Source organism: Haliotis rubra, unplaced genomic scaffold, assembly GCF_003918875.1.
Source record: "Haliotis rubra isolate DU_JTF1 unplaced genomic scaffold, ASM391887v1 Scf151, whole genome shotgun sequence".
Classification (NCBI taxonomy): Eukaryota; Metazoa; Mollusca; class Gastropoda; order Lepetellida; family Haliotidae; genus Haliotis; species Haliotis rubra.
In genome coordinates this window covers 1,622,315-1,766,493 of record NW_025765459.1, presented here as the reverse complement: position 1 = coordinate 1,766,493, position 144,179 = coordinate 1,622,315, and the positions used below count along the sequence as shown (strand labels likewise).

General features: G+C 40.2%; 3 protein-coding genes across 3 annotated transcripts; 2 read left to right on the top strand and 1 right to left on the bottom strand.

Annotated features, from left to right (window-relative positions):
* Positions 1 to 47,903: 47,903 nt before the first annotated feature.
* Positions 47,904 to 60,625, bottom strand: LOC124270337 (amine oxidase [flavin-containing] B-like). Its single transcript, XM_046705385.1, is given in 13 exon segments — positions 47,904 to 48,098; positions 48,551 to 48,662; positions 50,411 to 50,508; positions 50,686 to 50,743; positions 51,198 to 51,342; positions 55,684 to 55,741; positions 55,743 to 55,844; positions 56,147 to 56,296; positions 56,878 to 56,914; positions 57,259 to 57,269; positions 57,351 to 57,443; positions 59,660 to 59,754; positions 60,481 to 60,625. Coding segments are annotated over 13 exon segments (1,266 nt in total). The 5' UTR covers positions 60,593 to 60,625.
* Positions 60,626 to 67,592: 6,967 nt separating this feature from the next.
* LOC124270342 lies at positions 67,593 to 118,338 on the top strand. Its single transcript, XM_046705391.1, has 5 exons — positions 67,593 to 68,383; positions 68,671 to 68,913; positions 113,860 to 114,001; positions 116,473 to 116,631; positions 117,597 to 118,338. Exons 2-5 carry the CDS (start codon positions 68,820 to 68,822, stop codon positions 117,727 to 117,729), a joined length of 528 nt encoding a protein of 175 aa, XP_046561347.1. The 5' UTR covers positions 67,593 to 68,383; positions 68,671 to 68,819; the 3' UTR covers positions 117,730 to 118,338.
* Positions 118,339 to 128,340: 10,002 nt separating this feature from the next.
* On the top strand, positions 128,341 to 136,302 carry LOC124270341 (beta-1,3-galactosyltransferase 5-like). Its single transcript, XM_046705390.1, has 2 exons — positions 128,341 to 128,410; positions 135,104 to 136,302. The coding sequence occupies exons 1-2, from the start codon at positions 128,402 to 128,404 to the stop codon at positions 136,211 to 136,213; spliced, it is 1,119 nt and encodes a 372-aa protein (XP_046561346.1). The 5' UTR covers positions 128,341 to 128,401; the 3' UTR covers positions 136,214 to 136,302.
* The last annotated feature ends 7,877 nt before the right edge of the window (positions 136,303 to 144,179 follow it).

Here is a 144,179-nt window from a genome sequence, read left to right as displayed (position 1 = left end):
ATGAGTTATTCTGCATTTTTAATCATGCATAATGATGACGTCAGAGAGCCCTCGATGGTCACGTGGCTTGGTGACGTCATAGAGCCTATTTAAGGATGACGTTTTGAGGTTTGAGCCTCAAATGAGGCTCCGAATGATATAAATTTATACTACTCCTCAATGAGGTGCTTTACTTATTAAATTTACCCTACTCTGGAGGCATGTTAATATTTTAGTATTCTAATGACAACCTAACAAGAAGCTTAGTATTTGGTCGTTGATTTGAATATTCATAAATGTATGTTCTTATATGATACTATCCTCAAAGAAAACCATATATATTTTCAATTTGTCATTGCTGCAGAGAAGAAATTCAATGCAAACGATTAATGTTTCAAATCATATACATATTTTCCATTGGGTACGGATTGGGTTTCGAGTTGATAAGGTACAAGGGCCGAGGATTATCAAACATTTGATAATATATGAAGGCCGCGACCAGGTCTGGACACGGGTTATGTGGATATACACTTGTTTTGTTGTTGTTTTTTAGTAGAAACTGGACAAAACATGGTTACATTGCATAGTTTTCAAATGTTTTATCTATAAGATTATTTTGCATTGCGTCACTGTAAACTTGTTGACTGCTGTGATCCCTCAGTTGTAGACTGCGACTTCCCTCCATACCAGGACGGCGCCATGGTTGACTACAAGAATACCGTGTTTGGTGCCGAAGCTGACTATCTTTGCGTTAAAGGGTATTCTTCATCTGGGACCGGGAAGACAGTGTGCCTGTCTAATGGAACTTGGTCTGAAACAGACTTGGTATGTTCAGGTGAGTAATTTTACATTATATGCAACATGAATATAAAACAAGGCAGGCCTACAACGCAAGACTATAAAAGCAGGTGTGATGTTACAAACTATTTGTTAAAATATTTTCTAATGGCACGTATAAAGAGTTCTGGTGCTAATGTTAGATGAACTGACTAAATCGTAGTTTAGTGTTTTCCCACTTCCCATAGTGGAACAGGTACAGTTTCCAGCAAAATAGTCGTTAATCAGGTCCATAATTTTAAGCAGTGTCAGTCAAGTGATGTGGTCAGCATCGATGGACTATAAAACTAGAATGTTTGACAGTGTCTGAGACCTGTTGGTGTCTTGTTCTACTGACCGAAGGTACCCGTGAAGATCAGGGTTAGAATTGATCTTCAGTAGCCCATGCTTGTCGTTAGAGGCGGCTAACGGGATTGGCTGGTCAGGATTGCTGGACTTGGTTGACACATGTCATTGGTTCCCAAATGCGTAGATCGATGCTCATGCTGTTGATGCTCGGTTATTTACAGACTGTCGCCATATAGCTAAATATTGCAGAGTGTGGCGTAAAACTAACCTCACTCACTTACTGATGGTAGGTCATCCTACTGGATACGATTCTTGGTTTGTCAACACCATGTCTGTGTTTGTGGGTTTTGCCAAATTGGATTGATTCACTGTGGTCATTTCTCTGGCATCCTGATTTATGAGTGAGTGAGTGAGTTAAAATTTATCGTAACATCGGCAATATTTCAGCCATTCCTGATTTATAATTCAACAACTATGCATGTGGGAAATCGAACCAGTGTCTTCATCGCGACGAGCGAACGCTTTATCCACTAAGCCACCCCACCGCCCCTGACTTATGATTATACAGCTGTTTGAAACAGTGTTAAAGACAGTGTCAGATGTTGTATGTTTCCTTTACCTTCATGTTATAAAATTTGCAGCGTCGTCTCACAGTACGTGGGAGCAGGTGGCCACGACAACAGCATCAACCACACCATGGGGCCAAAGATATGATCTGAAGGATCGAATTTCTAAAACCTGTAAACCTAAACTTCGCATTAAAGCTGACTTTCACACTTGGAGCAGGGTCACATACATCAGTCTATATGGCGTCAAAATGTCCACAGGAATTTGGGGGATGACGGTAAGAGGGTTGAGGAAATTGTCCTGGGATTCCTTTGAAACATCCCCTCAACGTGAGTTCCAGCTGTTCGTGTCAAACGGAAAGAGCTCCTATATGTTTGTGAATGACAATGGGAACGAGACGAACGGCACATTGCACATAAGTTTCACTTGGTTTGTAAAAGACGATCAGTGCATATCCACATCCCATTCCAGTGATACAGAATCTGTACTGACCAGTCTGTTTGAAGGAGAAGTTGATCCCAACTTGGATACCTATCACGTAGATAAAAGTAACAGTACTGTATGTGGGCAGAGAACAGTTGATATATCACACGATGATCAGCCTGCATTTTACCCTCATCCTTACTGGTTTGTACAAAAAGACTGTTCATCGGGGAGAGAGCATATCGTGAGATGGCGTTTGACAGGGGACTTTATGAGCACAGAACCACGCTACTGTTCCATGTCCTGGTGTCCCGACACGTGTTGGCATCATGTCTTTGACACAACGACCTCTACTACAAACAAGGACAAACGCATTCGCCATCTAATTAATGGGATACAATATGGGCACAACATCATGCTTAAAATTGACCACGTGGTGACAAAAGCAAGGGAAGTAATTCTACAGAATGGCCACGTGACTGTAGGTGTCAAAGAATTCTGGCTTCCAGCTGATAAAGATGCCTTCTCATCCGGGTCGCTTCAAGCTTGGATGATTGCGTCTACGACTGGTCGCGTGGTTCAGTGCACTCACTTTCCGGAGTCCCCACGAGTGAAGGAAATCAAAGAAGATGAGAAACTCTCAATCTGGTTCCTCGACTCCAGACAGTGGGATACGGTTTTGGCTATAGACGGAACTGGGACTGTACTGTCAGGGTCAAAGTCAACTTTGTTAAACATGGTCAATGAAGCGAGATCACTCCGAGTGGGTGTGCTTTACACAAATGGAATGTACAAGGCTTTAGAGGTGGACACTGTCGATGTTTCAAGAACTGGCCAAATAGCGGTGAATATTTTCCATAACGTAGATTTGGTTTTAGGACAACGGAACAACTTTCGTTTTTCGGAGACATGTCGCATGGTATCATCCATCATAACGACGGAGGGCAGTTACAAAATGTACAGATATAACATTGGTGCGGGCGGAAACCACAGCATTGGGATTGGTGTGGCCAAAATCGAATGGTTCATAGAGCTGTGATATAGTTATGCTCAGATCTATCCGCAAATGAATTGTAACGGCGATTGACATGGTCTCCAGCAATGCTCCAGACATATTTAAAATTAAGCAAGGTGTACCTCCTTTGGTTTACTAATACTAATGCTGGTACTGGTTCTATATTTCACAAATGTTATAAGAACTGTCCAGTTCATTAAGGCTCAACATATCATCGCATGAGAAACAGATGGTTCCATGTCCACTTTTTGAGAAAATCGATGTTGTTGATTTTTGTTTAATTATAGAGGCCTGTGCATGACATATTTCAATTTCAAGTACATATGTATATTCCAAAGGGTTTTTTAATTTTTTTTATTATGGTTCTATGTCCAAAAGCTAAAAAGTTTCTCAGAACCAAAGTGTCTCTTGCTGTCTGAGAAATTGATGTCCCACCGTTGCTGCCCCTGATTGCCTGCCATTTCTCATTTTCAGAGGTGAGGTGAGGTGAAATGGGGTTTAACGTCGCACTTAAGAATATTTCGCTCATATGACGACGTGCATGCGTGTGTTCTATAGTGCTAGCCCACTGAGATACTATGCCGCAGTTAAGCATGAATATCCCACTCAGACACGTTATACTGACTCCGAGCCGATCAGACCTTGCTGTACCCATTAATGCCTAGCGCATACTTTAACGTCTTTTGGTATGACGCTGCCGGGGATCGAACCCGCGACCTTCCACTCTTCGGGTTAAATTTGTTAAAATTGTTCCCACGCTTTTTATACTCCTCATAATTAAATTACACGTAAAATGACTTTTAGGTGCAATATTTCCAATCCGTTATGGTTAAATCATTCCACAAAGATTTGGAACATCATCGCTTTTTCACCTTAAGAACTAAGCCTTCCCTTATTCATTTCCCTCAGTATATTATTTCTTATTACCCCTCCTTTTTTGCCTAATTGATAAGAACAAAATCACTTTTGGATTGCGATTGATATTGGAATCACCAGATAAACAATTTTTTTGTTGTCATCTTGACAAAAAAGGTTCTTGAATAAGGGGTTGTCAAATTCTGCAATATGAGTGAGTGAGTTAATACTTGAGTGAGTTATTATTTAACGTCACATCGGCAATATTTCAGCCATATCGTGACGAGAACATTTGACATTGTAATAGAATATATATAGTTATTATAAAAACCTGCCGACGAAGGACAGTAAAAATACTAGATAATCACAGATATCAATATAAAACTAGCGAACAAAGCTAAAATATTCCAATTAAAGAAGACAATACAATGTAAAAATGGGCTATAGATCGCCAACAACTGAAGGTAGATCACCATACTAAGGCCCATGGGGGCTTACATTACTTTTGCTACCTGCATGGACCCTAGCTGGATTTACACCATCCCTTCAGCCATTGGCGTTTATACTGAGATTTAGCCATACATTAAAATGACAAAAATACTACGATTAAAAACCTGGTAGGCTGAAATTTACTTGAAATGTTTTGGGACTTACGTACCCTCTCAGGAGGACAATAATTTTACGCTACTTCAACCCCCCTTTGAGGGCACTGCCACTCACAATCTAAGTTACTAATCAAATCTACCAATAATTAAAATACATATATGTACAGAACATATTAATCAAAATTCATTCATTAAATCAATTTCTTTTAAAAAGCCAATAATTAAATGAAAATTAACAGTGTTAAAAAAGATCCTTAACTGTTTTCACATTGAAGTATTTACCCCTTATGATGGAGAATTCAACACAGTCAAGCAGGACATGCTTGACCGTGGTTCTCTCATCACAAGGGATACAAAACGGAGGATCCTCACCTTTCAATAGGTATGCATGAGTGTATCTAGTGTGGCCAATACGACATCGTCGCATGATGACCTCTTCAAATCTGGACTGACAACCCAAGTAGGTGTAACCGATATAGGGTTTTATTTCATGTAATTTATTGATACCTACTTGGTTGTCCCACTTCTTTTGCATCAGATCACGGATGTAAGTTCTAATGCCAGCTTTATAATCAGAATATGGAATAAGAAGTGGTGTCACAGATTTGTTGAGTGCTGCCTTGGCAGCAAGATCAGCCATTGTGTTCCCAGAAATGCCAGCGTGGCTGGGTAACCAACAAAAGACGATGTCGCATTGGCCAGTAGCAAGATCATTATATAATTCGATTATTTCAATTAAAAGTGGATGTTTGCAAAATATATTTTTAATCGCCTGAAGGCAAGAAAGAGAGTCAGAAAATATTATATATTGTTTATGTTTGGGATGTCTTTCAATATATTTAAGAGCTGTTAAGATGGCGTTTGCTTCTGCTGTAAATATAGAGCTGTTATCAGGTATTCTAGAAGATATTGTTCTGGATCCAATGACAGTGGCACATGCCACCGCGCCACCATCCTTGGACCCATCTGTAAATCAGGATTTGTATGTATTATAGTTATTCTTTAATTGATTATATTCTTGTTTATACTGTAATTCGTTAGTTTCGGATTTTTTAAACTTTGTCAGTGCTAGGTCAACTTGTGGCCTCACTAATTGCCAAGGAGGAGAAGAAAGAAGACGGGAAGGAGCTATAGTTTCCAGCTCAATGCCGGCAGCAGAAATGAATGGTTTAATTCTGTGCCCAAGAGGCGGAACAAGAGAAGACTTTTTGTCGTATAAACCCTCGTAGAGAGGATTAAAAACACAATTAAATGCAGGATTTGACTCGTTAGAATATAGTTTAGTTACATACTGCAAGGATAATTTTATACGGCGTTGCTTAAGAGATGGCTCATCGGCCTCGACGTAAAGACTGTCAATAGGAGAGGTTCTAAAAGATCCAAGACAAAGTCTTAGACCTTGGTGATGGATAGAATCAAGTATTTTAAGGTTGCTTTTACAGGCTCCACCGTATACAATGGAGCCGTAATCAAGTTTCGAACGGATGAGAGATCTGTAGAGGTGTAGGAGGGTAGTTTGGTCCCCTCCCCACTTAGAATTTGAAACGACTTTCAACAGATCAAGTGCCTTCAGGCATTTAGCTTTAAGTGACTTAATGTGTGGCAGAAAAGTTAAATGCGAATCAAAAATAAGACCTAAGAACTTGGCCTCCTTCACAACTTTGATGGGTGTGCCATTTAGAGATAGTTCCCGGATCTTTATGCGGTTTATATTTACGGCAGAAATGTATACAATTAGTTTTGGATTGAGAAAATTTAAACCCGTTTTCAAGACACCATTTATTTATTTTGTTTAAACACATCTGCATTTGCCGTTCAATGGTATGCATATTTTTACCACGACAAGAAATATTAAAATCATCCACAAATAACGATCCATCGATTGAATCGTTTAAAACTTTTGATAAACTATTTATCTTTATACTAAATAGTGTGACAGACAAAATACTGCCTTGTGGAACACCCTGATCCTGATTGTAATGATCAGACAGGGTAATCCCACGCGGACTTGAAATTGTCTGTCCTTTAAAAAGTTGGCTATAAATTGAGGCAAACGGCCTCGCAAACCGAAGCCATGTAAATCTTTTAAAATGCCATATTTCCAGGTAGTGTCATATGCCTTTTCAAGATCAAAAAAGATAGACACAGCGTGTTGTTTATTAATAAGAGCGTTTTTAACAAATGATTCCAAACGCACTAAGTGATCGACAGTACTTCTGTTTTTACGGAAACCACATTGTATATCTGTTAGAAGGTTATTTGTTTCCAAGTACCAAACAAGTCGATTATTTATCATTCGTTCCATGGTTTTGCAAACACAGCTAGTTAGTGAAATAGGTCTATAATTTGAAGGATCCGTATGATCACGTCCAGGTTTAGGTATAGGTACTACTATAGCGTCACGCCATGAGGGAGGAGAAAGTTACCTGATGTCCAAATATCATCAAAATATTTAAAAGCGTTTCTAGACAGGATTCTGGTAAATGTTTCAGGAGTTGATAATGTATGTTATCAGCCCCTGTAGCAGTATCGTGAGCTTGTTCAAGAGCAGTATGGAGCTCATGAAGAGAAAATAGTTCATTATAGTCTTCCCCGTTATCTGAATTGAAATTAATAGTTTTCTTTTCTTGTTGTTTTTGATATTGTTGGAATTTAGGTACATAATTAGAAGAGGAAGAATGTTTAGCAAGAGTTTCCCCCAGTTTGTTCGCAATATCTGATTTATCAGTAAGTAATTGTTCTCCATGTTTAAGATGATGGACGCTAGATTTGGTACCTTTAGCTTTAATTTTCTGTATCATGTTCCACACTTTAGACATGGGAGTTCGAGAATTTATTTTGGATACATAATTTTGCCACGATTGGCGTTTATTCTGCTTAAAGGTCCGGCGCGCTTTAGCATTTAAAATTTTAAATTTATTTAAATTATGCACCATAGGGTGGCGACGGAAATAATGTTCTGCTTTTTTCCTTGACTTTCTAGCTTGTTTGCATTCATCGTTGAACCAAGGTTTTCGAATATGTGGAATTGCAGAGGACTTTGGTATACATTCATCAGCTATGATGTTCAGTTCATCAGAAAAGCATTTGATAGCATCAGGAACATCAACAAAAAATTCAGGTTTAAGTTTCGTAACACACAGCAGTTCATAAAGAGGCCAGTTAGCCTTTCTAAAATTCCATCTTGATGATGGAGGAACATCAGATGGGGTTACAGGTTTTAGTAGAGTAGGAAAATGATCACTTCCACAAAGATCATCGTGAACTGACCATTCAAATTCATTCAGTAAGTTGGAGTCAGTTATTGACATATCAAGAGCTGAATATGATCCTGTGCCAGGATGTAAATATGTATTTGTACCATCATTATATATACATAAATTATTATTCGAAATAAAATCCTCCAAAACTTGACCTTTATGTTTGTGGCCACACCACCCCAGAGAGGGTTGTGCCCATTCAAATCACCCATGAATATACAAGGCTTGGGTAGTTGATCGTAGAGAGTTTGTAGATCAGCCTGCTGAAGAGTTGATGAAGGTGGAATGTACAATGAACACAGAGTAAGTGTAACGTTCAAAGTAATTCGCACTGCAACTGCTTGAAGATTAGTTTTAGTGTAACAGGGCTATGAATAACATCATTCCTTACAAGGATTGATGATCCTCCAGTGGCTCTAGCACCAGGTGGAGAAAACAAATGATATGCATTATAGTGACGGAAGTCAAAAAAGTATTTGTCTGCTTTAGATACGTTTCTTGCAAGCAGAAAGCTGAAGGTTTAAAGTCTTGAATAGGTGCAGTTCATTAAGATTAGTGTTTAGGCCTCTGCAATTCCACTGAATAATATGTGAAGAAACTATTTCTTCGGAGGGTTTATTGGGGATCTACCCCTTGCTTTCCTTTGAGGGCGACAAGCTATGTGCCCGCATTTGGTGTTTTCGCACATCCATGTCCTCTATTCCAAACTTGTTAAAAATTTGGAGTTGGTCATTTGAACCTTTGGGCTCTGCTACTTTGGCATTTTGCAAATCATTTCTGGCTTTGATTTTATGGTAATATGTTTCCCATTATTTTGTGATTGATGTTTTGGTATGGGCTGTAATGATGATGACTGACCGTGACTGAACTTGAAGTGTTTTGGAATTGATTCAGCTGTCTGAGTGGACTGGTTGGGTGAGTATATTTCAGGTCTGTATCCACCCATGTCAGATCAGTTTGGCAGAGTGTTGATGAAGTGGATACAGTGACTTTGTGGACTGACGGCAGAGAGGGCGCCTGTAATTAAGGCATAAGATGTATTTGGTTCCGGTGTGGGAACAAGAAGTTTCTTAGCATCAGCAAAACTGATATTCTGTGTAAATTTAATTTTATTGATCTCCATTTGTTGCTTCCAGATTGGACATTGTTTAGAGAAAGAAGAATGTGTCCCAGAGCAGTTGACGCATTTCTTAATGGTATTATTGCAATCCTCAGTAACATGAGTTTTCTCACTGCAATGAGCGCATGTGACTGAGTTAGTACAGTTATTTGCACCGTGTCCGTACTTCTGGCATTTGAAACATCTCAGTGGATTAGGAATAAAGGTATCAACACTGATATTGCAATATCCTGCTCTAACTGATTTTGGAATGGTTGGAGAAGAAAAATGGAAGAGATAAGTATTAGTAGGTTGTGTTTCAGAGTTTATTCGGGTTGTAAATCTCTTAACGAAAAGCACTCCTTGTTCTTTCATTTCTGATACGATGTCGAGTTCAGTCATATCAGCAAACAATCGATCTCGATCTCTGACAATCCCTTTGCTCGTGTTCAGAGTTCTGTGTGGAGAAACTGATACCGGAACGCCAACAAACAACTCGGTTGACAACAGGTTGGCTGATTGCTGTTTCCTGTTACATTCTATAAGAAGGGATCCTGAACGCAATCTTTTGATATTCTTTACCTCACCTGCGATACCATGTATACCTTTTGATACTGCAAAAGGGTTTAATTTTATAGCTGATTTGTCAAGTGTCTCGATCACGAGAAATCGTGGCCAATATTCGATTGACGTGGACGGTCGTGGTTCATCATCATCATCATTGTCAAGCTGACGTTTATTTCTTTTAAGGGGGGTTGTGTAAGCCATAGTAAGTTTAGTATGGTTCATCATCTGAGCTCCCCACCCACCACGGAGTATCACAAGGACAATGCTAAAAGCAAGTGGGCCTCCGACTTGCAGCACCAAGGATACTCAGATGAGATACTCCAGCAGAAGAATTATAAATAATAAATCCACTAGATTGGCCCATGAGCCACCGCCTTCTGGGCATACGACTCTAGGCAAATTTAACATTTGTTGAATTTGTAAATCAATATAAATTTAGTGAAGTAAGTTGACCAATGCCCCTATCAGGATTATTAATAGCAATCAAATTTGTGCAATTTCAAATACAATGCACAGGGCATGACGTGACCAGCCGATTGGTTGAACCGGGCCCATTCAACCACCCGTCTAGGTGAAGTAAGGGGCAAAGTGGTGTGTTGGGCAAAGGAACACTGTTCCTGGACCCAGTGCCCTCAACCACCAGACTCCCGTCCTCCACCGACACAGGGGCGAAACCCACGGCAAACGGGTTGGTGGACCTAATATCCCCCCGGGTCCACAACGGGGGTGAAGGGCGCTTAGCGTGACCCAGCACCCACCACGAGGAGGTGGCCCTTCATGTGTGCCGTTAATACTTGACCTCACACTGGCAATATTTCAGCCATACCGTGACGAAAACAGTTTACAAATTAGCGAGGAGTAAAGGAGTATTAAAACTTGATGTCAATGAACAGTAAAACAACTAGAGTATCACAGATTCTGATAACTAAGATGTTATCATAAATAGATATCCCTATAGTGAACGATACAATGAATAAACGGGCTATAGATCACAAGCAGCTGAAGATAGGTCACCATACTAGGGATCATGGGGACTTACAATACCTTTGCTACCTGCGTAGACCATAGCTGGATTTTCATTAAGCTGACGATTATTGAGAAATCCAGTCAAACATAAAGAAACCGACATATTCTACTATCAAAACGAGTACTAATCATATTCTAACACTTTCTAAAATACGTAACTCTGTATATCAAAATTTATGATAAAGATCTGTTTCTTGACAAAAAAAAATTGAATGAAAAGCATCTTTACTTACAAGGTCCTATACTGTTTTGACTTTGAGTGAGTGAGTGAAAGAGTTTGGCTTTACGCCGCTTTTAGCAATATTCCAACAATATTACGGCAGGGGACACCAGAAATGGAAGTAACACATTGGACTCATGTGGGGAATCGAACCCGGGTCTTTGGCGTGACAAATGAATACTAACCACCGCCCCGTAAAAAGCGACATATAGGACATGCTTGATCATGATTCTGTCATCACAAGAGATGCAAAATGGTTTCATTGAATATAGTTTACTGATACCTTCTTTATAATCAGTGTGTGGAATCAGACATGACGTAACAGATCTGGTGAGTGCTGCTTTAGCGTCAGCCACGGTGTTACCAATGATTCCCACACGGCTCGGTAACCGATTATTCAGATCATTCAGTGGTTGGCGATCAATAGCCCGTTTTCACATGGGTCATTTCAGCGCAATATCATTGTATAATTACTTGCTCATCGATACTTGTTTTCATGTCGTTTAAGATTATTTTATAAAATTAATATATGTAGTCACGATTTGGCTGAAATACGGCCGACTTTACACTTTAACTCACTCACTGTTATTTCACGTATTAGTGGATGTTGATGATAAATATCCCTTATGGTCTGAAGACAGGACGGGAAGAATGAGTGAGTGAGTATAGTTTTACGCCGCACTCAGCAATATTCTAGCTATTTGGCGGCGGTCTGTAAATAATCGAGTCTGGATCAGACAATCCAGTGATCAACAGCATGAGCATCGATCTGCGCAACTGGGAACCGTTGAAATATGTCAACCAAGCCATTCTAACCCGTACCTTCACGGGTGGGAATAAGAACAGATTGAGTATTTATATTATTTTATTTCCCTTTGATTAAACTGTTGTGTGGATTAAAGAGTTGTATATTTACTGATGCTTAGTTAATTAAGAGCAGTCAGCTGTTGGATAAGGTAATGCGTATGGATGCTTATAAGATACCCGTATCAATGTTATGTTAAAAACAATTAGATGACAAAGGCAAAAAGAGCTGGGTGTCTGATATTAGAAATATTCTTTTCATGTGTGGGTTCTCTTATGCATGGATGTCGGTGATAAAAAGATGTTGAATTTCATTCTTAAACAAAGACTAAAAGTCATATTTTACCAAGATTGGCATTCTTATGTACATTCAACCAAATATCTTTCTCATTATGCTCTTGTAAAATCGGTAGATCCAACTAGGGTCCATGCAGGTAGGAAAAGTAATGTAAGTCCCCATGGTCCCTGGTATGGTGATCTACATTCAGTTATTTGCGATTTATAGCCCATTTGTATACTGTACTGTTTTTCCCCTATAGTTAAAACGTTTTAGATTTAATTACTAGCTTTACATACATATCTGTCATATTCTAGTTGTTTTACTGTCCTTCGTTGGCAGTTTTTTATAATATACAGTAGAACACGGATATAACGAACTCCAAGGGACCACGAAATTTAGTTCGCTATATCCGGTGTTCGTTATTCTTATTTGACCGCCATCTTGGATTGTAGAGATGTAGAGACACCTATATGCTGAGGCTACAAATATTTATTCTTGTACATGTACATTGACATAACATTAAAATTCTGAATTTATCATTCACAGACATTAGCTAGAACATGTTTAACAAGACTGACTGACTGACTGAGTTTGGTTTTACGCCGCTTTTAGCAATATTCCAGCAACATCACGGCGGGGGACACCAGAAATGGGCTTCACACATTGTGCCCATGTGGGGATTCGAACCCGGGTCTTCGGCGTGACGAGCCAACGCTTTAACCATTAGGCTACCCCACCGCCCCTGTTTAACAAGAACATGTTTAACAATCACAACAATCTCAAAAATACATGTATATAACTTAATTACGTTTAACAAAGTACACAATTTTGCTCTGCACACCACGTCTTGCAGACTTCATTTTGCCGACTGCATCACAGACACGTTAATGAGTTCGCTAATCACGTCGATAGTTGGGCTTGGGGGTAGTAAATCAGTTCGCTATAGCCGTTAATTCGCTACTCACGAGTTCGTTATTCGCGTATAATTTTAATGATATTATAAAGGACTGTTGACGGGACTTTTAAATTTGTTCGCTATATCCGTTTGTACGCTATATCCGTGTTCGCTATATCCGTGTTCTACTGTACATATATTTCATTTCAATATCAAATGTTCTCGTCACGATATGGCTGAAATATTGCCGATGTGACGTTAAATATTAACTCACTCACTCACTCTTGTAAAATCGTTATTAGCGCCTGAAAAATATTTAACTGTATTACATGACAATTCTTTGAGAAGAGCTTTTTTGTAAACTCAGAATCTCCTTGCATGATTTCAATGTAAACTCTGAGCGTAAAAGTAAAATTTTAAATTCAAGTGAAATTATATGTGTAAAATGAAATAGCAACCAGGTCGAAGATGAATATCATGTTTTATTTGTGTGTAAGCACTATCGAGACCTGCAAAATATATATCTTCCAAACTTATGTCCAGGATACAAGGATCAGCATTTGATGATAAATCTTTTAAATTCTAAAAATGAAGATGTTATTACCTCTGTTGTTCGTTTTCTGAAAAATGTATTTATATATAGATGTAAAACGTGATAAGTATGTCAACTTTGAACATATGTAACTGTACTATGGGTCGTTTGGCCTAAAATGCTGAATAAACTGTCTGTCTGTCTGTCTGGTGCTTAGTTCATTATAGCCTTGATAAATTAACTGATTGGTATCGGATTTCTTTAGTTATGGTAACGTCATACCGACGCGTGGCTTTATAAATTGCCATGGAGGAGGACAATCAGGGATATATTATGTCAGATAGGCTAATATGAACATCCGAAAGTGCAGTTTTTAATCTTATCCCAAGTGGCGGAATAAGTGATGACATTTTATAGGGTGGGTCCCCATTAGGTTGATGAAAACCACGCAGGCTTAGATTTGTTGGGATAATGAGTGAGTTGAGTTTTACGCCGCACTCAGCAATGTTCCAGGTATATGGCGTCGGTCTGTAAATAATCGAGTCTGGACCAGACATGTGTCAACGAAGTCAACGAGCCTGAGCATCCGATTCCGTTAGTCGCCTCTTAATAGCTGATGAGTGTATACCAAACTCCTCTACAACCCCACAGGTTCGGGACGTTTAATACCGATTGTATGCAAGCCAGGAAAGCGAGAAAAAAGGCAGAGAATTATTTCCGCCATCATCCAACTGTCCACAACTTAAATGAATTTAAAATACTCAATGCGAAGGCACGTCGTACCTTCAAACAATACAAACGGCAATCATGGAGGAGCTATGTCTCCAAAATTAATTCACGTACGCCAATGTCCAAGGTATGGAACATGGTTCAAGGAATGAAAAGGCAAAGGTTCAAAATCTGCTGTTCACCATCTTAAAGATGGGGATAATCTAATTACTAACAAATGTCAAATGGCAAATAAAATTGGCAAAACTCTTGCCAAAAATTCTTCATCGGCAAATTATGTTCCTGAGTTTCAGAGATATAAGAAACAACAGGAAAAGACAAAACTTAATTTCGAATCAAATAACGGTGAAAATTATAATCAAGTGTTTTCATTACATGAGCTACATACTGCTCTCGATCAAGCTCATGACACTGCAGCGGGTGATGACAATATATATTACCAGCTACGGAAACAGTTACCTGAACCATTTCTTGTAACACTTTTAGATATATTTGACCAAATATGGACGTCCGGGAATTTTCCTCCCTATACCAAAACCTGGCAAGGATCATACAGATCCGTCGAATTACAGACCGATCTCTCTAACTAGCTGTGTCTGTAAAACCATGGAACGTATTGTGAATAATAGATTAACTTGATATCTTGAAACCAATAACCTTATAACAAATAATCAATGTGGTTTCAGGAAAAATCGTAGTATCATTGATCATTTGGTACGCTCAGAATCCTTTGTTAAAAAATGCTATAGTAAATAAACAACATGCTGTATCAATTTTCTTTGATCTTGAGAAAGCTTATGATACGACCTGGAAGCATGACATTTTGAAGGATTTGCATGATTTTGGTTTGAGAGGCCGTTTGCCTCTTTTTATATCACAGTTTTTAAAAGACAGGCAATTTCAAGTCCGTGTGGGTTCAACCCTGTCTGATCATTACAATCAGGTCAGGGTGTCCCTCAAGGCAGTATTTTGTCTGTCACTTTATTTAGTATCAAGATCAACAGTTTATCAAAGGTTTTAAACAATTCAATCGATGGATCACTTTTTGTGGATGATTTTAATATTTCTTGTCGCGGTAAAAATATGCATACTATTGAACGGCAATTGCAGTTGTGTTTAAATAAAACAAATAAATGGTGTCTTGAAAACGGCTTTAAATTTTCCATGTCTAAAACTAATTGTCTACACTTTTGTAGAAAATATAAGCCACATAAAGACCCAGAACTATCTTTAAATGGCACTCCGATCAAAGATGTCAAGGAGGCCAAGTTCTTGGGTCTAATTTTCGACTCCCAATTAACTTTTTTTTGCCGCATATTAAATGTCTTAAAGCTAAATGCCATATGGCCCTTCATTTGTTGAAAGTTGTTTCCAATTCAAAGTGGGAAGGGGACCAAACCACCCTCCTTCATTTGTATCGATCAGTGGTCCGATCGAAACTTGTTTACGGCTCTATCGTAAATGGCGGGGCCTGTAAAAGCATATTGCCGAGGTGACGTTAAATTCTAACTCAGTCACTCACTGTAAAAGCAACCTCAGACTACTTGAATCTATCCATCACCAGGGTCTAAGACTTTGTCTTGGGTCTTTCAGAACCTCTCCCATTGACAGTCTCTACTTTGAGGCTGATGAGCCATCTTTAAAACTTCGCCGTATCAAATTGTCTTTACAATATATCACAATGTTATATTCTAATGAATCCAATCCTGCTCACAACTGCGTTTTCAATCCTCTTTATGAGGATTTGTATAATAATTAAACTTCACTTGTTCCACCTCTTGGGATAAGAATCCAAAAATATATTTCTGCTGCTGGCATTGAGTTTGAGAATATATCTCCTTCCCGTCTTCTTTCTTCTCCTCCTTGGCAATTAGTGAGGCCACAAGTTGACCTAATACTGACTAAGTTTAAAAAATCAGAAACTAATGAATTACAATATAGACAAGAATACAATCAATTAAAAAGTAAGTATAAAACATACAAGTCCTTATTTACAGATGGATCCAAGGATGGTGGCGCAGTGGCTTGTGCCACTGTCACTGGATCCAGAACTATATCTTCTCGATTACCGGATAATAGCTCTATTGTCACATCAGAAGCTAACGCCATATTAACAGCTCTTAAATATATTAATAAACACCGTAAATATAAACAGTACATCATCTTTTCCGATTCTCTTTCGTGTCTTCAGGCTATTAAAAATCCACAAGTTTTTGAATTGTATAATGAGCTTGATACTGGCCAATGCGACATCGTCTTTTGTTGGTTACCCAGCCATGTTGGCATTTCTGGGAACACAATGGCCGATCTTGCTGCTAAGGCAGCACTCAACAAATCGGTAACACCACTTCTGATCCCATACTCTGATTACAAAGCTGCTATTAGATCTTATATCCGTGATCTGATGCAAAAGAAGTGGGACACAAAAATAGGTATCAACAAAGTACATGAAATAAAGCCCTATATAGGTTATACCTACTTGAGTTGTCAGTCCAGATTTGAAGAGGTCATCATGTGACGATGTCGTATTGGCCACACACAAGATATACTCATGAATACCTATTGAAAGGTGAGGATCCTCCGTTTTGCATCCCCTGTGATGAAAGAATCACGGTCAAGCATGTCTTGCTTGACTGTGTTGAATATTCCATCACAAGGGATAACTATTTTAAATCACGAACTATGAAGGATCTTTTTAATGATATCAGTTCTCATTTAACTATTACCTTCTTAAAATAATTAGATTTGTTAAATGATTTGTAAATAGCTAAGTATTATATGATTGGAAGTTTGAATTAGTAACTCAGATTGATAGTGGCTCTACCCTCTAAAGGGTTAAAGTACTGTAAAATTATTGTCCTCCTGAGAGGGTACGTAAGTCCCAAAACTCTCAAAGTAAATTTCAAACTTACCAGAATTTTAAGCGTATAATTTTTGTGATTTTAGTTATGGCTAATTTGACTACAATCGCCGGCTGCTGAAGGGATGATGTAAATCCAGCTAGGGTCCATGTAGGTGGCAAAGGTACTGTAAGTCCCCATGGTCCCTTGTTGGCGACCTATAGCCCATTCTATATTGTATTGTCTTCTTAAATAAAATAGTTTTACATGTTCATGCTAGTTTTAGACTCCATCTGTGAAACTCTAGTTATTTTACTGTCCTTCGATGACTGATTATTTAGCAACTTAAATTTATTGTTTAAGTAAGACATTTCTCGTCACTATATGGCTGAAATATTGCCGAGGTGACGTTAAATTTTAACTCACTCACTCATGTCTGTGATACTCTAGTCTTTTACTGTCCATCGTCGACCAGGTTTAACTCTTCATAATGTTATCATTTTTGTATTATATATATATTGTTTTCGACACGATATGGCTGAGATATTGCCGATGTGACGTTAAATATTAATTCACGCAGTTTTCGGGCGATCCCACAGTTTTCGGGCGATATATTCTTATTATTGTCAAATGTGCCCATGACCTGGTTAGCCGGTTCAAACCATACTTCAATGCCCATCATTCTCCTCCTCATAGTGGGTGCTGGGTATCCCTAAAAACCCTTTCCTTGTATGGACCTGGGGTAGAATAGGTTCTTACCACCCCATTGCTGGGCACCCCGATTTGGGCATCCTGATTGCGTAGATTGTGACTCTGTGTAGGTGGTTGATGGCACTGGTTCCAGGAATAGCGTCCCTTTGGCTAATGCACCGCTTTGACCCTTACTCCACCTGGACGGTTGGTAGAATTGAACCGGTTCTATCAATCAGCTGGTCTTGTTGAGCCCTGTAGTGCTTTGTGTATGTCTTGCCTTGGTACACGCACTCTTGAATACTTCTGTGTTCATGAATATTATTTAATATTCTTTCCTTGAGCACATACCCAGAGGGCGACGGCTGATGGGCTAATCTGGTTCAACATCTTGATCAGCTGGATTGTAACATTCCTGTAGGCCTTTGGTGCCAGTTTGCCGGAACACTGTTTAGGTATAACATCGCCCTTGTTGCCTCTCGATGGAGGGCAGGGAACAGTTTCGCTGAACCAGTATGTATCTCAGCATTGTCAGGCGCAATCCAAAAACAAAACAAAACTGCAACTCTCAGAATTCGATCTGAACTTGATTCCGATGAAGATATAATCCTTAGCAAATTATAATATTCATATAGGGATATTTGGCCTTGTTTGCTTGTCCTAGAAGCGAAGGATGAGCGCACCCTTACTTCCTATTCACCATATCTGTTGGCAAAGGGAACTGAAGGAAAAGGTAGTGAGTTAAAAGATGTTACCATATCACGTACTTGAGGTATTTTGTTTCAGTGTGCAAGAAAATCCCAATTGCCTGACATTCCAATTACCTGTTCTGCAGACCCGTTAGTTATCAATAAATCAGTGAAACACATTCATTTAAAAGCTATTTAATAACTCCATCTCTAGAATCAAATGAGTGTGTACCTTACTGAAAATGCTTTAATCACATATTGATATTACAACTTTATCATATCTGGACTGACATCCCAAGTACGTTTAACATAAAGTTGGATTACTTTCGTGCTTAGCTGCTTAGAAGTTCTACTTTGCTTGCATTAGCTGTCAATATACTTCAAGATAGGCTCTAAAATCAGAATATGGTATCAAAAGTGGAGAGACAGACTTTTCAAGGGGTGCTTTAGCCGTAGCATCAGCTTTTGTCATGTAGTTGGGCACTGAAAGATATATCTGTAAATCACCCACATGTTGTTTAACATGTTGAATAATATTTTTATTGTCCAATACGACATCGAGTATTGTTGATTACCGAGTCATGCCAGAAGAGTCGTGTTATCAACCCAACTATGCTCATATGACTCTTTAACCAACAAACAAAAATATGTATCAGACAGTAGAAGGAATACTATCATAACTCGAAAAAACACATATTGGTGATACTAGTATATAGATACATTTTCAGTGAATTGTTGAACTGAATTGTTCACTATTTGAATGATCTTAAATGTATTCCAAGGCTGTCAGGATATCCTACGATTCAGCAATGAAGATTAAGCACGTGTCTGGTATTCTGAATGATATTGTTCTGGATTAAACGATTTTGGAACTTAAAACCTTATCACTATCCTTCGATCCATTTGTTAAAATGTCGAGTGTCCTGTTTAGTTCGCAATTCTTTATATTTCAGTTGATATATCATTTTATATGTAAATGATTTCTTAAACATTAAACCCTTGGTGGTGAATATTGTCTAATTATTCTAAGTTACATTTACAAGCTCTACAATATACAACCGATCCATAGTCTAACTTATATCGGATAAGAGATAATGTAGAGGAAAGCGTGTTTGGGCACATCTATACCTAGAAGAGGCAACAACTTTCGGGAGATCAAGACCTGTCAAGCATTTTGCTTTAAGATATTTTTTAATAAGATGAAGATGTCCAAAATGAAACCTACAAATGTGGCTTTCATAACTACCTCAAGGACCTTCCAAAAGTAATTCTGAATCTTCGATAGTTTCAACAAAAATGTATGCACTTGCTTTTTGTTTTAGACAAGCTAGAGCCATTCTCAAGCCATCTTCTTAAGGCACAGTGTTGTGTGCATATTTTTGCCACTCAATCCAATATCATGTGAAATACCATGCTTACACATCATTAAATTTTAGAGATCGAAAAATATGGATACAGCATGCTGTTTATTACCAATAATAATTCCAGACGAACCAAATGGTCAATTGTACTTTGAACCGTATTGTATATACCTTATTGGATCGTTACGTTCTAAAATCCAAACTACGCGATTTTGGATCATTCGCTCAATGGTCTTGCAAACACAGCTGGTGGTGATAAGGTCGATAACTGTATGGTCCATGTGAGGCTTTGGAAGAGGCAGAACTACTGACTGACTGACTGAGTTTGGTTTTACGCCGCTTTTAGCAATATTCCAGCAACATCACGGCGGGGGACACCAGAAATGGGCTTCACACATTGTGCCCATGTGGGGATTCGAACCCGGGTCTTCGGCGTGACGAGCCAACGCTTTAACCATTAGGCTACCCCACCGCCCAGAGGCAGAACTATGACGTTTCGCCATGAAGGAAAATGACCCGTTATCCAAATATGATAAAATCGTTAAGTAAAGATTCAAGACGAGGTTCAGGCAATTGTTTCAGCACTTGATCGTGACTATCATCAGCTCCTGTTGCAGTATCATGAACTTGTGGTAAAGCAGCATTAAGCCCATGCACCTAAATGTCTCATTATAAATTTTATCATTATCAGAAGTGAAAGTCACTCTATTCCTTTCTCGTTGTGTTTCATAATTCTGAATAAGTTGATTTCAAATTAGATGAAGGCGAATGTTTAGCTAAGGTTTCACCCCCAACGTGTTTGTAATATCAGACGGTTCAGTCTGTAAATTGAGATGACAAATACTACGGGATATGGAGCCCATACTTCTGACATATTAAGGCGTACCTGAAGCTGTATTGGAAACAGTCTTTCCAAGGTAGACGTGTCATATGTTTAAACTTTCATCAAGCCTGTTTATTGTGCCCCGCCGCATCGCGGAACGGGGGACTATGTATTCAGCGGCGTTCGTACGTCCCGATTCTTGTTAACGCGTTCTTTGTCAACAGCTTTTTTAATTTCTAACTTTATTGATCTTTAATATAATTATAAAATGTTCTCGTCACGATATGGCTGAAATATTGCCGACGTGACGATAAATATTAACTCACTCACTCACTCTTGTTAACGCGATATCTCATGAACTGTTGCACCCAATGTCTTCAAATTTGGTGACAGCCTACATTAGGGGGATTACCCAGACACCAGTTGATTTGGGTGACCTTGACCTTATTTTCAAGGTCACCACGACACTTTGACCACTTTTCAAACTCTTGCTAACGCGATATCTTATTGACTGTTGTACCCAATGGCACTTTGACCACTTTTCAAACTTATTTAAACGCGATATCTCATAAAACATTGTACCCAATGTTTTCAATTATGGCGACAGCCTACATTGGGTGATTATGGAGACACCAGTCACTTCAGGCATCTTGTATGTGACCAAAAAATAAAAAGTAGTAAATATAGATACTCCATTCTTTAGCGGCTGGGGATATTGCCATATCAGCGGCAAACACTTGTATTATTTAAGTTATAAACATAGGATTACCGTGGAAATATTTCTTCCTATATTTCCCAGTCTGTTCGCATTCGCCATTAAACCATACGTGTCTGTGGGTTTATAGAGGACTTAGGGATAGTTTCATTTGCTCATCGCCTGTGTTCCAGTCAGACAGAGAACATCTGAAGTGGGTCAATTACGTCAAGCAATTGTTTGCTTTGGATAGATTCTATCCCGGCCAACACTTGGAGAGAGCCATTAGCGATAAACAGGTTGTTCTTCATGTGAGCCTAAGGACATTCGGTACCGTGCCACTCAAAATGCCCCATCAAAAATGATTATGTACCTTATTTAACCCCCAACGTAGAATATTTTACCTTCACAAAACTACGATGTCTTTCTCAGGCCATTCTTATGAGAATATGATTACCCAAAACTGGATTCGTCAGTGTATGGGAACAATTTTTCGGAACGTTTAAACCAGTAACCATGACATCAAATCGTCAAAACAATAACTTGAAACAGCAGCAATTAAATTCTGTAACTGCATATTAAAGCATTGCCATCTATATGTTTATTGTTAATAGAACATTCTAAAATGCTGTTACATTGTCAAGGTAAAACAATTATTTCATAATAAAGATTACGATTGCATAATTATGATCATATTACAACTACACATATTTTTAATTGTCGTAATTTATTGATTCCAACCTTTACTTTGATCATCATGCAGTGACTAATTTATAGCAGTGATTAATTTAAAGTGAAAATGAGCTACTGGTACCATCGTACTTGAAATCCAAATATTATTAGTTATGTTTTTGGAGGGAGGGAGTTAAGATGTTAAGAGTCACATCGGCAATATTTCAGTGATATTGTCAACTAAACAATGTATACATGAATAATAAATAAAGTGTTTTAATAAAATATGTCTACAAAGCAGTAAAACAACTACGTTATCACAGATAGAAATTTAAAACTCGCATGTAAGCATTAAAACAATACAATATACAAAAGGGGCTATACGTCACCAGCAACTGAAGGGAGATCACCATACTAGGGACCATGGAGACTTACAGTACCTTTGTTACCTGTATGGATCCTAGTTGGATTTACATCAACACCTCAGTTACTGCGGACAGTGAGTGAGTTTAACAGAAATTAAAATGAGGAATATATGGTGTTCAAAGAAATAATCGAGAGATGTGGAGCTTACATATCCTCTTACGGGGACAATTATTTTACGTCACATGTTTTTTTGTTGTAAATTTGACAATAAAACATTTCAGTTAAAACTCATATTATCCAGTGTATTTGATTTCTGTTCTATTTCGCAAACACAGGTTCCTTTAATATTCTTCTCAGATAGATCAAAGATCAAAACACCCAACCAGTCACATTACATACATGAACGGGACATCACCACACAAAATGACTGTATTACCCAAATTTACTAACGTCAGGAAATACTCGTTTCATCCGGTCGCCATATGAACAACGTTTGAAATCTACGTATCATCTGGCCGTCAGATTTACACACGTTTAAAGTGGGGTTAAAATGAACGAACATTCAACTCTGCATTTACATGTATTTCACAGGTGTGTAAATCTGGCCATTGTTTTCATGTGTTTCCTAACATGTGTAACACATGTAAATGCTGTGATTGTAGGACATGCATTTCAATACCTTTGAAATCTCGTATGACCAGGATTAGTTTTGTCATATATTTAGTACATGCGTAAATGGTTGGAAATGGGTAAATATAATTTTACAAGATTACAACTACTTTAACATGTATTTCAATGGTCTGTAATGTAACCGTCACATAGGGCTCGTTAGCGCGTCTGACCACGCCATAATGTACTGAGATAATTAGAAACACATGGTGAAGTGATACCCATGACTGAGCACCACTAATAACATGCGTGTCTTTCTTGACATACACATGGTGTCTGTTTAAAAGGTTCAAATATCGGGTCTATGGGCCAGAGCGATATGTATGTTAGGGATGCATGGGATAGGCGTAGGGTGGGGTGGTGGCGGTTGGTCGGTGTTGGGGTACTGATAAGTCTTTCTGACCAGTAGGCAATATCGTTTATACTTTTTGTAATGGAAATTACATAACAGTTTAAGTAACTGACCTTAGGTACACTTCTTATATACAAGGAGATACTGCTAATTACAATAAAACACAAACAGATGTGTTCACACAGACATGAACCGGTAGGTCCCTAATTTTAGTGCTCACTTGTATGAGTTATCCGACTGATCATAAGTGAACAAATTTCATTATCTATACTTTCATAAAAACTGATTACAATGTATTAATGATTCCCGGTGTAAATTACTGTTGTAAATGTGTGAACATGCACATACTTGGTATGACCTCTTTTTGATTCGGAATACAGGTATTATCCCATACGGACGTTTTCTCAAATTTCAGTTACCCAACGGAATATACTGTAGACATATTTTGTTTCCATCTCTTGGGTAGACTATAGAAAATTGTAGTGATTGCAATTAGCTCATAATTTTCATTATAGACCTATTTTGTTCCATCTCTTGGGTAGACTATAGAAAATTGTAGTGATTGCAATTAGCTCATAACTAAGCAGTTTCGATAATTATTGAAAGCTTACTACCTGACAGCATTATGTTGCTCATGCGTTTTCTTTTTTGATTTGCTTTTTGCTGTCTAATTTGTTATACATTATATAATTATGTTAATCATTTTGGTATCTTAATATCATGGAATATAATGTGTACTTATTATTAAATTTATCAAAGTATCGAAACGTATTATCTGTATGCTTTACTGTTATTGGATGAAACTGTTAAACGTACCTGCGAACAGAATTTACAGAAAATAGAAACTGAAAATTACTAGATAAATGGAAAACTAAATTGGATAAAGATCGGACAAAATCATTATTTATATTCCTCTTTTTAAATTATCAGTATGCAGATCACGTCACTAACATAAAAACTGAAGGATATATAGTGACAAAACTGGGTTCAATCTTGAATGTATAATAACTGTACCAATGTATATTCTTTAATAGTATCAAGGAATGATGGGGGTACGCTCGTGGTTAAAGCGTTCGCCTGTCAGGTCAAAAACCCGGTGTTTGATTCCCGACATAGGCACATTAAGACTGAAAATATGTTATTTTGATAAAAGGCAAAGATCTTAATTTCAACTGAAAAAAGAGACGAAGTAATTTGGAAGATTCACAGACTAACAACATCTATATTGGGGCTACAGGTGCAGGAAGCATCTTCAATTATAAAATCATATTCCACAAACATCAGATAAAGGTTTAAATGACAAGCATATGTATTGGTATCTTGCCAAGCTCTGTCCTCTCTCAATGCAGTATAACTAGATTGATGTGGTCACTACCTCAGGTGGCCAAATTCAGCCATCCCCTTACTTTAGAGTATTTTCCTACAGACATAATATATGGAAAATTAACTTTTACGGGTATGGAAAGAGTGGAGGGAAACACGTGCAAAGTATTAGTCAGCTGAGATTATCCTTCAAAAACATCATATGTACAACAATCACTTATCATTATGTGTAACCAAAGCATTACAAAAAGGCCATATTTCTAGACAGCATAACATCACCTTTGGCCGGAGTTCCAAATAATTTGCAGCGAAAGCCTGTCAGTTAACGCAAAGGAAATAACCCATGTGTTTTAAAATGATGCCTTAATCATAGTCACAATGAAGTGTAGGTTGCCATGCATTTTCTAGGCTGTCTCACAGTCCCTGAACCACATTATTTCCCCTACTGCCAAGCCCTCTCTGCAATGCTAAAGCCTTAATTGAAGCAAGTCTAGATCTCCTCAGGTCCAGGGTCTGTTAACATCTGCAAGAAACCTAACTCACCTTGGGGGTCGGGTTACAAAGTAAACAAATCTAACTGCCATGGCTAGCCGGACTTAATCTCGTGTCTCCCTGAGGCTCCATTTCAATTTAAATGGGTTTGTTTGTTACGACCAAAATTATATATATTCAGACACTAAGCGTTAGTCTATGTATTTTCCAATATGATAAATACTAATATTTATCAAATAAAATTCTAAAGGAGCCTTTTTCCAAGCAGTGACTTAACGCAATACATAGCTAGATGGTAGACTTTATATAAGGCATCATCGATATTTCACAAACATGGTACAGGACCCTTAGCCTCATTAGCTTATTGCCTCACCACTTGCGAATTAAGCGTTGGCAGATGTAAATGTTACTGGAGATGTTGGTCCCGCCAGCTGTGGATGTTTGGTATATGGCACTCCATAACACGAACCCTGCAGTGAGTTTTTCTAGAGACGGAAGGGGAAAAAATATCTTTCTGTGACTGTGATACAGACTGGGAAAAGATATGGAAAACCAAAAATTTGGACAACAAACCATTGTTTGGGTCTTTTAATTGTAAAAAAGATTCAAATAGCTTAACCTACATTTCGATATCCTCCGAATGTACATTTGGTGGAAAATATTCATTTAACCCGAGACAAGAGCGAATATTTATATATAATTTACGAAATTTAACAGCACTAGTATCCATTTTGTCTTTTGTCTTCAACCCGTCAGAACTAGATCAACAACTAGTCTCTGATATGAACATATTTCACAGAATAAAGGTTCATAATAAAAAAATATATAATATAATGAAAAGGTGCCCTGGGACTTTCTCCTGAAGCTGTGGAAATCTAGACTTGCCACAATTTGTAGACTTGCGTGAGCTTGGATATATTGGCTTCAGGGTCTGTATGACAGACGACGCCCCAACATACGCTCAGTCACATGTGTCTCCAGGTCACGGAGAATCGGTGGTTAGAGGCCCGTATTGCAATTCTCGTGCGTTTGCCAGGCGCGTAGCAAGGCAATTTTTTTTCGTGTAAGCCCTATGGGCTGCAAAGCCTTATATTTAGGTGGTATTGAGGGCTTGTCCAACTTTCATCTTTTATGAGACCTGAAGAGTTATCGTTTGACGTTTGATGATTTTAATAGCTTCAAAATATTGTGGAAAACTTCCGCCTGTATCCCCTCTTAAATTTCATTCTAGTCAAATCATATCACCTGAATATATATTCCTTATCTGCTAAGGACGAGTTTTAACGTGTTTTGTTAATTGTATTTGAACATACTGAAAGACGTATTCTACTTCTAAAAATCCCACTCAAAGAAAGTGTTCCTCCTTATTAAAATTTAGGGAGGGCGGGGTGGATACGGACGGATGTCTTACCACCATGGAAATTGAAATGTGATTTCCTCATATACAAATATGTTTGGACATCGTTTACACATGTCTGCTGCACTGATACAATACCATACATCGAGTATTTGGTGCTTTTTCTAAAATAAATGATAAGCAAATGAAAAATAAACAACTGCATTTCAGTGATGATTCACATATAATCATGACTGTAACAAAACATCCTCATACATAACGATGGAAACACAATCATCACTGAAAGTTATGATATGAAGAATAACCTGTTTACTGTGCATGGTAATGCTTTAATCAAAGAATACTGTAGTCAGTACGATTCGTAGAGGGATTTCCACTTTTTAAATGGAACGTGTTTGTACGTATTTTTGGCAAAAATTAGAAGAAAATTCTTTTTTTAGGAAAGATCATGTGTAAGCTCGAGCTGTTTTTTATAATGGTAGCTACGCCCCTGTTTGCATATGTGTTGTTGACGCGGCATGGGCGCCTTGTAACATCACTGTTTGATTATGATTCACAAAATTATGCCCATGATATGGTTGGAATCGTGCCACGGATTAGCACATATTTATCATGAAAACAGGTTTTTATGTAGGTGGCTTGAAACTCGTTTTTTACAACTCGTTTTTTTACAAAGGCCTATAGGTTCGATCACAATACATTTCGTTTTACAGCTTCTCTTTTCTTAACATGCTCATGTCAAAACTGATTTAAATTCTAATCGCAGATTAAAGAATAACCCAATAAATAGTATGCCAAATTATCGTTACCATGACAACCCTGTGATATTTCACCTTATCTAAGAGAGTAATGCTGATGATACTGTCGGCCTTAAAATTTGATAAGTTGCTTCAGCGCTATCAATGAACACTGAGTATTTATAAAATTATATGTGTGATCAAAGGCCATATGATAGATTATGTGGTCTCTGGTGTGATGGAGGAGAACTTGCGCTAGTTTTCCCGATAATCTGAACACATGTATGTACCGTGAAACCGGCAGATACCTTTAGAAGAAAGTGTTTGCCCTACCTGTAACAACGATGTCCCGTGGCATATAATGTGGGGATGAATGACATGTACTTTTATCTTGGCCTGTTTATGATGATACGTACTGCGATCTTTCACAATAATCCCTCTGGCTATCAGATTGAAGGTACGTTTTAAACATAACCGGTATTTCTATTATTGTATTTATAAAGTTCTTCGAACGTTCTCCATATACGTCCGTCATATACATCGCGCACTACCCTTTTCTCTTTTGATCTTCTCAAACGACTGTTACAAGTTTGAAGAATCCTGGTCAAAGTAGTAAAGTCTTAAGACTATTCCCTACAGTTCTGTAACTTACACATTGTACCCTAAATGGGTAGAGCTTTCGTTCGGGGAAATATCAGAAGGACAACGATACAGTTATTTCCAATGTTGTAGAAAGATCTCCACTTACTTAGGAAAACACTGAGATATTGTATTCAAGTCGGAATGATATTTTCAGCCCCTGTCAGATCAGAACTTGAACATGCGATGTCTGCGTTAGTGTCAGACTAAAGGCCTATAAGATGTTTAACAACACTGGGGCGTAATAGCAATAGATCTTCTCGAAACAAGGGAATATACATCTTGTGAGAATGACTTCTTCGACAGAGAAATTTACGGCAATGCGACATCACAATTACTTATGTGATATTTACTCGCAATCTGAGTTATGGATCGTCAATTTAAACAGGACAATATAGACGAATTTCACAAAAGGCACGGAGATCCAACATGCCTATGATATACTCAGAGAACGCACCCGCCTGTGCTATCCGGTCATAATCGCTACTCGATAAAATCAATTTTTCATTTCATGTCTCACAGAATATATAATTTGATATGACATTGTTTGTTATTGTATACTTTTGCGTTAGTGAAACAAACTTTAAAGTTTATGTATGGCGTTATTACAGCAAAGGCTGAGCGAATGGAGAAATAACATGATTCAGGCACTGTGAGAATATTAAGAAGGTCACATGCAGTGCAATAATATTCCAATTATGTACTGCCACAAAATATTTTACAGTAGATGCGCGAGCTGAACAGACTTAAGAAATTACGAGTTGGTTCGTGTAGCATATTTGGCTGTGCTCCAAGAGAGACAAAGTGCTATTCTTTTGGGGCAGCTTGGGACACTTGCGAGGACAAAGGGGCAACGCGTCGCCCTTTGTTCACCACTGACCCTTTCAATCACTCGAAACATGCACCTCACAAGATTTGCCAACTCCACAGACAAGGCGTAACTGATACTGGTAGCAAGAGCGAGTGCAGCTTAATAAGGCGTGCTAGCTTGCGTAATACCGCTTTCTTTGTCAGGCTCTTTGGTGATAAGAATATTGAGGTCATGTGAACGTTGATTTCAAACGTACTAAAATGTGTGAAAGTGAAATTACATGAGCCAAGTAATTCACATGATGGAAACATATGATCATCTTGCTTGAGTACAGGTAATATGATGGTGTATGAACCGTTCATATACATACCCCTGAAATCCGGTATGATACATCAATATCTAAGGTGTGTAAACATTTGCAAATTTGAAAATTTACATGTGTTTCCCCACCTAAGAAAAAATCACATGTGTCCAACCCGAGTAAACTTAGAACGAAATCGGAAACTTCAGCACCCATTGAAATTCAAAGGAATGCATTGGAAATACTGTATGATCATGTATTTACCGGGGTATCTGTTTTGCAATTCATATTTGGAAATCCCCGAAAATCCGGTCAGGGCATACATGAACGAGGTGCTTGTGCACACGAAAATGTACGATGAGCATCTGTTTCAAAGGAAAAGATTCATATGCAATATATGCCCGAAGTTAGGAAATATCTGAAAACATACGTACAAACAAACATACATGGCATGTATTTCCTACTGTATTTACGTTTATTTCAATGGTTTACTATCCGGTTTTTGGTGCTGTGCATATTATCCATAGCGGCAGATAAAAGGAGCAAACATATATCAATGTCAAACCAGAGATCTACTGGGCTAATCAAACCATAACCTAAAACACTTTTCATTTTGATGGAAGCATTTCAGAAGTGTATACGATGTGGTTCATGCAGGAACCATGAAAACAATGACGGTTTCCTGGTATGTTTTACTATCATTCGCTCATCTTACAGATCCACGTAGAATATTTGTGCCATTTTAATTTTGACAAGAATTCCTAACTATCGCCAGCGACTGAAGAGATGATGCAAATATATGGTTCGTGAAGGCAGACAAAGTACTGTAAGTCCCCATGATCAGTACTATGATGATCTTTCTTCAGTTGATGGCGATCTATTGCCCGTTTAAGTATTATACTGTCCTGAATGCCGTGATATGTTACACGGTACTAGTTAAAGCGGGTCTTACCATTTAAATAAAGCGGAGCATTGGACGGTGAAATGTTGAAACGGAAATGAAACGAAAACTAGTTTATTAATCTTTGTTTGATCAGGTTTTTATTCATTTCCCATGATTTATGATGCAGAGTCGTATGTTACATTTTTCCTTAAACAGGAACTTAATTCGGAAACTACCTTCCAGTTTTGTACTTATATCACTACTTCGATTTTGGTTGGTTGTAGTCACACCAGCTTCGAAAACCCTGCATCGAAACCCCTGTAATATATGTAAGAAACCTAAAGTGGTTATCCCTATAATGTAAGCGTAGTCATGTGACCTGATCATATGACGTCATTAAAGCGACAAGTGTCACTTTTGTCAGGCTTAGCTCCAGACAAGTCATATAGTTTTCAGGATGTTTTGTCCCGTACCGACGATAAATTGAACAGTTTGTCAAGTCGACAGGGAGAAAGGGAAGATAGATTCGAGGACCTAAGGCAAGGGATACAGATTTCACAGAATATATAAGCCGTCCACTGACCAACCCTGTTCTGAGACACGTGAGCTCGATCGTGTTAGTTATGCCCGCCCTATCCGGTCTCAATCGTTAGGTGCTCCGCCCAACTGTGACCAACTCACGTCTATCCCGCTTCAACATCAGGTTCTGGGGACCATGCGCTCTCACAGAAAAATTGGAAACTGGAAAACAACTCAGTGAAACCGCCTTTTTGCCTGAAAGAAATACGCGCGTAGCAACCAATTTTTTTCGGGTAAGTCCGATAGGTTGAAAAGCTATATACTTAAATAGTATTGAGGACTCTATAAATAGTATTGCCTCTGCCAGAAGCAAGGAAGCACAATACGTGGCAATTCAACGCTTGGAGTATTTGTGGAGATCCGGGTTTACTTCCGGAATGCCAGCATGTTATCAAATAGTAACTTTCGTTCACTGAAGACGATTACAATTGTCCGATTTGAACTCACTTCAGGAATTTCTGAATTTCGCTCACTCAGATGTCCCCCATAATCCCCCATTGTCTAAGGCATTCAGGGATGTATCCGGAGATCTGAACTTGATAACCCAGTTACCTTTGTGTTTAACCCAGTCTACTCTCAAGTCATATACAGAGATTATTACACGAGCGAGTGTGTCATACGACTTATACCAAACGAGTGTGAAATTTTGTATTGCCCGCCCCTGCATCCGCGTATGCATGGGCTGGAAAAGTCATACGATTTTAATAAAACCATAGATGAAAGACTTTTCAGATGATATATTTTCTATTTTCAAGGGTAAAATAAACACAACTTCAAGAACATGCTATATATTTCCTGTTTAATTGTTTGATCGGCATTCTCGAAGTTGGTGACTCAAAAATTAAACATACAACTTTATGGAGGACAACTTCTTATTTATTGCATAGAGCGACGTTTCGATGTAGATGTTAACATCGTTATGAAGATAAAAGTGAGTACAACTAGATGATGAGAGATATATATACACGGTATGTTTTGACAAACAGCAGGTTAACAACAACATGTAATTGAATAACTGGGAGAGGGCAGTGGGAGACTAAGAACAACAAATGAGACTGGTGACGAAGCCAATAAACAAGGGGGATTAATGTGTAATAACAAGCCGATTGGGTGCTTTTGTAGGGTCTATAGTTTGATTATTTGTTTTATAGGCCGATGGTATGTGGTATCCTTGGTCCCTGTAGATCAAAGGTTTGTGGCGGCGGATTTCGATGGCTTCCAAACGTTTTCTTTCTGTGAAGTCCTGATTCTTGGTTGATAGGATTTCGAATTTATCAAACTTGATTTGATGGGTAGGGAATTTCTGTTAGTGATCGGAGAGGGCTGATTTGCTGCCTGCTTTGGCTGTTGAGGTTTCATGTTGTTTAATACGGATATGAACGGGACGGAAGGTTTCACCTATATAGGAGTCACCACATTCACAATTAATCTTGTAGATCACTCTCTTTGGGGCTTGATTTTTGGAGGTTAGGTTCCGGCCATTGGCTTGGAGGATGGTGTTCTCTCTCTCTTTATTCTGGTGTATGTAGGCTATCGGCCCGTAGTACAATATTACTTCATACAGCCAACAAACGGTTTGTACGCAGCTCATTCGCATTAAACAGATACATAGCTAGATTTCGTAGCACAGTGGAGTTGTCTACAGACATCAAAGTATTAAATTTGCATAATGATGGGTATGTATAATAGTTCACAGGAATATAAGATGTCCGAGATGATCATAGGCAGAACATATTAGGAGAAAATGATATTCATTTCCAATGTAAGCACCCGAACACATATGACATAATCTGAGAATCCTTGGCTTATTAATATATCTACCCGTCTCAATATTTAATTGATGAGAGTTGCAACGAAACTGTGCAAGAGCAATGCGGATTTTTTTCACATTTATACAACTTAAATATGTCTCAGGGGCAAATACATGTTTATACAGTGAATAGGAATAGGTTTTAGAACTAGATGTTAATGATTCATGCCAACCCTGTACATACATATTCTGTGCCCTAGTCTAAAACTAATTGTCTACACTTTTGTAGAAAATATAAGCCGCATAAAGATCCAGAACTATCTTTAAATGGCACTCCGATCAAAGTTGTAAAGGAGGCCAAGTTCTTGGGTCTAATTTTCGAGTCTCATTTAACTTTTTTTGCCGCATATTAAATCCCTTAAAGCTAAATACCTGAAGGCCCTTGATTTGTTGAAAGTTGGTTCCAGCTCAAGTTGAGTTTAGTTGAGTTGGGCTTTACGTCACATCGGCATTTTTCCAGCCATATAGTGACGAGAACAAGTTCGCATTAGTAAACATTGTAAGTACATACTCGGAATGAGTTTTATTTCAAAGACATATATTGATTACATTGTCATTTAAAAGCAGAGAAAGTCATAACATCAAATTTAAAGGCAGGCAATTTGTTAGTCACATTTCATAGTTACAATTTATTATACAGATCAACTTCCCTCAGGTAGTTCACTATCAGATGAGCGCTCACGCGGGAGAACAGATCTTTTAGGTTCGTTGCATCATAATGTGAGTCCCTTGCAGACGATAAGTCCACGCATTCAAGCAGAATATGCTTGATGGTGAAAACCTCATCGCAAGAGACACACATGGGGGGTCCGTCCCCATCCGTTTTCAGCAGATAGTCATGTGTAAATCGACTGTGGCCAATACGACATCGTCGTAAAATTACCTCATCACGCCTTGACTGACAACCCAAGTAGGTATAACCGATTGTTGGCTTCAATTCATGGAGTTTGTTTCTTCCTACTTGAGTGTCCCACCTTTTTTGCATCAGGTCCCGAGTAAAGCTTTTGATAGTGGGTTTGAAATCACTGTACGGGATAAGCAGTGGAGATAGGGGCTTGTCAAGAGCTGCTTTTGCTGCAGCATCGGCCTTGGTGTTACCTGCTATGCCGACGTGACCCGGCAACCAGCAGAGGACGATGTCACATTGGCCAGTAAAAAGGTCGTTGTAAAGTTCTAGTATGTCCAGGATGTTTGGGTGACTTGAAGTCACATTTTGAAGTGCTTGAAGGCAGGATAATGAACCTGTAAAAACGATGAAGTTTTTGGAATTTTTGCAGTTGAATGTAGGTCAAAGCTGAGAAGATAGCTTTGGCTTCAGCGGTGAAAATGGAACTGTTGTCAGGGATCCTAGAAAGTGGGGAGGGGATCAAGCTACCCTCCTCCACTTATATCGAAGATTGGTCCGCTCGAAACTTGATTATGGCTCCATCGTATATGGTGGAGCCTGTAAAAGCAACCTAAAATTACTTGATTCTGTCCACCACCAAGGCTTAACACTTTGTCTTGGGTCTTGTAGAACCTCTCCTATTGATAGTCTCTATGTTGAGGCTGATGAGTCATCCCTTAACCAACGTCGTATCAAATTATCTTTACAGTATATAACCAAACTCTATTCTAACGAGTCTAATCCTGCATTTAACTGTGTATTCAATCCTCTTTATGAGGATTTATACAACAAAAAGCCTTCTCTTGTTCGGCCTCTTGGGCTAAGAATTAAACCATTCATTTCTGCTGCCGGCATTGAGCTGGAAAATATATCTCCTTCCTATTTGCTTTCTCCTCCTCCTTGGCAACTGGTGAGGCCTGAAGTTGACCTAACTCTGACAAGTTTAAGAAATCTGAAACTAATGAATTACAATATAAACAAGAATATAATCAATTACAAAATAAATATAATACATACAAATCCTTATTTACAGATGGGTCTAAGGATGGTGGCGCGGTGGCATGTGCCACTGCCATTGGATCCAGAACAATATCTTCTCGATTACCGGATAATAGCTCTATTTTCACAGCAGAAGCTAACACCATATTAACAGCTCTTAAATATATTAATAAACACCATAAATATTAACAATACATAATCTTTTCCGATTCTCTTTCGTGCCTTCAAGCTACTAAAAATCTTTCTTGCAAACATCTACTTTTAATTGAAATTATTGAATTATATAATGAGCTTGCTACTGGCCAATGCGACATCGTCTTTGTTGGTTACCCAGCCATGTTGGTATTTCTGGGAACACAATGGCTGATCTTGCTGCTAAGGCAGCACTCAACAAATCTGTGATACCACTTCTGATCCCATACTCCGATTACAAAGCTAGCATTAGAACTTACATCCGTGATCTGATGCAGAAGAAGTGGGATACCCAAATAGGTATCAATAAATTACATGAAATAAAACCCTATATCGTTTACACTTACTTGGGTTGTCAGTCCAGATTTGAAGAGGTCATCATACGACGATGTCGTATTGGCCACACAAGATATACTCATGCATTGAAAGGTGAAAGGTGAGGATCCTCCGTTCTGTATCCCTTGTGATGAGAGAACCACGGTCAAGCATGTCCATAAAATTATTGTCCTCCTGAGAGGGTACGTAAGTCCCAAAACTTTCAAAGTTAACTTTTTGCTTACCCGATTTTTAAACGTAGTATATTTGTTCATTTAAATTTTGGCTAAACTTGTCCTACAATCCTGCTGAAGGGATGGTGTAAATCCAACTAGGGTACATGCAGGTAGCAAAAGTAATGTAAGTCCCCATGGTTCCTAGTATTGTGATCTACCTTCAGTTGTTGGCGATCTATAGCCCTTTTTTATATTGTGTTGTCTTTGTACATAAAATAGTTTTACATGTTCATGCTAGTTTTAGACTCCATCTGTGATACTCTAGTTATTTTACAGTCCTTCGATGACTGATTATTTAGCAACTTTAATTTATTGTTTATGTAAAACATTTCTCGTCACTATATGGCTGAAATAATGCCGAGGTGACGTTAAATTCTAACTCACTCAATCACTCACTTATGTTGTTAATGTTTTTCGACGGGCAATAAGTCTCAGTTCTACTCACAATTAACATCGTCATGGCAACGTTCGCAATGTTTACATTCCTACAATGCAACCGTGGAATGTGGCGTGACTAGTCCCCCATAATTCATATTGCCCAATTTGGTTCACGATAATCACAGATGTAATGAAAATAATTTAGAGAAGATATTCAACCCGAACGTAAACCGTCTTCAAATGGTTTATCATGTTTTTGGGTTTTGTTTTAACGAAGGGGCAGCCACGTCAATAAAACAGCGCGTCAGTTGACCCTGGGCACCGTCGCGTTTCTGTTTGTTTTCTACTTTAGATTTATCGTCGTTAAGTATTACATTTGGCATCTTAGAAAACAAATACAGTTCGCCCTACCACCATGTCATTCGTACACGTGTAATAACGTACACGTTTACCCTGAACTTTAAGGTTACTGCGTCTAACTTAATTGCCGTAGTAAACGTTGTAGAATGAATGAATTCACGTGTTTGTAATGAATGAGAAAGTAGTTCCGTCATAACGTGACCTTAATTGAGAGGTCATCGGTTATCCAATCAAATCGTTAGAATCTCAGGTCAAGTCGTTACGGCACATGTCAACGCGATACGACACACGTGTGACGTACGAGATTAGTATGCAACTACCCATACGTTGACCACGTGGGTAATAAGTTGTTTTATAACTCACCCGTTGAAGATATCACTGTTTAACATCACATGATGCTGGACGTATGACGTCATTATTATTTTAAACTGAACTTAAACTAGTTTTTAATATAAGCTGTCGTACTCCGGTTGTTATAATGTCCTTTGATGAAGGCTTTCTAAAGTATATACCACATAATTCTCAATGACGTATGACATTCTGTCGTCATCATTATATGAAGTGTATGATAAGAAAAAAGTATATTTTTTAATGCCAAATGTATCTGAGGAGGAAATCTACAAGGAAATTCTCAGGTGATAAAAATAAGGGTTTGGGGGTCATTAATGTCAGATTCTGTAACATGAGGAGCAGGTTTCGTATTCGGGGCATAGTCAAGCTGTTTCATCAAGTAAATGAAAGGAAAACTATAGTCCGTTTGATTTCCTTTGACACTGATGAATTGCTCACTAAAACAAAATATAACAAATGCAACAAGATCAAACTTTGCACAGTCACAAGAAATCGACAGACCCGATTTGTCCCGATGATGATGCACCCGAATAAAAAAGTTGTTCACTTTTCGCTATTTCTTACGAGAGAGTGCCACTTGCTGGTAGAACAGACAGATGTGCCAGTTGCACCTGTGAAATTGAAATTCCGATACACAAACTTGTTGATTACCTGGCTGTTCTACCAGCATTTTATGAAACATCTTCTTGTTGTTAAATGAAGAAATCATAATATACATACAAACGTTTCATGCTTTAAGCCAATATGGCTGGGCTTTTCAATCATGTACTAGTATTATATGAAGCAATGTTATTCTTTTCTTATGTCTGATATATTGTAATGCGAAATGCACTAATAATTCACTTAATTATTGTACAATCACTTGAAATTCTACTTGCTCTTCAATAATTTTGGCAATCGTTCTTCCAGTAACTTCCATAAGACAAAATATCCGGCAGCTGTTTATTTTCAGTGCGCCATCTTCTAAATAGATGCTTAGGAAGGTTGTACTTTAGTCAGGTCTTGTTGCCTACAGTCAACACTTTAGAGACAGGTCGCTATATTAAACTCATACAGCTTGTCTTTCGTGTCTCGTGATTCTTTTCATTGCGCAAGTAGACTCTTTCGTTGTTTTCATAGACACTGATATGTTTGGTCGATCGGAACCAGTGACATTTGAACGGTTGAGAATGGTGGCTCTTATCCGTGTGCAAAGTTATTTGTCATTTTCTTCTGCCGTAATTTGGCATCACCTGGGCGTTTCAAATCCACACAGTTACCAATGATTTACCTGCTTTGAATGTCTACCATCAACATGCTTGTGGTGGTTTATCACACTTTTTCCCTGGAGATATAGATGTATGGTCACACGATTATATTATCAGGCTATTATCAACTCTCTGCTGGTCATACCCACTTCTGGATGATGTCAAGATGTGCGTTGTTAGAGATGAAAAAGAAGCTCTGGCGCTGTAGTTGATTGTCTGTTGTTTAACGCAACACTGGCGGCGGTCTGTAAATAATCGAGTGATAAAAATCAGGAGCCTCGAATGCGAAATTCAAATACAATGACATGTGTCAATCAAGACAATGAGCCTTTCCGACCGGTCCCGTTAGTTGCCTCTTAGGACAAGCATGGGTTCCAGAAGATCAATTCCACCCGGATATGCAAGGCTCTGCGCTGAAACAAACTGCGGGAGAGCACAATTTTAATCTGCTTCTTCTATTACCACGTGTAAGATCTGGCAATGCAGTGCACCCGGTTATTAACGGAAACAACTCAGAGTAAATTAAAATGTCTACAAACTGCAATAGAAAACACGATCAATTCGCGAACCAGCAACGCGATCACGCCCGTATAATGATAGAAGCGTCTATATAATATTTTAGTGCCATAGGTTTTGTGCTTGCCAAACACAAGACGTTAACACGTAGACATGAGCATTGATCAACCCGCAGCCATGCGCATACTAACAAGGAATTGATCAGAACAGATGATCATATCCAAGCATACTGGAACGCACTTGTAACACACGTGCTTTACACAAAATCCCAACAGTTATCGGTTCACATGCAAACATGGAAACACTGCAACTTTGGGAGGTGGCATAAAGTCCATTCCATTTAAATGCGGAAACAATCAACTTGCTTTCGATGTTGATAAGCAATATGACACATGATGGCAAGTTATATTAATGTGCAGTCTTAGTAAACTTAGGCTCAGTATTATTAGTTACACTGCTATACTATAGGGTCTAACAAACCCCTGGAGTCGCGTCAGCCAAACTTTGAGTGACCTATGACCATCCAATCAAACTGGAGACAACGGCCGGTCGGATTTAACCAATCAGACTACGGCTACGGCAACGGCATTGCGGGCATTGATTCCACTGATGCCAAAGCTGTAGCATACAATAATACTTTGTCCCAGGTCCTCGATCAGCATGCACCACGGAGGTCGTCCACCATAGTTATTAGACCAAGGTGTGCCTGGATGACCGACGACATTTCCAAAGCTAAACACGAACGTCGACGTGCAGAAAAGACATGACACTCTACTGGACTGGTTGTACATAGACAACTGCTTCAAGTCTATAGAAATAGGGTCAACTCCCTTGTGCGTAAGTCCAAATTGTCTCAAGTAAAGAAACAGATAGTCGACAACGACACTACAAAGCTGTACAGGATTGTGGACAGAAACAAAGGTTGATTCACACAAAAATGTAACTAAGGTTGTGTCTATGAAGCGGGCGAATGATATAGCTACCTTCTTTATAGACAAAGTGGACAGGGTTGTGGACAACATTACCTCTTCCGGTCCCGGCCACAATGCCTTGGAATACGACACCGGATTCCATGGCACAGAACTCTCCACTTTCGCTCCTGCAACTGAGTGTAGTGTGAGCAAGGTGATTCAAGCAGCACCAAACATGACAAGTTCACAAGATCCCATCCCAACATGGATACTTAAGCATTGTCTCCATGCGGTCGCCTTTTCAGCATCCCCAGTGATCAACTCTTCTTTAGAATTCCGCGTATTCCCTCAATGCTTCAAGGAAGCAATTGTGACGCCCGTTCTAAAGTAACAATCACTGGATCCGGATGTTTTTAAGAACCTGCGCCCAGTCTCCAACCTCAGTTTCCTTTCCAAAATCATGGAAAAGGTTGTTCTCTCCCAACTGCAATCACACATCAATGATCACGGGCTAACTGAAATATTTCAGTCGGCTTATAACCGATCTCACAGCACTGAAACAGCCCTTGTGAGAGTGCGAAATGATGTACTCCGAGCCATGGACCGCAAGAAGATTGTTCTTCTCGTCCTCCTAGACCTCTCCGCAGCCTTTGACTCCATATGTCACAACATCCTTCTGTCAAGGCTGAAACACACATTCGGCATCTCTGGCAAGGTTCTTGCCTGGATCGAGTCTTACTTGCGAAACCGATCCATGCGTGTGCAAGCGGACGGTGTAACATCAGCCCCGAAAGTCCTCAAACATGGTGTCCCGCAAGGATCAGTGTTAGGTCCTGTTTGTTCACGTGCTATATCCAGCCACTGGGGAACATCATCAAAGGTCACTCTTTGGACTTTCATGGATACGCCGACGATCAGCAGTTGTATGTGGCGGTTAGACCATCGAATGTTAGCACAGGAATCCAGAGCATACAAGACTGCTTCAGCGACGTTCATGATTGGATGTCTGCTTATTACCTGCAACTTAACAAGGACAAAACAGAATTCATTATGTTTGGTACTCAACAACAGCTCGCCTAGATTCCAGTTACCATCAACATATCTGTGGACAAGATCTGTGTTGCTCCAGCTACAACTGTTAAAAACCTGGGCGTTGTCATGGATAGAACCATGTCAGGTAAACATCAGGCACTGAACACAGCCAAAGCAGCAAACTTCCATATCGCTAACATCGGCAAACTCCGAAAGTACCTTGATAACGAAACTAGCAAAATTCTGATTCAGTCTCAAGTAACAAGTAGGCTCGATTACTGTAACTCTCTAAGTGTTTGGATCTGGCGTAATCTCTCACTTACAGAGAGTTCAGAACAAAGCTACTCGTGCTGTCACCCGCACCAGAAAGGATTGTCACATTACGCCAATTCTCAGTGATTTACACTGTTTGCCCATTAGACATTGGGTCAGTTTCAAGTTGCTCGTCTTGACGTACAATGCTCTCTATGTTGAGTCATCGCCTACTTATTTAAAGGACCTGCTATCGGTCTACCACCCATTTAGAACCTTACGTTCTGCCCAGAAGGAGAAACTGGTTGTTCCATCAACATCAACAAAGGCTGGAGATCGTGCCTTCTCAGTTGCAGCTCCCGCCCTGTGGAACGCGGTCCGCCTTGACATCAGGAACAGTGACTCTCTCCCAACTTTTAAGAGAAAACTCAAAACATGTCTTTTCTCATCTAGTGATTGAACTGTAACGTGTAAAGCACCATTGAGCAGCTGCATATAGCTGGAAATAGGGGCTATACAAAGCAATTATTATTCTTATTATTACTATTTAAAGTTAAGCGGGACTTACAAAATATCGACGCAAGATGAAATTGACAGTGCGCTCTGATGTTTTTCCGCATTTCGGTGTAAAAGAGATGAAAAGGCAACAGAAAGAAATATTTAGTGTTTGCTGGCGGATAATACTGTGTTGCCACACCGCCAACAGGATTTGGCAAGTCACTTGCTTTTCAAACTTACATTCCCGTTCGTCGCGTATTGGATTCTACACATACAGGCAAGATGATCGTTCGCTGTCCCGTCCTGGCACTAATGCGCGATCAAGTAGATAAACTCTCCTCCAATCCTGTCATTTCTGCAGCGTACAGAGGTATGATAATTTGTGTTAACATCAAGGGCCTAATATGTAATGAATTTGTTTTAAATGTATTTATTGTAGGTCTATTGTATTTTGAAAATCACTCTACTGTTCCCGTCATCAACTTTATTTCTTACTTACATTCATTTACATGAGATGTCAGTAAAACTATTTGGTAGCAAATATTTATGTACAGCTTATGCTGCCAAATATATAAAGTTTCATTATATCTTTTTGACACAGGAAAACTTTTATTATTATTACAACAGTAATTTTGAATTATATAAAGTTTCATTATATTTTTTGACACAGGAAAACTTTTATTATTATTACAACAGTAATTTTGAATACACAATTTTAGACAGTATAATTTAGTATCAATAGTCCGTTTCAACATGTTTGCATACGTGGATCAGTGTATGTAGTAACCACTTTAATGATCTGTGGAAACATCTGACACGGGAAACTCAAAATAATATCATAATGCTTAATAATTCAGCTTGTTCGTCTCTGTAGGTTTCCATGGGTCAAGTGACAAATTATTCAAGAGGAATCCGTGGACATCATCTACGCCTCTCCAGAGACATTTGTTGGTGATCCACTTTGGAGAACGGCGCCACAAAAGGGCAAACTTGATGTGATTCAATGTCATTGACAAGCTCCACACTAAAATATCAACAATATCATCTGCACACCGTTGATGATAACGTCGGGTACATTTTGATGAATGTTTTGCAAATTTGTTGAGTGTTTTTGCAGTTCCAGACCAACCTCATATTTTACCAACAAGTATTTTATTTTTTGTTCAAATAACTGTTAATTAAGATTTAAGACTTGTTTCAGGGGACATGGGAGTGATGGTACCGAAAAAGAAGTTTTCAGGAAATGGTTTGCTCACATTGGGGAACTGCGATCATTGTTTCCAGAGGGTCCTCCTGAGAGAATACGTCTCAAAACTTTCAAAGTCAATTTCGACCTACATAATTGTAATCGTAGAATAATTGTTGTTTTAAATAAAGGCTAAGTTCCACTACAATCACCAGTGGCTGAAGGGATGGTGTAAATCCAGCTAGGGTCCAGCAGGTAGCCAAAGTACTGGAGGTCCCAATGGTCTCTAGCATGGTGATCAGCCTTCAGTTGCTGGTGATCTATAGCCCGGTTTTATATTTTAATCGTTGTATATAGTGATATATATTTATGATAGCATACTAGTTTTGAATTAAGAGCTGTGGTATTCTAGTAGTTTTATTGTCCTTCGATGACAGGTTTTTATTTTCTCAATTTATTGGGTTTGTTTATATTGATATTAATCAAATTGTTCTCGTCACCCTATGGCTGGGATATTGCCGATGTGACGTTAAATATCAATTCACTCACTCACTGTTTCCAGATGCATCCATACTAGCACTAAGTGCCACATGTACAGAAATAATTAGAAAATTTGCAGTGAAAGTGTTGTCCTTAAAAGAAAATACAGATGTTATAAACATGTCCCCAAACAAGACCAACGTTAAACTTCTTGTAGCTGGAGTGTCCTACACTGTTGAAATTGCCATGTCTCGGCTTGTGGTCGGTTTAAGAGATTTAAAGAATAATTTTCCTAGAACTATTATATACTGTCAGACTATCAGGGGTGTAACAAGAATGTATGCCTACATTACTGAAGGGCAGCCAGATGTTGAGAAACAAGTGGACGTGTTTCTTTCACATGCACCGCAGAATAAAGTGATGGAAAGTGTACAAGATACCTCAAGTTCACTAAGGTTAGTGGTGTGGACAAGTGTGCTTGGTATGGGTGTCGACACAACAGGTTTTGGCAGTGTTATAATGTATGGAAATCCGGGTAACACTGTTGATCTTGTACAGGAAATAGGTCAAGTTGGACGAGGAGGTGACATGGCTATTGTTGATGCACAACCCATTTCACTTGAAAAAGTGACACTGAAGTAAGAAATGTGCACCGGTTAACAGAATGCTGAAGGATGTCTCTCAAGACACCATTTCTCAGAGTAAAACAGATGGATGAACTAAAACCTGAAACAGACTGTCATAGGTGTTGTATTATCTTTACTGTACTTAAAGAGTAAACCAAGACTAAAAGAAATAGTATATTTGTATTGTTGTTTTTTTTGCCACAGCTACATGAGTCCAATATTCTCAGAATCACCTATGCATTTCTGTTCTTGAAGAGTGTGTGGTCATGCTTACATAGTATTCTCATTCCAATCACAATTAAAGTAATATGGCGGGGACCTTGATTACATGTCGCGAGCTTAAGCAGCTCAGCAGACTGGCTTATTAATGAATTGGTTCAGTGCGTATCATCTCAGCCGACCGCATACGACCTTGCTCGAAGTATATGAAGGGGAGGACACACGTCTTGGTACAAATTTCGGTTGTTCGATCCTTGGCCGCGTCATACCACAGGCATTACAAGATGGTACTTTCTGTTTCCCTGGCTGGTGCTCGCCATAAAGCGGAACAAAACAACCTGGGGAACTGGTGAGCTGGACGTCAGTATGCCATGTGTGAGTAAGGTATCCATGCTAAACAGCTGTATGGTATCTCAGTTGCCTTGATGATAAACCTGCATGATCGTGATGTTAAACCATGTCAACTCATCCGCACCTAACTTACGCTCCATTTAGCTGTGTTTGTGAAAAACAATCATGTTCACATAATGTACTTGGGAAGGGACCATGGCATACGAAATGATAGATTCAATACCATGGCTCACAAGGCCTTTTGGAAGAGAACTACATGGTCGTGTGTGGTCTGTGATGGGGTATATCCTCCAAACCAGCAACATGAACAGCAAATTTAAGCTTCAACACAGATGTGAAAACACGGGTTTCCATTTTCAACCATTTTATTATGAAGTTATGAAAAGCATCATTTTATGTCAAAAATTAATAATAACATATTCACCTTCTGCGTCATTCGATATATGACAAAATAATATCTCTGAACAAAAGAGTCTTTCTGAAAAACAATCAGATTCGTCATTAAGATAACCACATGTACCTGATGGTATTGTATAAAACAGGACTCATGTCGTATTTTCACAGAATATGCACCTATGCAGAACCTACACTTAAGTATTCACTCGGCGCCGACATGAAACATTATCTTACCTCACACATAAATGTCGCTTTCTGATTGGCTGAGCGCTCTTCTATTATTTTCAGTGTACCCCGCTTACAAGCGAGTAACATTTCAATGTACCCCGCTGTCAATGGCAACTCATTTGGTACTTCGTGGTAGTAATTCTTTATCTCGAGTAATATTGAAACACGTATGATGTACAGAAATTACCGATGTTTTGCGAATGCAAATCGATGGAAGGGAGATAACTCTAAATCAGCAAAATCTAGCGATGGCTACAAAAAGATTTGTACCCGTGCTTCAAGCAATTCAAAATTAACATTAAGGTGTTCGGTAAGATAAATACGTTGTTCACTTGTCCCTCGGGGCCCATGAGTTGACGTACCCTCGATGTTTGTTTATGTTCCCCTCGCCCAAAAACAAACATCGAGGGTACAGCAGCCCATGTCCCCCTCGAGACCAGTAAACAACTTATAATGTGCCCCTCCCTGGTCTCATTGTATTGACAATCCATCGCCTCAGACGTCACTACTTCTGATTCAAATCTGTTGTATAATCTCTGGCCATACGTTGGTGTTTTATGTATCACTATCAGCCTACAGTTGTGGTTGGAATTGGTGCAAAATATATCACTATTGTTATTGTACCACTGCTACCCCATGAGAGATCTGTTCCTCAGCAACCCATGCTTTTTCGTAAAGGGTTCACTAACCTGGCCCGTGACTGTATTCGAATCAACACTCATGATGTCAATCACTGGAATATTGCTGAGTGCCCTATCAAGCAATAACCGTCATGGGGGCAGCTGGCGGGGAAAGTGAGTATAATCTGTAAACACATTATGCATGGAAATGATATATTTACCAAATGCATCTGTTTGACCTTTCAAAAGAATGTTTTAAACAAAACCCCATGAATGAAATGCAGATTAAAACAGCAAAATTAAAAGCAGATTAAAAAACACGAATTACGTTGGGATCAGAATTTAAGACAGATTTGAACTTGAATTTACTCTACTAAAGTTTGTTGCTATGAAGATGACATCTGGTTAACACACACAAAACTATTCATACAAGGTCCCATATACTTCCCTGCATACATACTCAAAAGCATTGTTGCATTTACATTTTATATGTTATTATATATTATATTTATATTGGGATATGTTCGTGAAAATATCATGGATCAAAGGGTTTCAAACGTCACGTTTTCGGGCGAGAGTGTAAAAGTGTAAAAGGCCGATTGCGTCACACAGACATTAAATACTCGGATGATGGCTTATGTTTAAGATAAAGTTGTCTGTAATAAGTCAGTGACATGTTTTACAATTGTTCATCCGATAATATAGACAACATCGGCCGAAAAAAACTTGCAAGAACACTACTGCACCAACCAAGTGTCACGTGTATGTCATTTCTCAAGTTAATGGATACATTGCTTAATATTCTCTATCCATGGCCATATATGCTGAATATTCTCTATCCATGGCCACATATGCTTAATATTCTCTATCCATGGCTACATATGCTTAATATTCTCTATCCATGGCCACTTATGCTTAATATTCTCTATCCATGGCTACATATGCTTAATATTCTGTATCCATGGCCACTTATGCTTAATATTCTCTATCCATGGTCACATATGCTCAATATTCTCTATCCATGGCCACATATGCTTAATATTCTCTATCCATGGCCACTATGCTTAATATTCTCTATCCATGGCTTAATATGCTCTATGCTTAATATTCTCTATCCATGGCCACATATGCTTAATATTCTCTATATTCTCATGGCCACATATGCTTCATATTCTGAATCCATGGCCACATATGCTTAATATTCTCTGGGATCCATGGCCACTTATGCTTAATATTCTCTATCCATGGCCACTTTGCTTAATATGCTTAATAACTTATGCTTAATATTCTCTATCCATGGCAACATATCTAACCCCATACTGTTGCCAATGTAAGATCATCAGAGACTCCCTTACCAAAATAGGTCGTCTGAAAACAAGAGTGTTCTAGGTAAAAAAAAATACTATGTCCGAGGAAATCGATCTTAAAGTTTAGAACAACAATATTTTGAAAACTATTCAGTTAAATTCTTTGGAACTGTGCACATACATGTGTTATATCAAAACAACTGGAATCCAACCAAAAATATGTTAAAGCTCTTGAAATAAAGAAAAAATTAACAAAAAACAAACCGCAAAAACAAACGATAAGAACACTAGATACATAGATTTGTATTTGTTTTCAGAACCAGTGTTCTATGTATAAGAAATGCAGCTGAGTCAGTATTATACGATTATTGTATTTCTCCCGTACCAGGTTGTATATTTGTTGTTTTAACTTGTTTTAGTTTCAAAGCTTACGTATTACATCAAATAAATCATAAATAAGGGCAATGTTCCAATGTTCTGTTTCTATGTCTACAATGATGATATTAACTTCCAGATTGTTCCATCCCCATGTCACGTCATCAAAATGGATTTGCTGATTGGTCCAATAATCACTTAGAGTACTCAGGAACTAACAATTTGTGTTATATTATGGAGATAAAACAATGTAAAAACACATTCCAGGCTATATATCACGGTGAAAGTTTGCATGGAGATAGAATATGCAGTAAAACATGCCCAGAGCTTCCTAACCCAAGTGTTGGCAATCTATAGCCTGTTTTTATATTATACTGTGATTTATAATTAAAATATTTTAGATTTAATTACTAGATTTAGATTTAATTAATTACTGACTTTACGTTTTAACTCAATCACTCACTCCTAACTCACCGAAAGTGGACATAGAACACTCTAGTTTTCTGGCGACGAAAACTTATGTGAACTCACACAGTAGACGTCTTGCGGCCTTTATGAAGATTTGTGTTACCACTTCAAAGATTTTTAATCGTAGAATATGTGTAATTTTAATGTATGGCTAGATATATCTCAATTGCCAACGGCTGAGGGGATGTTGCAAAATCCAGCTAGGGCCCATGCAGGAAGCAAATGTACTGTAAGTCCCCATGGTCCCTAGTATGGTGATCTACCTTCAGTTGTTGGTGATCTATAGCCCGTATTTTATATTGTATTGTCTTCTTTAATTGAAATATTTTAACTTTGCGCTAGTTTTATATTTATAACTGTGATTCTCTAGTCTTTTTACTGTCCATCGTCGACAGGTATTTATTTTCAAAATGTTTCTACTTTTCATTGTATGGCTTGCTTTCGTCACGATATGGCTGCAATATTGCCGATGTGACGTTAAATATTAACTCACTCACTCACTCACTCACTCATACCTGTGTGTGTCGTATATGTATTTTCTGTCATTAAGGAATTTGGAACTGTAGTGACCTTTAGGTTCAACAACGGGCAAAGTTGTTACAGCTGTTACTTTGTCCCAGAGGACATGTGTATTTCAAATATCGCCTGAAAACTTATCTCTTCAAGAGCACCTATAACAATATTTTCAAAACCACAATGCATTTTCACTGTATATTACCCTCAGATTATTATTTCAGCGCCACGAGCATGCATAAGTGCGTGGATACAGGTGCATCATAAATGTCCATTAATATTATATTATTAATATTGTTATTAGCTTGTTGAATATCGAATCAGAAAATGTGATGTCAATTGAAATTATTTGTATGCTCATTTTCGCAAAAATTAAAAGTAAACCACAATTGCAATAAGATGTATATATGCATGCTAAAGAGCGTGTGACCTAAGTGTAATATTCACCCTACTCTACGAACTGCCCAAACAACATTAAAATACTGAAGTCTTATGAAAATCCTTTGAACATTTGAAAACCACATATTCGATGGTAACTTTTAAGAAAAATATTTCTGCTTCTAGCCCTAAGAAGTGATGAATAGGAGATCGATGAATAGATGAAAACACATCGATGTGTTAAACAAAGAACAATTAATAACATTTCTTCAATCAGAATAGATTTTCACATTTTTTGTTTTAGAGGGTGTGTGGTTAGAATATCACAGCATAAGCAGAAAAAGATCCCTATGCCAGCATCTGCCTATCATGCTTAGAACCGACCTTCACCATACAAGTCATTGTATCCCAAATGCGCCGTTAATGTTATAATGTGAATCCCTTGAGTGCATGTTACTGTCATACAGCTGGAGTAGTACTTAGTATGGCGTTAAACACACCAACTAACAAAGCACTATCCCAGCATCTTGAGGATGACTGCCACAACTGCAACACAGGCAGCCAGCACTACACCGGCAACCACGGCAGTCACAGACGGCATGCTCTGCTGTACCCATGAAGTCGGGAGGGGCCTGGCAGGGAAGTCCTCAGATTCTGGTTCATCTTGCATAATCTCTGATTCTTTAATCTTTCTCTCAGCAAATAACACCTGCAAATAACAAACTGTTTCTTCAAGTAACCACTCAATAAGAATGTAGATGCACACTTATCAACCCTAAAGCTGGGTTTTAACCTTGAATTTACATGAATAACTAACTGGTCAACACGATTTATTCACTACACAATAATATCAGCGCCTTGAGCAAGCACTAGTTGCCTGGATATGTGCGCTATATAAATATCATATAATAATACACAGGGATCACCCGTGTGTCTACACCTGTGACCTCCCACTCCATGTCTTTATACCTGTGACGCCCGCTCCATGTCTACATGTACACCTGTGACACACCACTCAGTGTCAACATCTGTGACCTCCCACTCCATGTCTACACATGTGCCCACGCTCCATGTCTACACCTGTGACGCCCACTCCATGTCTACACCTGTGACCTTCCTGTCTACACCTGGGTGACCCCAGTGTCAACATGTGTGAACCACCTCTCTGGCTGCCCGTTCCCCAGCCTGGATCGCTCCTTCCATGAATCCCATCCATTCTGTGGATGTTTCTGTCCCAGCAAAATACAGACGGTGGTGTGGCTTCCTGATCTCCCTGAAGAAAACATTTCTCCATATGCATGAAATATGTCTTTACTCACTTGCAAACTGTACCGCAAATAGGGTTGCGCAATAGAGCCTTTACTCTTGAGCGAGTGAGTGAGTTATTATTTAACGTCATATCGGCAATATTTCAGCCATGTCGTGACGAGAACATTTGACATTGAGAAAAGAATATATATAGACATTATAAAAACCTGCCGACGAAGGACAGTAAAACAACTAAAGTGAGTGAGTGAGTTAATATTTAACGTCATATCAGCAATATTTCAGCCATATCGTGACGAGAACATTTTACATTGAAATGGAATATGTGTATATTATAAAACCTGTCATCGAAGGACAACAAAACACCTAGAATATCACAATTAGATTTAACACTAGTATGGAAGGTTAGCACTATTAGGACAATATAAGATAAAAACAGGCTATAGATCGCCAACAACAGAAGGTAGATCACCATACTAGGGACCATGGGGACTTACAGTACCTTTGCTACCTGCATGGACCCTAGCTGGATTTACACCATCCCGTCAGCCATTGGCGTTTATATTGAGATTTAGCCATACATTAGAATGACAAAAATACTACGATTATATTTATTTGAAATGTTTTGGGACTTACGTACCCTCTCAGGGGGACAATAATTTTACAGTACTTTAACCCCTTTGAGGGTACAGCCACTAACAATAAAAGTTACTAATCTAAACTCCAGTAATCCAGTACTCCAGGGGGAAGTGCGACCGTGTAGCATCCCCCAGAATACTGAAATAGTGTAATGTGGTACAGATTTCCTTCCATACTGTGTCAGTACTCCGGGTGGAAAGTGCGACCGTGAAGCATCCCCCAGAATACTGAACTAGTTTAATGTCACACAGCTTACCTTCCATACTGTGTCAGTACTCCAGGGGGAAGTGCGACCGTGTAGCACCCCAGAATACTGAACTTGTGTAATGTGGTACAGCTTATCTTCCATACTGTGTCAGTACTCCAGGGGGAAGTGTGACCGTGTAGCTCCCCAGAATACTGAACTAGTGTAATGTGGTACAGCTTACCTTCCATACTGTGTCAGTACTCCTGGGGGAAGTGTGAGCGTGTAGCACCCCAGAATACTGAACTTGTGTAATGTGGTACAGCTTACCTTCCATACTGTGTCAGTACTCCAGGGGGAAGTGTGACCGTGTAGCTCCCAAGAGTACTGAACTAGTGTAATGTGGTACGGCTTACCTTCCATACTGTGTCAGTACTCCTGGGGGAAGTGTGACCGTGTAGCTCCCCAGAATACTGAACTTGTGTAATGTGGTACAGCTTACCTTCCATGCTGTGTCAGTACTCCTGGGGGAAATGTGAGACCGTGTAGCACCCCAGAATACTGAACTTGTGTAATGTGGTACAGCTTACCTTCCATACTGTGTCAGTACTCTAGGGGGAAGTGTGACCGTGTAGCTCCCCAGAATACTGAACTTGTGTAATGTGGTACAGCTTACCTTCCATACTGTGTCAGTACTCCTGGAAATGTGAGCGTGTAGCACCCCAGAATCCTGAACTTGTGTAATGTGGTACAGCTTACCTTCCATACTGTGTCAGTACTCCAGGGGGAAGTGTGACCGTGTAGCTCCCCAGAATACTGAACTTGCGTAATGTGGTACAGCTTACCTTCCATACTGTGTCAGTACTCCGGGGGAAGTGCGACCGTGTAGCATCCCCCAGAATACTGAACTAGTGTAATGTGGTACAGCTTACCTTCCATACTGTGTCAGTACTCCAGGTGGAAGTGCGACCGTATAGCATCCCCCAGAATATACATCCTCCATCCAGTTCTTCTCCACATACCCCACAGGCTGAAGAGGTATTGTATCAGTGATAAGAAAAGTCCAAAGAGGATTGATGTCAAATAGTCTAAACCAAATATGTTCTTCTGTTTATTACAATTTACCTATGGAACAATAAAGAACATGACTGACAATCTAGAAATACCATATTTCACAAAAGCTATTTACAAACATAAAACCCTTTACCTCTAAAAACTTCTTGCATTTGAATATAGCTGCAAATTGCTGACACAGCTTCTGTTTTCTGAAACGATGCATAACACCTGAATCATGTCATAATGAAATATAGCGACATATTACATCGCAAAAACAAGAATGAGTGTTTCAGATCTGCCTTTACTGATAAGGAAACCATTACACCCACATTAAACGTGCTTAAATGTTTTAGATTTAAAGGCAAACGACATGCATATGTATACCTATAATCTATCAAGATGTTACAGGTTTTCTGGGTAATGATTATCCAAATATTACCATGTTCATCTTTCTCAGAAGTTTTGAACTTTGGATTTTAGCATCTGTGTCGGAATTCCAGGACAGAATATGTTTCTAGTACTCTGCGCCCATTCTGACATTCTGATATGGTGCACTGATGGCCAAGGATGCTGATCATGTTATCAACCGGTGGTTCTCTTGGACCAGATCAGAGTATTTAAAAGGTGTTTGATAGAAATGACTGGCACAAAACAGTGACCCACCTCTCTTCCTTTGTAAGTTGACAGAGGCTGCAACACTGGTCAGCCAGGATGAAGGCCATGATCGCAGGATGGGAGCCGTCTGGCTTTGTGTCATCAAAACATGTTACAGATGGCCCAGTGTCACTCATAGCTATTCCACTCAGATCTGTAAATTATACACCACGTGTGATGACATACAGCTGTGCCACATAGATCTGTAACATTATACGTCGTTAGTGATAAAACACAGGTGTACTACTCGGATATGTAACATTATACATCACTAGTGATGAAACACTGTTGTGCCACTTAGATCTGTAACATCATACATCACTAGCGATGAAACACTGCTGTGCCACTTAGATCTGTAACATCATACATCACTAGTGATGAAATACACCTTTGTCAGTTAGATCTGCAACATTATAAATCACTAGCGATGAAACACTGTTGTGCCACTTAGATCTGTAACATTATAAATCACTAGTGATGAAACACTGTTGTGCCACTTAGATCTGCAACATTATAAATCACTAGTGATGAAACACTGTTGTGCCACTTAGATCTGCAACATTATACATCACTAGTGATGAAACACTGCTGTGCCACTTAGATCTGTAACATTGTACATCACTATTGATGAAACACTGCTATGTCACTTAGATCTGTAACATCATACATCACTAGTGATGAAACACTGTTGTGCCACTTAGATCTGCAACATTATAAATCACTAGTGATGAAACACTGTTGTGCCACTTAGATCTGTAACATTATACATCACTAGTGATGAAACACTGTTGTGCCACTTAGATCTGTAACATCATACATCACTAGTGATGAAACACTGTTGTGCCACTTAGATCTGTAACATTGTAAATCACTAGTGATGAAACACTGCTATGTCACTTAGATCTGTAACATTATACATCACTAGTGATGAAACACTGTTGTGCCACTTAGATCTGTAACATCATACATCACTAGCGATGAAACACTGCTGTGCCACTTAGATCTGTAACATCATACATCACTAGTGATGAAATACACCTTTGTCAGTTAGATCTGCAACATTATAAATCACTAGCGATGAAACACTGTTGTGCTACTTAGATCTGTAACATTATAAATCACTAGTGATGAAACACTGTTGTGCCACTTAGATCTGTAACATTATAAATCACTAGTGATGAAACACTGTTGTGCCACTTAGATCTGCAACATTATAAATCACTAGTGATGAAACACTGCTGTGCCACTTAGATCTGCAACATTATACATCACTATTGATGAAACACTGCTATGTCACTTAGATCTGTAACATCATACATCACTAGTGATGAAACACTGTTGTGCCACTTAGATCTGCAACATTATAAATCACTAGTGATGAAACACTGTTGTGCCACTTAGATCTGTAACATTATACATCACTAGTGATGAAACACTGCTGTGCCACTTAGATCTGTAACATTATACATCACTAGTGATGAAACACTGTTATACCACTTAGATCTGCAACATTATACATCACTAGTGATGAAACACTGCTGTGCCACTTAGATCTGTAACATTATAAATCACTAGTGATGAAACACTGTTGTGCCACTTAGATCTGTAACATTATAAATCACTAGTGATGAAACACTGTTGTGCCACTTAGATCTGCAACATTATAAATCACTAGTGATGAAACACTGCTGTGCCACTTAGATCTGCAACATTATACATCACTAGTGATGAAACACTGCTATGTCACTTAGATCTGTAACATCATACATCACTAGTGATGAAACACTGTTGTGCCACTTAGATCTGCAACATTATACATCACTAGTGATGAAACACTGCTGTGCCACTTAGATCTGTAACATTATACATCACTAGTGATGAAACACTGTTGTGCCACTTAGATCTGCAACATTATACATCACTAGTGATGAAACACTGTTGTGCCACTTAGATCTGCAACATTATACATCACTAGTGATGAAACACTGTTGTGCCACTTAGATCTGCAACATTATACATCACTAGTGATGAAACACTGTTGTGCCACTTAGATCTGCAACATTATAAATCACTAGTGATGAAACACTGTTGTGCCACTTAGATCTGTAACATTATACATCACTAGTGATGAAACACTGTTGTTGTGCCACTTAGATCTGCAACATTATACATCACTAGTGATGAAACACTGTTGTGCCACTTAGATCTGTAACATTATACATCACTAGTGATGAAACACATGTTGTGCCACTTAGATCTGTAACATTATACATCACTAGTGATGAAACACTGCTGTGCCACTTAGATCTGTAACATTATACATCACTAGTGATGAAACACTGCTGTGCCACTTAGATCTGTAACATTATACATCACTAGTGATGAAACACTGTTGTGCCACTTAGATCTGCAACATTATACATCACTAGTGATGAAACACTGCTGTGCCACTTAGATCTGTAACATTATAAATCACTAGTGATGAAACACTGTTGTGCCACTTAGATCTGTAACATTATACATCACTAGTGATGAAACACTGTTGTGCCACTTAGATCTGCAACATTATACATCACTAGTGATGAAACACTGCTGTGCCACTTAGATCTGTAACATTATAAATCACTAGTGATGAAACACTGCTGTGCCACTTAGATCTGTAACATTATACATCACTAGTGATGAAACACTGTTGTGCCACTTAGATCTGTAACATTATACATCACTAGTGATGAAACACTGTTGTGCCACTTAGATCTGCAACATTATACATCACTAGTGATGAAACACTGTTGTGCCACTTAGATCTGCAACATTATAAATCACTAGTGATGAAACACTGTTGTGCCACTTAGATCTGCAACATTATAAATCACTAGTGATGAAACACTGTTGTGCCACTTAGATCTGTAACATTATAAATCACTAGTGATGAAACACTGTTGTGCCACTTAGATCTGTAACATTATACATCACTAGTGATGAAACACTGTTGTGCCACTTAGATCTGCAACATTATACATCACTAGTGATGAAACACTGCTGTGCCACTTAGATCTGTAACATCATACATCACTAGTGATGAAACACTGCTGTGCCACTTAGATCTGTAACATCATACATCACTAGTGATGAAACACTGTTGTGCCACTTAGATCTGCAACATTATACATCACTAGTGATGAAACACTGTTGTGCCACTTAGATCTGTAACATTATACATCACTAGTGATGAAACACTGTTGTGCCACTTAGATCTGCAACATTATACATCACTAGTGATGAAACACTGCTGTGCCACTTAGATCTGTAACATTATACATCACTAGTGATGAAACACTGTTGTGCCACTTAGATCTGTAACATTATACATCACTAGTGATGAAACACTGCTGTGCCACTTAGATCTGTAACATTATACATCACTAGTGATGAAACACTGCTGTTAGATCCAACATTAGATCACTGTAACATCATACATCACTAGTGATGAAACACTGTTGTGCCACTTAGATCTGTAACATTATACATCACTAGTGATGAAACACTGTTGTGCCACTTAGATCTGTAACATTATACATCACTAGTGATGAAACACTGTTGTGCCACTTAGATCTGTAACATTATACATCACTAGTGATGAAACACTGCTGTGCCACTTAGATCTGTAACATCATACATCACTAGTGATGAAACACTGTTGTGCCACTTAGATCTGCAACATTATACATCACTAGTGATGAAACACTGTTGTGCCACTTAGATCTGTAACATTATAAATCACTAGTGATGAAACACTGTTGTGCCACTTAGATCTGTAACATTATACATCACTAGTGATGAAACACTGTTGTGCCACTTAGATCTGTAACATTATACATCACTAGTGATGAAACACTGTTGTGCCACTTAGATCTGTAACATTATACATCACTAGTGATGAAACACTGCTGTGCCACTTAGATCTGTAACATCATACATCACTAGTGATGAAACACTGCTGTGCCACTTAGATCTGTAACATCATACATCACTAGCGATGAAAGACTCCTGTCACTTAGATCTGTAACATTATACATCACTAGTGATGAAACACTGTTGTGCCACTTAGATCTGTAACATCATACATCACTAGTGATGAAACACTGTTGTGCCACTTAGATCTGTAACATCATACATCACTAGTGATGAAACACTGCTGTGCCACTTAGATCTGTAACATCATACATCACTAGTGATGAAACACTGCTGTGCCACTTAAGAATCTGTAACATCATACATCACTAGTGATGAAAAAATGTTGTACCACCTAGATCTGTAACATTATATATCACTGGTGATGAAATACACCTGTGTCAGTTAGATCTGTAGAATCTCAGCTGTGCTACTTAGATCTGTAGAAACTCAGCTGTGCTACTTAGACCAGTTAAGTCATCAAGAAACACCAGACCAGCTTACAACCTTCTCAGTTCTATGTATTGTGTCAAGTGCTCACCTAGCTCTCTCCAGAACGGGGTGCTGTAGAACATGTTTGTCTTGATGATGGAGCCCATGAGAGACTCGCTGTATCAACTGGGCCTTGAGGCCGGGAAGCGGAGGGGAGAAAGACACCCTGGATAGCAGTGGGAGTGGAATGGCGCTGATCAAATATGTACTCTAAGGTGCAGAGAATATCCTTATTAAGTCACCTGAACCAGCATAGTATTTTATAATTATTCAAATTTGATATGTTTTGTATCACTTTTAGAAATGTGCAGCCACAGTGACATTTTCTGTCCATTTTAGGTCGTTTGGAGATTTTATGTTCATTAACATTTGTCAAGCAGTTTATGTGTGTGTTTTCGTGGCATTCTATACCAATATAGTGAGGTCTGTAGAGCTTTACACGTCTTGAATCATTGATCCAGGGAACATGATGCAGAAAGGTATCACAAGTGTGTCAAGTGTGAATCACTGACCTTGACGACTTTCCAATCCACGGTGTGGACAACTGCTCCTGCATCATCCTGTGTGACGCTGGTGACTGGGGAGCTGAGATCAACATCAGCACCGAGCTGGTCACTCATCCCCTCAGACAACTGCTGGGTTCCACCAACAATCTTTTTCTCCTGGTAAAAGAAATAAACAATCTTGTTGACATTGTGGTCACTGTGGGTGATGGTAGAGTTTGACTAACAGTTAACCTGTCCTACATTGTGTGGACGTTGATGTCCCTGCAGGTGGAGGGTAGACAAAGACAAACTCTCTACCTGTGATCTATCATTGATGAGAGACAACCTGTCGACATTGAGGTCCACGAGGGTGGAGTTCCCACTGAGACTAGCACTCCACCTGTGATTCATCGGTTATGAGAGACACCCTGTTGACATTGAGGTCACTGTGGTGGAGGGCAGACTGAGACTAACATTTCACCTGTGCTACATCAGGTTGATACCGAGGTCACTGTGGGTGCAGACTGAAATTAACATTCTACCTGTGCTCCATCAGTGATGAGAGATCACTGTGGGTGGAAGGACTAGATCGAGGCTAAGCCTCCACCTGTACTACATCAGGTTGACATTGAGGTCACTGTGGGGTCAGTCAGACTAAGACGAACACGTACTGTACCTGTGATCCATCACTGATGAGAGACAACCTGTCTACATTCAGGTGACTGTGGGTGGAGTTGAGACTGAAATTAACATTCTACCTGTGCTCCATCAGTGATGAGAGACACCCTTTTGACACTGAGGTTACAGTGGGTGGAGGGCAGACTGAGACCTTAATCTTGTGCTATAGTTTGGCATGAAATGCATGTGGACCCGGTTTTTTGTAAATATCTCTTCATCCAATGACCCAATCGATCCCAACCTTTGCAAGTGGATGTTTTGTCAGACAACCTAATCACATTGTAAATCACCGATTTTATGCATTTGTATTAAAGAATATGTCTATGTAACTGTCAACAAAATAAACAGCAGACCGCAAACTGCTTGCAGAGGGAGGGAGCCAATGACCAGTAACAGCGGCATATAGCTGGAATATTGCTGAGTGCACTAGATTAGCGTGAAAGTAATACTCACTCACTCACTCATTTGTCCACTCATTGTTATGGAGATTAGGCTACTGACCGCAGCCATAAAGGATTTAAGAAGTGTCACTGGAATATTAGTGAATGTAGACTTCTAGTCCAAGTTCCTTGATGAGCCTGTACACTCTGTTCTGGGTGGGTCCAATGTAGGCGCCGCCAACATCTACCCAGCCATGCGTTGGATCCTACAATAAAACAGAAAGTTTTTACAAAGCATTTATCACAGATGCAAAATATGTTCCTGATAAAAACTTCACCATGAATTTCACCTGTAATAAAAAGTCAGTAATTGGCACACAGGCAATATTCCATACGGCTGATACGAACCCATCTTTTTTCGGCAATGTCAGTAAAATCAACGCCAGGGCTTTTAAAATTACAACAGTCAGTAAAACATTTGGTTGATAAAACATAGCAACATTCAGGTAGACCATACATTAACGACCTTATTGTTGTTTTGGTATGCTCTAGAGGTAATGATGAACAAGATATATGTCAGGATGTAGAAGTGTTACTTTTTCATCACTTCCACTTTATCCACCGGTCCACCAACCTTGTAATAAATGTCCGGTCTCCTGCACGGTTCAACTCATTATAGTAATCAGGGGTTTTAGTTATTTGAACAAAGGCTGGAAGATATTGCTGTCAGTCAACTGGCCAAGTGAAACTGACATATCCCTTTCCATTGTCAGTAGTGGTGTGACGATTCATCGATACGCATCGATGCATCGATCCATGGGCCGCCGATACAGTGAATCGATACAAAGATTTACATTGTCGTATATCCCGATACGATACTTCAAGGGGGCCACGATACATCTATGGTTAACTTTGAATATTGCCGAATCGCGATATCTGTCAAGAAAAAAAGACTTACTTTTGTTTGATGATTAAAATATATGCTCACTTATTTTCACTTCATAAGTACACGTTTTCTCTGAAATTCATGCGTCAATTACTGTGTCAGACATAGCACTCGCATGTTATTAACTCTGGCGGAATTTGACGAAATACTTTAAAATGTTTTTGTTTTGATCTTAAGGTGTTTTATATTTGGCGTTAGAATTAAAGATTTTAGTATGGTGATACGCATCGTATCGCCACCCTTATATCGGGATTCGTATCGTATCGCAGCATCAGTGCACAATACTTTGGCAATTCATCGTCGTGACTAAAATTTTAGCATTGTGATGTATCGTATCGCAGGTTGTATGCCAATACCAGCACTAATTGTCAGTCAATGATGTATTACATCACAGACAAGGTGATCAGGAAAAGACATTCTGTAGCTCACCATTACCTTTTTCTGGACTGTTACATCAGAATATTACGCGTAACATATGATATATCCTAATAGCTTGTTTAATACATTACATGGGGCCGCGGGGTAGCCTAGTGGTTAAAGCGTTCGCAGAAGACTCGGGTTCGATTCCCCACATGGTATAATGTTCGATTCCCCATATGGGTACAATGTGTGAAGCCGATTTCTGGTGTCCCCGCCTTGATATTGCTGGAATATTGCTAAGAGAGTCGCAAAACTAAACTCACTCATTCACTCAATGCAGTACATATTCACACAGGCATAAATACCTACAAAACAGGACATAATTGCAGGTTCATTATCACTACATTGGCATTATTCGCAGCCACAAGGCTACGGGAAGTCCATAGGTTGTGCCGAATATCACAATACATTACCAGTATGGTATGTGGTATCTGGCATACTTCATAATTACTGTGGACAATTTTTACAATGGTATATGTTTGAAATAGTCAATGAGGTTACCTGTAAAAAACATGACCAAGATCAGATTGCAAATCTGTGAGCACATTTTACAGACATCATAGATGATCAATGCAAAGATTTAGCTTCATAAACCTCATAATGTCGGTAAGGTGGCAAAATTATAACAGCACTCAACTTTATAAAGAACTACAACAAAAGCTCAATTGACCTGTTCTTTTGTTAGCATGTTTAGTGCAAATGATTTTGGTGCGTTGTATACCTTGGGGTTCAGTTCAGAACTGAAGGATGCATAGAGTGAGTGAGTTTAGTTTTACGCCGCACTCAGCAATATTCCACCTATATGGCGGCGGTCTGTAAATAATCGAGTCTTGACCAGACAATCCAGTGATCAAGACCATGAGCATCGATCTGCGCAATTGGGAACCGATGACATGTGTCAACCAAGTCAGCGAGCCTGACCACCCGATCCCGTAAGTCGCCTCTTACGACAAGCATAGTCGCCTTTTGTGGCAGGCATGGGTTGCTGAAGACCTATTCTACCCCGGATCTTCACGGGTCGAAGGATGCATGGAAGGATGAAGACAATTACATAAGCTAACAATGTCTTTGACAGGGAGCTAATGAGACAAGACTAAGTTTGGCAAATGTTTGTACCCTGACTGTGTAGGTCCGTCCTCCGACACGATCCTGGGCTTCGAGGACAGCAACACTCAGTCCACTCTTCTTGAGTAAACAAGCAGCACTTAGTCCTCACAGAAAGATAATCATAGTTCCATTATCCAGTAAAACTGTCTTAACTTGGATAAATAGGGACCAGCAAGCATATGATATCAAGTTTACCAGAGTTTGAGACAAGAGGAATCATGCTTGAAAACGGTATAAGCATCTATACCGAAACGTCGCAATTGTACAATAAAGAAGTTGATCATCCATAAACACTTGTCATTCCTACTGCTTACAACTTCTAGAATACCTCTCAAACAGTTCAAGAGGAATCGTGTTATCAGCAGGTGCTGCCCAACATGATTCTGTTACAACCCCAAGGTGAAATCATCAATGATCATGTTGAAAGGGTCCATGGTAATATGTGTGAGTAAATGCCATGGACTCATGCAAACAACATGACTTCAACATGTATAAGCTGTTTGTGTAACTGTCGTGAACATAGAGTATAAATATTGTAAACTGCCTCTGCCGCTTCAGATACCCCTGTATGCAATTTCAACACATGTCACAAAGTTAATACATTCATCCTTAATGTACATATTTCCAAACAATGAATATTGTTTTACACTAAAGAATTAAATTCCTGCTGTGGTCCTGTAAATAACAGATAGAGAGAACAACCAGCATAAATAGCCATCCATATCGTTGGCAGTTGGATACCATGTTGTATCAGTGGGGACACTAATCACTTCATTTAGAATATTGTTATGGGAGAGAGTTTGAACTCTAGGACGTGAAGTTGTCCTCACCACTGATACCAACGCCAATAATTGCAACATCCACATGAATGTCGTCCATCTTCAGATGCACGTGGTGCTGAGACACTCTAGAAATGAAGATGAAAATTATAAATATTGCCATTGCTGTTGTCTATTATGTTAATCAGCCATTATGATAGAATTGCTCACAACATCATGTGTGTCTTGTTTGGGGCTGGATATTTAACACAGCACTCAGCATGATTTGATTATGTTTTATGACTGGCATTAATTACTATACCACGAAATTCATGTCCTGAAAACACATACCACATTTGGTTTCCCTATATATAACGGTTGTTGATGAAATCTGTCTCCATTGGGAATAACGTACGCAAAGTCAAGAAACGCATGACAAGGGCCATAACTCTGTAATAAAGTGTAAGACGGTTTCCGTTTTAGAACTCCATCAAGGCATTCCTGTCCTGAAAACACGTACCCAATTTGTATTCCCTATCTATTACGGTTTCTGAGAAAATCTGTCCTCATCATATCGGAAGGATGGATGGATGGAGTTCAAACCTATATCCCCCTCCCACTTCTTGGCGGGGGATAATAATTGTGTACCACTTGCTATAAATGCCAATTAGAATGCGAATTTTAAGATTTCAGAGGTGCAACCTGGCACTATATATGTCTTTAATGTACGCAATATAGCAGGAGTATTATAGAGAACTCTTTAATGTAATGGAGGTAGGAGGTAATGTACATTTATGTCTTTCTTTTGCATACTGCAGTCATCACCCGTGGAGATCCGGAGTAGAATAGGTCTTCAGCAACCCATGCTTGCCACAAAAGGAGACTATGCTTGTGAGAGGCGACTAACGGGATCGGGTGGTCAGGCTCGCTGACCTGGTTGACACATGTCATCGGTTCCCAGTTGCGCAGATCGATGCTCATGCTGTTGATCACTGGGTTGTCTGGTCCAGAATCAATTATTTACAGACCGCCGCCATATAGCTGGAATATTGCTGAGTGCGGCGTAAACCTAAACTCACTCACTCACTCACTCACTCACTCACTCACTCACTCTCTATGAGCTGAGATCAAGAAATTTGTTTAAAATATATGAATTATTAACTATTTAATTTCAGCCACTGTAATAAGCTAAAATATGTATTCACATTGCATGTTTCAGCGAGTCTTGCATGCTGATAGAGAATTTATTACTATTTACAATACTAAAGAGCTAATTAGTGCGAATTAATTATAATATACAGACATACAAAGTGTGTCCCTGTCACACACTTCCCTCCCCAGGGGAATGATGTCCTCATCATTTGGGCTTGCCGAGCACCAGGTCCATGATGGCTCCAGAGATGTGAGTTGGCATCCCGTCGAAAGCACCGTCATCATGCAGTGATCTCGGATACTCGGCTCTCTCCATCCCGGCGACGGCCTCCGTGGTGTAGTGGTTAGAGTGCCCGCCCGGAGAGCGGAAGGTCGCGGGTTCGATCCCCGACCGCGTCATACCAAAAGACGTTAAAATATGGTACTTGTTGGTCCCTGCCTGGCGCTCGGCATTAATGGGTACATCAAGGACTGGTCGGCTCGGAGTCAGTATAATGTGTCTGAGTGGGGTATTCATGCTTCACTGCGGCGTGGTATCTCTTTTGGGCTAGCACTATAAAACCAGCTTAAGTCTGGGCTAGTACAAGCAGCCGCACATACACATACACACGCATGCACGTCGTCATATGAGCGAAATATTCTCAAGCACGACATTAAACCAAATTTCACCTCACCTCACCTCCATCCCGGCTGTATGAGATGCGGACATCGACATCAAAATGTCACCACAGCGCTGAGGTGCTCTTCTTTGCCGTGTCGATCTCCTCAAAGCCGGAACTGGTACTTGTGGCAGTGATCGTCGTGTTCGTTTCGGTGTTGATACCAATGCAGAAGGTACCCCTTCATCTATTCAATCAGGTTCCGGTGATGGATTCCAGGGGACACATCAAATGTTTTCGGGACTGTCTCTTCCTCTTCAGACTGCTCCTCCAAACCATTAGCATCCTGTGATGGTACTGCAGTAGACACCATCTCTGTGCATGTCTCCTCCTCTGCAGTAGACTCTGTCTCCTCCTCTGGATCCTGAGGCTCTTCCTCTATTGCTTCTTTGTCCAGTTCTTGAGGTTCCTGATGCCCAGAGTCTCCTGCGCCACACCCGCACCCTACCTTCGGCAAAGCGCTAAGAGACGTGTGATTGCCACAGAAGACAATCTTGTTGCACTGCCTCTGGTTGAATCTGGCATGTCTGCGGACTCGACTCATATTATTGAGGACGATCTAAGGGTGTAAGGTAGTGTAAGGTCGTCCAGCTAGGATACCTGTGGTGAGGAATCGATTCCTGCTGGACTGTCCGGAATCTCTACCTCACAACTGTCTGTTTGTGGGGGTTGGAGTTGCTAACCTGTTTCAGAGATGACATATGCTGATTTGTACGTCATCTTGTGACGTTACATGTGGCACCCTAGGCAATGGGCAATCTGCAACAGTGTCCGTCTGTTGTTTACGGATTCTCAGGTTGTGTATTGTTTGACGATACAACCCAGGGCTCGTTCAGCTGCTGAATGGACTGCCCATGGCACGCCGACGTTGTAGATGTGTGAGTTGCAGTCAGACCTCGTTAATACGAACACTTTGGTTTTTTAAAAAGACCGTTCGGATAGTGAAACGTTCGTACTGCTGAAACCACAGTATATGCACCGAGTTACTTCCCCTTGATATCTTTCCTTACTATCGAGACTCTGAGGTCATAGATGAAGCCTATGTTTATGAAGGAAATTATAAGCTTGTATAACGTTATTGCTACTACATCCCATACACCATTTAAATTTTCTAATCCTACTGTTGATAAATATGAAGTTTATTTTTATAATGTTATTCAAAAACTATGGCGATTTTTTTCCATTTATGACATGTCATAACATGCCCGTGCCTTTTTCTTTTATATTTTCATTTTTACGTCATCAGAAAATTATTATAAAAAGATTTCTTAAATAATATGTATGGTCGCCTATTTCCCGATATCTGTGGCTTTCCGCTCGGTAACATGACATAACAACGGAAAATACCTCCGTTTTCGAAGCTTCGTATGAATAACATGGGAGGCGAATCGTTTGATGTCGGGCATCGTTCGAAAGCTCTGAACATCAACAACATCACTGAACCTTTGCCGAGAGTATTTTCACAGTTGTAAGAAGCGATTTTATTGGATAAAAATTGGTTTCTAATGACGCTTTTTCTCTACAGTCTGCTATAAGGGTCGTGATTGGTCAAAATCAGACACGTGACCTAAGGCAGCCAATCATATTGCGGCAATGGATACCGTCCTCGTAAACGAAAACTTTTAGATTTAGACGAAAGTTTTGGGTAAAATAACGCTATTTTGAACATATTAAGCAAGAAATCGCTACCTATACGTAAATTATGGATTTTATTCATTAGTTTATTCAATTTACATCGTCACTTTGCTCTTTGACAATGTTATTGTGGACCCGCTGCCGAAGCATGTGTCCGAGAATCGTTGTTTTCAATAACATTGCGAAAAATAGTTTATAATTTTAATTCGTGTTGAAACGGTACCAAGCATATATTTCAGCGTGGTCGTCGAAATTTCCCTATCACTTATGATAAAGGGATCAAAGGGATGAGTCGCTAAGTCGCTAATTCGCTAAACAAACAACGTGTCACTTTGGGTGGACCAGTCAGCAGCGCGGTCAACGTCAATCGTTCGGATTAACGCAGCTGTTTACAACTTAATTAGTCCCAATCCGTTCCGACTGACCAGCGTTCGGAGGCGGAAACTGAATCATCGGACTAACGAGGTGTCAATTATATACAATATATAGGGAGATGATTTGGTGCCCGGTGAGTAGCGTTCGGAAGTCGGTGGATTCGGATTAACGAGGACCGGATTACCGCGGCCTGTACTCGGGTTTCCGTTAAACTGGCAATTTTGATATATTTTCCTGTAGCAAATGCACGTGCAATCGCTATGGTGATTACGTGACTCGCTAAACATGATTGTTGTGCTTCACTTTACTTCGAATTCACGCTTAGTGACCTTACGTTCATAATGATACACATTTCTGCTTGTACATCTTGGTCATAAGGCACAAGAACAAATAACAAGAAATAGCCCCTTCCAACTGTTACAGCCGATCATCTTTTCAACACACCATATGCATCTGGCTTACATTCAGTACAACCAATGCCTGTAGACAGCATTGTTGGTTGGATCAATTGCACATGCATTATTGCTCTTCTACAGCAATTAAGGGTGGATACAGATATTTACCCGCCGGTATCCACAAACAACGTAGTTACCCTCATGTACACCGTGGCAATGAAACATAAATACATTGTATCTATTGGAAGCAGCAAAACACTGGATCTATTGATTTCTGTCTCACATCCTGTACTTTGTATCTAAGGGATAATAACGGATATTAACAAGACGTGTACCCTGCACTCACAATACCCAAGGTACTGGCGTAAACATGTTTACTGCAAGAACGAGTAAACACGTAAAGCATTGTGTCTTTTGGCATTACAGATGTTTTTAAAAAATAAAATGAAATATCGGTGTCATAGAATACTAGATAACCTCTCGACGAATATCCATGGTGACAGATAAGTCAATGTATAAGCCTTTCAGATATATCCTTAAAGCTCAATTATTAAACAAAAAAATATATCATATAAAAGCGCAATCTGATTGATGAGTCCTGGTATTAAAAGGATGAGTTTATGAATCAGTTCGCATGTTGACATCGGATGTAAGCATAAAGTTGAGCGTATCCTGCGCCATTGGTGTTACCCGTCACGAGACAATTGCACCATAGAATACTTAGTAATATCCAAAATGTGTCAACCATAAAAGCCTTTGAAAGCTTGTTTGCTGTGTGTTAATAGTGAAACAAAACTTCCGTTCAAAGAGAATGTTCGATTGAATCAATAATATTTTTAAATCTTGACAATGTGGGCTGGAGCAGGACATAGAAGGAAAGTTTCTACTCATGCCTATTCACACATAGTCGTGTGGAGAGTGTTTTCGTCAATCTGAATTTGAGTGAGTTTAGTTTTACGCCACACTCAGCAATATTACAGCCATATGGCAGCGGTCTGTAAATACTTGAGTCTGGACCAGACAATCCAGTGATCAACATCATGAGTATCGATCTACGCAATTGGGATACGATGACATGTGTCAACCATTTCAGCGAGCCTGACCACCCGGTCCCGTTAGTCGCCTCTTACGACAAGCGTGGGTTACTGAAGATCAATTCTAACCCTGACCTTCACGGGTCCTGAATCTGAAAGTTGACAGCTGTTCATGAGCGCGTGTGTTAACAGTGTATGAAGCTTTGATGATATGTTGCCTCTGGGTCTTTGTCACTCTGAATTTGAATAATTCTAGCATTGTTCGAGATCGAATAATATTTGCAATAAGTAATAATTTTTATCAATCATGTTAAGGACCAAAAATGGATGGAACATCTGCGCCATAATCTTGAGCGTTTTTATTCCTTTTAAGAAAACATCTCACGGTAAGAAGTTCGTTTCAAAAGGTTTAATCAACGGTATGTGTCTGGATAAATGTTTTTGAAAGAAACATTATTTTTCAATACTTTTCAATTTATCTAATTCTTCGCAAATTGCATTGAGCAGTTAGTCACATCGATTTGGCAACGGGACATTAGACTCGGAAGGTAGACCATATAAAACTGGTTAGGTTAGACCGTAAGTCCACAACAAGGTAACAAGAAGATTCTAATGCTAATATTTCTGAGACACTGATACCGTAAATGGCATGTTACAAATTTAAGGCCTATCCGTGCATATATATAAACACTTTGGTTTGGGGATCTTTTGAAAACATTTGAACCGGAACTAGTTTGACAATGGTCTGTCGGATGCATCCAATCGTTCCTACAATATTGTCCTGTGTTGCCCCAATCTACCCTATGCCAAGACTTGCGTGATTTTCTTGCGTGCTTTTACGATCGCTTGGGATCCGAACGATTTTATTCGTACCCTGTATACAGTTTAACAGCATACTCTCATAAAAAATACAACTTCACTTCACTAAACAATGAATTATTGACAATCCACCCCATAACCGATCCCAACATCAGCAGATCCTGGCATGAGACTAATAATGCGGCACGCAGCTGTCTACATTGACTTACGGCTAGTTTTTTCGGGAGAATGATAACAATTTTCACGAAGTACATCGCGATTTTTAAAATAGCACGCAAAATGCACATTATTGCTCTGAATATTCAACGTCAGGGCAAAAGAATACCCAGGTGTTACTATCCTCTAAAACAAATTCCATTTCATGTGACATATACCTGTGATGAAAAATTGCAAGAATGGACCACTGAAAATCAGCTATGACACCCGGTTGTTGCGAAATCATTAAAATTTCAGACAAACGTCGTATAGAAAATGATTAATTTGCAGATGACTGCAAAACGTTGTTACTAATGGTACGTAAATTAGTTAAGGTGAGGTGAAATGGGGTTTAACGTCGTAATTGAGAATATTTCACTCATATGACGACGTACATGCGTGTGTATGTGTAGCTGCTTGTACTAGTCCAGATTTAAACTGGTTTAATAGTGCTAGCTCACTGAGGTACCATGCCGCAGGTAAGCATGAATACCCCACTCAGACACATTATACTGACTCCTAGCCGACCAGTCCTCGTTTTACCCATTAATGCCAAGCGCCAGGCAGGGACCAGCAAGTACAATATTTTTTATATGACGCATCCGGGCATCGAACCCGCGACCTTCCGCTCTCCGGGCGGACGCTGTAACTACTACACCACGGATGCGGTTAGTTAATGTGAGAAAAAGAACGATCAGTTCTCAAAATGTTTTCAAATGATTGAAATCACCAGTTTAAAAAAACATCAGCGAAGGAAACCGGGGCAGAATATTGATTGACGGTAGCATAACACATTATTCCCGCGCTCATAAACTTATGTAATGATTCGTACCGCGCCCCTATTTCACTTTGACGGTTCCATATAAAAAACGCTGATTAAACAACATGTCTGTATACACGCGCAGCGTGGCATTTAAATCCATGCCCCGCGAATCTCCAATATCCGAGCCTTCGTTACATATGAAACACAAATATGAATGATGGTTGTTGCTATCACTATTGATTTTCCGTCGATGAATGTTCGAGACACGAGAGTGTGATTGATCAGTCCATCAACGTCTCTGTTCAGAGGCAGACGACACAGTGCAGCAGACGACATTTCAAGCAGGCGATCTGTGACACCGTGCAGTGGTGACATGGTAACTGATCACGAGTGCATGGAGTTTAAAGGAATATGCATGGCAAGAAATGTGTGACAATAGGTAGATAGATCTGTATTTTGCCCTGTTTGTTTTGACAGTGTTAACAGCCAATGGAATGATACAGCAACAGCAGAGCTAAACGTACAATAAAATAAGGGATTATCTTATTATCTTTTCTGTGTCATACGACATTCGTCAAACAGAACTGTCTTCGAAAACAGCCCGCCATCATCCAATGACCGCAGCGGAGAACAACCATTTCTATACACTTCAAAGAGACATAGTAATCAACTGAAGATACGGAGGAGTCTTTGTGGTACCAGTACGTATAGAATGCCATGGTTACGATAAGTCCTGGCTGCATGGGCCGAAGGATACAAAGCGAAATATACAGATACCAACCAGTGGTGTACATCCGGAGAATATGAAAACTAACTAAGAAACATCGTGAAGGTATTTCTAACACGTTCACAGCACGACCGAAGCAGGAGCTGAGATTGACCAGACGACATTTGATGGAAGCAGACGACAAATGAACGGGTGTTTCGGTTGTCAGCAGAAGAAAACGGGTGAGTAGTATGAAAAAGAATACTAATGTTATTTCACATTATATTTTTATGCTTGACGAAACAGAACGCCAATCCGAGGATTTCTTTTGAAATAGTCAATAAAAATAAAAATGGGACAAACATGCGACATCAAGTATTTCTGTAATAGGTAATTGCATATGAGGTAAAGGATAATATAATTACCTGAAACTAACTCGTTGTAATTCTGCACATTGAGGGCATTCGGGCCACCATCGGAAAAGAAAAGAGATTGAATATATTTTTGTCGTTTTCATCGTTGTCCTCAGATTTAAAGCAGCAAAAGAAGACACCACAAAGAACCCGTTTTGCTTCTACCTACTGTGAAACATTCTATATGAGACTTAAGTGAAACTGAGGCAAACAGAAGATACTCTAAAACATTACAAGCTGCATATGAAATTTCAAGAGTAAGATCATGACCAGATATCCAATTAAAGGGGCCGTTTGGATCGCCACCTACGTCTTTGTTCTCGACATCGTCACCAACGTCGATGGTGCATCCAATGCAGGTACGTCCTCTTATCTAGCTGTTTGTCGCAATTTTATTCGTTTTTGTTTTCTTCTTATTTCAGGGTAATGCTTTACCACGTTGGGTTCACATATCTACACGTTTAAAGCATTTGATACGCGGAATGATAAGTAACTTTCTTACCCTAAAAGCGGTGTATAATTTAAAATATGCCAGGGTATATGTATGCCGTTTCACTTTCATACCCGTTCGCGTTCTCAGCAAGCACACATGTATGTATAAAATGAATAAACGAGGACAATATTCTTCAAGAAATAAATTTATCAAGCCCATTTCTATTCGAGTGGGATCGATGGGGTAGCCTATCGTCTAAAGCAGCCTAGAGTCTAAAGCGTTCGCTTGTCACGCCGGAGACCCGAGTTCGATTCCCCACGTGGGTACAATGAGTGAAACCAAATCTGGTGTCCCCCGCCGTGATATTGCTGGAATATTGCTTAAAGCTGCGTAAAACTAAACTCACTCATTCTATTCGAGTCAGTGGGTTAGGTTTTACGTCGATTTCAACAGTTTTGTCACACTTATGTCAGTTAAGTAAAGTTAATCTCAGATATTTACCTTTTAGGTGAAACCCGCAATAGAGTATATTTGGTGTTCACAAACTAAGGGATTGGAACATCCTCGGGATTGGAACCCTCGATGGCAGGTCTACAACGTGCCCAGATGCCACACAATCTGTTAAAAACCGCATTTAGACGAATATTGCTCGACCTTTCCCCTAACTAATACCGAAGGATATTTGAAACCCTGTGTCGGTCTCATCTTACGAGTATAAAGCATTCATATTTTCTATCTCTGCTGTCCGTGAATCTCAGCTAAAGTTCTGACATGGACGGACCGAAGGTTTAAACCTTAATTACACGTACTGTGCTTATTTGTAAAGCAACATCTATTTGGATACCACGATTTAAGTCGTAACGAATCCTTCTCCAGTAAATATAAAACCTAATTACACATTTGAGCAAATTGATTATCGGATTCAAAAAATGCAAAAATCGCACACAACACGCCATTAAGCAGTATCTAATTGTTGATCTTTAGACATGCGAAAACATGTCAGTTGCTAATGTATGTTGTTTAAGTAAGCAGATAAATTAATCACGCTGTTTATGTAAATGGGGAACCTGCGAGGTTTATCTCAGATAAGCACGTTACAAGACAACTCATTAGTGAACTGTCAGTACAACGAACGACCTTAAATGGATGGAAGAAACCCAGGCTGTCTGTTCTCAGGGCCGTTTCTGATGTAAGAGTCAATATGACGGTATCTAGCAAGTATGGATACATGTTTCGCACAAACTTGTCAATTCCCGTTTTGTGTCGTTCCAGCTGTCTTGGTTTTTGCATGACTTTAACAGACCCTGACATTTGCATCACTTTATTCTATTGGAAATGTTTTGATCTGATGTTATGTTACCTAAGATGAAATCGATATTCATCAGAGATATAGTTTTTTCCTGATCCGTTTTATCCGCTCATTAAGAGCTCACGTTAAAGCAGTTACAGTAAGTGGCTGCAATCAAACATTTCCATTATTCCAACGCTTTTAGAACCGCTGCTATATCACTCCATGTTAATAGTAAAGGGTCGGATCCAAATGGAACAATGAAAATTGATATATTGTGTCTGGCTTCAGTTAGTCATCTGGAACATCATCCGTCTCTTTTGACTATTTCGTCTCGCTGACATTTTTCAGATTTGGGGGTTTGCTTTGTCAATGTAACTATTCATATCATGATCACAAGGATAGGCCGATAAGTGAGTGAACTGTTTGAACTGATTAATTGTAACACCTACTTGAGAGTTCAAAGTAATATGTGAAAAAGCATTTGGCTAAAGTAATATTTTTATTTGTTTGGTTGGTTGGTTTATTGTTTACCGCCGCACTCAGCAATATTCCAGCTATATGGCAGCGGTCTGTAAATAATCGTGTCTGGACCAGGCAATCCAGTGATCAACATCATGAGCATCGATCTACGTAAATGGGATACGATGACAACCACGTCAGCGAGCCTGACCACCATATCCCACTAGTCGCCTCGGGGTTTTATGTGTTTGTAATGTGCCAGAAATTGATTTGATCTAGTGACTGATGTTATGAGCAACGGATCCCAGTGACTTTTGTCACTACTATTTCCAGGTATGTGTGAACACTGATAATAATTTTGAAGTGATCAATATTTTCCACATGATTTTAATGTCGATATCTTCAGTTCCATCGAAAATATTCAGAAGTTAAACTCTCTTACATTGTTATCATTTTATGTTATTCGTAGATTCTATCATGGACTAATGTACATTCATATCTCAGAAATAGTACCCTCACCAGGTCAGTGGTTAGTCAGTCTAACAATGGCCAGCATTTTTCTATTTGAAACTTTTGAGGTGATGGGATAACTGCATATAGGAAGGTAGATTTTTAAAAAGTACTTGCTAGTGTTCACATTTCGCGATAGAACTTTGATGGTGGCCATGGCTTAGCTTCAGGGTGACGTGGACCAGAAATAAGGCATATTTGTGTCCATCACATTAATTGACGTTGATCTATCGTAAACATAAGCAAGCATACTGCATCAAAAGATTATTATTACCACGCAAGAAATGTATTCATTGTATTCGGATATCTATACTAGGCACATAAAGAAACTGTGCATACAAAAATTTTAAATCTAAATTTATCAAACCTGTGTAGACACATAAGGATTTAAACTCAGAGATTAGTGACATGTATCCAACATGCATGCACGTGCCACGTTCCGTGGCGTCAGTGGGTTCGTCCTTGAGACGTGCAATACGTTGTTGCACGTGCATTCCGGGAAAGAGAAACAGAGCAAATGAATGCCACACAATACTGTCACTTTGGAAAGCTCAACCCCTGCCCTTGCGATCGTTCAAAAAATTAAACGGCTATTGAAACGCATAGCATGCCAAGGCTCACGTCTGCACACCATTATGAGGCCATTGGGATGGACCGTGGGGGAATGTCTCAACGACAAGTGGCTGCACATTTCCACTGCCACCGGAACACCATTTCTGCACTGGTGAGACGCTACCAGAACACAAATGACGTCATCGATCGGCCACGTTCTGGACGTCCACGTGTAACAACGCCAAGACAGGACAGATGGATAAGGGTGACCCATCTTCGCCACAGGTTTCAGACTGCAGTGATGACTGCCCGAACCATCCCAGGACTTCGCTGTATCCACCCCAACACAGTTCGACAACGTTTACGTCATCACGGGATCAGACCACGACGTCCCGCCATACGGCCTATCCTGACACAACGTCATAGACAAGCTCGCCGAATGTGGTGCCGAAATCATGTCCGCAGACCCTTATTTTGGTGGAGAAATGTTGTTTTTACAGATGAGTCCGGGTTTAACATTTCCCATAGTGATGGACGTCAACGTGCCTACAGACGCGTGGGAGAACGTTATACATAGGCCTGTGTCTTGGAGAGGAACCGCTTTGGTGGTGGTTCCGTGATGATTTGGGGTGCAATAACAGCACGCCAAAGAACTCCTTTGGTGATTGTTCAGGGCAACTTAACTGGTGTGGGCTACAGGGATCAGATTCTTCGACCTGTGGCAATTCCTTTTCTGCAACGTCATGGCCCTGGGTTAACATTCCAACAGGACAATGCCCGCCCTCATACGGCAAGGGTTGCTATGGATTTCTTGCAACACCACAACGTTGACTTACTGCCTTGGCCTGCAAATTCACCGGATCTCTCCCCGATAGAGCATGTATGGGACGAGATGGATCGACGTCTACGCTATCTTCTTCATCCGCTAGATAACGTCCTTGACCTTGCAACAGAACTTGAGAGAATCTGGCGTGACACCTCAAAAGCCTTCCTTGCACGTATAATAGGCTCTATGCGTCGTCGATGCACTGCTGTTCTCAATGCCGATGGTGGACATACCCGTTATTGAGCTTGGTACATGGTCGTTTGACCCCTGTCCAGCTTGTGGACTCGTGACGTCATTGTGATTGACGTTTCAATTGAAATTCTCCCGACTTGTTATGGTCTCATGATCCCTCCATTAAAGTTTATATGTACCTTTGACATTTTTATCGTACTTATCAACTGGGATAATATTTTGACAATGCACAGTTTCTTTATGTGACTAGTATATATAGATGAAAGGACAGGATCATCGGCTCAGTGAAATGGATTAAAACATCTAGCTGGCATATATATTTTTGTTAAAAAAGAAGACAAAATACTTTCAAATATATTATGCTCGTTCCAAAAAGGCCGAAAATTAAATAGAGAAATTTAAAACGATTTAAAAGCATTGCGAATATTTGTATAATGTTTCTACCAGACGAGTAGAGTGTCTCATATTTTCCTGAGGCAGTCAAGTACTCTAATATAGACCTTTAAATTAAACTGTATGGGATGTTGGGTCCAAATATCGCAGCAAGGGAAAATGCATCGACAGGGCACTTCTGAGATTGTGTCTGATATTAACATAACGGGTAGGACCACAACATTCAATGTGTTTATCATTGCCAGAGTTTTAAACGTAAAATTTTCGCCATTTTAATGTATGGTTAATTTGCTAACAAATCGCCAACACCTGAGGGTATGATGTAAATCCAACTAGGGTCCATGCAGGTAACAAAGGCACTGTAAGTCCCCATGATCTCTAGTATGGTGATCTACCTTTAGTAGCTGGCGGTCCATATGTCGGGTTTTATAAACTGTCGTGTATAGATGTATCTTTTTATGGTTAGTTATGTGTGTAAATCTGTGATATTCTAGTTATTTTGTTGCCCTTTGTGACAGATATATATGGTCTAAGTTCGTTGTTATTAATATAAAGCTTTCATTGTTACGATATGACGGAAATAGTGCCGATGTGATTTAAAAATTATAAATCACTCACACGCTAACATAACGGGTAACTAACAGATTATGTTGAACTGTTCCTGGCATTAGCTAGCACTTAGCATGGCACTGGTCACAGAGATATCCTGAGAGAGGTCACAATACAGTACTTTGGTTCGTTCCCTTGATTCACGCCCCTTTATCAGCCTCGTTGGCTCGGTCATAAATTATATCTTCACTAATTCTTGTTGGATGTCAACCAGGCGACAAATGAAATAGTTCACATATATCGGCCAGCATTATTGACTACGGTGTACGGCACAATTCCTGGCCAAGGGACTGCAAGCGCAAATACGGACAGTTGTCCTCCCAGCCAGGGCGTCCTTTGTCAACTGCTTGGCAAATTACATTAATATTCTGTTGGTGCTGACAATTGTAAAATTCATTCCTCGTTATCATTAGCCTTATATTTGTGCTGTCTGAGACTATTATTGTTAGGATATGATGATAACAATCATGAGTAATTTGTCGGATTCAACACTGATCGATGGTAGACAAATCGGCGTCATGTTCGTTTGAAACCACCAACGACTTTTTACACACTTCAAAGAAGGTTGAAAAAACGGAAACATTAGTGGTAAACGCAATTATTAGCGCAATGATATGTGTTGAAAACAAAGATCCTATGCCCGAACGTTTATGTGTGTAAACACATCTTGAGAGTTCTGGTTCCTGATTTTGACACTTTCAAAGAAGGTCCAATAATCCCTGTGTCATTCTCCTTTACTTCTGCTTATAGTACAAACGTGATTATCATGATTTCATTCATCGTTTGTGTGTAGAGTGGAGACCCCCAGCTAGTGTACTCCTGGAAACTGGCACAAGTCAGTGTGCAGTGGCCAATACGGCCAATGTTTCAGATGCTACAATTTGAAGAATATGGAACAATAAAGCAACAAGTCAAAAAATGTGCGGGCTGTTCTTGCGTAAACATCGGCAATTTAAACACTGTTTCGGCTATAGGTACTCCCATTTAAACTATAGCTATTAGATGGAAGGTGTTTGGTGTCAGATATTATTCTGTTTTTGTTTCTTTTGTGGTCACTCTCACGTATTCATGTGTAATACGTGTCTTGCGCGAAGTGTAACTTAGGTAGCGGTACCTCAATGCGGAAATTTCTTTAGTGACGTCTCGAGTTTGATTAAACTGTCTGTGTCATACAAAGGGTATCACACTAGTGCATTTGAATTTTTTTTTAAATTTCCACTTTATTTCTTTTTGATCTGGGTACAGCATATCATGCACATTTAACAAGTCAGCATGTTTGTTGCTTTAGATAGGAGTCAAATTACAAAGTCATTATCTATGTAAATAGATTGTGGCAAGACGACCAAAATGTAACAAAAGTGTCGTATTTGCAGTGAGAGCATGCATTACATTTGTGTAAGTGGTAATTGTAATTCAATTTTGGTTTCAGACCAGCGAGAGAAGGTACAATGTTTGCTATCTTTCTAGAATATATGTACTCTTTTGTTAATATGAAAATGAAATTCATTTGAATTTATGATTTGAACGAGAAGAGGTGAGGTGAGGTGAAATGGGGTTTAACGTCGTTCTTAAGAATATTTCGCTCATATGACGACGTACATGCGTGTGTATGTGTCACTGCTTGTACTAGCCCAGAATTAAGCTGGTTTTATAGTGCTGGCTCACTGAGATGCCATGCCGCAGGTAAGCATGAATACCCCACATTATACTCCCAGCCGACCAGTCCTGGTTTTACCCATTAATGCCAAGCGCCAGGCAGGGACCAGCAAGTACAATATTTTTGGTATGACGCGGCCGGGCATCGAACCCCGCGACCTTCCGGTCCGCTCTCCGGGCGGACGCTGTATCCACTACAACACGGAGGCGGTCCTTTGTCCTTTAAACGAGAAGGTGTCATTGTTAGATTATAATAGAGAGAGCAAAGTTTGACGTTCTATATATGCATGGACCCCTACAATACAATTAGTGCTGTGTATATTTCACACAGCGATGTAAATAATTATGCATACACGTGTAAACCGGTACAAACACTACCAGATGCCGTATCGAATCAGAAGACTGTGACAAAACTTAAGTCAGAGATGTTCATCCTGAAGGATAATCAGTCTATAATCAGAAGCACTGGAATATTAACGAGGAAAACGCTTCCTTTCAAGTCTCTACCGAGAGGCGCTTTCAAATACTTGTAGAACACAATAATGACGGCCAAGTAAATACGTGCAACGGAAGTAGCTGTTAAGACGAGCAGGAAGTTCCTGCCGAGACAACGCGATGAGGCATGTTTTCAGGAAAACTAAATGTAATTTGTAACGAGAACTATTGATGTTGAAGGTCATTTCCATTGTCCTCTGTATGAAGGAAGTTGTTTTATTGAGAAGCATCCACGCTAACTAGCAAACACCCGAGAGATTGGAAGTGGATGTGAAATATGTTGTTTATGCCACAGATATGCCACAGTGAATGGGTGAAGTATAACAGGTGAGTGATTGCATGAGCACCGACCCAGGTCCAGATGACACAGGATTACAGGATTAGCACACGTGGAAGAAGACCACCCTGTCGTAGTGTCTATTTTCTTGCGGACTGTCCAATGAATTACCCGTTTCTATTGATAACAAGTCGTATACCTGAATATCCCAACACTGACATAATTTATATCACGAACTGGATTAATAGTTGCATGATGATCCAAAGGGTTCTTCTGACATCTCATTGACACGGGACGTGTTTGTTTCAAATGCTCCATTTATGCCCGTCGTGCTTACGAATACGTAATTATGGGCAGCTCCAACTCTGTCTTCGTAACATGCTCAATAGTAGGATTATATTCGGAAGAGCATCTAGCAACATTATTGCAGCCCAGGGGTCTACTTTGAACATAATGAATAAATACGCCGTCATTCTTGTCAAACTACAATGCAGCCCGTAATCACAATAGAAAATATTATGGGACAAACAAATTACCAGATTGTTGTGTTCATAACATCGGAACTAATTATCAAGACCAGGAAGCAATGAATATTTACATGAATACTTAATACTTTTTAAATGAGTTTTCCGCCAGTGAGATGAGAATCGAAGGGGTGTTAAGCGAGCTGGTAGATTTCAAGGTGTATGCCAGTATGTATGTCGAAAGGTGTAGAGCGGCTGAATGTTAATACAGACAACCAATGGACGATAGCATTAACATAGACTTTGGCACACTAACGTCCAACTTAGGGCAGACATGGAGTACAGGGGGGTGGATCTGCTTCAGAATACCCACTGGTGGATGTGCACGCGAGAAAACATATCGGAATGGAGCATGTTGTTAGGTAGCTAAAAACCATGCGCCTCGTACCACCCCTCGTTGCAATAGTGCGTGAATGAATTAGGTAAAAAAACGTTCTTTGCACTTTTGAGCTGATTAAAGTGTGAAATAAAATATGCGTGAGTGAGTGAGTTTGGTTTTACGCCGCTCTCAGCAATATTCCAACTATATGGCGGCGGTCTGTAAATAACCACTTGGTGTTCATTCATGTAATTCTTCATCACAGGTATATGTCACATGAAATGAATTTGTTTTAGAGGATAGTGAGTGAGGGAGTTTAGATTTACGCCGCACTCAGCAATATTCCAGCTATATGGCGGCGGTCTGTAAAATATTGAGTCTGGATCGTACAATCCAGTGAGCAACAGCATGAGCATCGATCTGCGCAATTGGGAACCGACGACATGTGTCAACCAAGCCAGCGAGCTAGACCACCCGATCCCGTTAGTCGCCTCTTACGACAAGCATGGGTTACTGAAGATCAAAATTCTAACCCTGACCTTCACGGGTCGAAGTAAAATATGAAACTCAGGGTTGAATTTAGCAGTGTCAAACCGGAATGTAAACAAAAACTACTGGAACAAATTAACTGTGCATTAATTAATGTTATGCTATATTTTAATGCAACTAAACAACGAAAGAATCTTTGGAATGGACATTAAAACCCACTTCACCTCATCTAGGCATGTCGCGAGCCGGATTCGATTCTGAACGTTTGGGAATTCCATATTTCTAAGGTGGTGGAAATCTATAACTTGCTATTTTGTACTTTCTACAATGTCGTCACTTGCTTCTTCGCATCCTCCGTCCATCTTTTATGGAAGGAAATCATTATCTCAACTGTCACGCTGCTCAAACCATTGGAAAGCTTTACAACTCGCACTTCATATATCTCCGTAACACTCTCCACATCGTAATTCATCATTATCTCGTAACCGGTTTCGCTTGGAAAATGCAGAAACGTGGCCATTACCTGTATTCTTTTGGCGGCCATATTTGATTTATTTTCCAACTGTTCATTAGATATAAAATCTCACCTATCAATATTTTCTTGTAACAACAATTTGTTACATTACTACTTGCTTGTATCACACGTTAGTTATTTATGCTTCAGAATATAATTGTTTATTTTTTACGTCTACTCGTGCAAAATGGATTACTTTTCGCTTTGATATGGAACCAAAGCACGGAAGATAATTGATTGTAGTTGATGAAGTGCTACTGATGTGGAAATGTAAATCGATGGCGGTAAAAATAATAGTTTATGTCATGCTGCCCTATTTGTGAGAAGGCATATTGCAACCACATGACAAAAATTTGGGTTGACACAGTCTAACGTAGTTTAGTTTAAGATTTGCTGTGAAGATTATGTAATTTCGAGCCATTATCACTCTGGAACTAAGGAACCCAACTGATAAAATCCTGTGGGAAATAGCATAAGACATGCCTACAAATATTTCATTTTGTTAATACAAGCGATGACATTCCGTGACCCGACGTGACCATAATTCCACAACTGACGTTTTTATGAGGGTGTCGATTTATGTATATTTACAATGAAACCCGGAAGTATTGTTTATTGTAAATTCGAGGTGTTTAACAAGTGTCCGAAATGAACAATTATGGGTATGCTGTAATTTTTAATATGTGCGAGCTGATATTAACTGAAGGTTAAATAGGATAGCCCAGGATGTGCACTTAACTGAAACAACAGATAATGAGGGAAAACTAAGTTCTATGGATAGTCAACTTCTTTATTGCGATGAGTGCGACGTTTCGTTGTAGGTACTAACGTCATTATCAAGCAAGTGATGACCTATTTCGTTTCGTTGAAATCCTACAGAAGGTGGAGAAATCAGATCGCTCTAAGAGGGCACAGATCGACTTTTGCCTTAATAAAATATACAATCTATTACTAAGTGAGTGTTTGTATTCATTACTGATTAATGGGCTAAACCATTACGGACAGAGGTAATCAGTCTGCCAAAGCGTGTGCAGTCAACCAGAAATGTTGTTGTTATAAGCTGTGGAAGTTTTGGGAGGATACCTTAACTGAACATTCCTTGTGGGCGGAGATACCGAGCATAGTCGTTGAGGTTTCTGGTTTCTTTCACAGATGTGGAGGACAAACTCACTTCGATAACTATACAGTATCAAACATATGTGCAAGATCGAATTCCAGGTCCGTGATTGGTTACTCCATGGTGATGACGTTTTGTGTCCAAATGACACAATGCTTTCTTGATTGTAATTATTTGATATCTCTGTAAAACTGTTAGATTCTTGAGTGTATATGGCAGCTGATCTTTTGTAATTTGAATTATCATCTTGTTCGAAATTAACGTGAGAGCCTTCTTTGAGCCCCGTGAAAAGCAGTTCCCATGCCGGACACGTTGTTTAAAGTATGTGTGGGTCGCTGTGTCCAGCTGTAAAATTACATGTGGAACTATTTCTAAAATAAACTCCAGTTTCTTGAGTCATCGCCAGAGGAGTTTCGTCAGAGCCTGCGTCGAATACAAGATGTGGATTCAGAGGGTAGCCTACCTATTAGTTAGTTATTCAGTGCAAACATTTTGTGGAGAGTCACACAGGATAGAGGAAGCTAATACATTTTTTTGCGATTACGTAAGTCTGCAATTCAAGAGCCATAGAGTTAGTACTTGAGCGATCATGTACACTTATAACAACGCATTAAGCATCGTTTAGTTTCCGAAATTCCGTGTTGGCTGGACTCGAGCAAAACTTGCAGCTTTGTCTGGGACGACTCCTGACTGAGGTTTCAAATACATTTACACACGTTGTTAGTTGGATGGTTTCTTCTTACGTATGATGAACCATGTTTGAACTGATTTAGATAAGAGAGTAAAATGCCGACATGCCTGTAAGAACATACATACATACATACACACACACACACACACACATACATACATACACACACACATACATACATACATACATACATACATACATACATACATACATACATACATACATACATATACACACACACATACATACATACATGCACACACACATCATACATACATACATACACACATACATACATACATACATACATGCATACACACATACACACATACATACACACACATACACACACACACATACATATCACCACCGCAGCTTGACTTCCATGCTGCAGTGTGTGTGTTTGTGTGTTATGTGCTTTAGTTATTCAACTCGTCATTCCGTGTAAGACTACTTTGATCTCTGCAAAATGGAGGTAATTACCAGATTGATGCATACTCAAATTGCACATAATGGCATCAGTGCGTCCGTTTATATGCCCCTGCATGGCGCCATATATGCGAGACTCACTAAATCATTGGCTTTGATACTTAAAGCAAAGGTGTACTGGATGAATGTTGAAGGTCAGTAAGACTCTGGTGATACGACGAGTTTGGTAAATACATCGAGCTTCAAGACAAAACTGCAGTTTACATTATGAACAATGTTCCATGCTGTTTCGATGTAATGTATTTAAGCATATACGTCGGTTCATACAAGGAGTGAGTGACTGGGCGTTAAATCCCCAAAGGCCGATAACAATGTTGACCGTATGAAACAGTATCAGAATGTGAACCAGATTTATTTTCGAAAGGGAGACATGTATAATATGGAGAAGATAGAACCCAGAATGGCGTGAGGAAAGAGATTGAAAATATTGCGTCTATTTATTCTCAACTCCCTGAGGAGTGAGGAGCCTGCATTGCCTGATAGAGGTGCAAGAGAGCATGAATTACATTACACTCTACCTGGTAGCCATGCTTTGATGATTCAGCTGAATTAATCGGATAAATACCTGAGACAGATTACAGCCTTTCTGTGATGAGTGAGAATGGAGCAAGAGAATATATTTCCATGTCCAGCGTACACATGGATACCCCATCCAACGATTCTCTGCCGTCGGCGTAGTGTACCTGTATTACATATTGTAATCGCTTTGTAGGAGATGTACAACATGAGTTACCGTGGTAACTGTATCGCATACTCTACAATTTCCATCTTCCAGGTTACATGAGCATACGTAAAATAATGTTTTGTTGTTGTTTTGTTTTGTGTTTTGTTGTTGTTCTTCTTGTCTGTTTCGGTGGGGGCCTTGGTTTGGGTTTTACGTTTTTCGAAGGCGGGGATGGTCAGGGCGCGGGATAAGTCCAATTTCAACTCTGCGAATGATCTGGATGAATATGTAGTGTAAGTTTCGATTGCAAACCTCTATTTTTTGCGATTACGTAAGTCTGCAATTCAAGAGCCATAGAGTTAGGGCTCGGGCGATCATGTACACTTATAACAACGCATTAGCATCATTTAGTTTCCAAAATTGCGTGTTGGCTGGACTCGAGCAAAACTTGCATCTTTGTCTGGGACGACTCCTGACCGAGGTTTCAAATACATTTACTCACTTTGTTAGTTTGATGTTTTTTTCCTACGTATGATCAACATTGTTTTAACTGATTTAGATAATAGAGTAAAAAAATGACGTATGATCAACTATGTTTGAACTGATTTAGATAAGAGAGTAAAAAAATGACGTATGATCAACTATGTTTGAACTGACTTAGATAATAGAGTAAAAAAATGACGTATGATCAACTATGTTTGAACTGATTTAGATAATAGAGTAAAAAAATGACGTATGATCAACTATGTTTGAACTGATTTAGATAGGAGAGTAAAAACATGACGTATGATCAACTATGTTTGAACTGATTTAGATAAGAGAGTAAAAAAATGACGTATGATCAACTATGTTTGAACTGATTTAGATAATAGAGTAAAAAAATGACGTATGATCAACTATGTTTGATTGATTTAGATAAGAGAGTAAAAACATGACGTATGGTCAACTATGTTTGAACTGATTTAGATAAGAGAGTAAAAATGCCAAATGTCTATAAGAACCGGCACTCGCTTACTGGGTTATATTTGTTATTGAAAAAGCATTCGTTTCTTATGAAACAAAATATTTTTGCTCTCCCACATCAGCTTTGTCAACTTCAAAGTTCGACACATCGGTTGTTGACTGTATATACATGATAATGACGTAACTCTTTCATAAATAAACTGGATCTTTAGCTAAAACTAATATTCATAAAGACGACGAACTTTTGCAATTGCTTGATAACAGCTTCACGTTTGGTAGGGCGGTGGGGTAGCCTAATGGTTAAAGCGTTCGCTCGTCACGCTGAAGATCCGGGTTTGATTCCCCACATGGGTACAATGTGTGATGCTCATTTCTGGTATCCCCGCCGTGATATTGCTGGACTATTGCTAGAAGCAGCGTAAAACTAAACTCATTCACTCAATACATTAAATACTCACAGAGGAATAATAGTAATAGTCCGCTTATATGGCGCTCATATCCAGGCTCATTGCCTGCTCACGGCGCCAATTGCATTACTATACCCGGTCATAGGACACTGCCGTGACATTGCTGGAATATTGCTAAGAGCGGCACAAAACCATATTCACTCACTTACTCACTACACGGGCTTCAAAAACTCTACCCATGTGAAATCGAATCCAGTCACACGATTGAACGCTTTGCCTGGAACATTATTGTCAATCCCTTCTGAAAGTTCCGGCAATAAACAAGTTATACTTGGTTGCGTAACTTTGTATGGATTGGATGTGTATCATGCAATTCATCAACTTAAAAAATGAACCATTCCCCAGTTTTAAAAAAATGAAAAAGACCAAAAACTCAATCAATTAACAAAGCCTAATGAAATCATCCTCGTGTAAGACATTTCCTGGTTTTCCTGTCATATTAATTTCGATTTTAATAATTGACACCCGCTTTTGTCGAATAGTCTTTACAAATCCCGTCTAGCGGAAACTAGTTAGTGTCCATTGTTTCACGCCTGTATTGTTTTATCAGAAGAATGTATCGAAAACATCACCATCAGAAGATCAATTTTGATTTTCATGTCAGAATTCAGCAAGAAATAGCAGTACATCAATATTTATGATGTTTGATAGATCCTTTGATATGCTTCCAAACATATTCTGGTTTGCATATTTGGTTTTAGCCTTGGTCATCATAGTGGACTAACTATAATCCGTCTCTTCCACATATCATATACGAAGGGGGCGTCACGTAACATTTGGCGCAAGGAAACTTTAATAACAGCTGTGAGCTCGATGTTAAAAGAACATAGACACTCTCATGTCAATAATGAGGTGAGGTGAAATTGGGTTTAACGTCGTGCTTGAGAATATTTCGCTCATATGACGACGTGCATGCGTGTGTATGTGTATGTGCGGCTGCTTGTACTAGCCCAGACTGAAGCTGGTTTTATAGTGCTAGCCCACTGAGATACCATGCCGCAGTGAAGCATGAATACCCCACTCAGACACATTATACTGACTCCGAGCCGACCAGTCCTTGTTGTACCCATTAATGCTGAGCGCCAGGCAGGGACCAACAAGTATCATATTTTAACGTCTTTTGGTATGACGCGGTCGGGGATCGAACCCGCGACCTTCCGCTCTCCGGGCGGACGCTCTAACCACTAAACCACGGAGGCGGTCCATGTCAATAATTCGATAAGAACCTGCTAATGGTCTAAGCTTAATGTTCAATAATGACGGTCAGGCTGCCTCCAAGTCCATCCTCTGCTGTCAAGGGTATTTTGTCTCCATCTTAATGCCTCAGCACGGCTGAAGTTTGACACTGCCTTGAAGGATATACTAGCCGTCCTGTCTATTTTTTGTCATGACCGACAGAAATTACAAACACTGTTGCCTCGAACTCACAGTTGTCTCGAAGTAAAACCTAGATCCTGGCGTATTCCATGTTTAAGCAGTATAAATGAGGTAAATGCTTCGAGGTATTCGAGGTTCCACCCAACCGGAAAACGATTACTTTTGAAGGAATACTTGGGGGCCAAACTTTTACCTCGAGTAAACCGAACGTTCGACACATCAAAGTTCGACACAACGGTTTTTGATTGTGTATACATTATTATGACATAACTCTTACCTAAATATATTGGATCTTTAGCTAAAACGAATATTCATAAATACGACGTAATTTGTACGACTTTTGTAATTGCCTGATAAGGGGGCGGTGGGGTAGCCTAGTGGTTAAAGTGTTCGCTCGTCATGACGAAGGCCCGGGTTCGATTCCACACATGGGTACATTGTGTGAAGCCCATTCCTGGTGTCCCCCGCCGTGATATTGCTGGAATATTGCTAAAAGCGGCGTAACACCCAACTAACTAACTAATTGCTTGATAACAGTTACACGTTTGGTGGGGAGGTAGAATTGGCTAATGGTTAAAGCGTTCGTTCGTCACGCTGAATATCCGGGTTCAATTTCCCGCATGGGTACAATGTGTGAAGCCCGTTCTGGTGTCCCCTGCTTTGGTATTGCTGGAATATTGCTAAAAGCCGTGTAAAACCACTCACTCACTCACACACTCAGCCCATTTCTGCTGTCCCTCGCCGTGATATTGCTGGGATATTGCTAAAGCGGCGTAAAGCACTCACTCACTCACTCATTAAACTCACTAAACTCACTAAACTCACTCACTCACTAAACTCACTAACTCACTAACTACACGTTTGGTGTTCGGTGTTTATTAATTATTATTCAGACCAGAACGGGAGGTAGAATTCGTCCCAAGTGCATTTGAATCCCATTGTGTACATTAATTGTCGTCAAAGGTCCTCTGTCCGGCACCATTTGTTACAGACAATGGTTACATGGTACCAAAGAAAAGTAAAGGTTGGAAAATGTATCTGGAGGCTGAAATAAGAACTTTTCTATTTGGGAGTAGTCTGTAAAATAACTGCCGTAACTCCCCTTTGAAGTGTTCATGTCACTTCCCCACGACTGCTTAAACAGAAGACATATGATGTTATCAGACTGAAACAGAAAGGAAAGTGTATTCGACGTGTGCAATGACACGGCCTAGCCGGACGTATTGACGTACTTTACAACAATGAATTACCGTACGCTCTTGTACCTCCACTGTTGTTTTCTGGCGGAATCACCGATTCATATTCTGGTATTGTAGAACGCAGCCCATAACTGGAGCTCGTTCCTCTATAACCACGAGCAGACCCGCCCCGTACCTAACCAATTAAGCATTCCTCATTCACTCGGTATTGTTGTTACTTGTATCGATGAAAAATCAATCCGCGTAAATATTCGGCTGGATGACACCGCCTATTGATGCTAGCAATATCGAACTTGAGTAGTAGTAGTGGTACTTTATTTCGGTAAATCAGGCCACAGGCACCACACAAAATGACTGTATTACCCAAATTTACTAACGTCAGGAAATACTCGTTTCATCCGGCGGCCATATGAACAACGTTTGAAATCTACGTATCATCTGGCCGTCAGATTTACACACGTTTAAAAGGGTGTTAAAATAAACGAACATTCGACTCTGCATTTACATGTATTTCACAGGTGTGTAAATCTGGCTATTGTTTCCATGTGTTTCCTAACATGTGTAACATATGTAAATGCTGTGATTGTAGGACATGCATTTCAATACCCTTGAAATCTCGTATGACCAGGGTTAGGTTTGTCATATATTTTGTACATGCGTAAATGGTTGGAAATGAGTAAGTATAGTGTTACAAGATTAGCACTACTTTAACATGTATTTCAATGGTGCTATAATGTAACTGTCACATAGGGTTCGTTAGCGCGTCCGACCACGCCATAATGTACTGAGATAATTAGTAACACATGGTGAAGTGATACCCATGACTGAGCACCACTAATAACGTACGTGTCTTTCTTGACATACACATGGTGTCTGTTTAAAAAGGTTCAAATATCGGGTCTATGGGCCAGAGCGATATGTATGTTAGGGAGTGTGTGTGTGTGTGCGAGGGAGAGGGTGTGGCATGGGGTAGGCCTAGGGTGGGGTGGTGGCGGTGGTCGGTGTTGGGGTACTGATAAGTCTTTCTGACCAATAGGTAATATCATTTATACTTTTTGTAATGGATATTACGTAACAGTTTAAATAACTGACCTTAGGTACACTTCTTATATATGCTATACTAGGAGACACTGCTAATTACAATAAAACACAGATCTAGACGAATGTGTTCACACAGACATGAACCGGTAGGTCCCTAATTTTAGTGCTCACTTGTATGAGTTATCCGACTGATCATAACTGAACAAATTTCATTATCTATACTTTCATAAAAGATGATTACAATGTATTAATGATTCCCGGTGTAAATTACTTTTGTAAATGTGTGAACATGCACATACTTCCTCTTTTTTGATTCGGAATACAGGTATTATCCCATACGGACGTTTTCTCAAATTTCAGTTACCCGACGGAATATACTGTAGACATATTTTGTTTCCACCTCTTGGGTAGACTAAAGAAAATTGTAGTGATTGCAATTAGCTCATAATTTTCATATTAGACCTATTTTGTTTTCATCTGTTGGGCAGACTATAGGAAATTGTAGTGATTGCAATTAGCTCATAACTAAGCAGTTTCGATAATTGTTGAAAGCTTACTACCTGACAGCATTATGTTGCTCATGCGTTTTCTTTTTTGCTTTTGCTTTTTGCTGTCTAATTTGTTATACATTATATAATCACGTTAATCATTTTGGTATCTCAATATCATGGAATATAATATGTACTTATTAATCTATCAAAGTACCGAAACGTATTATCTGTATGCTTTACTGTTATTGGGTGAAACTGTTAAAAGTACCTTCATACAGAATTTCGTGAAAACAGAAACTGAAAATTACTAGATCAATGGAAAACTAAATCGGATAAAGATCGCAAACAATCATTATTTATATTCCACTTTTTAAATTATCAGTGTGAAGATCATGTCACTAACATAAAAACTGAAGGATATATGGTGACAAAACTGGGTTCAATCTTGAATGTATAATAAATGTACCAACAGTATCAAGGAATGAAGGGGTAGGCTCGTGGCTAAAGCGATCGCTTGTCAGGTTAAAAACCGGTGTTTGATTCCCGACAAAGGCACATTAAGACTGAAAATATATTATTTTGATAAAAGGCAAAGATCTTAATTTCAATTGAAAAAAAGAGACGAAGTAATTTGGACTAACAACATCTATATTGGGGCTACAGGTGCAGGAAGCATCTTCAATTATAAAATCACATTCCACAAGTATCAGATAAAGGTTTAAATGACAAGCATATTTATTGGTATCTTGCCAAGCTCTGTCCTCTCCCAATGCAGTATAACCAGAGTGCTGTGGTCACTACCTCCGGTGGCCAAATTCAGCAATCCCATTACTTTACAGTATTTTCTTACAGGCATATATTGGAAAGTTAACTTATACGGGTACGAAAAGAGGGGAACACGTGCAAAAGTATTAGTACGCTGATTTTATCCTTCAAAAACATCATATGTACAACAATCACTTATCATTATGGCATTACAAAAAGGCCATATTTCCAGACAGCATAACATCCCCTTTGGCTGGAGTTTCAAATAATTTGACACCGAAAGTGATAGGCACAATGAAGTGTAGGTTGCCATGCATTTTCTAGTCTGTCTCACAGTCCCTGAACCACATTATTTTCCTTACTGTTTAGTCTGTCTCGCAGTCCCTGAACCACATTATTTCCCCTACTGCCAAGCACTCTGTGCAATGCTAAAGCCTTAAATGAAGCAAGTCTAGATCTCCTCAGGTCCAGGGTCTGTTAACATCTGCAAGAACCCTAACTCACTTTGGGGGTCGTGTTACAAAGTAAACATATCTATAGCTAACAGCAGCCATGGCTAGCCGGACGGAATCTCGTGTATCCCTGGGGCTCAATTTAAATGGGCTTGTTTGTTACTATCAAAATTATATATATTCAGACACTAAGCGTTAGTCTATGTATTTTCCGATATAATGGAAATACTAATATTGACCAGATAAAATTCTAAAGGAGCCTTTCTTAAAGCAGTGACTTAACGCCATACATAGCTAGACTTGCTTAGATGATAGACTTCATATAAGGCATCACAGATATTTCACAAACATGGTACAGGACCCTTAGCCTCATTAGCTTATTGCCTCACCACTTGCGAATTAAGCGTTGGCAGATGTAAATGTTACTGGAGATGTTGGTCCCGCCAGCTGTGGGTGTTCGGTATTGCTCTCCATAACCCGAACCCTGCAGTGAGTTTTCCTAGCGACGGAAGGGGAGAAAATATCGTTCTGTGACTATGGAAAACCAAAAATGTGGACAACACACCATTGTTTGGGTCTTTTAATTGTAAATATGATTCAACTAGCTTAACCTAGATTTCGATATCCTCCGAATGTACATTTGGTGGAAAAAAAACATTTATCCCGAGACAAGGACGAATGTTTATATATAATTAAAAAATGTAACAGCACTAGTATCCATTTTGTCTTTTGTCTTCTACCCGTCAGAACTAGATTAACAACTAGTCTCTGATATGAAAATATTTTACAGAAAAAAAGTTGATAGTAAAAAAAGAATATTATATAAGGAAAAGGAGCCCTGAGACTTTCTCCTGATGCTGTGAAAATCTAGACTTGCCACATTTTGTAGACTTGCGTGGGCTTGGATATATTTGCTTCAGGGTCTGTATGACAGACGACGTCCCAACAACGGACAGAAGTCTTACCACCATGGAAATTCAAGTGTGATTTCCTCTTATACAAATATGTTTGGACATATTTTATACATGTCAGCTGCATTGATACAATACCATACATCGAGTATTTGGTGTTTTTTCTAAACTAATTGATAAACAAATGATAAATAAACAACTGCATTTCAGTGATGATTCACATATAATCATGACTGTAACAAAACATCCTCATACATGTCGATGGAAAAACAATCATCACTGAAAGCTATGATATGAAGAATAACCTGTTTACTGTAATTTACTGTAAATTATTTTTAGCAAAGATCATGTGAATGCTCGAGCTGTTTTTATAATGGTAGCTACGCCCCTGTTTGCATGTGTTGTTGACGCGACATGGACTGCTTGTAACATCACTATTTGATTATGATTCACAAACACATGCCCACGATATGGTCGGAATCGTGCCACGGATTAGCAGATACTTATCATGAAAACAGGTTTTTATGTAGGTGACTTGAAACTCGCTTTTATGAAGGCCTATAGGTTCGATCACAATACATTTCGTTTTACAGCTTCTCTTTTCTTAACATGCTCACGTCAAAACTGATTTAAATTCTAATCACAGATTAAAGAACAACACAATAAATAGTATGCCAAATTATCGTTACCATGACAACCCTGTGATATTTCACCTTATGTAAGAGAGTAATGCAGATGATACTGTCGGCTGTAAATTTTGATAAGTTGCTTCATCGCTATCAATTAACACTGGGTATCTATACAATTATATGTGTGATCAAAGGCCATATGATAGATTATGTGGTCTCTGGTGTGATGGAGGAGAACTTGCGTCGCTAGTTTTCTCGATAATCTGAACACATGTATGTAGCGTGAAACCGGCAGATACTTTAGAAGAAAGTGTTTGCCCTACCTGTAACAACGATGTCCCGTGTCTATAAAAGGGATATAATGTGGAGATGAATGACATGTACTTTTATCTTGGCCCGTTTATGATGATACATACTGCGATCTTTCACAATAATCCCTCTGGCTATCAGATTGAAGGTGCGTTTTAGACATAACCGGTATTTCTATTATAGTATTTATAAAGTTCTTCGAACGTTCTCCATATACGTCCGTCATATACATCACGCACTACCCTTTTCTCTTTTGATCTTCTCAAACGACTGTTACAAGTTCGAAGAATCTTGGTCAAAGTAGAAAAGACTTAAGACTATTCCCTACAATCCTGTAACTTACACATTGTACCCTAAATGGGTAGAGCTTTCGTTCGGAGGAATATCAGAAGGACAACGATACAGTTATTTCCAATGTTGTAGAAAGATCTCCACTTACTTAGGAAAACACTGAGATATTGTATTCATGTCGGAATGATATTTTCAGCATCTGTCAGATCAGAACCTGAACATGCGATGTCCGCGTCTGTGGACCCGTGAAGGTCCGCGGTAGAATAGCCCTTCAGCAACCCATGCTTGCTATAAAAGGCGACGATGCTTGTCGTAAAAGGCGACTAACGGGATCGGGTGGTCAGGCTCGCTGACTTGGTTGACATATGTCATCGGTTCCCAATTGCGCAGATCGGTGCGCATGATGTTGATCACTGGATTGTCTGGTCCAGACTCGATTATTTACAGACTGCCGCCATATAGCTGGAATATTGCTGAGTGCGGTGTAAAACTCAACTCACTCACTCACTCCGCGTCTGTGTCAGACTAAAGGCCTATAAGATGTTTAGCAACACTGGGGCGTAATAGCCATAGATCTTCTCCAAACAATGGAATATACATCTTGTGAGAATGACTTCTTCGACAGGGAAATTTACAGCAATGCGACATCACAACTAATTACGTGATATTTACTCGCAATCTGAGTTATGGATCGTCAATTTAAACAGGACAATATAGACGAATTTCACAAAAGGCACGGAGATCCAACATGTCTGTGATATACTCAGAGAACGCACCCGACTGTGCTATCCAGTCATAATCGCTACTCGATAAAAACAATTTTTCATTTCATGTCTCACAGAATATATAATTTGATATGGCATTGTTTCTTATTGTATACTTTTGCGTTAGTGAAACAAACTTTAAAGTTTATGTATGGCGTTTATTACAGCAAGTGCAATAATATTCCAATTATGTACTGCCACAATTATTGTACAGTAGTGATGCGCGAGCTGAACAGACTTAAGAAATTACGAGTTGGTTCGTGTAGCATATTTGACTGTGCTCCAAGGGAGACAAAGTGCTATTCTTTTGGGGCAGCTAGGGACACTTGCTAGGACAAAGGGGCAACGCATCGCCCTTTGTTCACCACTGAACCTTTCAATCCCTCGAAACATGCACCTCACAAGATTTGCCAACACCACAGACAAGGCGTAACTGATACTGGTAGCAAGAGCGAGTGCAGCTTAATAAGGCGTGTTAGCTTGCGTAATACCGCTTTCTTTGTCAGGCTCTTTGGTGATAAGAATATTTAGGTCATGTGAACGTTGATTTCAAACGTACTAAAATGTGTGAAAGTGAAATTACATGAGCCAAGTAATTCACATGATGGAAACATATGATCATCTTGCTTGAATACAGGTAACATGATGGTGTATGAACCGTTCATATACATACCCTGAAATCCGATATGATACATAAATATCTAAGGTGTGTAAACATTTGCAAATTTGAAAATTTACTTGTGTTTCCCCACCTAAGTAAATTCACATGTTTCCAACCCGAGTAAACTTAGAACGAAATCGGAAATTTCAGCACCCACTGAAATTCAAAGGAATGCATTGGAAATACTGTATGATCATGTATTTACCGGGGTATCTGTTTTGCAATTCATATTTGGAAATCCCCGACAATCCGGTCAGGGCATACATGAACGAGGTGCTTGTGCATACGAAAATGTACGATGAGCATATGTTTCAAAGGTATAGATTCATATGAAATATATGCCCGAAGTTAGGAAATATCTGAAAACATACGTAAACCCGGTCATGGCATGTATTTCCTACTGTATTTACGTATATTTCAATGGTTTACTATCCGGTTTTTTGGTGCTGTGAGGCCCATTTTACAATGCGTAGACTGACAAAGTAGCAATGTTTGAGTGCAACAAGATATATCTGGTACAATATACATGTAAATATAAAGTAGGTAGGCTATGTAATGGACAATTGCTTGCTCCTTATTTTAAGAGCAAAGAAAGTAAACTTGGCAAGAGTAGTAATCATGGTATTTTTGGTGGTAAATAAAACTTTACATTTACACTCTGATGGAAATTTGTAATAATAACTTGGCAGGAAATTCGCCTAAGGTCATTATGAAACGGACACGCTATAGACAGACATGGAATTTTGTTTCGACATTTGGGATGATACAAAATGGGAAAAGGCTTTCATTTTTTAGGTATGCCTAATTATCCACCCTGTGATATCATGAGATCACTACTGGATGTACGAAACTGTAAAAGAGTATTCCTAAATGCATCAATATTCACAACATTTTAATAGTATTCATTGGATAACTTAATTGTTTTATAAAAATGCAGTGAAGATAGTTTATCAAGCGATTCAAAGAGAAACTGGTTATCAATATCAGTACATCGTGTTCTGAAAGCTGACAAAAATGATTGAATGCAGGAAACAGATTACCAGTTCCAAATTTCACCAAATCCATAGGAACATATGAGTGTGTTGTATGCTTAATATTATTTTTAAATAGTACCCACTCAACACAGTGTTTTAACATGTTATTCCATGACAGCCAACAGATATAAGAAGTTATTACTGGCCGGCAATTCCGAGTTTGTGTCTACAATACATGATAAATCATGACAGCACCAAGATCATGTGCAGTTAAAACTAACCCGCAATTCCAAATTCATGGCCACAAAAAATAACATACCATGACAGTGCTAGCGATAATAAGTAGTTAAAACTGCCGAGCAATTCCGAATTCGTGTCCTCAAAACATAATATATCATGACAGCACCAGAGATCATGTGTAGTTAAAACTGCCGAGCAGTTCCGAATTCGTGTACACAAAACATATTATACCATGACAACACCAGAGATCATGTGTAGTTAAAACTGCCAAGCAATTCCGAATTCGTGTACACAAAACATGTTGTACCAAAACAGCATCAAAGATCATGTGTAGTTAAAACTAACTCGCAATTTCAAATTCACGGCCACAAAAAATAACATACCATGACAGTGCTAGAGATAATAAGTAGTTAAAACTGCCGAGCAATTCCGTATTCGTGTCCTCAAAACATAATATACCATGTCAGCACCAGAGATCATGTGTAGTTAAAACTGCCGAGCAGTTCCGAATTCGTGTACACAAAACATGTTGTACCAAAACAGCGCCAAAGATCATGTGCAGTTAAAACTGCCGAGCAATTCCGAATTCATGGCCACAAAAAATAACATACCATGACAGCACCAGGGACCATGTGTAGTTAAAACTGCCGAGCAATTCCGAATTCGTGTACACAAAACATGTTGTACCAAAACAGCATCAAAGATCATGTGTAGTTAAAACTGTCGAGCAGTTCCGAATTCGTGTACACAAAACATGTTGTACCAAAACAGCGCCAATGATCATGTGCAGTTAAAACTGCCGAGCAATTCTGAATTCGTGTACACAAAACATGTTGTACCAAAACAGCGCCAAAGATCATGTGTAGTAAACACTAACCCGCAATTCCGAATTCGTGTACACAAAACATATTATACCACGACAGCACCAGAGATCATGTGTAGTTCAAACTGCCAAGCAATTCCGAATTCGTGTACACAAAACATGATGTACCAAAACAGCATCAAAGATCATGTGTAGTTAAAACTAACTCGCGATTCCAAATTCATTGCCACAAAAAATAACATGCCATGACAGCACCAGGGACCATGTGTAGTTAAAACTGCCGAGCAATTCCGAATTCGTGTACACAAAACATGTTGTACCAAAACAGCATCAAAGATCATGTGTAGTTAAAACTAACTCGCAATTTCAAATTCATGGCCACAAAAAATAACATACCATGACAGTGCTAGAGATAATAAGTAGTTAAAACTGCCGAGCAGTTCCGAATTCGTGTACGCAAAACATGTTGTACCAAAACAGCGCCAAAGATCATGTGCAGTTAAAACTGCCGAGCAATTCCGAATTCGTGTACACAAAACATGTTGTACCAAAACAGCATCAAAGATCATATGTAGTTAAAACTAACTCGCAATTTCAAATTCATGGCCACAAAAAATAACATACCATGACAGTGCTAGAGATAATAAGTAGTTAAAACTGCCGAGCAGTTCCGAATTAGTGTACGCAAAACATGTTGTACCAAAACAGCGCCAAAGATCATGTGCAGTTAAAACTGCCGAGCAATTCCGAATTCGTGTACACTAAATATGTTGTACCAAAACAGCACAAAAGATCATGTGTAGTAAACATAACCCGCATTTCCGAATTCATGGCCACAAAACACGTTATACCATGACAGTGATAGAGATTATAAGTAGTTAAAACTGCCAAGCAATTCCGAATTCGTGTCTTCAAAACATGATATACCATGACAGTGCTAAAGATTATAATTAGTTAAAACTGCCAAGCAATTCCGAATTCGTGTCTTCAAAACATGATATACCATGACAGTGCTAAAGATTATAATTAGTTAAAACTGCCAAGCAGTTCCGAATTCGTGTCTTTAAAACATGATATACCATGACAGTGCTAGAGATTATAAGAAGTTAAAACTGCCAATCAATTCCGAATTCGTGTCTACAAAACATGTTATAGCATGACAGTGCTAGAGATGATGAGTAGTTAAAACTGCCCAGAAATTCAGAATTCGTATCTACCCAACACCAATTGTACGAACTGGACCCATGCCCATAAATTGTACTTGTGTACAGATTTTGCACTTGTGTACAGATACAAAAACAGTATCCTTTACATCGTTTCTATCCTATACGTATAGTTTAGCGTACATTTCTACGTCACTGGTGATTTAATTAACTAAGGCGCGTCAATATGTTGTGTATATTTTCGTATATTTTCATGATCCCAGATTTACTCTAATCAGAGTTTATGGTTTATAGGTACTAACCCGTGTTCGTGACTTTCGTCAAAGTCGCAGGACGAGCCTTGTCTAATGGTTCTTTAGGCAGGCTTGGTCGTTGTACCGTCATCTGTGTAACAATGACTGAGATTGCGGGAGAATTTAGCAATAGAGTGAGTGAGTTGGGTTTAACGTAGCTTTGAGCAGTCTTATCGGTTTTTGACGGCAGCTTCGTGTACAACAAATTGAAATAAAAATTAACGTGCAATAAATGATGTGAAAAATGTGCTCAAAATATGTGCTATGTGCTCTTTGACCTTGTTGAATGTTGAAATATTGACAAATAAATAAGTGGATATCTTAAACTCTTGAATGTTTTTCCTTGGGATGAGGGGAGGGGGAGGGGAGATTTTTGTCCGCGGGGATGTTGTCCGACGATGCACATTTGGGGGGATTTTGTCCGGAGGGATTTTGTCCGGTGGGATTTTGTCCGGTTACCTATATCCATAGAACTCTCCTCGTTGTTCATCACACCAACTTCTAAATGCCACTCTAACACGTTATTCTGGCAACGTTATTACGAGGACACCAGAAAAGTGTTCACACAACATTGACACGAGTGTTGAAGCAACACTATCACAGACTGTAGCAAGCTTTCATTATCTTCATCACTAACAGTTTGTCATGTACGTGGGATGTACGTAAGCGAATACCGTCGTGAACATACTGCGGCTTGTTCAAATGCATCCACATTTAATGTTATAAATTGAATAGAAAGAGATATCTGTGCCTCTTTATTCAGCAATGTTGCGGAGTGGGTCTTCACAGATTGTACCGATGAAGGGAAGAGAACCCGACTTGTCGGAATTATGAACTGAAGTTTAAATTCCAGGCTATCCTACCACTCCATCGTATATTAAATGTATTATCAAAGCCAAGCTTTCAAAATTCGTGAATCTTGTTGAGTGTTGTTGTACACGCTTCTACCAATATACATGCAATAGAGACCCGTGAAGATCCGAGGTAGAATAGGTCTTCAGCAACCCATGCTTGTCATAAAAGGCAACTATGCTTGTCGTAAGAGGCGACTAACGGGATCGGGTGGTCAGGCTCGCTGACTTGGTTGACACATGTCATCGGTTCCCAATTGCGTAGATCGATGCTCATGCTGTTGATCACTGGATTGTCTGGTCCGGACTCGATTATTTACAGACCGCTGCCATATAGCTGGAATATTGCTGAGTGCGGCGTAAAAATAAACCCACTCACTCACATGCAATAGAACGACGGGGGACACCAGAAAAGGGCTTCAAATAGTGTCCTCATGAGGGATATCCAATCCTGGTCTTAAGCGGAACGAGCGAACGCTTTAACCACTGGACTACCTCACCATGTCATGTCTTGTTTGAGACTAGTCAGGCTGCCTGTGCATTTCAAACCAGTTGTTTGGGGGTCAGGGTTCCGTTTCCAAAGCAATGTTAGCGCTACGACAGTTGTAAGTATGTGAGCAACGAGATCGCTCTGTACCCTGGTCTTCTATTGTCCCTACACATACTTATGAGCCATTGGTCTGCTGAAAAAGCCGTATTTCTGTGCCCATTATACCTGAGGTCATACCGGACACAGAGACTAAATATAACTTAGAGACATGTCTAAAGACAACGCCTTGGGAAAATCTATCAGAGCGTGTGTGATTCTATTGTTAAGACGGTACTGCAAGAATTGAAAGCAGGAGATTTGTAATTGAATACGCTCTAATATAGTCTGAAAGTCCAATAACCAATATAAAGGGTTTGTTGGCATGCTAACACATGCTCGCCTACAGGCTAGTTTTAGTGTCATTAAAGGGAAAAAACACTTCTCTCGTCTGAAAATCGACACAATCCATGTATAACCTTCTTTTGTATTCTGATGCGCATTCCGGGATGGTAATACCGTTACGTTATATGTCGCGTGTGAAGTTCACACTGATTTGACACGTGTTATGAAACAATATAATCGCAGGCTGCAGTAAACGTTGATTGTCTTCATCACTAATAGCTTTCGATGTACGTGGGGTGGCTTTATGAGGAATCAAATACCGCCGTGAACATATTGTGGTGTTCCATTCAGAGGAAAACTTATGAGCGTAAATATTAATATGACTCGATTGATCGAGTGACTATTTGTATGTTGTCCTAGTTTTGGTATTTACGGGACACAGTGTTTGGGATAAAATGCTTCAGAGAAGGTTATTTGTGGTAAAATACCATGTGCTTAGTGCAGACATGTATGCTACCTAGCGACAGAAGAGGTATAGTTAACAGTTCAGCTGCTACTGCTGCTCCTGTTGGTGCTCCTGTTACTGTTGCTACTGATGGTGCTGCTGCTACTGCCGTTACTGCTGCTACTGTAGCTGCTGATGTTACCGTTGCAACTGTCGCTCCTCTCTTTCTCCAGCCCTTTCAGCAATCACCTGTCTTATAAAATATAGGAAACACAAAACGAAACTTAAACGTTTGATGGCTCATTTGAGGTTTTTTCGTTTCGTTACTGAAATAAAAAGACTCACTTGAATATTCTAATTATATTCAATGTTTGTGAAATTTTAATTACTCTGATCCACACAAAATCAAGGTTTTGACATTATGTAATAATGCGTCACCTAGCGGAAGAAGAATTCATGTATGATTCGTAACCATCTGAGCAATTCAATCAAAATTGATTCAATCATATACACTCTCTCAAAAAAGAAACGCAACCCCTATCTAAATATCTGACATCATTTCTAGAATAAAGATGGTGAATGTAAATTAGAATTTTCTTCAAAATACTGTTAATACGTTCCCATCTGATCAGTATAAGCTCCCAAACGGAACCATTTTCACACATGATGACCTTTGTATCCGTGTTATTTGAGAAAGTGCGAAATTGTCATGTACAAAATGCTAAAAGCCTGTTGCACGTGCAAATCGTTGAAAACACAGTTCATGTAGAGGGTTTTAAAAGCACGCGTAGTTTGTAATTTTTCTCTCATAATTTGCTCTGCAAATCAAGTTCGAAAATGCCCCGTTTGAGTACAGCAAATCGAAATATTGCCATTGGTCGCATTGAGGCCGGGGAAAGCTTTGGAACAGTTGCCCGTCATCTAAACGTACACAAAACAACAATCTCACGACTTTGGAATCGTTACACACAGTTCCATGCAACTGAAGATCGTCCCAGGAGCGGTAGACCTAGGATCACCACACCGGCTCAGGATCGCTTTATTCGACTCAGCCACCTACGTAATCGGCATGCCACACCCACCATCACTGCAACACAGGTGCCAGGTTTGAGGAGAGTATCGGCCCAAACCATCAGGAACCGTTTACATGAGGCAAATTTACGTGCAAGAAGACCAGTTGTTGGGCCCGTCTTGAAACGCCAACATCGACGCCAACGTCTCAGGTGGTGTATTAACGTAAGGAGATGGACCCTAAGAAACTGGAGAAGAGTCTGGTTTAGTGACGAGTCTCGTTTTCTTCTTCAACGACGTGACGGTAGACAACGTGTCTATAGACGAGCAAATGAACGTTTTGCACCGAACTGCGTTCGACAGGTCGACAGATTTGGAGGAGAAAGCATCATGGTATGGGGAGCCATGTCTTACAACCAACGGTCAGACTTGGTCATCATTCGTGGCAATTTGACGGCACAACGGTACATTGATGACGTCTTACAGCCACATCTTCTGCCGATAATCGACCAACAGAGGGAGTTGTTTCAACATGACAATGCCCGCCCTCATACAGCTCGTGCAACAGTGGCATTCCTACAGAATTCAAACGTCAACGTGATGCCGTGGCCCTCCAGATCGCCAGACATCAATCCTATCGAACATCTGTGGGACCAGCTGGATCGTCGTGTTCGTGCACGTACACCACAACCGCACACGTTGGTTGAACTGGCCGCAGCACTCCAGGAAGAGTGGAGAGCAATCCCCCAGGAAAACATCCGCCGTCTGATTCGTTCTGTTCCGAGGAGGTGCACTGCTGTGATTAGAGCTCGTGGCTCTACAACGAGATACTGAAGACAACGCCCCCCTAGCGTAAATTGAGAGTTCGATACTGACCTGCATTAACTGTTACCTTATACCGTGCTGACCTAAGGTTCACCATGTCAAATTTCATGGCATTATCTTTAAAAATACAAATGTAATAACCAGTTAAAATTGATATAAACATTACAAAAAAAACCGGGTTGCGTTTCTTTTTTGAGAGAGTGTATTAGAAACAATATCATCTCAGACTAGGACATTATTTCTTAGTGTATGGTTATCGGAAAAAGATATTTCTGAGAGGGTGTCGTAATGGTGTGCTTTCTATTCATGGTGAATAGGTGGATTTGTTCTCAGTTGTACCTATTTTGCCACTTAGATATGGAGGTAATTTCGGTAGGATCATACATTTTCCGACATTTCCATTGAGACCAAATGAACAAGATTCTCACAATTTGCATTGGCAATCTCTAGTGTCTCCAACATGGCAAAGGCAGCAAGAATTTTGGAATTTCGCGTTCGAACCTTCGAGGATAAGTTTCTGAACGTCTAACATATGCTCTCTGCATAAAGGATTGCTGCACATCGGGCCAGTTAGACGAGGCGCTACTTCCGGTACTAAGCTGGTTCCCTTTGCGCGCGCCAACTTCCGATATGTGAGACGGGGCCCAGCTTAGTTCCGGCACCAGATTTCCTGTTTCCAAAATGCCCGACCGCCAACTATGACTTTACCAGATCCTGGTCCGATACCCACGTGGATATAATGTGATGCAATGGTGTCCCCTACCATGTTATTGCTGGAATATTACTTAAAGCGGCGTTATGAGGACGAAAGGCCTCCTTAAGACTTGAGAACAGATGTGTCTCTATTCTAAGGATTCTGCGTCTAAAGGGAAGCATAAATCTGTTTGTACCTCAAAACGTAATTCACATACATATAAACTTTGATGGTTAGTCACAGACGAAAAGGTTGCCATAACCGCCAGACTGACACCTATAAGCATACGATCTGAATTCCCTTGTACAAACTATTCAAATGTTCCTGTGATTGAGTAAACCCGCTACGATGCATGAACAAGGCAATGAAAATTTAATGCACCCACGACTATCGGCTCGATTCGTGTCTAGACTGATAGCGACATTAATATTTTTTCAAAGTAATCAATGAATTCACTTCATTATCTGTATGAAATATCTGTATAATTTCCTTTTAACGATCAGCAACTAATGAAACACTTTCACTTGACACGGGTTATAATCACCGTTGTTTTTTTCTCCAGTGACGTCTATCATAACTTGTATTTTTGCATCATGCAAGCATGCATGTATTTGTGTTAGTGCTTGCGTGCGCGTGTGTGTACATGTGTGTGCGTGGGTGCATGTTTCATACACTTTGACATACGGACATGTTTGTTTGTTACTTTGATTGTTGTTTAACGCCGAAATCAACAATATTTAGCTCTGTTTCGGCGGTCCGTAAATAATCGAGTCTGGGCCAGACAATCCAGTGATCAACAGCATGAGCATCCATCTACGCAACTGGGATACGATGACATGTGTCAACCAAGTCAGCGAGCCTGACCACCCAATCCCGACAGTCGCCTGCGACAAACATGGATTCCTGAAGACCAATTCTAACCCGGATCGTCACGGGTTTGTTATACTATTAGTGTTGTAACTAAAAAACAATAGATGTTACTGTGGAGAAATTACAGCATACGCATGTTCATGACACTTCTCCTTTTAACAAACTAGTTTGAAGAATAATATTACCATAAGAAAATTACAACACGTTCATGCAGTTTGGCCCTTCTATGGAGTTTCATGCTTCGATGAATTCACAGTAAGCGAAAGTCGAGTCTTAGATAGTTCTTAAATTATAGTTCCTGGGTTTTTCCATCTTGTATTATGTATCAATTTCTTGGGATACCCCTTTGAGTAAAGAGGTCGGGTTTCCTGGTTACAGAGGATACCACAGTGCCCGGAGGGGCAGTGGGTTAGTCTAGTGGTTAAAGCGTTCGCTCGTCGCGCTGAAGATCCGGGTTCGATTCCTCACAAGGGTACAATGCGCAAAGACCATTTCTCGTGTCACCCGCCGTGATATTTCTGGAACAATCCTAAAAGCGGCGTAAAACCGTATTCACTCACTCACTCACTAACACAATCGTTCTAAATTATACGCGTTCATGCAAAGGTTCTTCCCAAATTCTGCATATTGGGCAGTTCTGTTGGCACAGTGTTTTCTTCACTTCCATATAAGAAGATCTTGTTAATACGTCCATACTGGTCAGCGTACAAATGAGTGAATTAACATTATCTCAATTTACTGTTGTTTGTTACAGAATAGTACCTGGAAAAATAAATCACCGGAATGTCCGGTTTACCCGAATTTTGTGGTTTAACCAGGTTCAGCTAAATAAATGTATCCGAGAACTTGATCAAAGCTCACGCACATCCCATCAGCATCAATCTACAGGATTTCAATTTTTGAGTCCTACATCCTGTAACATCGGGAGTGGCATCGATCAACACTTCATCATCTGTGTTGTGTGGATGCTGCGTCACGTCGCTGGGTACAGAGCCACTCTCATCCTTGCTTCTGCGTGGGTCGTCCGTGTGATCTCGGACAAACAAGGCACACTTGCAAGTTTATACATCACAGGCGTAAGTGCTGTAGGTTTTATCCCTTGAAAAAAGGTGAACAATACCTGGAATTATATCACGGGGTCAAAGCGAGGGTGAATCAAGTATACTGAGAGGTGAACACACGTTCATTCAAGGACATTTCGTGATCAGTTTAGAGTTCCCACATCTATGTTGATGTAGGTTTCAGGGTGGGGATATGGTGTAGGGTGGGGTAGTGAACCCCCTGCAGCGTCGTCCCTCACCCTCTTCCCCTGTAACAACTGCATAGTTGCGGTTTTCTCTCATTTTCAATCTGCCATGATCCCTAGTTTATTCGAGGTTGACCTTTGACATTGCAACATCCTTGTAGGGGACCTCTGACCTCTTTGACATTATGACCTCTTGCTATTTCATTGTTGACCTATTTCAGGCATGGCCTCTAATTTCCCTGAAGCTGACTTTTGAAATGCATGGTCTCTAGGTTTCTCGCAGTTGACCTTTGACATGACCTTTGGTTTACCGTTGTTGACCTCTGACATCATAATCGCTGGTTTTCTCACTTTGACCTTCATCGTTAAGTAACTGGCGTCATAGTTTCATGGTTTCTAGGTTTCTCGAAGCTGACCTTTGACATGACCTTTCGTTTACTGTTGTTGACCTCTGACATCATAATCGCTGTTTTTCTCATTTTGACCTTTATCGTTAAATAACTACCGTCACTGTTTCAATATCTGACCAACTGTTATGCTCTGAAGGAATCGTCCGATGATTTCATGTTAGTGAGCCTCTGCAGCATGGTGTCCGCTGAACCAAGCTCCGTATTCTGGTTCTGGACAATTTCAGTAACTGCACAATATTGGTGCGACAAAAACAGGAAACTGTGCACACCAGTGTACGTGCGTGCCTGTGTGTAAAAGCCATTTTAAATAATTTCGAAAATAGATCATAATGTAAACAATTATTTACCATATTGTGTTAATTGTCTTTTTCGCGATTACGATTGGAAAAGGACCTAACATCCTGACATACTAACGACATTGGTATCTCAGATCGTGGAAATGAGTGAGTGAGTGAGTTTAGATTGACCTCGCTTTTAGCAACATTCCAGCAATATCACGGTGTGAGACACCGGAAATGGGCTTCACACATTGTACCCATGTGGGGAATCGCTCTAACCACTAGGCTACCCCACAGCCCCGATCATTGAAATGGAATTACGACATGTTGACAAACAAATAAACCGAGCATCGAAAAGTGTTCTGCGTTATCGGGTTTTGCTCACACATGCTTCTTTACGTGTTTTACTCCGTGAGACCACCTCCGTGGTGTAGTGGTTAGAGCGTCCGCCCGGAGAGCGGAAGGTCGCGGGTTCGATCCCCGACCGCGTCATACCAAAAGACGTTAAAATATGGTACTTGTTGGTCCCTGCCTGGCGGTCGGCATTAATGGTTACAACAAGGACTGGTCGGCTCGGAGTCAGTATAATGTGTCTGAGTGGGGTATTCATGCTTCACTGCGGCATGGTATCTCAGTGAGCTAGCACTATAAAACCAGCTTAAGTCTGGGCTAGCACAAGCAGCCGCACATACACATACACACGCATGCACGTCGTCATATGAGCGAAATATTCTCAAGCACGACGTTAAACCCAATTTCACCTCACCTTTTACTCCGTGCACGGTTGTAAACCGTCAAGCTCAATAATGATTTGCGATTCGTTACAGCGATAGAATAGATATTCGCGTTACTGTCATGGTTTGCTGTTCGCATCACCTGATTGGTCCCGTGATTAGAAACGAACATCAACAGCAAGCCATTTAAAAAAATTTAATCATGCATCCGTGTTAAAGCTTACGTTTACTTGTTTGGCCGGGATGAAAACAAATATACAAAACAAACACCAACCTCTCAGATAATCGCTTCTCCTTAATTCGTTTGTGTTGATATGCAACAACCCAACAAAACAGACCTCAGCGGAAATAGATTGATCTTGTTTCCTATCAAGATAAAGTGCATACTTGTTTTTGTGCATGTACACAGAACCAGATGGGGAAAGTTTCAAAGAAAGTTGACAAAGTAAGCCCGTCAGCAGATCAACAACGTAGTGATGAGATAAAGGGGGTGGTGTATTGATCGTTTGGACATAAAAGAGTTTCAAAAATAATTGATAAGATGTCTAGTTGTTTATATAAGAGTTCATAAAGTGAGAACCACATCGGAAAGTCCCTTTGTGGCGGACTAAAGGACGCCAATCAATGCACATCAGGATCAGGATTACTGCAAGGTGAAAACCAAGTGTCTCACAAGTACGCAACAAAGACAATTAATGAGACAAAAGAATCTATTATATTATCCTTCCACTTAATAAACAACCACGTGTCATGTCTAGGGTAATTAAGGCTTGATGCATGGAACTTGAAACATTTCGTAGGTTCTTGAGAAACAAGGTGCTTATTCGTGCTTTGAAATACACTTATGTCATGAGCATATATTAGTTTTTCTCTACAGCTATGCAGAAAAGGTGGGTTAGTGCTGTAGCAGAAGGATGATGTTAAGGCAGATGTCTTCTATCTTTAAGTGGCTTGTTAAAACTGTAGTATCATTGAAGATAGACTTGAACTTCTTTGATTTTCAATGAGATGTTTCGGTTCAGATGCTAGTGCCTGTATCAGACGAGTGTTGAATACCGGTTGATGTTGAGAGGTTCAGTTCACGCATTGATAACTTTGTACTTCACTCAATAAGTCAACGTTAGTCCGCAGAGCGGAGAGAAGAGCTAACGTGTTTTGGTTTGGTTCTTGTTAACTCAGTAACGTTCCGGATATGTGATGGTGGTTTGTAAATAATCGAATATGGAACAATTCTGTGAGCATCGATCTACGTATTTGGGATACGATGACACACTCCAAAATCACTCCAAGTGAGGCTGACCGCTCAAGCTGCATGGTGATTGGTGCTCTTGTGAGACGAGACGTTCGTTCCATTGTTAATCGTCAACGCAGCTGTAGACAGAACATATGTCAGAGCGGAATGTCGTGGTTCAATTATCTGGCGTAGATACATGTAGCCCTGACTGGCGCCGGGCGTTAAGGATATGGACAGCCGGATTCGGATTTACTATAATGTGTACGAGTGGGGGGTCCATGTCAAACAGCGGCATGGACTTTCAGTGGATGATCACGTTAAAACAAACACTATCCATGTCTGACAAAGAGTCAGAATATTATGTCTGAATGGGGTGTCCATGTCAAACAGAGGCATGGAATCTCAGTTGACGAGCACGTTAAAATCAACGACTGTCTGCAGAATTATCAGTGGACTAGTATTTTTAAAACGAACTGCTGATCAAATTGAAATGAGAATGATGTGTCTGAGCGGCGTAACCTTGTTTAACTGAGACAATATTGGAATATCGCTTTAACAACAAAAATCCAAAAAAAACCAAACCAACAAACTGCATTATGGTTTTTAATGTGGACTAACAAGGAACTGTCTGGCTCGGATTCACTATCCTGTCTGGGTAGGAATCAACGCTTTGACACGATTAGATGATTTTGTATAAAAGAGCGACATGGCCAGCGATACAAAATAAGACTAGTACAAACAGCCACATGCACATGTGCATGAAAGCCCGTACTTCAATAAAGTTATTTTGAACCGGTTAACCCTACTACACTAGTATTTGAGCTCATCTTTGTTCGACAAGTGTACAGTACAGCTCGTTCTTTTGACGATCTGGACTATTCCATTCTGGTTCAGGTCCTACACTACATCTCTGATTGCTTCGACTCTTCCAAGATGAATCGTATGTGTTAACAATTTCAAAACTAAAGAATCCACGGCCAAGTTACAGATATTGTCAAAGTCCGGAAACTTCATTTTAGCCTGGAAAACATCCAGAGCTTCCGGACCAACAATGTTCCCTTCAATTTGATTTCGTTGACACATCAGTTTACAATAGCAGCGTCCCGGATCAAATTCAATCAAAAAACGGAACAGTATCTTCTTTGCTTCAACAATTTCACAATGCAAACAGGAAATTGCAATCCTCTGGAAATAGTAAATGTCACAATCGTGATCGAAATCAATCTTATTACTCCATCCTCATTAATTCAAGTGACGACTGTCGCCTGTGTTGTCATTTCACGAAAGGTTCATAGTTTTTCTCACCTTATCAGTCCAAAGATCTAAAACAACAGGCCGATGGGCAATATGTTCATGTAATATAAAACCCGTCACGTGTCCTACAACAAAACGCAATATATGCATTGTAATTTGATGTTGTGACGCCAAGCAATAATCAAGATAAGTTGTTATCTATGTGTCAGTTGCGGCAGCAAATCAATTATTTCTTATCTCCATTTTTATCACCATTAATAATCTCCACGAAAACATGGGAAGCGCCCTGGACACGAATTGATTCTCCAAGTCCAATTTAAATGATGCATTTTCCATTGAAACTGTGATAGAAAAATACACCAATGTTAATACTCAAAGCCGCCGCTCTATATCTTTAAAAATATTTACATTGCCATAAATGCATTTGTCCATTTTGTACGATGTCGGCAACCACACGTCCGTTCGCTATTCGTTGTTATTGACCTTTCAAGTGTTTACCTGTAAAGCCACAAAGGCGCCTTGCTGTTTTCATGGCCCTTTTATCGTAATCCGTAACACGTATCCGTATTCACGTTTACACTTGGCCGTAGTTATGCCTTCATGCATCCACTCTTAGCAAACGTGCAAAGTTTAAGATGGCGTCCATCAAGTCATTTGTCGATAAGGACATGGAGTTGATATTTTTACTGTAGTCAGGCACGAAAAGGTACACTTGAAAACAAGTCAAAACATTGATTACAAAACAGTCTCGTTTCCTGTTGACTGGGTTCCGTCCTAATGCGCAACTTAGTACAATAACCAGTACAGAATTTTGAGACCAATAAATTTAACTGGATACATAAATATTAATCAGTATTATTTGATACATTTAAGCACTGGTATATTGCAACACTACGCTCCTTATAATCCTTGCAAACATGTAGTGCAGCGTGCTCTGTCATACAACGAGCACTGACAAACGGAAACCTGGAAATCGTGGAAATCTCAAAACGAGGCTCTGCCGTTAGAAACGTTTGGCGGTGTGGTACGGATTTGATATTATATCAATTACATCGTGTGTTACAGAACTACACTGAATAAGTGCACAAAACATAACAGGTGTAACCAGTGAGCCAGATGTATTGTGAATCATTTTACGACCTCATCAAACAGGGGCAGTCTGTGACGTCTTAGTTAAGGTCATGCTGCCTACACTTCGCCATAAAATATAGAAATACGATGTTATTAAAGTTTAAAATTAAAATCCATTTGTAAATACCATTTTATTATGAAACGTGGAATTGGAATCCAGTGTAACCCTAGTTGTTTGTGATGTCTATTTTCACTTTCACACGAGATAATTCGGATCGGCTGAAAAGTAGATCATTGTCTGCATTGGTTAATGAGACTCACGTTTCGGTTTGGAGAGATCAGAATGCATAACCTCGGCTAGTTATAGTGCACGAGCTAGAATTTGATTCACAGGGCTTTCGTGAATATTTTCTAAAGTCAAATAGACGTTTAACAACGGTTTCCGTATGATGCGTGCTTGACATGTAAGAACAAATAATAATAATAATAATAATTATAAGGCTCCAGTATCCATGCACTTGTGCATGTTCAAAGCCTTAAGACACCATTTTACCCCGGAGACAAGCTGCCTGTGAGGCACTAGAAGGTTGACACATGACAGACCACCGGGTACCCATTCACTGCTTGGTGAACAGAGGCAACTTTGAACAAACCCACTTGTCTTAGGTGAGGCCAAATGTGTCACCTGTGCTTCGGGCAGTACGGTTACCCATTCAACGACCAACGTCGCTTAACGTCAACTGATTTGTGACCACACACCACCAGTGTGGTAACGCGGAATTCAACGGGTCTCACAATATGTGGTGAAATCAGAGCATGGCTATTCTATCTGGAAGTCTCTCAGTATCCGAGAAAATTGATGATCATCTTGATACGGATAGGTCTAAATCACATACCGCATTGCGTCAACAGCGATTTCTGTAGATACGGATGCAGATTCGGAAGCGAACCGGGAACATCAACCGGAGAGATATAAATAGCCCATTACTTTACGCTCGTGGTGTCCTTCATCATATCCGATATTCAACAAGAATTCCTTGTCTCCTTATTAACGAACAGAACATTTCTAATTTTCATAATGTCCAAACAAATGAGCTTCTACTTCAGTTGGGGAGTGTGTTGCTTAGTGGATTATAAGGCTGAATTCGAAAGACTACGTTACCAACCAGGAGTTTGGGATTTTGAAGATGTATAACTATAACGCTGAAAACCTCAAGGCCCTAAGGACCCAGAACCGTAACAAGCTGTGGGTCCTGATCAGAATGTGTAGGTCCTTTATTTTAACATGGAAATAATACTCTTAGTTATTGGGGATGATCAAGCTGTCGGCTATAAGGACCTGCAGAAAGCAAAAGCTGTGGGTCTGGGTGGTTTTCAGTCGGCTTCGGGGCCTAAGGACCGACGTTAATTTCGAACGCTGTGGTATATATAGGAATCGTCTTCAGATGAACTCGGAAGGTGGACCGTCTAATCAATTGGTCAACACACTGCGTTACAGGCACAAGACTCCTCACCTTGTCGATGAAAGTCATGTGCGAAAATGTCGTAAATGACAACCTATAGTGATTCAGAGAAGAATCAAGATATATCAAGAATCGGTGTAAAATAATTTGGGTAAGATTGGCCACTTGTCAAGTCAAAGAACAAAATCGTACGAGGGGTGAACTATTTCTCAAAACAACACTGCTTTCTTTCAGGAAAATACATACAAAGGTTGTCGTACTAGTGTTAGGTCAGGTTGACCCCTTTATGTAACCATGGGAATATCTCACAAAAAGGACATGGTTGTAAAATGCATTCGTTCCTGTCAATATATGTCCATGACAGAGAGATAACAAACACACAGTTTCGGCTGTCGCACTGTTTCCGAACTCCCCGATTGAGCACGCTTTAATCGATACCTTGTCAACAGGATGTGCATTAAGGCTTAGGGCAGACTCCTCGTAAATAAAGTTCTCACGCTAAATGTGTTAAAAAACAACGTTTAACATGTCACATTTTGTGATTTTTTTCGAAAAATAATATTAACGGTAGCAGAATATTATCCACGTTATTAACGAAACAAACATTTGCATGTTTTGTCGTGAGCATGGGAGACGCACTTGTTTGTTGATTCAAGCCTGTCCAGAGTTCACTATAGTATAATGTGTCTGAGTGGGGTATTCATGCATCACTGCGGCATGGTATCTCAGTGGGCTAGCACTATAAAACCAGCTAAAGTCTGGGCTAGTACAAGCAGCCGCACATACACATACACACGCAGGCACGTCGTCATATGAGCGAAATATTCTCAAGCACGACGTTAAACCCTGTTTCACCTCACCTCACCTCACTACTACTACTACTACTACTACTACTATTACTACTGCTACTACTACTACTACGACTGCTGCTGCTTCTACTACATGTACTACAACTACTACTAGACTCGGTGAAACGCAACTCACTACTACTACTACTGCTACTACTACTACTGCTACTGCTACTACGTGGGCGGCGTGCTTGCCTTGTGGTTACGGTGACCAGGGTGGGTGCAATGTGTGAAGCCTATTTCTGGTGTCCCCCGTCGTCGTATTGCTGGAATATTGTTGAAAGGGTTCATGGCCAGGAAGGCTAACATCGTGGTACTTGCAACGCAATGTTATGGCTGAATGAACACGGCGCGCCTCACTCGGAGGCTCTGACAAATTACAAAGAAAACAGGATTATCAAACATTTACAATTGGAAATTCCCAAACATGACCAAAACCAAGTTCATACAATAACATTTTAACACTGCGTAACCATAAACATCGTAGTAGAGGTAACATAAGTGTCGAATAGTTCACACAAGGTTTTCAATGAAAAGTTGTAACAACTGACATTTTTAAAGGGCCACTGATCCAGCCAACAATAACAAAATCAACAACCAGTCCACGGAAATTGCTCTGGATCAGTGGCCCTTTAAATTAAGTAACATAGCTTTAAGACCTTTGTCTATAAGGTTGTGTAAAAGAGCCTGTGTAAGAAAGCACTTTATTTCTTCCGGTCGAATCTTCCCGCCTTTACGAAAAACCATAATTTTACTTTGCCTACATTAACGTTAAGGCTCCAGTCTGCAATAATTGGAAAGCGTATTAAGTGATAGCTGTAAACCTCCAGGTGATTCGGATATAAGCACCATATCGTCCGCAAATAGTAGTATAAAAGCAGCAATCCCGCGTCGATACTTTCCTGTAGTGCTACTTCAAGATATAGGGAGAAAGGAATCGGTGGCATAACTACACATAACTTCCCCTTGTTTAATACCCAGGAGCATAGAAAGTAGCCAGATTTTTACGCCGCAATTGTTTCCAGCAACATCACGATTTCACACATTGTACCCATGTGGGGATTCGAACAGGCTTCGGCGTGACGATAATGCTTTCCACTATAGCTACCCCACCGCCTCTAATTCCCATGAAGATAGAAAGAAGCCAGATTTGACAACGTACGTGAACATCAGATCTCAGAGTGATATTCGGACACGATAATTTTCCATAGTCCTCTGATGCCGTCCAAATTTCAAGTCTCGCTTTTAATACCGATGTAAAGATTTTTGAAAAGCTGCTGTTTATGGTGATTCCCCTGTAATTACTTTCATCTTAAAGTTCTAAACAAGCGAAGAATATAAACACTCTACTATAACAATGTTTTGAAAAGAAATCTTTCTACTCCCGACATGGATTATGCTTCCCGGCACCGTATCTTTAGCTTTGGCGGTACTCCCCTACTTCCTTCGAAGTTAGCTCTCCCGGGAAATCCGAAATATACATTTTAGCCTTCCTGGGACATCTGAAAATTAACTTTTAGCCTTCCCGGCACGACACCGTTGAACGCGGCGTAAAACCATACTTACTCCCTTACTACTACCACTACGACCACTACTACTACTGCTACTACTGCTACTGCTACCACCACTACTACTACTACTACTATCGCTACTGCTTTTGTCATTACTACTACTGACACTTATTCTTTATCTGTAAGCGTCTGAATCATGAAGCATTTTGGGGAATTCATCGCACATTAAGCACCGTCATTTAGCGAGAACACTGTTTAACCAACTCAAACTTTCACGTCTTCTGCTACTTACACGTAAACTACAACGTCAACTTCTCTATCTGCTACTACTCTATCATCATCATCATCACTACTACTACTACTACTACTACTACTAGAACCATTATTTCTACTACTGCTTGATGTTACTACGCTTCCAGCACTAGTAACTGTTTCTTACGGAAGCGTAGTAGGGCCACGGTGAAATTTTTTTTGGGTCTTACTATATCTCCCTACGTAGGACTTGAGTATCTCCTACACGTGGGACTTAAGTATCTCCCTACGTGGGACTTACTGTATCTCCTACGTGGGACTTGAGTATCTCCTACGTGGGACTTAGTATCTCCTACGTACTTAGTATCTCCCTACGTAGGACTTACTATCTCCTACGTAGGACTTAAAATGTATCTACGTAGGACTTACTGCTCTCCTACGTAGGACTTTGTATCTCCACGTTGGGACTTAGTGGGAGATATTAAATCCTACGTAGGAGATGTGGAAGTCCGTAGGAGAGAATAATCTACGTGGGAGAATCCTACTAGGGCCTCTAGAGATCCTACGTACTATCCCCATGAGAGGAGATCCTACGTAGGAGACGATAAGGACATCACGTAGGAAGATAATAAGTCCTACGTGGGAGATTAAATCTAGAGATCGTACGAGGGGATGACTAAGTCCTACGTAGGAGATACTAAGTCCTACGTGGGAGATATTAGGAAGTCCTACGTAGGGAGATGAAATAAGACCAAAAATTTTCACCGTGGCCCTCCTACACTAGTAACTGGTTTCTGGATACGCTGTACTTACTTCTTTTTTACCAATTATACGTATTTCACACATTTCAAAAACGGTTGCAGTGTGAGACTTTGGCTTGTGCCACTCGAATCGGGAAATATGTACGTACATCTAGTACAGAATCCATCGACCATTTTACTCAAATCTTTCCGAAACTATCCATATGTATTGCAATGATGATAACGGATATGTTTTGTCGATCTTGGATCTCTTGATTTCATTGCTACCATAGGTGTATACGTGAGAAACATAAAATTACGAAAATGGAAAACTCTCACAAACCCAGGGGTGGTAGCCAAGTGGTTAAAGTGTTCACGACGAAGACCCGAGTTTGATTCCCCACACGGCTACAATGTGTGAAGCCCATTTCTGATGTCCCCCGCCGTGATATTGCTGGAATATTGCTAAAAGCGACGTAAAAACTCACTCACTCACTCGAATCGAGACTCAAAGACTCCCGTCGCGGCTGAAGTATAAAGCGAAACATGAGTCCCATTAACCTATTCAGACAATGACCTACTTTTCAGCCGGTCCGAATTTTCTCGAGTGAAAGTGAAAATAGACATCACAAACAGCTATGGTTACACTGAATTCCAATTCCTTGTTTCATAAGAAAATGGTATGTACAAATAAATTGTAATTTTAAACTTTAATAACATTGTATTTCTATAGTTTTTCGCGAGGTGTAGGCAGCATGACCTTAACTAAGACGTCACAGACTGCCCCTGTTTGATGAGGTCGTAAAATGATTCACAATGCATCTGGCACATCTGGTTACACTTGTTATGTGTTTTGTGCACTTATTCCGTGTAGTTCTGTAACGCACAATGTGATTGATATAATATCAAGTCCGTACCACACCGCCAAACGTTTCTAACGGCAGAGCCTCGTTTTGAGATTTCCACGATTTCCAGGTTTCCGTTTGTCAGGGCTCGCTGTACGACAGAGCACGCTGCACGACATGTTTGCAATTAGAAGGAGCGTAGTGATGCAATATACATGTACTTAGATGTATCAAATAATACTGATTAATAATTATGTATCCAATTAAATTAATTGGTCTCAAAATTCTGTACTGGTTATTGTACTAAGTTGCGCATTAGGACGGAACCCAGTCAACAGGAAACGAGACTGTTTTGTAATCAATGTTTTGACTTGTTTTCAAGTGTACTAACAAGAAACGAGACTTATGTAATCAATGTTTTGACTTGATAAAGAAAAGGAAGAAAGGCAGAAAGTAATCGGATACACAAACCGAGTGTCTCAATGATGACACTGAAGCTAGTACCTGATCTTCTCATCACTGCAAACAACTTCTTCCGTCATCCGTTTCGTTATATCCACTGTTGACAATGGACGTGTGTATAGCTACCAATGCTTGTTGGTTGATGGTCTTGATGCCCTCATTCTAGATTTTAATTCTTTTCAGTATGGGTGTCATGTTTCAAGTAGTGTGTTCTGACGTTTACAGGGGCCAATTCCATATCCGATTAATCGACCGTTTTGGACTTTACGTCATCTGTATTGTACGTGATATTGTGTCAAGAACGCACTGAATTTGTTTTCAAGAGCAAAGTGAGTGAGTGAGTGAGTATGGTTTACGCCGCTTTTAGCAATATTCCAGCAATATCACGGCGGGGCTTTACACATTGTACCCCTGTGGGGAATCGAACTTCAGCGTGACGAGCGAACGCTTTAACCATTAGGCTATCCAACAGCCCCTTCAAGAGCAAAGTGTGCGCATCGGTTTTTACATTCGTGTGTACTTCAGTTAAGTTTTAAGGGGCGCTGGGATAGCCTAGTGGTTGGAGCGTTCGCTCGTTACGCCGAAGACCTGGGTTCGTTTCCCTACAAGGGTACAGTGTGTGAAGCGGATTCCTGGTGTCCCCCGCCGTGATATTGCTTGAATATTGTTAAAAGCGACGTAAAACTAAACTCACTCACTCAAGTTTTCAAGACTGAAGTCAACTTTAATGAATAAATAAGCCAACATTAATAATTTCTCCGCTAATTAAAAGTACGGGGGGAAAAAGGAAGAGCGTCAGCAACGTTTTTCAGAGCAATGATAGAGCCATACCCAGCTATTACCGCCCAATCAGGAAACAGCAGGCCGGTTTTGGGCGTAGGAAAAATGGCATGGTTAGCCGATCAATGACACGGGATCACTTCTAATTTTATTATTGAATATGATTTAATGGACACAAAGATCAGGTTTATGATGAAAGAAATCTACAACATAATCTCAATCAATTCGATTTTGCGATGATTGTCATTTCATTTTTGATGTTTTATAATCGATTTTTCACTTATTGCTACATTTCAGATGACAATGGCTTGTGTTTCCGCGCCGAGTCTCTCGGTCACCGCGAGGGCAACCTGTACTACTGCAATGACCCAGCCCTACCGTTGTGTTGTGAGAAGGATAACACACATACCTGCTGCCAGGCAGAGACTACAAGAAATGTGTATGTACTGACAACACGGTGTGGAGTTGTAATGATTGTTTGATGCCGCACCCTGCGATATTCCAGGTATTAGGCGGAGATCTGTAAGCCGAGATGAAATTGTGTTTGACGTCGTCTTTAAGGATATTGTACGTAGATTGCGATGGTCACGGGTGTGTGTGCGTGCGTGTGCGTGTACATGTGTATGCTCGTGCGTGCGTGCGTGCGTGTGTGTGCGTGTACTTCTAATCTGGACAAAGTCCGTGATATGTCCTGCTTTACGTTGGCTAAGTGACATACCATACCGCGGGGCGGTGGGGTAGCCCAGTGGTAAAAGCGTTGGCTCGTCACGCCTAGAACCCGGGTTCGATTCCCCACATGGGTGCAATGTGTGAAGCCCATTTCTGGTGTCCCCCGCTGTGATATTGCTGGAATATTGCAAAAACACTAAACTCACATGGGCACACACACACACACACACACACACACACCGCCAAGGGACAAGCAAAAACCATTATTTAACAGTTAGCAGTCACTTAACGAAGCACCGACCTCCCGTTGTCCAGCCAGGCTCTTTGTCCTTAAGACAAAGCATACGGTCGATGGGGCCCATACACAAACGAGTTTGGGTAATCCTGTAATTGACATCATGAGCGTGAGTGAGTTTAGTTTTACGCCGCACTCAGCAAGATTCCAGCTGTATGACGACGGTCTGTAAATAATCGAGTCTGGACCAGACAATCCAGTGATCAACAGCATGAACATCGATCAATTTTGGATACGATGACATGTGTCAACCAAGTCAGCGAGACCTGACCACCCGATCCCGTTAGTCGCCTTTTACGACAAGTTACTGAATATCAATTCCAACCCAGATCTTCACGGGTCTACATCATGAGCATCTATCTGAGCAACAACAGCATCATGGAAGGCCATGAGGATGACCACGCGATCCCTTCAGTCGTTTCACACGACAAGCATGGGTTGCTGGAGATACATCTTGTTCGTCAATGAACGCTGCCAATATCGCAGCTTGATCCTGATATCCTTAGCACAAGAGACCAATGCACCAGGAGTTACATTTGTTTGTACATCGAAATCAAACGTAAACTGGCAGTTACGAATGGAGTGAGTGAGTGAGTGAGTTAATATTTCAGCCATATCGTGACGAGAACAAGTTAATTTATATCAATATTAAAATCAATAAATTTAGAACATAAAAACCTGTCATCGAAGGACAGTAAAAATACCAGGGCATCACAGATATAAATTTAACACTAGTACGCTATCATAAAATGACATCGGTATAGACAGTTCAAAATATAAATAGATCACCAACAACTGAAGGTAGATCACCATACCAGGGTCCATGGGGACCTACAGTACTTTTGCTACCTGCATGGATTTACACCATGCCTTCAGCCATTGGCGGTTATGCTGAGATTTAGCCATACAGTAAAATGACAAAAATACTTCGTTTAAAACACTGGTAGACTTAAATTTACTTGAAATATTTTGAGACTTACGTAAGTTCCGAATGGAGAAAACTAAAGTGTCATGATATGTGCAGACTCTGTCATTTCAGTCACTCGGTCAAACAAACACGGATTATCTGTAGTAGTCACATTCACATGCTGATTCAGGGCGGGTCATTTATTGTCGAGATTCAGGGATAGGGGGAGGCCGCGGTTTGAAAGAAAACGGTGTCGTCATTATATAGAGGGTATGTGGTGCGTGGTCTTGTGCATGGGGCCCTGGTTACAAATCAGTTGACGTTACGCAGGGTTGGTCACGGAGAGTACTTTGATGGGACGTTACTGCGTTTGGCAGCTTGAGTTCTTAGAGTTTCTAGGACTTCTGTCCTGCCCCACAACGAAGCACACATGTGGTCTCACCTTTGGCAAGGGAGTTTGTTCACAATTGCCTTTGTTCACCCGGCATAATGGACCACTTTGAAAGCTGAAGGAGCTGAACATTCATCCAGGTGTGTGGCGCTTTTTCTGAGTAAGACCTGCAGTGCCAAATGGCAGTTCACATTCTCTCCTTCAAAAAAGCAACGTCTTGGTCTTCAAGAAACACCAAATACAGTATCAAACTTTACGGAAAGAAGTTACCAAAGTGGACAACACAAATCATCTCGGCATTCTTCTCGAAACACACATACATCAACAGGTACTCTCGAACATCAAACGCAAGTCTTAACATATCTCGCATTCCCTTGTACGCTCCGTTGGAACAATAAAAGTGTACATGTATATAGTTGACTACCTACCTTCTAGTGCCTCACGGGCAGCTTGGGTTATCCAGGGTAATACAGTCAATCCCTTAGGGCATGTCCCTGCGTCGTGGAGTTCAGCGCTAGATAAGGCCTCTTTATGTTGCAGAGTGCGGTCTTTAGCAAAAACACAAACGAACAGTCGAACAAAAGACTTGTTTTCTTAAATATAGTGTGAAATATGGTTGTTGCTTAATGTTCCCTGCTGTTGTTTCAGGAATGACCAACTGATCTTGTGGGGGTTCATGGCTCTGACGATCATGTGTTTCGGGGCGGTCTATTACTACTTCTCCAGGGAGGGCGACTACTGGGAGTCCCCCACGATGCGTCTGGCGGCCGACCACATGGCCAGAAGATTCGGAATCAGGAGCTTAGGGCAAGTATTGAGTAATGTGGGGATTTTTGTCACAAACTATGTTTACTTCAGCCACTTCTTTGAAGCTAGTCTGCCGTACAGACCCTGAAGCAAATATATCCAAGAAAGCCCATGCAAGTCTAGATTATGTGGCAAGTCTAGATTACCACAGCTTCAGGTCTGAAAATGAAGGTCTCAGGGCTCCTTTTCATTATATTTTATTGTTTTACCATGGACTTTTTTTTCTCTAAAATATGTTCACATCAGAGACAAGTTGTTAGTCTACTCTGACTGTGGACTGCTTACCCGATGGATTTACCGAGGACAACTACCATGTCTTGAGACAATATTTTTGGGGGGCAATTTTGCCCCAGTATTTCAGGGAACAAAATGTTGTCTTAAAAAGTATTAGGTTAGTTCCGCATGAAATGCCTCGACGAACATGTCTAATCTAAATCAGTCTAAATATTCCATGTATCAATACCTTAAAATGGAGTATCAAGGGGACGCAACTCTGCACAGCGAAAAGCCGAACCAACGTGACCTACCCGTCCCCTACTTTTTCATTCGTATGCAATCAACTGAGAGTTATTTTTTATTACGCGGAAACGTAACGTATCTAACGTATTTTGACTGTTTTCAAGAATGTCGATAAATCATTGTAGACCATTACTTTTGACAATCATCCTGCTTTGTAAGTGTTTGTTTCTAGCCGTTTTTCATTTTCAAAAATGAGAATCGTACACACTTCACGCCATACACCAATCACCTTTCAAGAGCGATCACTGCACAAACAACTATGGTCATAAGTAAGTGTAAGTGGTGATGTACTCTCAAAACATTCATGATCAACATTGATTGACTCAAAATCTCTGAGACTCCTAATTTTTCAATCGTAACCAAAAATAAAGTTCTCTTACTTTTTGTGAAGTGTATATTAAACAAATTAAGATTTGTGTGACAGAAGAATGAATGAATTTTCACAGGAAGAAAAAATCGGACGACTGCGTTTCCCCGATACAGCGTGATTTTGACATCATGGAGGAATCAGATCCCATGAGGACGCCATCACCGGAAGCGTCGTCGGCATTCAAACCAGAAGTCACAACTTTGACGTGAAGAAATTACGTCTGAAAAATATATCTGTGATAAAAAAAGACGTTTGAGAAAAGAGAATATATATATTTTTAAAAATACTTATTGTTTCGAGACTTGTACGAATACATTTTCGATACGATTGTTTAACTTAGATATTACCCCTCCGTTTCGTCGAAATATGACAGTTCATTAATAACTTAACACAAGCCCAAATTTGACACGGGGTCAGAGCCATGTCAAAGGCAACAGCCAATCAGGCTAGCTCACGTACTCTAAAATATAAACACACATCCTGGCTAACAATGATGTTAGCAATAGGATAATTTTGTATGGTTTTTCTTTTCTTTTTCTAAAAATGCAGTAATTAATGACTCCTACGATGTTTTCAATCATTATCCGTCACGAGCAAGTACAAAATGTTCACCTTTGATATTCAACAGAATATATGAATATCAATGCTTTTATCAGATTTCTTTGCACATGAGGTAAACATAATGTCGCAAGTGTTCTTAGAGTGACCTGCCCGTGGTGAGCACAAAAATGTGGAGTGGAAACTAGACAGGGAAGTCACATATTTGACTGATTCTGGTGTAACCATATGAACGCACGTAAACTACAAGAAATTAAAGTCTGTTTGCACTTAAAAGTAAATTCAATAAATTGAAATTAAGACTCTTTCATGAAGTTACGAAATTGAACATTTAAATCTCAGTTTTATTCCTTAGGATAAAAGTTTTAACAAACGATCATAGAGTCAAATAGATATTAATGGTTTGTATTACAATGGGGTAAGCGCAGTAGTCGGAAGAGTGAAACAAATGCACGTGCGGTACGTGAAGAGCGTTAACTTAGAACAACGTTAACCCTTGTCGTTCTTGGTGTTTCATTTGATATGCATACCGCCTTGTAATACAATCCAATAATATCGATGTGAAACAATGATCGTTTGTTCTATCCTAAGTTTATTAAAATTCTGAGATTTAAATGTTCAATTTGCAAGGTAAAATTATGAGGATACGCAATCTTAATTTCACTTTATTTGTTTTACTTTTTGCTTAAAGTGAAATTCATCGGTACGTTCTCACTGCAAAAAGACTATAATGTTTTCGATTAAAAGATTCAAAATCAGGTCTTTTCAAGTGAGAAGCTTATATGCAACTTGTTACCCCGGTGATTGTTTTGGATCAAAGGTACCGTTCAAAAAGTGTCCAAATGTGCGCCAGTTTTAGTCCGGCCCTTTTGCGACCGAAACAATCTGTTGGAAACAATAATTTAAAAAAAATATATACTATTAGATATAAACTTGTATGATCCGTCCATTCTTCATTCCAGTCGAGGTGTCACAGGGGTCCGTGCGTTTGTTCCTAGCAAGTTTCCTTCCCAAGCGTTTGTGCCTTATATTTTCTTTTGTAGCGACATTGCTTCTGTGATATTTGAGTTTGTGTCAATGCCACCCTTGTTTGCTGCTGGTAGAGATCACTCCACGGGGAGGAACATTTCCTGTACATTAGTTAGTTGCCTTGAAGCGTTTTGTCATTCGTATTTCTGCATCGGACGCTATGGACACGTTGAATAGTAGCCAGAGTCTTTTAAAACTAAGTGAGCGAGTGAGTTTCACGCCGCTTTTTAGTAATATTCCAGCAATATCACGGCGGGGGGACACTAGAAATAGGCTTCACACATTGTACCGATGTGGGAAATCGAACTCGCGTCTTCAATGTGACGAGCAAACGCCTTAACCACTAGGCTACCCCACCGCCCCACTCAAATAAGTCAAAGAAGCTTTCGAGCTTGGTTTCACGGTGCTGACAGACGGCCTATCGTCATTAGGCGGTTATTTCAAACCTAGAGTTCTCGTAAACAAGCTTATCTGGCGCTCTATTTGCTAAACACAGCTTTTTCAGTGGCAGATGCATGTAACTATATTTTCATAATCACCTGTTAATGCTGACACGCCACTGGAGGGGTGTGTGGATTGGGGGTGGGGTCGGGGGTCGGGAAACCTCGTTGTTAAAACGTTCGCTTGTCGACATAGATCCGGGTTCGATTCCCACATAAGTAAAATGCGTCATGCCCACTTGTGCTGTCCCCCTCCATGATACAACTGGAATATTGTTCAAATCGGTGTAAAACCACACCTACCGGCTACGGCAGAAATATTTTATGCCAAACTGTGATATATTAAGGGGTGACAGCAGAAATCGGATGATTGTACGTGCACTTCAAAATAATGACATCAATCTTTCATTCCTGCGTCATCTTCAGGCGGCAAGGGAGTTGGCAAGCTTCTTAACTCCAGTTGCTGTCCTTTGCGTCTGTGTTATATTTTGGATGGGCTGACGACAACGACATTCCGTTTCGAAAACAAAACGGCGACCTCGGTGCAGATTGCAGATTTGCAAAACTAGCGTACCGTCAACTGGGCGTCGATATATATTTCTCAGTTCTTTTCATTTTCTTAACCAAAGTGCTAAAATATTGTGCTGTAATCCACATGCACCAGCTATTGGTAGAGGTTGTGCAATAACACGTCTTTAACTTAATCAGATCGTCTTGACAAGGCGGCGACGTGTTGAACGATGCAAACTGGCATTTGTGACCCACTCGTGTTATTCCGTGACAAGCCGAATGGTCTTCATTGAGGTACGGAGAGGGACGACTGATGACTGATGACTTATGACTTAATTAGGGTAGTGACGTCGCGCTTTGAGTGATGAGGTTAGTTTTACGCCGCTTTTAGCACTATTTCATCAATATCACGGCGGGGCACACCAGAAATGGGCTTCACACATTGTATCCATGCGGTTAATCGAACCCGGGTCTTCGGCTCGACGACTGATCGCCTTAATAACTAGGCTACCCCACCGTCCAGTCGCGCTTTGAGCAGGCTTGGTGGGTATAAAGTTGGCGCGGTATAGTGCACACAATTTGTCATATTGAGGCTATTATAATTTTTATAATTTATGTTATCAATGAACTCATAAATATTGCCGTCCGTTAGAAGGTTTAATCAGCTGTAAGCCTGGATAGTTTTACCTCTAGATTCCTTATACGAAATTAAACCGTTTGCGTCAGTACAACATCTTTAATAATGTAAGCGAGCATAACCACAAATAGCTTTGATCAGAACTTTAACACTGGGACATACACTCCCAAAAATTAACGGGGTTGAATGTGTAAAATATGGTTGTTGCATAGACAAACCCAGGACAGTTAAAAAATAGTAGCTATTATTACCTCAGAACGTTGACATTGGGTTGGTTGGTTTGTTGCTTAACGCCGCACTCTGCAATATTCCAGCTATATGTCGGCGTTCTGAAAATAGTCATGTTTAGACCAGACAATCCACTGATCAACAGCATGAGCATCGATCGATTTTGGATACAATGACATATGTCAACCAAGTCAGCGAGCCTGACCACCCGAGCCCGTTAGTCGTCTCTTACGACAAGCATGGGTTACTGAAGACCAATTCTAACCCGGATTTTCAAGGGTGTTACTCTAGGACATACACCTCCAAATTAGATGTGTTGGACCTGTATAATATGCTGCTACACAAACTCACCCTAGATAATAAACTGACATAACAAGGATATAACTTTGTGCATGTAGGCTTGTCTTAAAGGTGCAGCCACAAGCTTGACTACTCATGGTTTCAGCAGCATCTGTTCCGATGTGTTGTATCACTGTGGTTAAGCGTGTCAATGTTTGCTATATGTTTTGTACCCGTGTTTGCTAAATGTCAATAAACGTGCAAATGCTTGCGTTTAGTGTTTATTTTCTCTTTCACTCAGCTGATTATAGATCAGCCAACCCTGTTGAGACGATGAGTGCGTGAGTTTAGTTTAACGCCGCTTTTAGCAATATTCCAGCAATATCACGGCGTGGGACACCAGAAATGGGCTTCACACATTGTACCTATGTGGGGAATCGAACCCGAGTCTTTGGCGTGAAGAGCGAATGCTTTAACTACACTATAGGCTACTAGACGGTTACACAAGGTCCTCGTTGACAAACGTCTGTTGGGCACCCAGAGTTGTTTCAAAAGAGTGCAAGTGGCGAAGGTTTAATTGACGCCTCGTGTAACCCGCCAGATTGAGATCTTCCGCTGGAGCGGCCTTCCTTGGTTGCCCTGGCCTTGGTCGATCCTTGACAGTGCCCGTGAGTTGTGTTTATTTTTCGGATAAGCCTACAGATGACAGAGTGATAGTAACCATAAAATTACATGCATACGTCTTTCCTCGCCATATAATAATAATAATAGTATTGAAAATGAGTTTCACTTCATATTTGAATGTGATGCCTATGTTACTTCAAGAAAGAAGTATATACCAAATTGGAATTTTTTACCAAATATTTGTAAATTCCATAAATTATTGACCTCACATGATGTGAGTATTCTGATTAAATGTGCAAAGTTTATTAAGAAAGCTCTGAAATGTAAATCTGCACTAGTTGAATAGTAATACACGTATACCTGTCATACATGTATATATGAATTGAATATACTTTTGAACATGGGCCGATGGTTTACAAACGGAAATAATCTATCTTCTTCCTCGCCATATTAACGTGTAGGGATGAAACGGATGGCACATTCACACGTTTGATACTATACTAGCTACATAAAGAAACTGTGCATTGTCAAAATATTATCCCAGTTGATAAGTACGATAACAATGTCAAAGGTACATATAAACTTTAATGGAGGGATCATGAGACCATAACAAGTCGGGAGAATTTCAATTGAAACGTCAATCAAAATGACGTCATGAGCCCACAAGCGGGACAGGGGTCAAACGACCATGTCACAAGCTCAATAATGGGTATGTCCACAATCGGCATTGAGAACAGCAGTGCATCGACGACGCATAGAGTCTATCAAACGTGCAAGGAAGGCTTGTTGGATGTCACGAAGTTATCTGTCGGATGAGGAAGATGGCGTAGACGTCGACCCATCTCGTCCCAAACATGCTCTTTCGGGGAGAGATCCGGTGAATTTGCAGGCCAAGGCAGTAAGTCAACGTTGTGGTGTTGCAAGAAAATCCATAGCAACCCTTGCTGTATGAGGGCGGGCATTGTCCCATTTGAATGTTAACACAGGGCCATGACGTTGCAGAAAAGGAATTGCCACAGGTCGAAGAATCTGATCCCTGTAGCCCAGACCAGTTAAGTTGCCCTGAACAATCACCAAAGGAGTTATTTGGCGTGCTGTTATTCAACCCCAAATCATCACGGAACCACCACCAAAGCGATTCCTATCCAAGACACAGGCCTGTGCATAACATTGACGTCCATCACTATCGGAAATGTTAAACCTGGACTCATCTGTAAAACAACATTTCCCCACCAAAACAAGGGTCTGCGGACATGATTTCGGCACCACATTCGGCGAGCTTGTCGATGACGTTGTGTCAGGATAGAAGCCGTATGGCGGGACGTCGTGGTCTGATCCCGTGATGACGTAAACGTTGTCGAACTGTGTTGGGGTGGATACGGCGAAGTCCTGGGATGGTTCGGGCAGTCATCACTGCAGTCTGCAACCTGTGGCGAAGATGGGTCACCCTTATCCATCTGTCCTGTCTTGGCGTTGTTACACGTGGACGTCAGAACGTGGCCGATCGATGACGTCATCATCGAACACCTGGCTGACCTCATTTCACAGGGGCAATAACCTTGTACTGAGCTCACCTTGGGATATACAACTTTTCCCAGAGGTATTTTTAGATCAGGTGCATAGCAACCGAAAGAGAATGACATCATGGCATACGGATAGATCAACTGGTTTAATCCGGTTTTGGAATGAAAATATATAAACCCCTTCATTTCGGATCATGCATCACTTCATCCCTGACTACACAGACGACATCCAGCTATACAACTCTCTCTCTCTCTGTTGGCTGTTTATCTTGAAGATGGAAGCCGTTCACCGTGATATCCTCAGGAGGAATCACTCCGGTCTAGTGCAAGCTATAAAGCACGTAGAAGAGGTGGTGGACAAACTGATGCAGTTTAAAGTCCTTACCATCTTCATGAAGGCAGAGATTATCGAAAACCACAAACCTCCTTTGACCGGGTGAGAGCTTTATTAGATACCCTTCCCCGGCGAGGACCCCAAGCTTACACCCTCTTCTGTAAAGCATTGGAGGAATGCGGAGAGATACAAGCCATGACATTGCTGGGACTAGAGACAGACAAGATAGAGTATCCTCATGGTCATGATGATCTAGATGGGTACCTATGTATGGACAGTATCCCTCTCAGACCCTGAACTCAGTTCAAGAACGGCTGAATTCCTTTCAGTCTTGGCCTGTGCAGATGAAACAGAGTCCTAGTCAAATGGCCCAGGCAGGATTTGTGTTCTTAATCAGAGGGACGCTTGCAAGTGTGTTCAATGTGGTGTTGTTCTCAAGAACTGGGACGTAGAGGATGATCCTTGGGTCGAAAATGAAAAATTGTCTCCAAACTGTCCGTATTGGTCCTGGTAGGAATTACCTCAGAAAGAGGTGGTCCGTTGGGGTAGTCATGTAGATTTACATGTGTAACAGTGTGATGTTCATTGTACAATACTGTGTGTATTTGTGACTATTTGAGAATAAATCAATTTTGGTTGTCATTGGCTGATGTGGTGTATAAAAAGTCCTAACAAAAGGTAGGTGAAGGGAGAGCAGAGTGGTACAGTGGAAACGCAATGGGCTCATAACCCAGAGGACCGTGGATCGAAACCACGCTCTGCTAATAACATGTTTTTAGGAGTTAGAATTAGGGCTAGCAGTCATCTATATAAAGTTCAGAAACGGTGATTTAGCCTCATTTAGCCGTGGACCCGTGATAGTGACACTTCATCTGAAACCTCTGTGTGAGAGTCAGTATTCATTCTGAACAAGAAAATGAACAGGGAGACCCTATTTGGACTATCCTAAGAAATGGACCAAATATTACTATTTGCAGGCTAAAGGATATCCCAATCCTTTTACTAACGTGGATGATTATGTGATCTATTATGAGAAACAAGGGGGTAAAGATGGACCTACAGCATTCTAAAGAGACTTTTGCACTCACGTCTCCAACCAAACAAGTCGTTCAACAGGCCAAAGCACGTATTCAGATGCAGGAGAACGGGGAAAAAGAAGCCACAATAATTACTTCCTCCCAGAGTCGCACAAAGAAACGGAAGACGAGTTTTTAGATAAAAGCAGCTAGTAGACAGGTTCGCTGCCATTTATACGCGGACCACCATGCAGTCAGCAACGTGTCTTGTGTGCTATCAGACGTTTTCCAGAAGGGATGCCATGCTTAGACATCTCAGGAATCAACACAGACGAGCAACGCAGCCACCACCACCAACACCACCACGACGAGCACCACCACCACCACCACGAGCACCACAAGCTCCACCACCACCACCACGAGCACCACAAGTACCATCACCTATGATGCAACCAGTGCCACCACATGTGGGTGCTTTGGAAGAATTTAGACCGATACACCCCTTCACCATGATTGTCTCAGGGCCCACCTCCTGTGGGAAAACGTTCTTAGTGAAACAGATTCTAGAACGGATGAACATTAAACCTTATCCTGAACGTATTATTTGACTCTACAAACGATGGCAGCCCTTGTATAACACCATTCAAACCCATGTTTATCCCTATGTTGGATTTCATCAAGACATTCCTTCTGATCTCGAAAAGTACGCGTTTCTGGACCCCCATGTGGTGAATGTGGTTATCCTCGACGACTTAATGTCGACAGCGAGCAAAGATCCTCGCATTACAGATCTGTTTACGGAAGGAAGTCATTATCGTAATCTCTCAGTGATAGCCTTGAAGCAGAATTTGTATTTCAGTAAGGATCCCACACAACGAAGAAACTGCCATTATCTGCTTCTGTTCAACAATCCTATCGATCAACAACCCATCATGACTTTGGCGAGGCAAATGTATCCAGGTAACACAGACCGTTTCATGGAGACGTTTCAAAGGGCTATCCAGAAATCATATGGCTACTTGTTGGTTGATCTAAATCCCCAAACACCTCCCCATTTGAGACTTTGTCCCAATGCATTCAGCTTAAAGGAGACCTTCAAGCTAGGACTTAAATAAGTTCCACGTGTGAAATGTTGAGTATGGCTTTTCACCGATTAAGCATCGTAATAGAAATATAAGTGTAGATTGCGGAGAATTGAACCCATGCCTTCGGTGTGACAATCGAACACGTTAACCACTAAACTATTCTCATCCCGGTCCCTGTGTGTTGTGTTACAAAAGACTACTATAATAATGTCATTTTCTTATTGATTTAAAACGTCAGACTTTAATGGCTTCGTCTCATCAGGGAGCATTGGCTGGCCAATCGACTAGGAGACCGGAACTCAAACTGGAGAGATGCAATGATTGTGGGTTTGAAAGAAGAAAGAACAAAGACTCGAAATCCGCCATCTCAGACCACACCCAAATTCACCCAGGCCACAGCATCTTTTGAAAAAGCATCAATGTACTCACCAGCAATCACACCCACTATGTATACAAGATCAGGAAATTTAAACTACTAGAAGCCATCCACATCAAGAGGCTCCAATCGGCCATAAACAGGGACCAACGATATTACATCCCCGCTGCTTACCACCAAGTCATCACCAAGCAATCTTAATCTTATTATTCTTCTGTGCACCATATCCTGCCTCCCCACAATAATCTCTCCCCAGCTGTTCCCACAAAAAAATATTCTTTTTCTCATCACTTTTCAAAAGAAATATAGGTCGGGCGGGAGGATGGATTTTTATTTTTACATTTTATTTTATTTTATGCCCAAAACCCTTGATTTCTGTGGAAATTTACATCTCTGTCTCCGATATTATAAACTGTTTTAGTAGCAAAGCCGAAACCTTGCGGTTCGTGGCGAGATGGGTTGATCAGGACAAAAAAAAAAATGAAATATCACGATCCTGTTCTTGTGTCACATTTTGATAACCACCCATTAGCCACTCGCCCTGTATTTATGGATGAAAACGCCAGGCCACTTCGTTCCCGACTTCCATGGCCTGCTTTGAGCCCGGATCTGAACCCATTGGATCCTGTCTGGGCCATTCTTGGACGCCGAGTGCAAGCACTGGATCCGCCTGTACAATATCTGGCATGTTTGAAGGCAGCTTTGCGCCGGTGGTGGCACCCACACCCTCAGGGTCAGGCACCTAATCGCAAGCACCCAAAGTCAGCCACCCAACCCGCTCAGCCATCGCGACTTCCACATGTGTTACATTTGACCACATTCTAAATGGCATTCTGTATTCAGAGATTTCAGGCTTGCTGACTTGGTTGACACGTCATCGGCTCCCAATTGCGCAGATCGATACTCATGCTGTTGATCACTGAATTGTCTGGTCCAGACTCGATAATTTCCAGACCGCCGCCATATACCTGGAATATTGCTGAGTGCGGCGTAAAACTCAACTGACTCACTCACTCCACGTCTGTAAATAATTGATTCTGGACCAGACACACTTGTGACTGAAATCATGGTTGATTTGTTGTTTTACGCCGCACTCAGCGATATTCAAGCTATATGGCGGCGGTCTGTAAATAATCACGACCAGACAATCCAGTGATCAACAGCAAAATCAGAATTACAATAAATGAGAATCAAGAAAATTATTCAGATAATGGCCTATAGGGTAACCAATTTCATTTTTCCCCGACCGACCGACCCATGTTCAGAATTTGGTGGCTACTTGAAATACATAAAAAATAATGCCCTATTCGCATTTGAACAGACTATTCTCTTGGTGTCTGTCGGTAGGAATTGGTCTCCAGCAAACCATGCTTGTCGTAAGAGGCGACTATCGGGATCGGGTGGTGATCCCCGCTGACTTGGCTGACTCATGTCATCGTTCTATAGAACGTTATTACAATTTCTCGCGTTCTCTGGAGGCGGCGGTCTTGGAATGAAGAAAACATATTTTTAAATTTTATTTATCCTTTAATTTATTTATTCTTATTTATTTAATTTGTTGTTGTTGGGGCGGGTGGTGTGTGTGCGTGCGTGCGTGCGTGCGTGCGTGTGTGTTAGGGTTGGATGATGATGTTACGACAACCGGGCATGGATTTCTGAAGACCAATTCGCTCAAGACAAAACTGGCCAGGGGCGGATATGAATATCTCACACTCCGGAGGTGTCAAACCAACTGAAGAAACAATTTTAATATACATACAGATTTAGTAACTTTCTGTCTTTGTAGGACAATTCTGCTCGCAGTTGAACCACTGGTGAAGTTGTCACAGTGAACAGCTGTTTTGAACATGACTTGTCAATTTCACATATGCCTGCAGTCACTGAAGGCCGCTTGACAAGCGTACTGCGCATGCAAATTCTTCTTTTCAGTTACCCTATAGGCCATGTGTTTAGATCAGTTCATTTCTACGATGGGGGTGGGCAGGTTATATATATACACCTTGTCGCAACAGAGATTTATTCAGTTAGTGTCTACGGGCATTTTATAATTCTTATAAGACATTGTCTCTCCTGGTAGATTAACACAGTTATTAGTATTGCGCTGTATAGTCACTGAAACAGTTCTTGGAGTTAGACGATAACTCTCAAACACATCTTCATCCACCTGCGTTGTGTTGACATGAGGCAATCACATGTTAAGTAATCGATTGATTTAACAGTCAGTTTATTGTCTTCGGAAGCCATGGCCAAGGTAAATATATCTTACAATTTTATAGGAATTTCACCAGGGAGACACGCCCATTGGTCATGTTTGTTTTAGTTTGTACAAGCATGATTCTTGTTGAGTTGAATAATGTAAGTGATCGAATCCTACGCTGGTCCTAATGTGCTCGTGAGTTTCACCACAGTGGTAAGCATCGGACTTTCATCGCTTTTAAGGGACCTCACCATAATTTATGTCAAGGGTAGTGTGATGTGGTGTGGTGGTGATGATTTTTATGGAGAAGCGTGTATAATGTGAATGACCCACCCAAAAAGTTATGTACAAAGTAAGTGACAGTAACCTACTGACCCATATACAAGTGCATCTGATCTGAACAGAACTGATGACTTCCTACATCCCCAAGACAGAAATGGGTGACCCATCCCCTTAAAACCATCAAACAATCCCTACCCCATCCCCATCCCCATCCCCGTTTGCTAGCCATAAAACATGAACGGTACCTAACCAAAATGCGTATAAAACTGTTAACTCAGTTGAAATATGGTTTAATGATTAAGTTAGTGAGTGAATATGGTTTTGTACCGCTTTTAGTAATAGCTCAAGAGTTTCACGACGGGGACAAAGGAAGTTGGGGCTCCACACATTTTATGTGAGGATTCGAACCCAGGCCGTCGTCGAGGCAACGCATAGACCACTTGGCTATCCCACATGCCCGTGATAATAAGGTAATGCAGTTCTCAACAGCCTTGTAAACCGTGAAGATCTTCAGCAACCCATGCTTATTGTAAGGGGAGGGGCGGTGGGTAGCCTAATGGTTGAACCGTTGGCTCGTCACGCCGAAGACCCGGGTTCGAATCCCATGAGTACAATTAAGCCCATTTCTGGTGTCCCCTGCCGTGATGTTGCTGGAATATTGCTAAAAGCGGCGTAAAACCAAACTCAGTCAGTCAGTGTAAGGGGAGGCTACGGGGATCGGCTTCCTCGCTCACTTGGTTGACACATGCCATCCCAATTGCGTAAAAACACATCCATTTCCGGTGAGAATTACCTCTCTTCACATAGGGTCCTTCGTCACGGCTCCCATATTCCCGTTATCTCCTAACTAGACGAGGACCTGCCGTAGGTCGTATCACCAGCACAGCCACTGCTGGTCGTACGAAGCCACAACAAGGAAGATCCGACCAACCAACAAGATCGGGTGCTCAGGCTCGCTGACTTGGTTGACACATGTCACTGTATCCCAATTGCGTTGATCGATGCTCATGCTGTTGATCACTGGATTGTTCATCCAGACTGGATGATTTACAGGCCGTCGCATGTTTCGGGAATATTGCTGTGTGCGGCATACAACAACAAACTCACTCAACATCCTTGTGTCACGTGTGTGAAAGTTTCGGTGCTGTTGTTAAAATGTGATGACGATATCCATCAGCTCTTCAATTTTGAAACTTATTTACATGACATGGTGGAATATTCCTTACATCGTTATAATATGGTGAGGTGAGGTGAAATTGGGTTTAATGTCGTGCTTGAGAATATTTCGCTCATATGACGACGTGCATGCGTGTGTATGTGTATGTGTGGCTGCTTGTACTAGCCCAGACTTAAGCTGGTTTTATAGTGCTAGCCCACTGAGATACCATGCCGCAGTGAAGCATGAATACCCCACTCAGACACATTAGACTGACTCCGAGCCGGCCAGTCCTTGTACCCATTAATGCCGAGCGCCAGGCAGGGACCAACAAGTACCATGTTTTAACGTCTTTTGGTATGACGCGGTCGGGGATCGAACCCGCGACCTTCCGCTCTCACCACTACACCACGGAGGCGGTCCGTTATAATATGGATATTGCATTGTTTGGTTAATATTTGCTGTGCAAGAAAAACAGTTATCTAAGGGACGCAACATTTATCAAAGGGGTACATTGCGGTGCAGGATTGGCCACCACTGGTTTGAATGCATTTGTATCAGCATATATGATGTCTGCAGATAAAGCAAATTCAGTCACAACTCAGAATACATCATATTATCAACAATAAAAGTTATTGTGGCACACAATATAATCAGTGGTATTGTTTTGCTGCCGCGAATGAAATTATTTAGATCGTTACTTAGAAATACAAATGTTTTAAGGTATGGTAACGACCAGAAGGCCATAAGAACAGCGCATCTGTGTATGCTTATTAGACTCAACAACGATGATATTCTCAAGCACCTTCGCCTCGTCGAGGCCTCGAAAGGTCGCCGACAGCCCCGAGGAATACCATTCCATATCCGAGGAAGGATTTGTCATAGTTCCTGCAGCGTTGCTGGAAGATTCGGATGACGTAAACGTCGCTCCATTTCCTCCAAGACGTTTTCAGGGGATTTAGAGGGTCTGGGTAACACATTAATATTGTTACTGTGGAGATACTGCTGAACAGCTCGAGCCATAGTCTGACGTTAACCTGTTTAAATGTCACTCTTGGACCGTTCTGTTGCGAAAACGGTAAAACAGCCAGTCTAAAAGTCTCATCCCGCTACCTCACCGCATTCACATTCCCCTTCAAACATCGGCGTGTTTGAGGCAGCTGTTAACCCATGCCAGATAATGACGTCCTGAAACTCTACGGTACGCTTCCAGAATACACGACCCGAAGTACGTTCTTCACCTGTTGACACGTCTCTGACCGTCAGATCTGTGAAGGAGGAAACGTGGTACATCGACGAAAACTCTTCTCCTCTCACATGCTCCCCATCGCCGTTGCTGTCTGCTCTACTGTACGTCGATGTTGTGGCTTCAGAATTGGCCGTCGGACTGGGCCTTTTGTACGGATACGGCGTTTTGCGTGGACGTTGTCGAAGTGTTCCTGCAGATACGGCTCTGTTGCCAGGAATGGTAAGGGTTGGAATGGTAACTGGATCACGTGTGGTTGGCTGGTTTGTTGTTTAACGCCGCACTCGGCAATATTCTAGCTGAATGGCGGCGGTCTACAGTAAAGAAGCAAGTATGGACCAGACAATCCAGTGATCAACAGCATGAGCATCGATCTACGCAATGGGGAACATTCCTGGAGTTGCGCACCCTTGCCCGCTTGGAGCGCTGCGGTAGTTACGGTCCAACAGCAGCTGTCACTCTGATACTGGCATGTAGGCCTGCCTATCGGCCAAGCCTAAACTTAAATCGACATTAAACCTACTTTTAACTCTGTGGTTCTTATATTACGAATTACGGAATCTGGAAGTTGTCCCGACTGACGACTGTTGTCAAAGCACGAAGAACTAGCGTGTCTGGACGAAAAATAATGCTAATAGAACGGTACTGCAGTTATTGTAATATTGCCGTTTCTCGGAATTTCTTATTGAGTAGTTGCTTTGTAAATTCGTCAAACCATTAACTCGCCATTTTGTCACATTAAACAGAGCATTAATGGCGTCGTAATAGTTGTTAGAACATAGGATTAGTGTACACTGAAATTAGCGTTACACAAATAACGTTAGCACTGACCTGATTACGCGCACAACATAAGTGCTTCAGTTTTCGTTCACGTAAACAACCTATTCTCATTGCCTATAACGCTTTGGGATGCAATGGAAAGAGGAAATGCTATGGCAACGGATCGTTTTCGAAAGGATTTGAAACATAAATCATTTTCATCGAATTAACGACTCGCTGACAGTGTGTTCAACAAAATATATTACACCCATTCACACGATAAATAAGCTCACAACTTCCGGTTTATAGATTCTACACACATATTTAAGGACCGTTCATAATTAATGGGGTGGGTGTTGGTGATGATTTTATGGAGAAGCATGTACAATGTGAATGACCTCCCTACAATTCATGTACAAAGTAAGTGACACCCCCTTTGCATATGTCATATTCAAAATCAATTACCCTCATCTCCCCATAATTTTAAGCATAATCTTTATTATGTACAAAGTTGCTTACCCCCTAGTACATGTGTACAAAATTGATGACCCCTACCTTTCCATAACAAAATAGGTGATCCCCTTAAATTCATCATCACCTCACACCCCACATCCCCAAAATATATTTAGGCCATTATTCAATCCCAAAAATGTACAGTAAATTGACATATTGCATGCACAATATATTTCTAAATATCATTTGGGACCCCACCCCAATCTGTACCATTTTTAAAGGCTGTCTCTTCTCAACACAAATAACCAGTATCTAAATGATAGATCACATTTTGAAAACACAAGAATATTATTTGAAATTGTGTTTCAGGTGTTGTCAAATAATGTAACTAAGCATGAGTGAATATTATAAACACATTGAACCATTACTTGAGGTCTGAACTATCTGATGCCAGAAGCAAGGGGTATCGGGTTCATTGTTTTAAGGTGGGAGTCTTTAAATTTGATTACAAATATTTCACATTTGTTATTCCAGCATGTGTGAAGGGTTTGCAACTTACATCAAGGCTCATCACAATTATAATGGACTCACAATGTCAGTGAACACAGTGTGTATTTGAAATACTGAAACAAGGAATAATTTAGCTTTTGAATGGTAGTCTAAATGGTACAATTGAGATTCTACAATACTATTATTCTCATGTGTCAATTATCATCAGACACAAAAATCAACAAAGTCTGGGTTGTCATTTCAGTTTTATTGTACAACATATTATATTCTGCATGTATGGACATTCATAAATATAGACATACATACAGTAAAGAATTATGGTCTCCTTTGAAGAATCTTGATTAACACTTACATCAGATGCATGTATTTGTATGTATTTGTTGATGTTTTCCACACTGACAATCATACTGTCAATATTGCTGTACAGATAATTTAGGTGACATGTATATGCACCAAAAATGGAAGAACAACAGTGAAGTCTGAATATTTTGACAGCCCTGTGTAAATGAAAATTGCTGCAGCACTAAGCGTAATAGTTTGTACTGGAAGCACTGCATGTTTGTCTCTGTTGGTATACAGTTACTTTCATATTTGGCCTGTGCCCTGTCTGGAGAGAAAATGTTTGGCTCAATATTCTTGCCATCAAAATCATCATGGGTGATTGTTCAACACGTACACCAGACATTATTCAGACAAATTCATACCAAAAGTAAACAAACACTAACCTGTAGCATGTGTATTCTGGAATCACCTGGGCCTCATCTTTGTGGACAACAGGCACCTGTAGGTAGATGTAATATGATGCATTAAAGGGAAAAAGTCAATTGTGTATTAGCATTCTTGGTAAACTTTAATTCAACAATGAAGGGAGCAAAGGTGTTATTGTCAAACATAAGCAACTTTGCAAACATGTATATATTGATGCTAACTTGCTTTTTAAAAGCAAGCAAATGAAAGTTAACCCACAGGTTCACATGAAAATTTACTTGTGAAACGCCAATTACCTTAAAACATTGAAAATAATAAATTGGGGTCTGTTCCAATTTACTTGCCTACTCTACCTGTCATCAGGAGATATAAGCATATGTGAAAATATCGCATACATTAGAATTTTAAGTAAATCACTCAATGTAACTCAGTGTCAAACTGACAACTGTATTTAAGATGCATGACCAGGTGTTGTATGAGAGAAGACAAGCAGGTAAAATCAACAGGCCATATCAGAGACCATATAATATTATATCAAGTGATGAATGCTTTGCTAAGATATAATTGAAATATAGTTGAAAATAAATTCAATAGATTAACCTGCAATTAGAATGCAATAGCTGTGTTCAAGTACGGTGGAAAATTTTGAAACAATGTTAACAATGAATAAAGCCTAACTACTACAGAAACTGTTTTATCATGTTTATAGCTAATCTTCACTGGGGTGCCGATATCAGACGATAACATCAGTGGCATTCTACAGATGGTGACGCCTTGGGCTGCACCCTTTGTAAAGCGAAAAGATTGTGTACTGTACGTTTGGATGATTACTGCAGTGAGGCCCCTAATGTTTCGCGTGAAAAGTTTTGTACAGCATGTGTCCTTCTTAAGCAACACATTCTTTTTTCCCTACAATCACTTTGAGGAACGGTGCCCAGGTTCGATTCCCCACATGCGTACATTTCTGGTGTCCCCCGCCGTGTTATTGCTGGATTATTGCTAAAAGCGGCGTAAAACCATACTCACTGTTTCGTCAGGATTGCTTATTCTCTTGCGTTGATGGTGAAGTTTCTTAGCTTTTTGTTATCTGGAAACGAAAATTTCAGTCATCGTGAGTTGCAGAAGAGTGATGTGGCAGATTCCGGTCACTGCAAAACGTGTTATTCTTGTTGCTGAATATCCTAAAACATCATTTCTCAGAAACCATAAGAGCTGATTTTATGATAGTATCTACTACTACAATGGTATTTATATTTGGACATGACATTCTCAAAATTACAAAACTTTGAGAATATTACAGAGATTGAGTTGTGATATTTTGCAGATAAGTACAGTGCAAATGATGTGTCACGCTGACTACGGTAATAACCAACTGTCTTCCCATATTGTGAATATGGGTTACACTTACAAAGTGAAATCAGAAAATAGTGTAGAGGGTAAACGGACTTGACATGATTGTTTATTGTCAGGTGTTCTGAAAGTTTATGCCGCATTTCTGTCACATTAACAGTTAATGATATTCGGTCACATTATATGAACATAATCTTTAATCATCAGAAAGCAAAATTTTGTTTGTTAATGCCATAACGTAATGTTACCCTTTTAATACCAATCGGTCCATTCTGTATTGCAGACCCGTCTTCGTTGTGACGCTTCTCTGTTAAGAAGACGTGTGCTGCAGTTGTTTGCGTTGAGCTTACTGGGAACCATTGCAGTCACCAACCGGTTCTTCCTTACCCAGAGGAGAACTGTCAGCCAGCGCAAGATTATCCCGATTGTCAAATCTCCGATAATTGAACGGAACGGCAGAGCATTCTTAGAAGGATCGAACGACACAGTTCCTGATCTGGTTCCCGGCATGCATCGCTACAGCATTGTCCGTTTTGAAAAGTTTTTTGTTCCTCGTTGGGAGAGAATTACTCCCCTTGATTTCGTGTTCTTGCCTGCAACAAGAGGACAGTGTGAAAGCGATCAACCATTTCTTATTTTCCTCGTTTTGTCCATGACGAGAAATTGGGAATTGAGGAACGCTATCCGAGAAACCTGGGGCAGCGTTAACAGAACAAACACATGGGGAGGTAAATATTTACGGAAGCCCGTTCGAGTTATATTTGTCCTTGGTCTGAGCGGCAATGACGACTCACTGCTACGGGAATCCAGAATGTATGGAGACATAGTCCATGTGTCTGTTAAGGATAATTACTACAATCTGACATACAAGGTGTTGATGGGGATTCGGTGGGTGTACGAGTTCTGCAGACACGTGGAATTTGTTGCTAAGGTTGATGAAGATACGTTCCCAGACGTTCCGGTGTTCTTGGACATACTGACGTCAGTGAATATGACCAACACTATAATGGGGCCCTTTTTCACTTTCGGCAAAGTACACAGACAGGGCAAATACACTGTGAGCGATGCCTTATATCCAGCCCCTGAATTCCCCCCGCATTGTAAGGGCAACTTCTATCTTATGCCAACATACCTGGCAGTCAGGATTTTGAAGACGGCACAGCATTTGCCCTACGGCAACATGGAGGATGCTCACCTTACCGGAGTCGTGGCCCGCGCCATCGGCGGGATTAGATATCGTGGTTTGACGAAGAAGCAGTACAGTACACATTCCCCACCCGGAGTGTGTGAATACATCAATGGTACAAAGATCGTCGCACAGAAAGTTGGTCCAGAGCTGGCGAAGGAGATCTGGAGACGGTTTAATGACGACACACTTTGTTCTGGGTCATGAAGCTGAAATAGATGAAACTTTTTTGGCTAGCTTATAGTTGTATGAAACATGCCATGCCATAATATATGTTATTACTCTTACAGTGGAAACGGACGGACTCATCTTTGATGTTGGTTTTCGGTTTGTGTATGAGGGTGAATGAGTCCAGAATCAATTATTTACAGACGTGGAGAGTGTGAGTGAGTTGAGTTTTACGCCTCGCTCAGCAATATTCCAGCTATATAGTGGCGGTCTGTAAATAACCAAGTCTGGGCCAGACAATCCAATGATCAACACCATGAGCATCGCTCTACGCAACTTGGATAAGATAACATGATTGTGTCGGCCAAGTCAGCGAGCCTGAAAAGCCGATCCCGTTTATCGCTTATTACCACAAGCATGGGTTGCTGAAGATCAATTCTAACCAGGATCTTCACGTGTGGTTTGTGTATGAATATGCAAAATGCGGAATTGTATGAAACAAAGTCCCATCCCTCCAGCAACAGTGATCAGAAATGTAAATACACATAGTGTGATGCTACCTTGCTACAATCTTTGCTAGATGGAGTGTCTGTTGAAAGAGATATAAGGTTGGTGATTCGAACCCAAGTCGATTCACAGCAAGACGTTTAACATCGTACTTGTGGTTTACATGAATTGCGCCGGTCGACTGGAAGATCGTCTATGTAAAACTTATACTTGAAGCCTAGACCGTGACGCTGTATGGCAGAATGGAAACGAGGTGTCCCAAAATCTTCGCACAAAGAGTGAGTGAGCTGGGTTTTACGCCCCTTTTAGCAATGTTCCAGCAATATCACGGCGGGGGACACCAGAAATTGACTTCACACAATGTGCCCATGTGGGGATCGAACCCGGATCTTGAGCGTGACGAGCGAACGCCTTAACCACTAGGCTACCCCATAGCCCTCTCACAAAGAGATATCTTGTTGGGATTGGAGAATTCAGACCAATTATCCATACATTATACTTATCTGCTCCATATGCATTAATGTAAACATGAATGTGATACACACCAATATGAACATACAGTGGACAACATCTTGTGGATCATAACTCCTCGGAAATAAGTAATTTGGTCAAACGCTTTCATATACCCTGAGAAAAATATCCCCAAAATTAGTCATGATCCTTTGGTTAATGTTCTGTATATTCGGAAAATACGACAGGTAATGGGAACGTTAAATGATAATCAACGTTTCAACAAAAGCGCCTCTTCGCGGCAGTCCAGTACGTCGCATTATCCGAAGCGGTTGTAAAATCTCTCAGTATTGGTAATACTCACTCCCGAATATTACATTAGATACATCAATTCGTCCGTTATAAATTCATATGCTTAACACGCTTATATTCACTACAATAGACTAAGAACAGTCCACCGGTAAATAACAGACTGTCTTACTCAGTAGATAGTCAAGTGGACTGATTTATACAATTGACATCAAAGTTTGTGTCACAGAAGCGATCTCTTTGTTGGTTTTGTTAAGATGGGAATGAAACGATAAAACGAGACATAAAATTATATATACACACAGAGGAGAAGGTGATAGCACTAGACGAGACCCGAAAGAACTATTGCAAGACGAAAATGCGGTAATATCTGACTACGCGTGGCCGTAAATGAAGTTGACAGTATTCTGTGTCAGTACATTCCAACCCGACCATTACGATCCCAGAATCACCAGCTACTTGTCATTCCTAAAGTTCGACTCTCATCCTATGGGAAAAGATCATTCCAACACGCAGCCGCCAGTCTCTGGAACAACTTGCCCACTCACATCAAGAATGCTGAATCTTTGGACATATTTAAATCGTCTCTAAAAACCCACTTTTTTCGTCTTGCCCATTACTAGACTTTCTATGTTCAATTGTCTCTCTGTATATAGTTTTACCTGGATGTAGCGCTATATAAATACCCACATTATTATTATTATTATTATTATTAAAACGATGTCCCCTCGCTACCTCTATAGGCAGTATTAGACACCTTATATACCTACAGGCAACATCGGCTTACGGTTGAACACCGCTTCAGGAATGTAAATTGTTACTGCGGATGGCAAAAGGGAGGTGTTTTCATCGTGAATTCAGGTCTTAACAAGCCACAGAGTTAACTTGAGTTATTATGTTGTTAATAAATTTCACACGACAGTCGACACAGAAATGAGTTTTACACGTTATTCCTTAATGGAAACAAAACCTGGACCGTTGACGAACGAGCGCTTTGACCATCAGTGCCAACCCCTATCACGATTAGGGGCGGTGGGGTAGCTTAATGGTTAAAGCGTCCGCTCTTCACACTGAAGGCCCGGGTTCGATGCATGGGTACAATGTGTGAAGCCTATTTCTGTTGTCCCCCGCCGTGACATTGCTGGAATATTGCTAAAAGCGGCGTAAAACCATACTAAATTACTATTAAGTTTAATGGTCTTAGTATGATTCCAAAAATAACCGCACCCATTTTTAGTTAACAGTGGTTTCATGGGGGAAATAGCGACTACATCGGTGTTCTTACTGTCCTAGGGATTATGGCTGTTTGACCTCAGTTGGGGAGGATAAAACTATGTTCAGATGAACTAAATAACTATTTAAAGTACTGTCGGAAATAGAAAAAAAATGTTTTAGGCTGATACTCTGTATCCTTAACATGTATACAACTGCAAATATCATATGTCGAAATAACCCACATCGACCTAACTGGGTGTTCAGTGGGATGCTTAATAGGATATCCAGAAAAGCATGTTTACTTGTAAACTCGGGCAAAACTTACAAAAAATACTAATTTTCTAACAATAGATCAGACTATGGATGGCAATTAGGTCACTCAGCCAGGTATGACGACGGACCGTCGACTCACCTCTCGTGAAATGCAATGTACTACCTACAGGCACAAGGGGTCATCTCAAAGATATTTTGTGCTTTTTCATGTGTGTTGACTGTCCCATCTATTGATTACCATCTTACGTGTCTGTCTTTCAAAAACTATATATTGAGATATGTAAAAGAGTATGGTACCTGATAACCATAGAAAAGCATCGTATTAAATGTCTCAAAATATATAGACCACCCGAAGATCGACAGGACTGGATATTATTTGAAAATTGTTATGACATGCCGTTTACTTCCCCAGTTTACTTCCCCTAACGGATTATTTTATCTTAGCTGATATCCACCAGCCCGACCCCAACCACCGTCTGCGACACCCGTCCTCGTTTTGCTTTCGAGACGACCCCTCCTATCTGTTTCTTTTTATATTGATAGTGAGACTCCATAGTAGCTACATCCTTAATAGTTTCGGCATGGAAATTATTATGTTTTACGTCAGCTATCATTTATAATGAAGCTAGGTCAAAGTGGGCATTTAAAAAGTGTCCTTTGTAATACAATACCACCGCAGACTAATTTTCATAAAGACATGGTCTGTTCCAATTGAGTCGCTTTTGACTTTAAAAACCCAGCATTGCTCATTTCTGCACTAATCTCTCCTCAGTAAAGTCCTTTTTCACATTTAGACTGTAGTTAGGTCGAACTTAGTTTTACAGATATTTCACACTTTCACATATCAACTACACCATATACATAAATTGTAGAGATAAATGTGAAAGAAACAGGGTTTTTTCTATTTCCGACAGTACTTTAGCGCTGTAGCTTGTTTCGTTGAGCCGCTAACGTCTCTGACTGAAAACGAAGCGGGACTAAAATACATAAAGGGAAGTAACTTTCACGGCGTTGTTGATTTGAACACCACAAGATAGCCTCTATTATAGTCTGTTTGCAGTGAACACGTACCGATGAATTTCAATTTAAACAAAAAGGTAAATCGGATAAAGTGGAATTACGAGAGCGAATCCTCATAATTTTACCTTGCCAAATGAACATTAAAATCTTAGAATTTTATTCAACTTAGGATAAAAGTTGTTTAACAAACTATCATAGTTTCAAATCGCTATTATTGGTTTGTATTACAAGGGGGTATGCACATCAAATGAAACACCGAGAACAAGTAGAGTTGGTCTAAGTGAACGCTCATCACGGACCGCACGTGCATTTGTTTCACTGTTCCAACTACTGCTCATACCCCTTCTGCTACAACAACAACTAATGCTATCGGCGAAGATCCGGGTTGGATTTGATCTTCAGCTACCCATGCCTGGTAAGAGGCGACTAATGGGATCGGGTCGTCAGGCTTGGTGACTTGGTTCACACCTGTCATTGTATCCCAACTGCGTTGATACACATGCCGTTGATCACTGGATTGGTTGGTCCATATTCGATAATTTACAGAGCCACCATAAAGCTGAAATAGTGCAGCGTTAAGCAGCAAACAAACAAGGCTACTGCTGCTACTATTACTACTGAAAAGTAGCCATAAATAGTGGTGGATGTAGTTGCAGCAGACATATTATCAGTGGTAATCTTAGCTTGCCTACCGAAGTATATTGACAGGTTCTATTTCAGGACATGAACTTGACAACTTGCAGTCTTTCTTATCGTTTCTCATACTACAGATCCAATATCAATAACAAACACTAACATTTAAACTTTATTATATTTTTTAATTAATTGAAAATGACAAAATGGCAAAATACCCAATTGAGTTTGAGTGAGGTGAGTACAATTTATTTGGTTACTCAAAAGAAAATTAGGATACCCAATTGAGATGAACACAAGCGAATACATAACTCAATGACCCAAAAAGTTATCTGTAGCTCTGTGTTCTCATTTAAATGAGAGAGGGGCGTAGGGGTAGCCTAATGGTTAAAGCGTCGGCTCGGGTTCGAATCCTCACATGGGCACAATGTGTGAAGCCCATTTATGGTGTCCCCCGCCATGATATTGCTGGAATATTGCTAAAAGCGGCGTAAAACCCAACCCACACTTAAATGAGAGAGTTGATTTTAACGCCGCTTTGGACAGTTTTCAAGTTATATCACAGCGACGCAATTCCATGCTCGGTTATGGTGCAAACAACTGACTGACTGAGTTTGGTTTTACGCCGCTTTCAGCAATATTCCAGCAAGATAACGGCGGGGGACACCAGAAATGGGCTTCACACATTGTGCCCATGTGGGGATTCATTTGTAAACACCATTTTCTTATGAAACGTGGAAATGGAATTCAGTGTAACCATAGTTGTTTGTGATGTCTATTTTCACCTTCACACGAGAAAATTCGGATCGGCTGAAAAGTAGGCCATTGTCTGAATTGGTTAATGAGACTCATGTTTCGGTTTGACACCACATGTCTTTCAATATCTGTACTTTCGACTTTGCATGAAATGCAATTGTGTACACGTAGCGTATATTTGAATACTCTATTGAATGTGACCAGATCGTGCCCTCAGAAACACGTGGTTCTATCTCCAATTTTGGTAAAAAAATTAGTAAGGTTCATATTCTCTTTTTGGACCATTTGTTCTATGTCCTTGTGAAGTTATACAATAATACCATATTACGAGAAACACGTTTTTATTTTTTGGTGTTTTTTTTGGTATTTTTCGGGGGGTTGGGGTGGCCGGTGGTTGTTGTTGGGTTTTGGTTTTTTTTGACATTCATCATTTTCTTATCTCATGTTCATTAATGATGGTTTTCTTTTCAAGTTAGGTCAAACACACCGAATACTTTCAGCACTAGTTGTTTTAGGGCTACTGATCAATAGTCAGAGTACTGGAGGCGTTCATTTTGAATGCGCGTGATCAATCATGAACTAACACTCCTCTGATTTTGCTTCAAGAAGTGTGTTTTCTTGGGCTTCGGTAGCACACACTTTAACCCGGTATCAGGACGGAGCACAAATGTGGTCTCCCCTCGGGCACGTGAATTAGTTAAAAATTGCCTCTGTTCACCCAGCATAAAGTGGGTACCCGATGGAATAAGTCATATGACTTCTAACCTCTAGCGCCTCACAGGCAGTTTGGGTTATCCGGTTGGGTGAGTGGGTGAGTGAGTGAGTGAGTGAGCGAGCTTAGTTTTATGCCGCTTTTAGCAATATTCCACAGCTATAACGGCGGGGGAACCAGAAATGGGCTTCAGACATTGTACCCATGTGGGGAATCGAACCCGGGTTTTCGGGGTGGAGAGTGAACGCTTTAACCACAAGGCTACCCCACCGCCCCCACTTAGAACCATTCGTCGCAATATCAGAAAAATGCGATTCATGGAGACAGTGGGTCAAGATCAGACCAAAAAAGTCAACATAAATCGCCGCATTAAAACACAAATCACCCAAAATGGATGCTTTGCACAGGCAGTGCGAGAATGACGCTCTAATGGCGTCATTAGTAACGTCATTCTTGACGTCAGTGCACGTACGTCTAACTTCAGCGATGTCCGTCTTAAAAATCAAGTACATACTGAAAGGAAAGTCGATCAAACCTCTGACGCACAATGTGATACATTGTGTATTTCGTTCGACAAGAACAGTGTTTTGCCGCTGTGAGTGTGTGTATCCATAGGAATAAAGCAAGTATGGTGCTGTTTTCACTGAAACCACGCTCAGACATCACCGAAAGCCGTCAAATAACATCAATCAGACAGTAACCTATTCCTTCTTCCTCCTGCTTCGGTTTTGAAGTGAGAAAATCCCACAACTTTGTACTTGTCGTCAGGGAGTTCCATAGGATCGTGGATCGTGTTTCGTGCACTTTCATTCCCTTTATCAAAAGATTCAACCTATAATGTTTTCCACTTGAGTAAAGAGGCTTGGTTAACATTATTCTAGCTGTGGTGTAAGGCTGTGACACGGGTTTGGTGGTAACAGTGAGTCAGTATACTTTTACGCCGCCGTTGGCAATATTACAGCAATATCACTGCGAGTGGTGGTAACAAGGTGAATCTGATATTAACGCTCACGATCACAGGATCCTGGCACTTTTGGGGGCCGCAAATGGTTAACAGGCATTATCGAATTTACTTCCACTACAGGACCGCCTCCGTGGTGTAGTGGTTAGAGCGTCCGCCCGGAGAGCGGAAGGTCGCGGGTTCGATCCCCGACCGCGTCATACCAAAAGACGTTAAAATATGGTATTTGTTGGTCCCTGCCTGGCGCTCGGCATTAATGGGTACAACAAGGACTGGTCGGCTCGGAGTCAGCATAATGTGTCTGTGTGGGGTATTCATGCTTCACTGCGGCATGGTATCTCAGTGGGCTAGCACTATAAAACCAGCTTCAGTCTGGGCTAGTACAAGCAGCCGCACATATACATACACACGCATGCACGTCGTCATATGAGCGAAATATTCTCAAGAACGACGTTAAACCCAATTTCTCCTCACCTCACTTCCACTACAGGAAAATACAAGTCAAGCCTTGGCAACGTGTTGATAATCACCCTCCCTTTGACGATGTACGTTGGTGCAGAACCACCAAACTAAAGAGTTCGTGAGCAATTTGAGGTTGTCATTTAAGCTATGATTTGTTGAAGTGCCTTCCAGATCACTTAAGTGCGTACAAAGTGAAATGTGTGATAACTCGGGCAAAAAATTCGAAAGAAAAATATGTGAGGGCATTATGTTGCGTGTTTTGTTGACAAATGCATAGCTTATCTCAATAACAGATGCACCGTAGGACCCCATGTGATGAAACAAGTTCAAGTTGGGATGATGTGGCATTACACACACAGAAGCGCCGAAGATAGGAAAGATTTTGGTGAAACAAAGTCATGGGCACATTTCAACACAGAAGAAATGGATGAGTTCGTAATATGTGACAAGTATATCTGAATCTGACTGAAAACCGTACCCCGTAGTGTCATGATATATATCACATTGACTGAACTTGAAGTTGAAGCCCAGACGCCATCACGGGAGATGACTGACTGACAGAGTTTGGTTTTACGCCGCTTTTAGCAATATGCCAGCAACATCACGGCGGGGGACACCAGAAATGGGCTTCACATATTGTACCCATGTGGGGAATCGAACCTGGGTCTTTGGCGTAACGAGCGGACGCTTTAACCACTAGGCTACCC

What these genes read in the sequence shown, in the direction of transcription:
- LOC124270342 (XM_046705391.1), top strand. Translation starts at nt 68,820, where the DNA reads ATGACCAGATATCCAATTAAAGGGGCCGTTTGGATCGCCACCTACGTC. An exon ending in CGATGGTGCATCCAATGCAG is followed by an intron (nt 68,914 to 113,859) that starts GTACGTCCTCTT and finishes GCTACATTTCAG; the next exon opens with ATGACAATGGCTTGTGTTTC. An exon ending in TTCGGAATCAGGAGCTTAGG is followed by an intron (nt 116,632 to 117,596) that starts GCAAGTATTGAG and finishes GAATTTTCACAG; the next exon opens with GAAGAAAAAATCGGACGACT.